Source organism: Dipteris shenzhenensis, chromosome 19 (assembly GCF_047967505.1).
Source record: "Dipteris shenzhenensis isolate YYH24624 ecotype China chromosome 19, Dip_SZ_1.0, whole genome shotgun sequence".
NCBI classification, from domain to species: Eukaryota; Viridiplantae; Streptophyta; class Polypodiopsida; order Gleicheniales; family Dipteridaceae; genus Dipteris; species Dipteris shenzhenensis.
In genome coordinates this window covers 1,233,019-1,377,197 of record NC_141614.1, presented here as the reverse complement: position 1 = coordinate 1,377,197, position 144,179 = coordinate 1,233,019, and the positions used below count along the sequence as shown (strand labels likewise).

Here is a 144,179-nt window from a genome sequence, read left to right as displayed (position 1 = left end):
CCTCTGTGCTCGACAAGGCAACTGTTGGCTGCTTCTTGCTGCTCCAACTGATGGCACCACTCCCAAGGGAAAACATAAAACCACTAGTAGATCTCCTGTCTGAGACACTACCAGCCCAGTCAGCATCTGTGTATCCATGTACCTGTAATGCACACCCAGCTTCATAAAACAGTCCATAATGCAATGTGGACTTCACATACCGCAGTATGCGCCTAGCCGCATCCAAATGTGGCTTCCTCGGTGCCTGCATAAACTGACTCACCAGCCCCACAGCATAGCTCAAATCTGGTCTGGTTATAGTCATGTAAATCAAGCTACCTACTATGCGCCTGTACATAGTAATATCTTCAAGAAGCTCACCTGACTCTGCATTGAGCTTCACATTCTGCTCCAATGGAACAGAGATAGGCTTACAGCCTGTCATCCCATATTTGGACAGCATGTCCAAACCGTATTGCCTTTGCAACAGCCATATCCCACTCGGGGATCTAATAACCTCAATGCCCAAGAAGTAACGCAGCTCTCCCAAATCCTTCATCTCAAATTTCTGCTTCAACAGCAGCTTCACTTCATTAATGTCTGCATCACTATCACCTGTAATAATCAAGTCATCAACATAGATGACTATAAGCACAATCCCTCTGTTTGTCCTTTTCACATAAAGTGAAAAATCTGAATTGGAAATCTGAAATCCAATAGTGACAAGATATTGCCCTATCTTGTCTGACCATGCCCTCGGCGCCTGTTTTAAGCCATACAAGGCTTTGCGCAACCTGCATACAAAATCGGGGTGTGCTTTATCCTCATAACCTTCTGGCTGCATCATATAAACCTCTTCCTGCAAGTCACCATGCAAGAAGGCATTTTTCACATCCATCTGATGCAAAGACCATCCCTTTGCAGCAGCCATAGCAATTACTGCTCTCACGGTTGCCATCCTTGCAACTGGGCTGAAAGTTTCCTCATAGTCAATTCCATATGTCTGTGCAAAACCTTTGGCAACCAATCTTGCCTTGTACCTGCTAACAGACCCATCAGCATTGTGCTTTACTTTGTAAACCCACTTGCAGCCAATAGCCTTCTTATCATGAGGCAAAGGCATCAAATCCCAAGTGTGGCTTGCATCCAAGGCAGCCATCTCTTCAACCATAGCTGCTTCCCAATTTTTATGCCCTGCTGCATCCTCAAAACATGTGGGCTCTGGCTCCTCTAGAACCTTGACCATATAAGCATAGTGATGTGCTGTATACCCATCATATCTCAGCCTGTCAACTGGATACTTAATACGAGTGGACCTCCGTACAACTGGATCAATTGCAGGAGTCTTTAAATCATGCGTGCTTTTCCTTGCACCAGGTGTAACAACAGAAGGAATCCCAAGTTCCTCATCAAGGCTCATTTCAGAGCCGCTTGACTCTCCATCAACATGAGAGCTACCAGCAGACACATCAAACACTGGAGCATGGTCTACTTTTTCTTTTCCCTTATGTGATACCTGCACAACACTATCAGGGCTGCCATGTGACGATTCACTAGATCTCAATCTCCCTGTCCATGCATTAGATCCACTAGTAGAGGACTCTCTGGGTCCACTCAAGGCTTGAGATTGCTGCTCTGCATTTATTGCAGCATTCCCATTTCCTGCATCTGCATCTCCTACCATAACAGTTGGTGCATACCAGCTGCTCATTTCATCAAAAACAACATCTCTGCTCACTTGCATTTTGCGGGTGGAAGGGTTATAACAGCGATACCCTTTCTGGTGCTGAGCATATCCAATAAAGATGCATTTTTCTGCCTTTGGATCCAGCTTTGTTCTCTTCTCATCAGGAACATGAACATAAGCTATGCAACCAAATACCTTCAAGTGAGAAATATCTGGTTTTTGGCCTGTATACATTTCTTCAGGCGTCATGCCATGGACAGCTGCAGTGGGGGTTCTGTTCATAATATAAACAGCAGTTGCTACTGCTTCAGCCCAAAAATAATCAGGCATGTTTTTCTCATTTAGGATCGCCCGTCCTACTTCTGCAATATGCCTGTTCTTCCTTTCTGCAACCCCATTCTGCTGAGGGGTAGACCTGCATGAGTACTTCCTTTGAATTCCCTGTTCTTTCAAATATTCACAAAATTCTTCTGAAAAGTACTCTCCCCCTCCATCAGATCTTAGCACTTTAATATGCACACCTTTCTCTTTTTCAACCATGGCCTTAAAAGCCTTGAAATGGCTGAACACTTCACTTTTGTGCTTCATAAAATAAATCCACACCTTCCTAGTGTAGTCATCAATAAACGTCACATAATAATGGCATCCACCAATAGAAGCAGTTTTGGTTGTCCAAACATCTGAATGGATCACTTCCAAAGGTCTTTTGCTCACCTTAGCATTTTTGGGAAATGCATGTCTGGCCTGCTTACCCATTTGGCATGCTTCACATACCTTTTGCATTCCCTCAACTCTGAATTTAGGCAAACCTGCAACAATGTTTTTTGTTTGCATAGATTTCAGCCTTTGTATATTCACGTGCCCAATACGCTTGTGCCATATCTCAATATCTGCAATGACACCTCTCCCATGCGCAAACATAGCAGCTTTCACCTCAGGCATATCAACATCCAAGGTGAACATTCTGCCATTTTTGTTGCCTTTCGCAACCAAGCGGCACTTATTTTTCAAGTCCTCAACGAAGCATCCATCAGGATTAAATCTAACCTGCAGACCTTGCTCAACCATCTGGCCAACTGAAACCAGGTTCTTAGTGATTTTTGGAACATGAAGTACATCTGCCAAGTACTTTGTTTTGCCATCCTGCATAGCCAATGGCACTTTACCAACCTGCGTAATTGGGTGCGCAGTATCATCACCTGTTTCAACATAACCTGGCTTATCCAAATTTCTGACATCATGAAACCACTCACCATGACTGGTCATGTGGTTAGAGGCACCTGAATCAACATACCAAACATCATTGCAAGCTGCAGCATCTCCTGACATGGAGTTAACCATATGCTGCATCACAAAAAGGTGCTCATTTCTGTCGTCACCATGCCCACTTGATGATGCATAGTTGCTTTGCTGCAACTTCCCACTTTTGATGTCATTCTGCTTTTTATAGCATGTATTCTCCTTGTGTCCAGGCTTTCCACAATAATAGCATTCTGTGCTGCTATTTACTTGCTGGTTCCTTTGCCATGAACCACGGCCTCTTTGGCTCCCCCTGCCTCTAGAACTACCACGTCCTCCTCCATAGGACTGGTTTTCCTGTTGTTGCTATTGGTTCTGATTTCCTGCACGGCCACCAGAACGGCCTCTTCCTCTACCTCTGCCTCTACCTGTATTCGAGTAGAAAGTAGTCTCTTGAGAAGTTGAGGTGGCTGAACCACCATTCCTTTGCTCTTCACTCAGCAAGAGAGCAATAAGTTCCTGAAAATCAGGAAATGTTTCACGGACTCCAATGGATGTCCGAAATTGTGCATAATCTTTCCCAAGACCATTCAAGGTCACGGACACTAAGTCCTCATCATCAACAGGTGCTCCAATGGAGGCAAGAGAATCTGCAAGGCCTTTCACCTTCAAGGAATACTCATTTATATTCATATTTTTCCTTTGCACATTGTGCAACTCCTGCTTTAGCTGCATCTTTCGTGCTTTGGTATTTGTGCTATACAGCTTCACCAATGTATCCCATGCCTCCTTAGGTGTCTCTAGATCCTGTATATGCACAATCATAGAATCTGAAATGCTAACGGACAGCCAATACAGGCATTTTCTGGCTTTTTCATGCCATTCTTTAAAGGCCTTCAATTCAGCAGGAGTGGGAGCAGCACCCAAAACTGGTTCTGCAGTTTCACCACTGATGTAATCCCAAACTCCCTTTCCCATAAAGAAGTTTGTCATCCTGAACTTCCATGCTTGGAAGTTGTTCTTGTCAAGCTTCTCACTGACAATGGTAGACAGATTCTCAGACATTTTACAAATCACGAATTGCAACAGCAACCTGTAAACACAGCAAATGCCTCAGAAGGGCAAATAGCAAAACTTCTGCAAAGAGCCTCACAGGGGCAGATCTGCAACACTGACGAAAGTGGTATTTCACCACACAGTCACTTCCTCGTGACGATTTTGCATCAACAGGCAACAGGTATGAATCTGCAACTCCCAATATCTCTGCACATAGGCATACGATGCAATTTCTGTGGCACCTTTCCACCGACTAGCCGCGCGGTGGTCGCACAGCAAAAACAGGGCCTTTTTCTGAGTGCCTGGGAAGAACTTCTGCCTTCAAAACGGGCCCCGAAACGGCCTCAAATCAGAAAAATAAAGTCACCTAGGGCTTCGCCTTCTCCCGCAGCATATACTGCGCTCTCGCCGCACCGCGAAGGGCCTCTCAATCTGAAGCAGTGCACTCCTGCACTTCTGGCTGTGCTACCTGCAGAGATTTGCTCCCAAACTCGAAATAGGAAAGCTACACTAGTCCTCTTACCAGGACACCACAAACTTGGCTAGCTTTCTTGAGCTCCTTACCACGAACAAGGCTCTGATACCATGTAAAGAATAAGGGAGAGAGATAGGAGACTCAAAAGTTCAGCTTTCTTCACAACACACAAAAGAGAGAGGACACAAGGTTGGAGGGTGAAGCCTTTCTTCACTTTCGCACACAACAACAATACAATAGAAGAGGGAAATACCCTATATGTCAAAACCTAGAATACGTGGTTCATATGTGAACCCAAACCAAAAACATACGTGGTAGTCTAACTACACCACGAGTACAACTAACATAGGCGGTGACATAAATGATAGTCATCCAGGAGATATGTCGGGGATAGAGCTTGATATCTCAACAGGTCTCTCAACACCTTCCCTCAAGATCAACATCATGAAGTAGGCCTTCCCTTAAGATGATGATTCTGGGGAATCGAAAAAGGACTGAGCATTACATTCCATCACACCCCTTAATGGGAATGTCCTTTCTCTAACTCAAACCAAGAGCTTGTCGATCTTTCTCAAAAAGCTCTTTACCGAGTGGTTTGGTAAAGATGTCTGCAACATTCTCTTTGCTATCACAATGCCGCAGTGTGATGTCACTAAGTAACACTCTTTGTCTGATGAAGTGCTCTCTGACATCAATGTGCTTTGTCCTAGAATGATATATTGATTCTTGGCCAATGCTTGAGCCGATTGATTATCATAGTATATTGTTGTTGGCTTTGATTCATCAAAGTAATCTGTTTCTGATAATAGTCTTCTGAGCCATATAGCCTCACATGCACCTGTAGTGAGTGCCCTATATTTTGCTTCAGTTGGACACAAAGAAACAGTTGGTTGTTTGTTTGACAACCATGATATAGCACCTTGACTAAGGAAAAATGCATATCCTTATGTCAATCTCCTAGTCTCATGATCTCCGACATAGTCACTATCACAGCATCCATGCAACCTTGGATGACTTCCTCTGTATTCGATCCCAAACTGTCTTGTATCTCTTATGTATCTCAAGACTCTTTTGGTTGCATTCCAGTGAAACTGTTTTGGATTTGCCATAAATTATGCTAGTGAACTTCCTGCATGGCACTTCCTCTGTATTCGTCGATCCCAAACTGTCTTGTATCTCTTATGTATCTCAAGACTCTTTTGGTTGCATTCCAGTGAAATTGTTTTGGATTTGCCATAAATTATGCTAGTGAACTTCCTGCATAACAAATATATGGCCGTGTGATAGTCAGATATATAAGACATCCGATGAGCTACCTATAGTACATGTCATTGATTGTAGAATTTTCTGAATCTTTTGTAAGTTTCAAACTCTATTCCATGGGAGTGGTTGCAATCTTGCAATCTGCCGTATGAAACTTCTTCAGGAGACTGTCAACATATTTTAGCTGACTCATAAAGGTGTTGTCTAAATCTCTTCAGAACTCAATAACAAGACAATAGTGCATAAGTCTAAGATCTTTCATGTCGAACTCACTAAATAAGTCTTGTTTCAATTTCTTGATGAAGCTATCCTTGCTTCATGTCACAATCAGATCATCTACGTACAAAAGTGCAATAGTAATGTCTTTCCCTTGAATTTTGTAGTAGAGAGTATGATTTGCATTAGATTTCATGTATCCCAGATCAACAAATACTTGTCGATTCTATTGTACCAACTTCTGGGTGCTTGCTTTAAGCCATAGAGACTTTTCTTGAGATGGCAAACCTAATTCTCTTTTTCTGGTTCAACATATCTTGCTGGTTGTTGCATGTTGACTCCTCGTGTAGGTAACGACACTCTGAAGTCTGCTCACTGAACTTATGAATGTCAGGTTTCAGGTAATGTGATGATGTGAGACCGCATGTGAGCGCTGCGACTGACTCCGAGTAGGACCTATTTAGGAAATTTTCAGCATGGTTTTGATTGGCTGCTTTGGAGTTCTCTCCACTATGGATGATCTGATCTACTCTGAACTAGATCTAGACCAACCGTCGAGCGATGAAAAAGCACCAAATAATTCCTTTTATTTGTTCGTTTTACGTCTTAGTCAGATGCATCGATGTAGAGGCTGATGTGCATGAAGGAAGTGGATTTGTTGGCAAGGCTCATAAGTGAGTGATACTTGTGCTGAAATGTGTGTGTGATGTGATGAGCACATAGAGCACAAAAAATCGACCGATTTTCCTCTATGGAGCACCCTCAAATTCTTCCTAGATCGAGAGATACAACTTGATCTAGGTGGAGAGACAAAAAGGGTGAAAATGTGCTTAGTGAATGATGTGGCACTCAGGGGGTCACATGCAGGGGTGTGCCTGCCAAGAGGTGTTCTAGTGAAACACTGTGCTGATGTGGCAGGCAAGTGCACATACAGGGTGGCAAGTGTGCCAGTGAAGGGGCAACTGTGCCTGACAAGGGACAGTGCCACGTGGCAATGATGATGTGGACAAGGTGATGTGGTAGTTGACTGGTCAACCTTGATGATGTGGTAGATGACATGGACATGCTAACATGGATGATGACATGGCATTGCTAATGTCAGCCTGGTGACATGGCAAAGATAAGCTGGTTGATGTTGCAAGTGGTTGCCATGTGGCAGATAAGAGATGATGTGGCCTGATTGGATGATGTGGCGAATAGGGTCCACGTGTCGCTGATGATGATGATGTGTCAGTAGGGCAGCCTTGTTGACATGGAGGATAGGGGTCTGCCTACATGGCAAATAAGGCTGCCCACATGGATGCTTTTTTCTACCTTCCCTTTCTGGGTGGCTGACCAAGGCTTAAGCCTTGGGTGTGGTGTATGAATAGCCACGTGTTTAGATAAGAAAGATGTTGATGGAATCTTAGATGATTCTGTCAAGGTTGTAGATTCATCAGGTCGATGGAGGCCAAGTGGTCATGCAAGACGCTCTCAGTGATGGAGGCCTCGGTGATGGAGGGCTGGAGAGTCAACTTTTATTCGTCTACAAGCTTGTTGGAGTGGACTATGAGGCTCTTTGGAGTAGCTAGTCGATGGACAATGCATTTGAGGCATTGTGAGGTGAGAGCGCTACGTGATTGACGTACTCGTCGACTGCTTGGCTCTTGGAGCCGAAGAAGCTAGAGCGCCCTATATTCTATGTCCTTTAGAGTTGCAGGAGCGTTGATTGATGGGTCGTTGCATGACGGTCATCTCTGTGTGCAGAGCTAGGAGCCGGGAACTTGTACAGTTGAAGGGCCGATTGTTGGACATCAATGCTTTGGAGGCGGAGCTTTGTTAAGGCTTGGAAGTAGGAGTTGCGAGAGTGTTGGTTGATGGGTCGTTGCATGACGATCGTCTTTATGTGCAGAACCAGGAGCCCGGGAGCTTGTACAGTTGAAGGGCCGATTGTTGGATATCGATGCTTTGGAGGCGGATCTTTGTTAAGGCTTGGAAGCAGGTACATAGATGGTTGCTGGTGGCTTGTTGTGCTAGGAGAAGGAGTCGTGGGCTATTGGTGAGCCAGAGTCGTGAGCTTCATTTTGATTGAAGGTCGCATGGGCTTGACTCGTTGCCTATGGCACCTTGCTTGCTTTACGGGTTGCTGGAGAATCAGGTCGCACGGGCTTGGCTCATTACCTATGGCACCTTGCTTGCTTTACGAATCAGGGAGCGGTCGAGTCTGGCTATTGGAGAGATCCTTAGTCATTGTGGAAACACTTGGAGTAAGGGCCACTGAAGTCCAATGGCAAGGTTGGAGGTGATGGTTGCTGGATGAGTGGAGCCTATTGTGATCCAGTGTGCTCAGGTAGAGGTTCTTTTTGTTGGAGCGGGCTTGTAGGTTGCTTGTAGTTTCTCCTTTAGTTCTGGCCATAGCAAGATTGACTCACAGGGCTAAGGATTGAGGTGAGACGTGGAGGCTGTGAAATCCTCTTCAAGAATCAAGTCCCCTCTTAATAGAGAGGTCTCTCTCGCAAGATAAGACCTATCCCTCATGTACTACAATCTCTATCTCATGGAATTTTCTCAATCAGATTTCAATCACTTTCTCTCAATAACTATCTCACAAGTCTCTCTCTCGAGGTGACCAAAATTTCATAAGAATTCTCTCAATGAATTCTCACAAGAAATGAATGAAAAAGAACTCACAAATCTCTCTCTCACTCTCGCTATTTCTTACACAAGAACAATCGAAATGAAGGAAAAACCTATGAGCAAAAATTCTCTCAAAAGAGTCGACAAAAATTTCTCAAATGACGGAAATTTTCTCTGGAAACTTTTCTCTACAAAAGTGTACTCTCACAAGAACACTCGACAAGCTCTCAATCTCTCTCACAACTCTCACAAGAACACTCAAGAAGCTCTCAATCTCTCTCACATGGATTGCAATGCCTCAGTAGAAGGCAAGGGATCTTTGATACCATGAAAAAATATGAAGAGGGGAGAGATGAGGAGAGAGGGCACAGCTAGAGAGCACACCACAAATGTCTAACTGTACACTAGATTTAGTTGAAAATGTAGAATATATACAAACCCATTTAGGGTTAGGGTTAGGGCATCTAACTCTTTCCTTTATAGCACTCTATATGTGCTAGTGCTATGCACATGTAATCACATGATGTTGAGCATGGTCTCATTATTAATTGTGTTTTCAATATTGAAGGCTGAGTTTGAATGATCATTGTTGTGAAGACCTTTTGATGATTCGAGTTACCTAATAACGTTCTAATAATAGTTGTCTTTGTTTTTCATTTCCTCAATGGTGACTGTCTTGCAAAGTATGCCTTTGCCATGGTCCATGGATTAGTAACTCTTGACTCTCATCTTTTCTAAAGAATAGTGCAAGAGTAATTGCTCACAATAAATTTTTTTGGGGTGCTTTTATTTTATTGAACTTAACAAAACCATAGTGCTTTTTGTTTGTTGCTTTTTTTGCTAGTATTCTTAACGTGGGTGTTTTTTGATGAAAATGTTGGGAGGCAAATGTTCTCCATATTTTGTTGTTTCATGTATTTATCGATGATTGTTTCACATGGAATGTCTGTCAGGTCATTTTCAAGAGTTTGCTATTGTTCCTTTATTTTTAGAATGAATGCTTTATTTTGTTTTTCATTTGTGTTCTTGTTGTGTGAGTAATAAATGAAGCTTATTGTGTGCAACCATTTGTTGAGCATGTACCATTTCCACATCCTCTCTTGTGCACGAAAGAGTTTTCTTACATGCATCTCCTCATTGTTTGTTGTAACTTTTGTATTATCGTGCTATCTATTTTTAATATACAATGTATGATATGATGGTGCAGCATATGGAAGTGTAATGAATTGTATATCCATGTTCAATTGCCACAGGAAGTTAGGAGGTATCCTTGGAACTACAATTATTTTACAGGATCCAGGAACTTTCAGAATATGGGCTAGTTTTCTTATTGAACATATTAATGAAGATGTCCTGAGGTTCTCATTTGAGGAAAAATGTTAGTTTTGTCTTGTGTGACTTTATTGAAGGTATGTAGGATCGTAAGTCTATCTATAGATGAGTTTACCATTCCTTGAATGAGATGGAGATGAGATTTTAGTTTCATAGGGCAAGTTGTTCAACTTTTTTGTGTTGTTCTTGATATTTTGTGCTTTCCTCCTCTTGTAAAGGGCTAAACATATCATAGTTTCATCAAGTAGTGGTTTAATTACCCAGGCAGTCACATTGTAGTGACTCATACAAATTAGCTATTGAACAGCTTTGACATATGTATGTATCTCCCTGTTATTCAATTAGCACCACGTTGATTTGTGCTGGTGGCTACTCTTACTGAGGTGGTCCATGCCTCGGTGGCCAACGCATGATCTCTATTCTATGCTTGCACCACAAGAGCACCACAATGGGAAATCTGAGCCTTGACACTGCCCATTTTCTAAACAAATACTTACAATCTTTAGGCCCCATGTAGTTTACAGATTCCAATTACCTTTGATTTCAATTATATATTTGATTCCAATTATTTCTTTATTGAATCTATGCCACATTTGTGCCGTTGCTAGATCAGTTTACCAGCTGATTGGCTCCTATTGTTGGCATTTGGGGTGTGCCAGATTCATTCAGGCTTTAGGATTATACCAACACACCTTGGTTGGACGGTTTTTGGTGCAAATTGTGCATGCTATCTCCGACACTGACTTGGTCACTCCCAAACTTTTCAATTTCTCCCCTCTCAACTTTTCCATTTTGCTGGTCTTCTTTTTTGTTTTCTTTTTCTCCTTCTTGGATTTCTTCAACTCTTTCTAGGTCGATTTGTGCTTCTTATGTTTTCTACTTTTCTTGGATTTGTTGTCTTCATCCTTCAAATTGCTATCAAATTCATCAATATGTGATTCTGTATCTTCATCTTTATCACTACTAGATTCATTTGTATATCTGAATTTGACCCACAATCAGAATCATCTTCCTTGGATCTACTTTTGAATGATCCGCACCTTCTTTGTGCTCTTGTCGTATCATCTACTAGGTCATTGAAGCAATTTTGGCCAGGTTCAATGTTTGCTTGGGTGTAGCCATCCCAGAACATTTTCGGGGCTATTTTGGGGCCACGACGCATTGGTAGTGGGTGAGATTTTGAAATTTGCACGGACCTACGCTCTAGCCGAAAGTTTTCCCAGCATCATGATTGTTGCACTGGCGTAATAATGAGACACAATCTTATCATTGTTAATAGCGCAGAGCTTGTCACATGGCACTACATGCATTTACTCATGAGCACAAAGACTATTGCTCTACCTTCCTTTACACAGCGTAGTCTCTGACTACATCCCACAACTTTTGCCTTACCACCTATCATTGCGCAGCTTCGCCATCTATCACTACACAACACAATCTTTTGTTGCGCTGACCACAGTGTTGGTTGGAGTAATGATGTTGGCATGGAGCAACCACCACGTTGGCCTAACTACATCACACAAATTTTGCCTTGCCACATGTCATTATGCAGCTTTGCCATCTATCATTGTGCAACACAATCTTTTGGTGCACTAACCATCGTGTTAGTTCAAGCAATGAGGTTGGCATGGAGAGACCACCACGTTGGCATGAAGACCACTGTGGCATGTCAATCCCTAAAGAGGACCCCTCAAGGTCCATATCTGCAACCACTGTGTTGGTTGTTGGAGCTATTTTAGTTCAAAACGAAGGAAAACATAGTCTTATTTTGGAGCTATTTTAGTCCTATTAGTCCTTGTGCAATAATTTCTCAACCACCGCACTAATTCTTTGAGCTCCTTTAGTTCCAAGCTAAGGAGAATGTAGACATTTGCAATTTATTATAGTTTCCTTGCAACCACCGTGCTGGTTATTGGAGTTATTATAGTTCTAAACCAAGGAAAATATACTCCTATTTTGAAGCTATTTTAGTGCTATTTTAGTTCCAAGCTAAGGAAAATGTAGTACTATTTTAGAGTTATTTTAGTCCTTCTATAACAATTACTCGTACAGCAACAATCGCACCGGTTGCACTAGTTGCAGTAAATCCTAAATGGGGGCATTTGTGAACCATTTTCACTACGATAACAACAGTTTCTTTTGCAATGATCCCTATGGTTGCAATAAAATGTAAACGAGGGAAAAAATATGCCACAAGTTGAGTTCTCCTCTCCCCTAGCCATGGATAGGCATAGAAAAGGCCTTGTGTGCTTAGGTAGGAGCTGGTTTTCTGCCACTATAGGCTGGGTCTCCACCTCTTCATGGCGGTCTCCAAACATAGTTCCAATAGCAGCTTGTTTGCCATCGAGCTTACTAACTAGAAGATGGGCACGATGTTGAAAAAACCTTGGCTATTTGAACATGGCTATGGCTGGTGGAGTGTTGCAGGATGGAGAGCCAAGGCAAACAATGGATCCCATGACTTGGGCAGCATTCTGAAGGGGCATCGAGGTTGCAGTAAAAGATTCATCACAGGGGTGGAAGGGGGCTTGGAGAGCATGGAAGGGGGTAGGAGAGGGATTTTCTTGGGTGCGGTGAATTGTTTCTGTACCCTTAAGCCTTTACGTAGCTAGACTTGCCGCCCTCCCACTCTTTTGCCCTTCATTTCTTATGTCAGTTTGTGTAACTCTAGGTGCCTATCACTAGCTAAGAGCACACAATCCACCCACTGCACTTTGCTAGTAGCCCAACCTAGCACAGGCAGTCATATACATCATTGTCTAGCCATGACATGCGATTAGATGGTTGCCATGGGAGAATTTCTCAATCATCGGACCCAAGATCATAATAATTCAATGGGATGAGGGGGGAGGAGTGGTGGCACATGCACCCAGCTTGCTGGTAGCCTAGCCTAGCATAGGCAGTCATATACATCATCGTCTAGCCATGACGTGGGATTAGATGATTGCCATGGGAGAATTTCTTGGTCATCAGAGCCAATATCATAATAATTTCATGGCCATTATGGCTAGAAAATCTAAAATTCTAACAGTTTGATATGTTCTTACAAACTAACTCCAACTTAATGCTAGTCTGAGTGTGCAAATTAGATGGTCCCTCATGCAAAGCCATTGTTATGATAGTATGATTCAGACTCAATGCTAATCTGAGTCTTTGAATTAGATGGTCCCTCATGCAAAGTCATTGTTATTACAATCAACTACCTTGAAGAAAGGCAAGATCAAAACAGGACATCAGATTAGCATTGAGTCGATTCATCAGACTGTAATAACAATAGTTCTTGGCCAGAAGAACGACAACTATTGTTATTACAGTTTGATCAACCAACTCAATGCTAATCTAAGCTTGTGAGCTAGATGGTCCCCCATGCAAAGTCATTGTTATTATAGACCGAATGCTAGTATGAGCCTGTGAATTAGATGGTCCCTTATGCATAATGATTGTCACCCAAACAAGCACGGTGCTTGTTTGGGATTAGTATATTGTTTAAGATTTGTATTTTCCCTTGTATGGGATTACTTTGGGATTTATTGATTGGGATATACAGAAACAAGCACGGCGGTTGTTTGGGATTTACTAAAAATTATATTTTGTGGGGGTTGCAGTTAATCCCAAACCAAGGAAAATGCAGTTCCTTGATAGTGCCTACCTCCTCTAGCCTTAACTATCATACAACTAACCTATCATATTTATCAATGTAATCTACGGGGAATCTATCGGTACACAGGTCTTCAAAGATGGCAAAGATCTCACTGGATTACATTGTTTAGCATGCCAAGATGCTTGATTTGACAGATTAGAATATGTGAACAATTACAGCTTGGATAGCAGGAGAGAAAACTAAGATTAAAAACCCAACAGGTTCCGAGTGAAGAAACAGAGATGGAAAGCCACAATAGCAATAACATTTTTTCTGCCACTTGTCCTGAGCTTGATAAAGCCATTTTACAAGGGATCCCTCGGCAACCCAAGATTGTCGTAGATAAGATTGATCACTTGGAAGAGGAACATAGAGTTCCCAAGAGTGTCATTCACAAGATGGTCATATTGCAGGAGGAACTATGGGAAGGCCTTTAATATTATAAGAACCCATAGTTTGCGAAGTATGTTGCTAAAGGCTCCCACTGTGTGAATTGTCGAGCCCTTGTCTTGGAATCCTTGCATAAATAGAAAGTCCTTCAAAGATCTCAGACTTGATCTCTTGGAATCTTGGATATATATTGCCCGAGACTTTTTTAGGGGCTGGCCACCCCTCTAATATAGTCAGCGTTTCAATAGAACTTGAGTTTAGTAAATTGTCTTCTTTGAAAAAAGAGAGTAGTAAATTGTCTTTGTATTTATTCATCCTTAGATACGATGGTGGTCTCTTTTCAAAATGTAGAAGAGTAAAACTTGGTTGTATACCACTCGGGTATATAACTTCAAGGGCTGACTATACATTTGGCTTTTCTATATAACTTCAGTTTTAAAGTAATAATTTGCCATTTATTCGTCCTTGGATACCTCTTTTATGACTGCTTCACCCAGCTGGACTTTGTAATTTGAAAATTTTGCATTTAGTTGGATTCGAAGGTTTTATTTTCTTATAGACTACTTCACTCAATTGGACTTTATATTTGAAAATGTTTCCCTGAGTTGGACTTTATAATTTGATGGACATTTTCCATAATACAGTACGATTCTATAGCTTACAATTCATTTAGGATTTGTGGTCACCAACCTGTGGCTAAAATCTGATAATAGATAAAGAGAACTAGCCTAAAGGGAACTATTTTAATATAGCACTTTGCAACAATATGATCCGTTTTAGGATAGCAAGATGGTAGTGTAGGGGTCAGGATAAGTGGTTGCCAATGCGGTTTGCACACTAGGATATTAATTGCCACCGGCATGGTGATTTGCTTCTATAATTACAAGATGAATAGTTTGGTTGCACACTAGGATATTAACTGCCACCACTGTGGTGGTTTGTTTCTATTATTACAAGATGAATTGGTTGGTTGCACACTAGCATATTAACTGCCATCAGCGTGGTGGTTTGCATCTATTATTACAAGATGAATGGTATGTAATTCATTCGTTTAGGATTTGTGGTCACCTATAAATTTGTGGTCACAACTTGGTGGTTGAAATTTGACAATAGTTAAAGAGAACTAGCCTAAAGGGGACACCATAAACAAATGCATTTTCTAATATTTCACTAGCCTGGTGGTTGAAATCTGACAATAGTTAAAGAGAACCACCCTGTTTGTGGGAGCTATTTTCCTTGTGTAAAACCACAGAAAATGCAATCGGATCCCATGATGTGCAACTAGATGACTAAAAACAAGCATAGTGGTTGTTTGGGATATACTAAAAATAAGTTTGGGGTTAATCTATCATTTGGGATTTACAAAAACAAGCGTGGTGGTTGTTTGGGACACATGATGAGGATCCAAGTGGCCTACAAACTACACATTCATCGGGGAGACATGGGCAAGCTCCACCAATACCACCATATCTCAAGTCATTCATAGCTTGCTTGCATAGGTCAAAGCCTATGTGTGTTTGGCAAATTGGCAACAACAAACATTCTTGTCTTTGAGTTTCTTGATGTACCAGGGCTTCCAATGCTCAAAGCTCCTCTGCCTAATTGAAGTGTCAGGATTTCGATCCATAAAATTGAGATACAATCTGTATACTGACCAACATGCAGGGCCCCTTTCTGCACTACTATGAGGAAAACAAAACAAAATACATTATGTGCAAAAATGCGATCTAATTAAACTAATCAACCTATGGGAAAACAAAACAATTTCAACCCCCAAGCTAGTTTAATACAGTCATATATAATACTTGGTACTAGCAAAACAAAACAATTTCAATCACTGCGTTGGTTTAGGATAGTCATAATTTCAACCATCGGGCTGGTTAAGGACACGGTCACAATTTCAACCACTAGGTTGTTTAAGACAGTCACTATTTCAACTACTGGGCTGGTTTAGCCTGACGGTCACAATTAGACAATAACGAGTATGCTTTTCATTTTTGAAGTTCACAATTATAAAATTAACAATATATTGCTTTCCATTTCTTTATTTTTATTCAACCACAATTTCAATTAGATACTATTGTTTCACTTGAAACACCACTGGGATGGCTTAGCAGAATCACATTAAGTCCAAGCCATCCTGGTCTAGAAATTATGTAGTATATGACCTGAACAATAGAAAATTACATTTACTAATTTAAGTACTAAGAAATACTATAATTTCAACCACCGAGCTGGTTAACAAACTAATGTTTGTTCAACCACACTGGTGTTTGAGCTGAACCGGCCACGGTTTCATGACATTCCAACCACTAGGCTAGTTCAGTAAAATAACAATACATTGTTATTTTATTGCAAAATATATTGCTATTATTTTTAGTTCAATCACACAAGATCAGGACAATCACCTAACTAGTGATTGAGCTGAACCAACCATGGTCGCATGATGTTCCAACCATCGGGCTAGTTTAGGACAATCATATTAAGTCCAAGCCAGCCTGGTTCTAGTGTTTGAGCTGAACCAGCCATGGTTGCATGATATTCCAACCACCGGGTTGGTTTAGGAGTCTAAGCTAGCCTAGTAAACTATCCCAAAGCTCAATCACAAACAACTACGGGGCTCTTTTAGGCAACCACTAACCTGTGTTGTATCAAGCAATGATACAAGTAAACTATCCCAAAGCTCTCAATCACAAACAATCACCAGGATGGTTTAGGCAACCACTGACCTACATTGTATCAAGCATGTGTAGGATGTGCTCATCAAACATCTTGCATCTTGCCCGCTTTCTACAGATGTCCTTGTTATTTGGAGAAACTCTCGTATTTTCTTACCCCCACGGTACAACCACCTGCTGCAAGAGGTAAGGAAATTTTAAACAAAAGCAATTCCAAAGCTCCAAATGCCTCCAGCACCCCCTGGTCCGATCCTAGAGAGAAATCCATCCCAATACCGCTCGAAGTCCTAACCCTAGTCTCAATAAAGGCAAACCCTTGCTGTAAACTACTCTCTCACCTCTACTTCCCGTGCCCAATGCTATGAGTACCACCTAGAGAATCTGTGAACAATGGGTGCACAAAAAGGCCACCCCTCGTGCACAACACTACGCCAACAAAGGACAACAATCTTGGAAGATCGAAGGTGTGGAAGGGTTTTGACCCCTTCTTGCCTTGCACCAACACGAGCAATTCCATCAAAGAGCAGAGCTCGACGACACCTCACCAGCAAGGACAAATTCCAACACTCCATAGGCAGAAGTTTCACAAGCGTCAGGTTACGACAAGGCTCCTGAAAGCCCAAGGCTACTTTCAAGGCTAGTGATATGTTTGGGTTCCAAAGCATCCAACGACACCAACTACGCAACCCAACTCATTGGGATTCATAAGCTAGTAACACAAGAACCTGTTGATGCAATCCCACAAGAACCTACCCTCGAGCCCAGCACGATGGACCATTCTGCGGACCCAAAGAATATCATGATTCCATGTATAGTGCAACTCAATGAGAAAGTCGCCAAGGTCATCGAGGGAGCAACACAAGAACGGACCCCTAAAGGCAGGGTAGTTACACAAGAACCTTCCTCCAAGCCAGTGTGAACACCATCAAAATCACCGTACTCAAGGTAGTACCCACGGTGTTGCCCAGACCTACTCCTCCTGCCAAATCAAAGGTCACAGTACCACAAGAACCTACCTCCACTTTGGGTACCGACATGCCTTATTCTGAGAGAGGTCCATCAAAGTGAATGCCACAACGCAAATACACACTTGACAACTAGGATGATGCACATACACATCACATGTTGTACATGACTGATGATGAGGTATGTTGCTGTTTGGCATTCAACCCCACTGCATTCCACATAATTGACCCTCCCTTAAAGTGTGCGACCATCAAGTCCAGGTGTAGGTGAGTTTTTATGGTAGGCATGTCGCCCACATGCACCAGCGGCTCACAAGTCCTTGGTATTCTAATGCACCCACTCGCATTCACAGTTAGCATTAGGTGAATACGGCCAATACATTTTTTGCTTTTTTTCATATTTTGCATCCTTACACGCTGACCACACGAGTCTAGGCATCCCCAAGTTTTTCCACCACATTTCCCCTCCTTGTAGCACCCTCAACATCAGTAGCTCCCCTCAACATCTCTGACAACAGTCATCTTGCCGGATTGTCGCCTTCTTACAGTCATCCCATCGGATCATCACCTTACAATCATCCCGCTAGATCGTCACCTTACAATCATCCCATCAGATTGTCACCTTACAATCATCCCACCAGATCGTCGCCTTACAATCATCCCATCAAATCGTCACCTTACAATCATCCCACCAGATTGTCGCCTTACACTCATCCCACCAGATCGTCGCCTTATAGTCATCCCGTCAAATCATCGCCTTAGACAACCATCTCGTCGGATCATCGCCATATAGTCATCTCGCCGGATCATCTCCTTAATGCTACCCCTAGGTTGTTGGGATATTGAAAATTATAAAAGAACCCCTTATCCCCCTCGAATCTCATCGCCTTACCAAAAACAGTCAGACTTTGTCAAGTTTTTTGCCAGAATTTCCACAGCTCCCTGCCTCATTCCCTAATGCTCCCCAGCCACCATTTGAATGTCCTCGGTCTCGTCCTCCTCCACAGACTCATTCGTTATCTACCTGTCTGCTTTCTTTCCAACGGATTCTTCGAATTCGAAAGGGAACTCAGTCTCCACCCCCCTAATGACCTATCGCTCCATTGCCCACCGGCCCATCTAAATCCCAAAGAACACCCTGAGGGTCAATCAAGATGCCATTTGACATCCATGTAGCCAAACTATAAACCAAGGAAGAGATCATGATGCAGCAGACCTCTCAAGAGCCATCAACATTGGCTGCCACCCCTCCTCGATCGTCTAGAAGGAGCGCGCCAACACCAACACAAGGGGAGCACAAAGTCGTAAGGTCACTGGCACACTCTTTGCGCGGGGAAGCCTACTTCAACAACTTGATTTGGCAATTTATGGCATAGCACCAGTCTAGGATCATCTGTTTGTTGGTCATCTCTGTGAGAAGAACATAAAAACAAATCTCTACCACTTGGCAGTTAATATTCCTGTTAAGGGCATCATATCCGCTTTATGTGGGATTTTCACTCTTTGGTAGGGATTGCATCACTTGATAAACTCGGCTGCATCTCTGAAGAGAGTTGGCCAATAAAGGCCTGCCTGTAACACCTTATGTGCCGTAATGTCAGTGATGAAGTGATGCCTGCTATCCCGAAATGTGCTTCTTCGATCACATCTACATATTCGTGTTCACACACACACTTGCGCATGATGTCATCCTTGCCCATGCGATAGAGTTGGCCTGCAATAGCTGGTACGACGTTGCATCTTTAATGAGTTTGCGGGCTCTGTCCCTTTTGAGGGCTTTAACCATAGGTAACCTGTTTGCCAGCTAGTGGCCTATTTTAGTTGCCCATTTTGGAATTATGTCAATGAGAAATAAGGGATCATCTGGGAGGTCATCCTCAAATTCCGTTGGAGCTTCTCCATTGGGAATCCTTGAGAGGTGGTGTTAGCTGGGATGTGGGTCTTTCCTTTATGCACTGTGACTGTGAAGTTGAACTTCAAGAGGATTCGCATCCACCTTGTTATGTGTCCTATCTTGCAAGGCTTGTTAACCAGGTATAGTAGTGATTGATGATCAACAAAAAAGATGAACTTAATGGCTAGCAACAGGTAATGCCTAAACTTCTTAATTGCATAAACCATGGACAGGCCTTCCCTCTCTCTTGTGTAATTAACCTCGGCATCGTTTAATTGTCGGTTGGCAAAGTACACGGGGTAGTCCAAGTTGTACTCCCTTGGTTGGGCTAACACGCATCTGATGGTGAAGTTTGAGGCATCTATGTGGATATGGAATATTAGATTCCAACAGTTCGAGGCCCGCAATACCGATGCTGTAACCAGAGCTAACTTGAGGTCTTCGAAGGATCTCTGACATTCCTCGGTCCACTCCAAGACTACTAACAACTTGTACAATCGCCGGGCTATGTCTGCACAGAACAGGATGAATCTTTGATAGTAACCCATATGGCATGTAAACAGTTGCACTCCCTTGGCATTTGGGGGGGGGGGGACTCTAGAATGAGCTTGATCTTCTTGTAATCCGTGGAGATGCCATTCTTCGACACTATATGATTGAGAATCATGCCGTGTTTGACCCAAAATTGACACTTGAGAGGATTTAGGGATATCCGGTACAACCAACACCTCTCAAGGTTTAGCTTCAGGTATTTCAAATGATCATCCCATCTCGAATTCATGCACAAGTCGTCCGAGAAGACTTCTACGAAGTCCCTTAGATACTCCTTGAAGGTGGTGATCATCAGTCGTTAAAATGTGGCAGGTGCATTGGTGAGTCCAAATATCATCACTTTGGCAGCATACACACCCCACTCAATTGCAAAGGCAGCTTTATGTTGATCTTTCGGGGCAATGGATATCTTATAAAACCCATCTAGGAAGCTGTAAGCTTCCTTCCCGACTACTCTTTCTAGAACATGCTCCGTGAAAGGCAATGGGTAGTGGTCGCGCTTTGTGGCAGCATTGACTTTTTTCAAGTCTACACGTACTCAGATCTTTCCATTCTTCTTCAGGACTATCACAGTCTGTATGCTCTATCTCAAAGATGAATCCTGCATCTATGAGTTTTTGGATCTCCTCCCTCACTATGAGCGCATATTTGGGATTCATAGAATAGGGACTATGGGCCTAATAGGGTGCAGAGGGGGCCTTGCCCTATTAGCGGGGTCCATTGGGATGTTGGTATTGATGTTGGGGCTGTGAAGCCCACTCTCCCGTGCATCGAGGCCGTAACTGTGGGAGTAAACTGTCGGGCTCTAGGAGGAAGCAGGTTACCTGGCATCTGCATGGATTCTGTCGGGCTATAGGAGGAAGTAGGTTACCAGGCATCTGCATGGATTCACCATGCATTGGTCTATAGGGTGGAACTTGCAAGGGCACATAGCAACGACAAATGTTGGGGGCACCTGGAAGGTCGAGGGTTCGTAAGAGTTCCCCCCTTGGGAAGTCTTGTGAGTTTCCAAGGCTGGGGTTTTGTCTCGCAAAGTCCCTCATCCATGTGTCTTCATCTTCCATGCGCTTTGGGTCAAGTGCCCCGTGAAGACTATGGGTCCTGAGTCCACAAAGAGACCTCAGTCCCTGCATGTGACTCAAGGACTGGGTGTCGTTGGCCTCCCCTTTTCGTGGGCATGCTGGCAAAAGGGTTTTCCATTTTTTCTGAATTTGATCGGCCTAACCATCCAAACATGTTGGATATAGTCCCCCTTAATCCTGGAGGCTACAAAAGGAGCAAGGGAATGAGGTGGAGCTATGCTGGTGTAGGGGGCTTCAGAGGCCCTCGAGCCAGGGCTTCTTGCATTTCCTCATTCAAGCTCTTGGTCTCATCTAAACTAGAGAGATCACTACGTCGGGGCCCTAACACTAAGTGACAGATGGGAATTGAACTCCCTCTTGAAGCTAAACCAAAACTAGGGTGAAAGGTGGGTTGCGAGTAGTTCAAAATGTTGTCCTCGGGCTCAGGTTCCTTGGACAAAATTCTCCCGGACCTCAAGTGCATGTATGAGCTATCCTTCCAGTCGAAGGGTTATCTGTATTCCAATGGGTCGTACGGATAGTCTTTAGGCGATGGTCGGTGGGATAGTAGTTGGCACGAATTAGCCGGTTGGGTTGAGATTGGTATGCCTCTGAGTCGACGTGTTAACGTTAAAGCAATGGGCAATGGGATATTCAAGTCGGTGGGATGGGAATATGGCAAAGGTCATAAGGTTAGCATTAAAGCAATGGGCGGAGGGATGGCTTGCCTCGGAGGGATACATGGCACCAGTCGGAGGGTAAGCTGTATGCCAACGGGTCGTAGGGATAGTCTCAAGGCTCCAGGTCCCTTGTCAAGTTGGCGGAATGGCAAACCGTGACACATCATAAATAAGGCGGTGGGTTAGGTGACTGGCATGTGTCAGGTCGGTGGGATAGAGATAAGGCGACGGATCATAGGGATAGCGAGCTAAGGCAATGGGTCATTGGGATAGGAATTGTTTGGGAACACATCGTGTCACCGACTCCCTTCTGATGATTCCTGGTGGTTCTCCAAGTTTTATTCCAGGTTTGTGTGCATGGGGGGTTGTTAAGGACCTAAACTACCTACCACAAACAAAAAACATCACAAAACAATAACTTTTGGCACACAAACAAGTGGTTTCTACAAGTTGGACTATAAAACCACTTCAAAATTTCACTCCAATCTTCATTTCCAAGTGTTTTTAGTTGGATTTGACACTACAATCAGCTTAGCAATCATTCCAGCTACCTGCTTGTATAAGCAATCATTCCAACTTTCTGTCCATAAAGACATGTGCAATGGGTTGTTTACGGCAGGGAGCTAAACAAACGCAAAATTATACCTTGTATCTCCTCGGCAGCAGTGCCAAAGATGTGTTGTCTGATGGAGACATGCATGTCGTGGGGATGCTAGAAGTGTTCCGACGGAGATCCTCACTCCCATGCTACTCCTTGTGGGAGCATTGTGTAGTAAAGCCTTCACTCGTGTCACTTGAGTGCCTACCAGATCGTTGTAATGGGGTTTCCATCAAGAAGAAGTGGTTGAGATGGAGAGAGGGGAGGGGGAGGGAGGAAGGGAAGAAGGTGAAGGGGGATCGTGGCAAACACCAAAGGCAAATAAGGAGAGCAACCAAACCTCAATCTCAACACATGAGCAAGAAGAGAGCTTGTATTTCTCAAAGGGTGCATACAACAATGAAGTCCAAAGTTAACCACTTGGCCTTTTATACATGTCACCTTTTGAAGGGAGGGCCAATCCTATTCCTCGTATCATGCTCTCTCTTTTGTTACACTTACTTGGGCCCATATGGCGCCAAGGCACATATTGATTCTCTCAATCTTCTCTTTGTCTTCAAATGGCTCTTGTGTTATCCATATATGGGATTCAAATGGCTCTTGTGTTATCCTTGCCAATTTGGGGCGATCCCACCAACTACTTCAAAATTGAGCCATTTGTGGCTCAAAACCCATAGGGTTTGGACGGGACAAATCCGTTAGCATGCTCAATGGCTGTTAACATTCACGATGTTGCTTTTTGTGCAAGCATTTTCTGTTTATATTCACACAAGTAGACTTTAGACATTGACCTACCCAAAGCACTCATGCTTTGTACATCACCAAGGGAGCTCACAACATAGGGGGAAAAACAATCCATTCCACCCTACATCTATGGCTACTAGCCTCCATCCTACATCTATGGCTACTAACCTCCATTCCACCCCACATCTATGGCTACTAACCTCCACCTACACAAGCCTTTCGACAGAAAAAATAAATCATTTTTCGTGCAATACAAGAATGTTTAGTTGCTCGTCCTCGACGAAGTCTCACTAGTGGGTCAAAACACCTTCATCGCTGCAAGCATGTGTATCCACGAAATAAAGCACAATCATCTCGAGCCATTTGGAGGTGTAGACGTCCTCCTATGTGGTGAGCTCCACAAAGCCCCACAAAGGACACTTGGATTTTCCAAGAAAACTCAAGGTGCTCTCTAATGCTAGCATGTTTTTGGAAATCCCACGGGCATTACTACGAGCTATTGCAACCAATGCACTAAATGAACAAGCTATTGATCGAACTTCTAAATAGAATTCATGTCAGAGCACATTCCAAGGTGGACATCTCTTCCTTAAATGATATGTACATTTGTGAGCCTCCACCAAAACATATCATCGCTCATCTTTTCTACACCAATGGCAACAAAGCTAAGCACAACCATGAGGTTTTCAACATCTTTCATACATATCCACACATTCTCAAAGGGGACGACGTGTGCCACAAGACATGCAATAAGACAATTTCGATACCAAATGATCCAAAAAACACAAGCGGACTACATCTTGATCTCAGACTAAACTAAGCATGCTTGTTCTAGCAATCTTGACATCACTGATAGTTTGGTCAATGGTGTGGACCAAATCTTCAAAGACTCAGACACTCAAAACAAGCTAGAAGTTTTGTGGGTGGAGTTCCTCGACAAACGCACAGGGGCAAAAACACATGCACATAGCATACACCTTTATACACCTTGTACATGGACTCTAATCCTTCAAATCACTCGTGAGTTCCAAATTGGCAAAAACTACCTCAACATTGTGTCTTGAAAGCCACTCCATGTCTAGCCAGCATAAGCTCGGACCATTCATCATTCACAAGGGCTTTCCACGGACTCCCTCGCTTCCGATGCATCAAACATCAAATCACATGGGTTGGTTTACATAGCCTTGTCATGTATGTGTGACTCCTTAAGGCTGTTGGCAAAGATTGAGGACAAGCACATGAAGTTGTGCTCCAAAAAATCGTACGCCTTAAATCTCAACGTACATGGTCACTCCACCAAATTGACTTTAGCAAAGACAAGCAAAGCATGCCGACATTTAACACAATAACACTCCACTATAACACAGATGACTTCCCTAGTAACAAAAGCGCGCTTAGTGCGTTGATAGTTTGCCTTTAAGAAATGTGCAGAAGACCATCGGAGCAGCTTGCACTACCGAGTTTCCATTGCATCACAATACAAGAGGGGCTTGGCATTCCTAAGCCTTATCAAGAAAGTGGAAATGTACAACATGCTTGCTAACCATATTTGCCTCCTGGGAGTTGGGACGAATCGCAACGATTATCATTTACGAATCCCCAAGAACAAACACAAAATTCCTACTTGAGACGCTCGAACACATAGTCCAAGAATTCTGCCTTCAACTCCGGTCCACACTAGACAACTTATGGAAGCAACAAATAGCAAAATCGGAACGAACTTCGAGTAGATACACTCAAATGAATAGATATATTTCAAACTTTGTGCTGCTAACCACACTGTGGGTGCACGTTGTTGCTGTGACAGAATATCCTTCGGCCAGGTTGACGAGCCCAACAACACGACGCTCAGTTGCCTCACACCATACCATGTCTTTGCTCCCAGTTTCGGCCCAGCCTCCGCTTCTTACGATGCTTTCCAATTCTCGTGCCAGTATAGTCTGTTTTGAACTCACACGGCTCAAGTTTAACAATCGCATCTTAGGTCACCAACTGCACGGAGCGAGGCAAGCCTGTAGACTCGGCAACCAACCTAAGAAAATTCGCCGACTCGTCTGCTCTGCAGCTGGGCTTTCGGAACTCGCACCCACTGCGGCAGCTGTTTATGGAGGTCTACTCCTTGGAGGAGGACTTTTGGCCTGTGAGATAATTATTTGCTTTCCTCTTACATTCCAATGCGGAAAGCGTGGCCTGCGTAAGCAAAATTTATTCTCTATGCGATTGGAAGATTTTTTAGATTTCTCCCGCACGTTCGAATGCACTATCTTACGGACAGTTATCGATATTTGCTAAATGTAATTTCTGGCAGGCTCTGGTTAAAATATGCTCTATGGTTGCTTTCTATGCTATGACATTGGCCCACTTGAAATTTGCGTTAGCTTATGAGAATCGTGGGAAAAATCTCACTTGGAATCGGGTTGCGCATGAGTAGATTCTCTCGTTAGTTTCTGGATTTTATCCTTCTTCGCTTTAAAGAATAAGATCAGAAGTCAAGCAGGAGCGACTACATTGCAACAAGGTGATTTAAGCAAAGCAAAGCCTTGATTGGAACTTAGCTGTCTTGTACTTGATCTTATGCCTACCGCCATACTCGCAACCCATGACATAGAGACCGCATAAGTATTATCCCTGAATCAGGTCTTTATTTCTGCAGTGCCGATATGGCAAGCAAGTATTGCGTTAGAGGACCAATGTTGAATACATTCGCATTCATTCCTTTGTAGAAGATCAGGGTACATTTGCACATCTTCATTGGTCTGCCATGTGGCATCGGAATTTCCCAAAGCTGCCAGGGACTCGGTAAGAATGTGGCTGTGTATCTTTCGGTGACATGCATCTAGGATCCTCTTTGGTACAAGAAGAACATGGTCATCATCCATCTCTGGAATATGTTTACTGGGATTTGGAAAGGGTCTGTATCTAGACAAGAGTTTTAATTTATGAAATATGATGTAGGTAAGGGCTTCACCAGAGGGGAAAAGGGATAGAATAGCGAGAGAGAGAGAGAGAGAGAGAGAGAGAGAGAGAGAGGGGGGGGCGGGAGGAGGAGGATAATAATTTTAAGTAGGTTAGGGAGGGAGTAGATGAACACAACATGGATTCTAGAGGTGGGTCCCAGCTCCAACTGATACCATATGTCCTGCTATCGGAGTAGAACACTTTATCTTGTGTTTCTGAACCAACTAAAAGGCCATTATGCAAATTAAATTTCGGATGACTGCGGCATGATGGGTCTTGCAAGTCTGAAAATATGGATGTCACTCTCAAATTCTGCATGTACGCCTCTTGAATGCCATGTACCTAATCTTTGTATTTAGTGGATGCAGCTTGATATAGTGCAAGGCCACATTCTAGACAAGGCATCTGCAACCTTATTTTGGAGAAGAAAGACCCCTCTCCGATAGATGGTGACCTCCTGGATGTGATCATGCTCTAGCACAAGCTCACGTGGATCCAATCTTGAACCTGGCTCCTCGTGGCCGTGAAGGCTACTGTGCGTCCACCAATGCTCTGTCCTGCAAAGACTGAACTGCAATCTTCACCCGCTGCTTGTCCTCTGGGGAGAGGGAAATCCAAAAAGCTGTGGGAGTCAAGGGAGCTGCTATAAGAGCCCCTCTAGCTAGACCAAAAGGTCTCCTTGGTCACTGCAATCCTAGTGGTGGTGTGGACAGGAGTTGCGTCAGCAAGAGAACACTGAGCAGATGCAAGCCATCCTGAAATGCAGGTTCCATTTATGCAGTGCCATCCACCTCTGGCGCTGCCGATCTTGATCATGAACATGTCAGCTTTTAGTCCAACACACATCCAGAGAGTTGTCCCCCTCCTGAGTTGGGAACATTCTGAATCCTGCAAAGCACCAAGCCTCCTAGCTCTGTTTTAACCCCATCTATGAACTGACATCATCTGTTAACTGATCCAAGAAACGTTACTTGATCTGCAGCGGGTATACGCATGCTCCTTTGGTTCTCTGGATCCCGATCTCCACCTGAAAGGTTTCAACTGGTTCACCAATTGGTACCTCCTGCATTATGCAACTTTGGTAACCATGGTGAAGTCTCCCGATCACTGGTAGTAGTCATTGTTCCAAATCCCCTCAAAGTTGAAGCATCAACCTTTGTGGCAAATAGCATGCGCCAAATTCCTCTAACATTAGAACTCCCACTTTGTCCATATGGAAGGTTTACACGTCTATTCTCCTTGCAACTGAGAACTCCCATAGAGACAGTCACTCCAAAGCAAACTGCTACAGTCTCGAGTAAAGTAAATTGACATTGCATACCCTGAAAACTTACCACTTAGTCCACAATGTCTTGCATGAACACCGTCACTGATAGGCCTGCAAACTTGGATGTTGGGAGCAACCGCTAAGAGAAGTTGATCAAACTACCACATTTGTTGTGTTATCTGATTCTGTTGAGTTCCATTGGTCCTCCGCCTTTCCTTGATCTATCTTCTTCCTGCAATCCCTCGCAAGGTGCTCTCGTTTGTTATAGTAAAAGTATTTTCTTATTTTCTTTTTCTGCCCTCACCGTCTATTGAGTCCCAAGGATTCATTTTCTTTGTTAGAAATGACCCAATAGAGGGTACGCACAGTGGAAGACTGATAGAAGTGCCTAGGAGCTCACACAGTGTGGTGTGGGGTGTGGAATCACAAACTTCTTAACTTAATGTGCATAGAATAGATGTGCAGACTCATCAACAATAGACAATGAACCAGCCAGATAGAGAAACCAAAAATAATATATTTCCGTCCAAAGCTATGGACACAATACAAAAGAGATGGATCCAGAGTCCCACCAATGGTGTGGTCCTCTGATCTTACCACAAGGTCCTTCTCCTATCTGCCGGCTATCTCTAGACTCGAGCCCGCGTGCTCCGCCTCAAGCGTTTGTAGACTTTCTGTCCAGAATGATCTTCTCAACCTTGCTGCCCTGCGTGTCAGCCTAGGTAGGCAGCCCCTGTCAAGCTTTGTCTGCAGCACACATGTCCTCTTGGTCCTCCTGAATGTAGGCCCCAAGACAGCTGCTCCACTGCTCCAAACTGCTTGTGGAAGGCTCCTCCAGAAAATGTAGAATGAGGCCAAGGGCCTCTGCTTTTATAGGCCCCAAGGGGCTGGGAAAACCTACCGACCCAGCAGCCTCTAATGGCTGACTGCTGGTCGGTTTTCTTCCTCCCCCTGACCGACTTTTCTGGCCCCTCCTGGGCCGACTTTACTGCCCTATATAAGGGCTTTTGTTGGGCTCTTTTGGGCTGCTGCCTGGCCCCAAGGGCAGCCCCCATTGGGCCCTACCCTTGGGCGCATCTATGGCCAGGTGGCTGGCCCACCATAGCCTCCACCTCTGCTCCTTCTGTCCTGCTGGTTCTGCCCTCTGCCAGGCTCTCTCCAGCCACGCGTGCAACGCCGTACTGATCTGTACTGCTGCTGTACTGCAGCCGTACCTTCGTTGATGTCACCCGCCATGTGTTGCCGTTCAGGGCTTGTTAGCAGGCTATGACCCTGCCCACTACCCTCTCCACTTGGCCCGTCATGCAGGCGTCTTCTCTCTCTTTGATTCTTGCCCATATGGCAGCCATCTTGCTGCCCATGTGGCCATCCCTCAGGACCCAGGTTCACCCCCCCCCATGCTCTCCTCATATGGGGGCTTGCAAATGGGGAGGCGACCTTTCCAACATTCTTTTGCTACTTTCCTTTGGCTAGACTTGCTCTTGGCCATGAAACTGTCCTAGGTGACCTAAAGGCTGTAGGCTAGGGCAAGCAATGGAAGCTCAAGAACTGAGGGAATGAAGACAAAAACGAGCTGCTATAATGAATTGTTGCAAAACTGAGTGGAGGCTCAAGAGAGAGCGAATATAACAAAACCCCAGGGCAAAGTGCCCTAATTGGAATAAGTGTCCTAAGTGTGACCAAAAAACGCATTTCGGGGCACCGAAAAGCGTCAAAACATTTCTAGCAGAAATGTGCAAAATGCGGCATGTTAGGGCGAAACTTCTAGCGCATAAAACGACACGATGGGACGTTTTTACGGGTTTTTGCATGAAATCATCTCGGGTTTTGCTGCTGCTGCTCTACGCTTGCCTCCTAGCTCCCTACTCTACCCTCCCTTGCTAAGCCCCTTGCTATCCTAGCCTATACCTCTATTTCTAAACTATACCTTTCCAACTTCTCCTCTATCCTAGCCTCTTCTCGATCCTCTCCAACCTCTCTCTTCTTCACACTATACCTCTCCAACCTCTCTCCTCTCTACACTATATCTCTCTACACTATGCCTCTCCAATCTCTCTCCTTTGTACACTATACCTCTCCCTTGCTAAGCCCCTTGCTAACCTAGCCTCTCCTTTATCTCCTATCCTCTCCAATCTCTACTTGTCTCTACAACGTCTCTCCTCTCCAACCTCTCCTCTATCCTCTCCAAGTTCCAACCTCTCTCCTCTCTCCTCTCTATCCCATGGCCTCGAAATGTGCCGCTGCAAGCACAAGGCGGGATGTGTGGCAAGATACCATTTTTATTAAGAGATATGGCACATTTGGCACAAGGAGGTCAGTGTGCAAGTTTTGTGGTGACACATTGACAGATCTGCTCCTCGAGTTCAAGCGCATTTCTTATGGGAGGGAGGCCAGGGCAAAGGTCCGTGCCATGCCATTCCAGAGGGGATCTTCTTGGCATATGGAGGTACCTCTACCAAATTTGCAGAGATTCGACACCTCCTCCATCCCATGGTCACAGATCAGATTCTTCAAGCGAAGGTGTCGATTGAGCAGCAGAAGTTGGGCCTTGAGGCAACTGCCACATCATCCCAGTCAGATGCCGGGGATGTGGAGGGTTCGGGTATGTCTCTCTCATAGTAGGAGAGAGGTCCATCTACGTCGACATCACAAGCACATGGAATGTCTACTTAACCTCTACATGGCATCACTCCATCAACATCTGTGTCAGCTGGGCTGTCCACTATGCCATCAGCTTCTCCACGACCTCCTGCCAAGAGGACACGTGGTCCATCAGTTGCCACTCCGAGAGTTACTCCTATACAGGCTGCTTGGGCACCATGCTTGAAGCAAGAAGCTGAAATTACAGAGGAGCATGTTTTCTATGCTTGCAATATTCCCTTCCATATTGCACGGACTCCTGCCTACAAGAAGTTTTACCATGCACTTGTAGCTGTTGGTAGAGCACGAGCATCATCCCTTACACCTACTAGTTCTAGGACTCTCTGCACCACACGTTTGAAGAAGCAGGTGGGACTCATTCAGAAAGACATCGAGGGACTCAAGGAAGCCTAGAGTCGGTATGGATGCACCATGGTCTCCAACGGATGGAGTGACACCAAGAGGAGACACATGATTAATATTTTGGTCACTTGTTGTGTGGGCAGTATCTTCTTGAGGGTGGTTGATGCTTCACATGCCGGGCTGCACATCACCGGAGAGTGGATATGGGGTCACATTGAGGCAGCCATCAAGGAGTTTGGTGAAGACAATGTGGTGCAAGTCATCACCGACAATGGCTCCAACTGCATGAGAATGAGAAGTCTCCTTGAGGAGAAGTATCCCAAGATTGTATGGACTCCTTGTGCTTCACACTCCCTCGACTTGATGATGGAGGATATTGGAAAGCTGCCTTGGGTATCTGTTGTGGTCGAAAAAGTGATGCAATTAGTGACTTACATCACTCGTAAGCCACATGTCCTGGCCCTATTTAGAAGGGAGTGCAAGTGGGAGCTTGTGAGACCCTCCAAGACACGCTTTGGCTATATTTTCTTGGTGCTTAGTAGATATTCAATTCTCTCTTGAAAATTCTTTACTGGTAGTCTGGCTCTTAAATGTCATGACAAGAGAAATCACTAATCTGTGATTAGTAGACATTAAAACATTATTATATATTATACGCCAATGGTGTAACATGTATATGTATTTATGATGGACATCGACCGATTTGTTATGGCGGTGGATCATTTGAGTAGATAGGACTAGTCGAGCTGGAGCCATTGCTTCAGACGGCACATGTGATACTTATTCTATTAATAAATATGTGCACACACGTGTCTAGGTCCTAGGGGCAATAGGAAGGGAAGGGTGCATTAAGGTGCATTGAATGGTAGATGCATGGGTCATAGGCTAAGGGTAGGTGTAAATGGGAAGATGGAACTTGAGTGATCTCAAGGGACATTAATGAAAGGGTATCACCCTTTCATTGTGAATCTCACGCAGCATTTGCAGCATTTTTCATTGACCTTGCATTCATCCGCCATCTCTCTCACACCTTGCATGTAGGTCCAAAAAAAAAAGAAACAAGTACTCTCACGAGGGCGCTCTTCCCCATTGGAGGGCCAATCAGCATTCAAATTCTGCATGTATTGCACACATTTGCGTTATTGAGAAAGTTGGTTCTTCACATTTGGTATCAGAGCATCAACAATCCACCACCGGGATAGCAAGAGAGTGCACAGGGCAAAGGGTGCGAGGGCACGAGAAGGCTGCGCGGAAGAGAGGCACGCAGGGAAGGCTGCGTGGAAGGCAAGAGGAGAGTGGAGCGACACGTGCAAAGGCTGTGCACGAGCGGAGGGGCATGTGAAAGGGAAGGTGCGGGATACTGGATGGGGGCTTTGCAGATTACTGTGCACGACAACGTATTGGTCGGCGCGGGAACCGGGTCGGAGAAGGCTGCAAGCAGTAGGGTCGCCTTTCAAATCCGCATTTCTGGCTGGAGGCAATTTCTGAAATTTTGAGGCTCTGAGGTAAGGGCTTTGTCTGATTTTTTGGGTCTTTGGATGGGGAACGGGCTGTCCTAACGGGGTGACTCCCTCCCCCCGTGCGAATAGACCCTTAAAACCCTTAAACCGTGGGAAAAAGAGAACCCCCCCCGTTCTCCCCAACGGAAAGTCGGATTGGAACAAGATTTTAAGGGGATGATCCATCCATCAAGTACCCCCTATAACGGAGTATACCAGTTTACAGCATAAAAACAAGGAAGAAAGGCTAAAAGAGAAGGAAGAAGAGGTCAAATGAAGTAGTTTTTCGACACAAGCGAAGTAGGAGTCGGATAAGTACCACCAACTTTACAACACTTGACTTTTGCTGTAAAATAAACCCCTTTTCTGAAATTACAGCAAGTCATTTTCTTCTGTATTATTAAAAGGAAAGAATGGAAGGAGGAGGGATATTTAATAATGAACTTGTCCTTTTTCCTCCACTACCAGAAGGACATAGGGAGAGAACACCATCACCTCCTCCTGAAGAGGATAATGTAGATGAGAGTTACACACATATGGAGTATGATAACCCACGTATAGAATTACCTTCATCTCTCCTTTAAGAATCTCTTGATAGGGAGTTTTCCTTCAGAAATGAAGGGAGAAACGAGTTCATCCAAGAGCAAGGCGCTAAGTTTACGCCTTTAACTCAAATTCCCGTACACATGGATTATAATCCAAGTGCAAGAGGGAGAGAGGAGTCTCCCGTTGATAAGTTGGTTTCTCAGCTTAGTCGTATGATTGAATAGTCCATTATGAAAAAATTAGGGACTAAGCGAGTGCTGAATTTTGGGGATGACGATTTAAGTACCCCCTCAAAGAGAGCTAAATTCCAATCCTGAGAGAGAATAGAGTTCCCAAAGTATGATGGAGCAAGAGAGGCTGATAAAATTCTCAATTGGATTCGCCATTTTGAGCTATATTTTGCTCATCAAGATAAGACCGACCATGAGAAGCTTGCTCTTGCCAGACTGCATCTACAAAAGGATGCTTTAATGTGGTGGCCCTTATCACAACAGTCCTTTTATGAGTCGCATGATTTGAAGGTCAACCTTGGTAAAACCAAGGTCAAGATCTTTAATATATCTCAAGCCATTGTCAATAAGACAAAGACTTGTCTAAATCATTCACCCTTCGTATCACACACACATACCATCTTTTGTGTGTGTGTGTGTTACAATTTTTTAGTCTCCATTGGCTTTATAGGAACCTTGTCATTCCTATTTTGTTTCTTTTAAGGGCATCACTTTTGTCAAGGGGTTTATTTTCATAGGCTGGTTAAGACCAAAACATTTTGTCCAGTAGGCAATCTCGAATCATTCCAGTCCAACCAATGTGAACTGGTCATCATTCGTTGGACAGAATGTACAGGGGATTGTCTTCGACAATCAGTTTTGGCAAAAAGCCCTTTCCATTCAGATGTCCATAGAGCCCTTGTACTTTGTGGTTCGACAATTCGACCACGAGGGTTGTACTACGGGCCTGCTTTATGAGTTCATGTTGAAGCTTCGAAAAGCCACGGAGGATCGCCGTATCCTCGAGCAGAGGAGGTAAATACTAAAAATACAAGTCTTGTAGCTTGTCCTTAATTTAACTTCTAAGTCATGACTCATGATTCCTCTAATCTCTTAGCTCTAAGTTCTATTTTGATTTCTTTTGGTAAACACCAATTTTTCAGAAAAGATGATATATTAGCGATTTGGAGGAACAGATGGGATTGGTTTCATAGGCCAATCCACACTGTCGCACATATGCTCCATCTCTTGTGGAAGAAGCCTACTAAATGGAATGATCACGTGCTTGTGAGCGGATGGATCCAGTACTTGTGAGTGGATGGATCGTGTGCTTGTGAGCGGATGGATCCAGTGCGGACAAAGTATGCTAGCCATCAGTCCAAAATAGGTGAGCCTTGAGATGATTTCAGATTCTAGATTCAAGATTTGTAATTTAGCTGCTAGCTGCTAGCATGCGACATGGCTTGCAACTTGCAAGTTTATATGATGATTTATCTAATTGTTTGGGCTGTTAGCCTGTTCAATGTTGTCTCTTGAATTTTCAGAGTGCCCACTATGTATGTGTGTATTTGAGATATGTGTGCACTGTGTTTATATAATATATATTTATATAATATTTATGTAAAAATACAAATTTATAGGTGTTTATAGACTAAACGGCTGTCAAATTCTAGAAACGTTTCTTGCAACACTGCCTAAGTGGTCCATGTACTAACTGTACCAACTAACCTAACTCGGTTGCACATGTTCATCCTGTAGGGATATAGCAACCTATGACTGTACAGCGTACAACATATCAAGTCACAAAAGGTACTAAGTTTAAAGCTTGCCGGAAAGCTTCAAACATAGGTCGAGGAAGAGCCTTCGCAAAAAGATCTACCAAGTTGTTGTCAGGGGGAACATAAGACAATTGAATATCACCTGTTGATAATTTCTCTTTGATATAGTGATAGTGGACCTCAATATGCTTTGTGTGAGCATGGCGTGCAAAAGCCAAAGCACTCTGACTATCAGTGAAGATGAAGGTAGGAGTAGTCTGGCATGCATGAAGATCTGCAAGTAACTTCCGGAGCCAAACACGCTCCACTGTAGCTGTAAAAGTTGCTCTGTACTCAGCTTCACAGCTAGAAGTAGCAACTGTAGTGTGCTTCTTGCTGAACCAAGAGATGCATGAAGTACCAAGCATGAAATTGTTGCCACTATGTGACACACGGGTGTTCGAACAACCAGCCCAATCACGATCAGTGAATCCATGCATAACAAGTGAAGAATCATCCTCATAAAGGAGGCCCAAATGCTGGTACCTGAAGACCCGCTTCACGGCTTGTCAACGGTCCTAGAGGGGTTGTGCATATATCTGCTCAATTGTAAGACAGCATACTGAAGATCGAGCCTAGTATGGCATAAATAAATCAAACGACCAACTGCCTGCTAATAGAGAGTGACATCACATGCACCGTTGCCATCCTCAGAAGAGAAGAGACTAGCCAAGGATTAGATGTCGAGGCTTCTTCTTGGAAGAAGATGCCCAAACTTTATGAATATCTGACAAGGAGAACATACGTGTTTGGAAAATTAGGATAATTTCAAAGTCTTTCGTAAGGATCATGTGTTGTAGGCGTCCTCTTGCACTTTCATGAAATTCGTGCACATTGTAGTTCACAATGGTCCAACTCATGGAGAAAATGGGGGGTAGGGAACATGGCCTTTTGATGCTTGGAAGCACGTTGACAACTTCTAAACAAGTGGATTTAAGAGGGGGGTTGGAGTAGCAGTCCAAATCTATGTTATAGCATGCCTAAGGCATTGCTGGCTCCAAATTTGCCTTGAGGGTCTAGTATATCAACGTTGAGGCCGATACTCCCAACTTGCTAGAACACTGATGGAAAGGCCAATGAGTAACATTGCGGAGCTTCTCACTCACATCCAAATAGATAATTGCCGCTAAATATCCAAGCACAGATCTGTGCTTTGGGAAAGCCATGGGAAGGGTAGCCTTATGGCCATGTGCTATCCACACTGAGCAGTTCACGTGCCTGTTGCCCCAACTAATCATCAAGCATCTACATCGTTTGGGCCTTCATCATCAGGTCAAAGATGACGAGGGTTTGTTGCTCCTCACCCCCTTGCTTTTATTGCCCTAGAACTACTGTTGTTTTGTTTAAATGTTATTTTGTATGGGCTCACGTTGTTTCCATGACTTTCACAAGAAGAACAAAGGATGTTGTTGGCAAGCTACTGTTCCATTCAAATATTTTAATAAGGACAAGTCATGCTGCCTAGCAGTTTCATGAGTAATCCAATTTTCTTAGTGGACTTACAATGTGCCTTTTTGTTGATAATGCGTGTAGATACAAGGAGTTCGAGTAAAGGTTCACTTTTTGGGGGACTCACTGGAGGGACGTTATTAGGGTTGGTAAGCAGCCAATTTGTATTGAATGTCCTTTGCAGTCAGTTTGTTATACATGAGCTAATAATGTATAATCTGACAGAACTTAAAGAGTTGGTCTATTAAAAAGATTTAAAAGCAAAACAAGTTGAAAGGATTGTGTGTGGGGGCATCTGTATGTCATGTCCAATGCTCTGTATGCGAGTCACCTTGTTCTAATCTTGTTTCAAAAGTACAAAATGTGCACCAAGCTCAATTGAAAGCCTTTCCAAACAATATGAATTAAGGATCGTGATGAGGAAGCCGTTGTAACTTATGTTTTGACTTGGTTGTCTGGATGTTGGGTTTAGCTTGACTATCAAGTACTCTTGAAATCAGAAACCATGGTGTCATGGGGATGTTTAATGTGTTCCCTATGGAATTGTGTAACCGTAGTTAGGGATTGTGCTATGGTTAGGGGGAAAAACCTCAATGAGGGAAAAGTGCCCCTAACCTACTTATTACAATACATTGGCCATTGCCTAGAATATGATAATAATTCTAACACCCCCTTGTAGTGCCAATGTGGTGTACAAGGTAGTGATCAATCACCAAAAGGAGATAAGTTTAGGGCATTGCGAAATGTCTCAAACTTCTCATGTGGAAGTGCTTTGGTGAAGATGTTTGCAACATTGTCATGTGTTGACACATAGATCATACTGATCTCCCCTACATGCAACTTCTCTTTGACATAATGATAATGAATCTCAATGTGCTTCGTGCGAGCATGAAATACAAGATTCTTTGCCACTGCTATAGCACTCTGACTATTAGTGAGAATTGGAGAAGGACCCTCCAATAAGAGACGAAGATCAGCTAACAAACGTCGCAGCCAAATACATTCAACTGTCACTGTGAAAGCTTCCCTATACTCAGCTTCACATGAGGAAGTAGCCATTGTAGATTGCTTCTTGCTCAGCCAAGAAATGCAAGCTTTGCCAAAAAAGAAACAATTACCACAAGTGGACTGCTTGGTATCATAATCTCGAGCCCAATTTGAATCACTGTAAGCAAGCATCTGCAAGTCATCCCTCCTGGGAAACATCAAGCCAAAAGACTTTGTGCCTTGCAAATAACGGAAGATGCGTTTTACAGCCTGCCCATGTGTTGTCTTTGGGCTATGCATATATCTACTCAATTGAGATACTGCATACTGAATATCGGGTCGTGTATTGCACAAATAGATGAGGCATCCAACAGCCTGGCTGTAAAGTGTGACATCCATTGATTCACCTGCATCATACATAGTAAGCTTCAGCCCTGGCTCCATGGGAGTGGCTATAGGCTTACAATCATGCATGTTGAACCTATCCAAGAGCTTTTGCACATACTTGGATTGAGACATAACGATGCCACGCTTGTCTTGTATAAGCTGGATCCCCAAATAAAAATTTAATATGCCTAAATCTGTATGTCAAATTGAGCTTTGAACTCAGCTTTGAAATCTGCAATTATTTTCTCATTTGACCCTGTGAGCAGCATGTCATCTACGTAAAGAATGATGACCAAAATATCCCCCCCATCGTTCTTGATGTAGAGGGTGCTTTCTGTGGGACTATTATGTAACCCCTTGCTTGCCAGGAATGCATAAATCTTGGCATACCATGCACGTGAGGCTTGTTTCAGCCCATATGAAGCTTTGTTTACCTTGCAAACCTAAAGTGCATTGCCAGAAAGTTCAAATCCAAGAGGTTGTTTGACATAAACCTCTTCCTGCAGGTCCCCATTAAGGAAAGCTGTTTTTATGTCCAACTGATGGACACTCCAAACAAAATTTGCAGCCATGGCAATAACTTACGCTATGGTGGGGGGGTCATCCAGGATGTAGGAGCAAAAGTCTCCTCATAATCTATGCCCTTCTTTTGTGCATAGCATTTGGCAATCAGCCTTGTCTTGTACCTGTCAGTGGACCCATCTAGCTTATCTTTTCACCTTGAAAACCCACTTGGTACCAATGGCATGCTTGCTTGGTGGCAAATCCATAACCTCCCAAAGTCTGAATTTTCTTAATGGATGGCAATTCATTGTGCATGGCATGCATCCAATGTACGCTATCCTTTGCTTCTTCAAAAGAGTCAGGTTCTTCTTCATTAAGAAGAGTACTTGCATAAGCTATCTCAACTGAAAGAGCCCCCCCTGCGTGCCCTATGGCACTACAAGTCCTGCCAGGCAATGGGGCCTCAAGCCTACTCTTCCTGAGAGTCTGTAGCAACCGATTCGGGACTGTTTTGGCTGCGTGTATCTTTTGAATTTCTTGCCTGACAACTTCATCCACACCCTGCAGAGGTACAAAATCACCCTGTTCGGGGCATGTGGATAAGGAGGAGGTTGCTGTAAATTCTGATTTTCAGCATGAGCCTCAGGTGAGGAACCAAATGCTATAGGAAGCATCCCCTCAAAAACATCATCCGAAGAAGCGGGAATTGTAAATTCAGCATGTGTATGTGCTGAATTTTCTGAAAATATAATATCTCTACTCACAAAAATCTTAAGAGAGGCAGGATTGTGGAGACGATAGCCTTTGCTTTGTGCACTGTATCCAACAAAAATGCATTTAAGTGCCTTATCAGACAACTTATTCCGAAACTCCACAGGCACGTGGGCATATGCAAGACAACCAAAAACTCTGAAGTGATCGAGTGAAGGCTTTCTCCCATGACATGCCTCATAGGGAGTGATTGTCTTCAAAGCCTTTAGTTTGCACACATGAGGCCTTCGAGCCAAAAACCTTTGAGGCAACTTTTTACTGGTAAGCGTGTATCTATCCACCACCATTTCCATAAGAGTGCGATTCTTGCGCTCAACTTTACCATTTTGCTGAGGTGTAAGCCTCACTGTAAGCTGATGCGTGATGCCTTTCTCCTTCAAAAATGCCTCAAACTCATGAGACATATACTCCCCCCCTCTATCTGTGCGAAGTGTCTGCACCTTGAGTCCTGTCTCATTCTCAACCATAGCCACGAAGTGTTTGACATGTATAAACACTTCTGATTTTGCCTTAAGACTATAGACCCAAGTGTAATTGGTGAAGTCATCTATGAATGTAACATAATAGAGAGAACCACGAAAAGTAGGTGTCCTCATGGGACGGTAGACATCACTGTGTATGAGCTGTAATTTTGTGTAGCTCTCACTGCACCATCTTTCTTAAAAGGAAATCTATGCATCTTGCCAAGGATGCAACCCTCACATGCATGAGGAGGAGGTGACTCTAGAGGAGGCAATGCATCAACCATAGCATGCTTTTGAAGTGTCATTGAGCTACCAAAGCTCATGTGCCCATACCTGGCATGCCATAACTCCGCATTCTGCATCACAGCAGTGGGAGTGCTCACTGAAAGTGCAAGATCGGATCTTTTCTCATATATATCAAGCTGAAAAAGACCCCGATACAAAGTGCCAGACAACATCAAAGCATAGTCATTCTCTGTCTCTGATTGCACACTTAGCATCATCGAATATAACTTGAAATCCTCCTCTATTGAGAGAGGACATGGAAAGTAAATTCTTCTTTATACCTAGCACCTAGAGAACATCTGAAATTCTGAAATTTGTGCCATCAGTGGATGTAAGGATGATGTCCCTCACTCCACACACTGAATAAGAAGAATTATTTGCACAAGTCACCTTCTTTTTAGTAGGTGGAGGATGCAAAGATGCAAAAAGGCTCTTCTTAGAAGTGATGTGCTTGGAAGCACCACTATCAAAATACCAAGTATTCAGTGTCTCATTGACATTGAGAGAGCATGCATCCTTTGAAGGATCATAATTGCAAGTCAAGAAAGCATAAGGATCATCCTCAATAGTGGCTGTAGTATTAGATTACCCTCTGAAAAATCTGAAATGCAAGACAAAAAGGCATAGTGCTCTTCCACAAAGTTGGCTGTGACATCTCCCCCATCATGTGCATGAGGAGTTGATTCATCTGACACAGCCATTCCTGAATCCCTTTTCTTTTCTTTAGCTATGCGCTTCTTGCATTCACCAATATAATGACCTGGCTTCTTGCAGTATTGACAAATGCCCTTCTTTTTAGGCTTATCTGCATCACCCTTAGCCTTATAAGAGGGCTGTTCTGAATCAGCTTTATGCTGATGTGTGGGCTGATTGGCATGTTGCTTTTGTTGCCCTGCTCCCTTGGGCTTAAACTTAGAAAGCATGGCATGCTCGCCAGCCCGTGTTGCCATATTTCTTCGTGTCTGCTCTTCCTGCAACAGAAGTCCTACCAACTCGTGAAAAGAGAGAGGATTGCTGCCCCCCAAATTTAGCAAGGTGTGGAAACCTTGATAGGACTTAGGAAGAGAATTCAGAGTGGTGGTAATCATCTCTGAATCCGGAATAACTTCATCAATATTTAGCAACTGCTCCCTCAAATCCTGAAGCTTTGTGAGGTGAGTATTCATGGAATCTCCCTCATCCATATGCGTATGAGATAGCTCTCTCTTGAGGAAGGAAACTCTGGCATCATTTCTTGCTGCAAACATACTCTCTAATATCTCCCAAGCTGCCTTTGAGGTCTTGCATGATCAAATGTGAGGAATAATGAACCTCTTGACAGAAAGAGAAATCACTGATAGAGCTTGTGCATCCCTAGAATCCCATCTTTTCTGCTCTGCTGTGGGAGCCACTGGAGCAGCAGCTGCTCCAATCACTTGTGCTGCATTTTGACCTCTACCCCTGCCTTCACCTGTAGGAGTGATAGGTGTAGCCATAGAATCTGGCTTTGCTTCATCTCCATTGACATAATCCCAAAGATGTCTACCAACCAAGATGTTGCGAGCCATAAAACTCCACAAGTAGTTGGTGCCATCCAACTTATCCTCCTGTGTGAGGACTCCTAACACCTCATTGGGGTTGTTCTGAGCCATTTTTGCTAGATAAACTGAAAAAACACAGCAAACTAGACAAGCAAAATCCCTTCTTGGGATGTAAAATGCACAATCAGAGTCTGCCAAAGAAAATCTGCCCACAGTGACAAATACTGTCACAACCTATCGAAGGCTTGAAATGCACCACAATGCTCTGCAAATGCCCAAAAATGTGCAAGGAAAATCTGCAAAAAGTGGCAAAAGTCTGCAAATTGACTCACACTGAGTTCAAAACTGCTTGCAAATATCCCAAATGGTCTTTCAACTACGAAATTGCATTCGAATGCCAAAAGCCCCGATTTCTTCAGGGAAATTGCATCCAAAAGAGGGCAAATTAATTGAAAGCCCAAAAAATGCATGAAATTGCAGTGCAAAACCAAAAGGCCCAAATTTTGGGATGAGATTGAGCAAATGTTACTCAAATTTCAAGTTTCCTGCAAAAGCCCCAATTTCTTAGCCAATCTTGCAATTTGCTTGCAATGTTTGCCAAAAAATGCATAAAAGCCCCAAATCTCTGCTCCAAAATTGCAATGAGCCTGTAAAGAACTCAAAAAAATGCACGAAATAGTCCGTACAGTACGGTGGTACGGACTTGACCTACGTGCGTTGTACGGATGTGTACCTGTCGTCATTCGGAGCAGTTATGTACGGATAGCTGTGATGTACGGACGAGCAATAGTTTAAAAATTCGTACAGCGTACGGACGCTGTACGGGCTACTTGCGCGCACGTGCAGTTGGCTGACGACATGTATGGGAATGTTCCGTACAATATTCCTTATAGTGTATAGCTGGCGGCTGGCAGGTACGGAAGGGTGAGCAATGAACGTACGGTCTGGTACGGTTGAGGAGCAAAGCTGGTACGGATAGTAGCGAATCAGTGTACGGCGCAGGCAGTTGGGCCTGGTATACAGACGTACAGGATAGCCAACAATGACTGTATGGGCTTGTTTACAGGGAGCTGTATGGAAGGGCACACAGATGGAGGGCTAAAGGACTGAAGCTTGCGGGTGAGAAAACAAGTTCGGGAGCTGAGCTTGCTCTAATACGAAATGTGTGTGCAATGGAGAGCAAGAGAGAGAGTGAGCACAAAAGAGAAGTGAGGGGTTTTGTCTAAGTGACAAAACCCTATTCTATCCACTAACTGTAGTTAGGGATTGGACTGTGGTTAGGGGGAAAACCTCAATGAGGGGAAAGTGCCCCTAACCTACTTATTACAATACATTGGCGACTGCCTAGAATATGATAATAATTCTAACATCTCTCTCACACACACACACTTTTTTTTTTTTTTTGGGGTAAAATCCAGTGCATTGTATCTATATTCTCATAAATTTACAAGATGGGAAGTCTCCAAAATGGAGAGTATCCGAAAGATCAGAAGCATAAAAAGAAAAGCTCTATGCAAGAAGCATGTATATCACCCTCATGGCAGGCATCATATAAGGATTGCCGCAATGAGGCTCTGAAAGATTCATATGACTTGCGAATCTGGCGGCCCAAGTATGCCAAATTATGCTCATTCCAGATTGTCCAAAGAGCCCAATATCTCACCCATGAGAGAAATAGTGAATATTGAGATAAAGACCTCATAAATCTGCCAAATAACCAAAAATGTTTCCCAAATCTGTGACTCGGGAAACGGAGTCGAAGATGATCTGAAATTCTCCGAAGGAGGTTCCTAGAAGACGGGCAGTGCCAAAGCAAATGAGGGACAGTATCTGAAGGAGCCTGACACCGTAGACATGTGGATGGTGCAATGTGACGTTTGGCAAGTGTGATTCCCACTGACAATGTGCCGGTCATGCATCTCCAAAGAAAAAGTCTTCGTTTCAAAGGCATTTTACACCTCCATAATATTCGGAGATTCTTCCGCCACCATGTCTCACACACACACACACACACACACGCGCGCGCGCACAAACTCACTCACTTCTGTTCATTTCTGCTGCACTTCTCACATGGTATCAGAGCCACAGTTGGCTTGAGACCCGAGGAGCAGAGGGAGTGGTTAGCCAGCACACAGAGAGGAGGTTTAGGGTGCTGTTCGGAGGTGTCTTTGAGGAGGTGTGTGTGCAAGGAGTGCGTTGGTTGGGTGCCCACCAAGGGGTGACTTTGAAGGGTGTTTTTCAGATACGAGAGAAGGTGTTCCCGAGGGATAGATCGCGAGGAGTGAAGGTGCATATGTTGTTCGAGATGGTAGAGAACAAGACAAAAATTCGTTTGCTGCCCACTTTCCCTGTTGACCGACAGTTGGATGGGCTCAATTACGGCGTCTGGCGGGTGATGATGGAGTCTGTGTTACAGTCATACGATCTGGCAGATTTCATCTTGATACGTGTTGCCAGACCAAATCCCCTTGTGAAGGACCTTGGCATCCTGGCGCAATAGGAGGCCAAGACCTTGTCTTAGCTCTAGGACCGTGTTAATGCAAGGGTAAGATCGTTCATTTTTCTTAATTGTACCCCTCAGGTGATTCACATGTGACATGATAGTGGCCAAGAGTATACGGGAGCATTATGGAACCTCTCCCATGAAGAGGGTTTCCTTGGAAGTGCTATTCGTCCTTGATCACCAGTGGTAGGATGAATGTGTTGACCTAGGAGGAATTGGTTCTGATGGTGCTTTACCAAGAGGAGCGCTTTGTAGATCGTACCTTTGAGAGTCAGCCTGAGGTAGGATGAATGAGTTGACCTGGGAGGATTTGGTTCCAATGGTGCTTGACTAGGAGGAGCGCTTTTTAGATCGTACCTTTGAGAGTCAATCTGAGGCTTTGGAAGCTGAGCAGAAAGGCAGAAAGCAGTTGATAGCCGAGGAACAAGAAGCACTCAAGGCATCCCGTACGTGTAACCGATGTGGCAAGAAAGGTCATTATTGGTGCGAGTGTCCCCAAAGGAATGTTGAAGGGCGGAGTACTCAGTTGGTCAATAGTGTTACTGTCGCAACGACATATACTCTAGCCTTCTAGTAGCACGAAGCAGGTGTTGCCAACAGGCTTTTTAGATCCAGATGGACGATCGTTTGTTTGTATGTGGCAGCGGGACCTGCCAATAAGGTGCGAGGAGAAGGGTGCCATTGATCGAGGTAGGCTTTCAAGCAGAACCTTGAGCCTCGAGGAGTTGTTCCCGCTGACTTAGGTGGCAGTGGAGTATCTCATGATGGATTCCTCTAGTCGTTCTAGTGGCAGACCTAGCTCCCTGGCATCTCTGTTCCATCCAGGCACTGAGAGGGGGTGTTGGAGGTCAACATCTCCTTACGTCACCTAGAGAGAGAGGCCTTGCTTGTGGCTGTGCCTGCCCAGTGTGGGGCTAGGGTAGAATAGTGAGGGCCTTTGTTGTGGGTGTGCTCGGCCCCCGTGAGAGTAGTCTGGAGGCATAGGGCAGAGTAGAATTCTGCGATCTCGGAATCTGCAGGTTGGTCATCTTAGATAAGAGGGATGCCCAGCATTGACAGTGTGCCTGCTTGGCAGGCTTGGACTTGTGCCTACACAGTGAGAAGAATAGCAGAGAAATAAAACACATGCATATAGGAGTAGAAGTCCTCTAGGAGCTCGGAATTTGCAGGTTGGTCATCATGGTTAAGGGGTCACCAGCGTGTCTGCATGGCAGGCTTTGACCTGTGCTTAACAGAAATTACACAGTGAGAAGAACAACAGCATCAGACAATAAGAAGCACGCATAGTACAAAGAAATGTGCAGTGCAGTCAAAACAGAGAATGATTGCATTGGGAAGTCGCGATAGTCACATGATAAGCAGAAGTTCTCCAGGTTTTGGCACACATGTTTTTGCAATTGTTTTGACCTAGATTCTCATATGAAACAAGTGCTTATTTCACCTCTTTTCAACAGCGCCTCTAAGTGTGGTGAGGATAATTAATTATTTCCAGGTGTGACAGGGAGCAAGCATCTCTCCAAGAACTGTCTTTACACATGCAAAAAGGGAAACCAATATTGAACGCTAAGATGATTGAATGCAACAGAGCACACACAAAGCACAGCATATAAATGGAGGAACTCAAAAGAGGCCACAAGAAATGGAGCAATGCCATGCTAACATGCTTTGAGAATCGAATGGGTGTAGACTGTCTTTCCTTTGTATGCAAGATAGGCGGGACTTTCCTCCCTCCTTCCACTATTTCAAATGGAGCTTAACATAGGTCACTCAATAGTGGACTGAATGAAGTGAAGTACAATGAAAGAGATGAGGGGTTCTGTCTAAGTGACAAAACCCTATCTAATCACTAACCATAGCTAGAGATTTGACTGTGGTTAGGGGGAAAAACCTCTAAGAGGGAAAAGCGCCCCTAACCCACTTATTACATTACATTGGCCACCACTGCCTAGAATATACTAATAATTCTAACACCCCCCTGCAGTGCCAATGTGGTGTACAAGGTAGTGATCAATCACCTAAAGGAGATAAGTTTAGGACACTACGAAATGCCTCAAACTTCTCACGTGGAAGTGCTTTGGTGAAGATGTTTGCAACATTGTCATGTGTTGACACATAGATCATACTGATCTCCCTTGCATGTAACTTCTCTCTAACATAATGATAATGAACCTCAATGTGCTTCGTGTGAGCATGGAACACAAGATTCTTTGCCACTGCTATAGTGTTAAGCAACTACAATCCCCACTTTAGGGGCAAACATACCAGCTATCAGCAATCCCTATTTTAGGGGCATTAAGGCCAGCCAAAGGCACAAAAGGCACCAAACAGGCCAGCCAAAAGGACAGCCAGCAGGGCCAAACAAGTGGCTAGAAAGGCCAAAAATGGCTGACCATAACTGGCCGACCAGAACTGGCCGACCAGCTGGCCAGCCCACCGACCTGGCCGACCTCATGGGTCAGGCCTATAAAAGACTCCCTACCCCCTCACTCTCAGCGACAGGACTTGCAGCTGCTCCTCACCACCTCCATCCTTGCTGCAGCCCCTCCTGCTCCAGAACTAGCTATTAAGCCTGCCCCAACTCATTCTCTGCCTCCTCTGCTCCAGTTCTGCCCCAACTCCTCTGTCTCTCTATTCCTCTCCTCCAGATCTAGCCCTGGACCTCCAGCTGTTGCTCCAGATCTGCTCCTGAGTGGCTGTCGATAAGCTTCCACATCTCCTCATCCTTTGCTGCGCATACACCTCCAAATCTACAGCCAGATGAGCTCCTTTTCTTCATCATGTTGCTATTCCAGATAGCCTGAAGGTTCCTTCCTCAGAGCATGCTGTTTTCAGCCATTTCCTAGGGCAGCTCTAGCCCTTCATCATCTTCGTCATCATCGAGCAACACAGAGGACTGCGTTTCGCTCCCTCTACTGCTATCTTTTCTACCGTTTCTCTACATGGAATCATCTTTCTGATTCTCCTCAGCCATGGTTCTTGAGACACGACAGCTTGAGGTTCTTGTATTCAGTTTTTCATATTACCGACAGGCACTATGTTTTTTTTTAGTTCAGTTCTTCAGTTGTGTCTGAGTATTGTCTATTTTTGATCGCTCCACTGCAAACCCTATCGTTTCTCTATATGGTATCAGAGCCATGGTGATCTAAAGACCCCAGATCTCTAGTGATCTAAAGATTCTGCTTCTTCATGGAGGCCATAGGTACAGGGAGCATCACTCCTATGAACATATCAGTTTCTTCTTCATTCCGCTGCGCACTACGGGAGAGAACTCCATCTTCTACTCCCATCCCTCCCTCCTTTTTCGGTTTTAGGCCTGACACTCCCCATTCCTTCGAACAAGGAGGCCACGATCCTTCACCTCTGCTAGATCTCCATCGGCATCGACTTCCAGGATCTACAAGTTCTCCCTAGGCGGGACCCTTTCTGTTCAGATGTGACTTGATGACTGTCGTTTCGAATCTTGTCCAGCATGGTGGCTGGGATAGACTCCTCTCTCCCGAGGTCCAAAATTCGGGCACAGACTGGCTCACTGTTCAGCTACGACCTCTTCCTTTGGCGGAATCCCACCATCTCTGGATTATAAGTGCTGCTATGACATATTTGTTCTATTACCTTTGCTCTTCCCTCCATCTTTCGGCGGTGAGAGGGGGTGGCTCATTCTCTTGAGCTTCACAGTGTTTTTACTTCGGCCGATCATACGTGTAACTCAGGCACTTGAGGAAGTGAACAATTCCCTTGCAAGGGCACTCCTCTTGTGACCTTCTCTGCATTTTTGCATTGCATCTCTTGGGCATTTCGCAGCGATAGCCATCACCACCGTCAACATCTTTACACGAAGCTCCAAGCACACAATGTCTGCCCCTCCAAATTGGCAATTGAGAGGGGGTGTTAAGCAACTACAATCCCCACTTTAGGGGCAAACATACCAGCTATCAGCAATCCCTATCTTAGGGGCATTAAGGCCAGCCAAAGGCACAAAAGGCACCAAACAGGCCAGCCAAAACCAATGAGGCAAGTTTTTATTGATAAGCATGCGTGTATCCATCTCCATAAGAGTGCGATTCTCCCTCTCTTCCCAAGCGGTCAATGAATGTCGTGATCTCGTCAATGTAGAGCCCAAAGAGGGTTGGAGAGAGTGGGCATCTTGCTTCACCCCGATTGTGCTCTCGACCCAATCTGATAGACCTCTAGGTGCACGTACCCTCCCTCCGACAGACTCATATATGCTCATCACACCCCAGATCATGTCATCTGGTATCTGCATCTCTTGAAGCCTCCGTATCAATCGGTCTCATGGGACTGTTTCAAAAGCCTTCTGAAAGTCTACGAAGTAGGCATAGACTTTTTGCGTTCTGGACCTTGCCTCCTCAATGACCACCCATAATGTAAAAATGTGATCGAGAGTGGAGTACTGTAGCCAGAAACTTGCCTGTCCCAGTGCTCGCTGCCCATGTGCCTCAGTATAGGAAATGATCTCTCGCTCTAACACTGATCCATATATCTTGGTTAGTGTATGTTCTATCATGAGCGTGCAGTAGTTCCTTGTATTTATTGGGTCTCTTGCTTTGTGTATCGGCACAATGGTAGTGGTGCTCCAGGCAGGAGGGAAGCCATGACATACGGCATGGTTAAACATTTGTGCTAGGATCGGAGCCAGGATCTCATGGCCATGTGCAAAGTATTCCGTCCTCAACCCCTCATGGTCCATGGCTTTCCCGTTGTGGAGCCGACGTAACGCAGCCCGTACATTCTGTGTAGTGAACAAAGAGGACGTGGTGGGCCTGGGTAATGAAGACAAGTCCAACGGTGTCTACATCGGGACATCATAGAGCGAGGTCGCATATGTGTGTCAAACTCCTGGATCTATGATAGGGATGGGGGACTTACCCTCACAAAAGAGCCCCCACGCAAAGGTGGGATCTCCCCTGCGAAAAGACCTGATCACCTCATCCATCCAATGTGAGAGAAAAGCTCATCTCTTCTGACGAGTCACTCAACATAGCATCTGCTGTGCCTCAGTCCTCGTAAGACGCCCCAGGGCCTGCTCCCGTATGACATTTTTCTCATCTCTCGACACTCATCACTGAACCATGGGTTTTGGGGTATCTTCCCTGCAAGGGAGCATGAGGTGGATGTGGATGTGGGGAAAGATGTAACTGCAGCATCCTGAACCACTGATACTAGAGTGTTTGAAGCATGGGCAAGATCTACATAGTCCCCAAGAGAGTTTGGCAGTTGACGGGCTAGGTGACTCATGTATACTGTGTCAAGGGCATGGTCAAAGTGTACATGGACCTGACTGGAGGTTGGTGGGATCTGCCGAATGGCTAGCATGGGGGCCAAAACGTGGAAAGTCAGATAGGAATGGTCAACACCTAGTGGGGGGGTGGGCACAGTGAGATCATGTATATGTGACGCAAAAGTTGGGCATCCCAAAAGGTAGTCCACTGTACTCGATCCCCTTCCATGTGGGAAACAGGTGAGCCCCCCTGACAACGGTCATCTGAGAAGACCGTTTTATATAATCAGATCGTGAATTGCACCCATATCTAGTAGATGCCGACCATATGCAGTAACATTTGGTGTATCATTTTATCGTCTCGTAATCCCAAGCTCTGTTGGACCTATCTACGGCACTTTGAGGCGATCAGCCTCAAAATCAAGTAAACACACCTATCTATCCCCCGCACGCGCATTGAAGTCACCTAAAAGTAGAATTGCTCCATGTCTGGAGAACTCCAGAATATCATCAAATATTGTCTCGTATGGGCTATGGCCCTTTGTGGCAACCTCATGTGCATACGATGATGTATATGGAGGGAAGTAGCATACTGCAAAGAAAATAGGGCATGCACCAGGTGGCTGAATTTTTACCAACATGTGCCGTGCATGTTCCTCTTTCCTTATGACATATATGTAGGGCCTCAAGTGTGCCCTGAAAAGGACTTGCCTTGCATGTCCCATCCAAGCCCTCCTCCATTTCTCTAATTTGCTGCAATTCAATCTCCAATGCATGCACTTTGTCGTGGAGGTTGGTTCTGAAATTTTCCATTCCCTCTTTTCTTTCTTCGACCCATGGGACATACACGCCTTTGCAAGTAATGTTTTGGAACTGTAGAGGTTTCCCTTGGAATAAGGGAGTCAGCATTGATGCTTTCATACAGGGAGCAGACGTAGTTCTTTTGGGAGAAACATGGGAAAGCGAGATATGACGAATCCCAGAAATACCAGGACATGTTGTATACACAGTGTACCAAAAACAAATTGGAAAGAGAGGCCAAGGAGGAGTAGCATGCATGATCCAAGAACACTTAGCAGGAAAAATCAGCATGTACAGAGCTGATAAATACAAGAGGTTTATGTTATTAAACTGGAATTTGGTGAATGCCCCCTCTTCCTTGCAGGATGCTATATACCTCACCATGAATCCCCTTTCTATGCCCGGAATGGAATAGATTCAAGTGAGGCATTTGAATCACTATGCCTAGACATTGCAGAACTGAAAGAACTAGGCAAGGTAATAATCATGGGAGACTTCAATGCTAGAATTGGACAGTTGCAATTTCAACCTATCATGCATGATGAACTGGACAAAGAAGATGCAATTGAGATAGATGCCTTATGGCACAAAACTTTAGAAGATGATACCATCAATGCACAAGGAAGAGCACTCATATGAATGATGCTGCACATGCCAGTTCTGAATGGGACGCAACTCTTTCCACGAACTGACAGGATGACATGTTTCTCTGCTAGCGGGGGACACAGTGTCCTAGACTATGCCCTGGCACATGTCAATGCTCTGCATGTCATAGAAACTTTCAGGATAGGAGAGAAATATCTGGAGTCAGACCATCTCCCAATATGGATGACTCTTGGTATCCACACTGAAACAGAAGTGCAGAAATTTGCAGCCAATTCAAGAGGCTTCCGAATAGACCAAGACAAGTAGAAAGAATATGCCATCACACTGGATGCAAAGCTGAATGCATTGGCAATCACACCTACTTGGGAAGCCCTCAGAGAGGCGGTCCTTGATACCACAACGCAGGTTTTTGGAGCAATCCCTCAAGATAGGAAAAAAATGCATAAAGAGCTGCCATGTAAGAAATGGTATGATGACGAATGCAAGAAACTCCGCAATGAGCTGAAACATATTTCTGATGCAAACCTCCATAGGCAGAAGGAGAAGCAATACAAAGCCCTCACGAGGAAGAAAAAAAGAAATTACATTCTGGAAAGGGAAAAATCTGATTTGCTCACCTCCATCAAGAATCCCAGAAAGGGTGGAAACAGGTTAAGAGACAGAAGAAAAAGATCATGAGAAATATATCAGATTAGGAAATGCTTGAGTATGTTATCAGACTCTATAACCATGCCAATGCAATAGACACCCTTTCACTTTTGAGGGCATTGAAGCAGGGCTGAAGAAGATGGCAAATGGAAAGGCCCCTGACCACATGCACATGTGTGCTGAACTCTTAAAATGGACAGAAGATAGGACACGACACTGGCTATCACACAAACTGACAAATGCTCTACATCATGTCTTTCCTCTTGACTGGCAAGAGAATTGGGTTCAGCCACCATTCAAAGGGGGAGACACAAATTCAGTCACCAATTACACAACTATAATGGTTAGCTCCACACTAGCTAAACTTTTGAGCACGGTGCTTGAAGCAAAAATCAGCACTTGGGCAGAACATGCCAAGAAGAGGGCCATTGGACAAGCAGACTTCCGTAAAGAGCATAGGACTGCAGATCATCTGAATAGGACTGCAGATCATCTGGTCACATTAAGAGTACTCATGGATGAAAGCAGACAAAAAGGAAAAACTCTTTCATGCTGTTTTATAGATTTTAAGAAAGCATTTGATACAGTCCCGAGAGGTGGCCTATGGAAAAGAATGCAAGACCTCGGAGTTCCCTTGGCGCTAAGAGTAGGCATCTCCCGAATCTACGAGAAAGTATCATGCAGACTAAAACAAGAGCATGGATCGTCAGCTGCATTTCACAGTAATATGGGGGTAAAACAAGCTTGTCCTCTCTCACCTACACTGTTTGGAATCTGCATTGACAAGTTAGAAGCAACTCATAAATGAATTTACAGTAGAAGAAGGGGTAAAAGGACCCACACTCGGGATATGGACAATACTGTTGCTTCTATATGCAGATGATGTGGTTCTTTTTGCTTACGACTCTGATTCCATGCATCAACTACTACAGACACTTCAGGTCTTTTGGAATGAAAGTGGGCTGCAAGTTAATGTAACCAAAACCAAAATGATGGCAGTATGCACCACTCAACTTGAACACCTTCCTATTATCAGCTTTGCGGGGCAGCCCATTAAATATGTCAACACCTTTAAATATTTAGGCATCGACATACCAGCCGACCACAGATGGTGGCAATGTGCACAAAAGAAGGTTGGATACAGGTTGGGGAAAATACTATCAATTTGAAAATGATTGCAGGCACACTGATTCCATTGGCTGTCTAGATGCAATCACACTGCACCCCAGCGGCACTCTCTTTGAGTGGTTTCCAGATGGCATTATTTCCATCTACATGGAATGAGATTGAAAAAATGCAGAAAGCATTCCTACGACGACATCTAGGAGTCAAGGCTACTACCCCATACTCTGTGCTCCTTTTGGAAACAGACAGGAGGCCAATTGAGTTTCATGCATTGATCAGAGTGATGCAATATCTAGTGGAAGTGCAACAAATGCCAACAGACAGATTACCACACAGAGCATGGACAACAAGTATGAAACTTCAAAAGAACCATAAAAGCAAGATTATATGTATAGGATGGGGGACAGACATAAGGAAACGGTTCAGCAGATGGAAAGTGGAACCATACTTAACTATGCCACCTGAAAAGGTCAATCTATAGGAATCTATAGGAATTCCAGTTGTCCTTACTATGCACCCTACAGGCTCAAGTGAGAATACTACCAAGATCAAATAAATCCTCTATGCTGGTCATCATTCATGAAATCAGATGCGTCTGCTCAGCCATACATCAGCACTCCCATCCCTCTTCTCTATCGCAGGAATATTGCCAGATTCTGCACATGGTCACATACCTTGGCCATAGAGAAAGGAGCTTGGCTGAATTTGCCACGACATGCCAGAGTTTGCAGATTTTGTGATTCACAGACAGTCGAGACAGAGGCACATGTAGCTCTATAGTGCCCCAGATATGCACATATCAGGGATGATTACTAGTAGATACTGGTAGACACCACACAACTCTCATCAGCTGGCAGCGTTGGGGTCTTTTGTCACTCGTCTGTTTTCGTACCGTCAAGAACTTGAAAACTCTTGAGCCCTCCACATCGGAGGAGGTTTTTTGTACTGAGGATTAGGTCCCATGGGTCATTTGTCGCCCTTCAAGGACGATAATAAATTCTACTTCTACTTCTACTTCTCTTGTTTTTCTCCTTCCTCCATTCTTCTTGCATCTTCCCTCCTTGTTTCTTCACTTTTGCTAAGGCCTTGTCCACAAGTGTTTTCTCAGCAAGTAGGGTCACATTGGTGGCTTCCAAATTAGCTATTTTCTCACTGAGGGCTATGCAGATTTTGTTGAGGCTGATAAGAACATTTTCTGCATTCTTATTGGGTGTCCCTGCTGAATAAGCTGTCATGGCATTCTCTAGTGCTTGTTTCCCCCATTTGTCCTCAAAGCATCTGCGTGTAGGCATCGTGACTATCTTGGAAGACACCCCCTGAATTTCAGAATTTCGAAACTGCAAAGAAGAGTGGGTTTCTCACATTTTTAAACCTGTTTCGGCAGCTTGTGGTGTTCTTTGATAGAACTGATGTTGGAAGACACCCTGGATTTCAGAATTTTAAAACTGCAAAGAAGAGTGGGTTTCTCAAAATTTGAACCTGTTTTGGCAGCTTGTGGTGTTCTCTGATAGAACGGATGTTTTCCTTCCCTTGTCCCCCTTTTCCCGCTTTTTCACAGCTGCATTGTGCCTTCTCTCTGATTTAGAGGCTGATTTCTATGTATCTTTTATTTCTTGTAGGTATAAGGGTTGGAGCAACAGTGCTGAGAGCAGCCGATGGCAGGCCCCAAAGGCCAAAGTACTAGGCGGGGGCTGGAGATAGAACCCCTGGCTTGTGTATGGGCCTAATTAGCAAGCCATAGGGCCTGTGTGCCCTAGCGAGAACTTCCAAGGGTCCCGTGACCGTGTGAGTGGCTGGAAGGTTGCAAACGTAGGGAGTGGCTGGAGAGTCGTAGAACAGGGGGACCCGTGTGCCATGACAATGGTCTCTGTGACTTGTGATCCGATGAGCCCGTTTGGGCCTGGTGTTGCTTGTGCAGACCACGTGGATGAGACAAGAGAGGACATGAGCAGACAACGTGATGGGCTAGCAAAGAAGTGACGGACGAGTAGTGGCCTAAACGGGCAAGCAACGACGAGCCAACGATGTGACATGACGGGCGAGCATAGTAGCGACGAATGAGCAGCTAGTAGGGCCAACGAACGGAGGAGTAGCTCAGTGACAAAGGATTAGCGAGACGGAGAGCCAGACGGGTGAGAGCAATGATGATGATGAGAGAGACGGGCAAGCAACAAGAAAGAAAGAAAGTTTATTAAAGTTTTCAGAAGACCCATGGGTCTATGAAAATCTTGGTACAAACGATTTGTGGTATTGGAGCTACTAAACGAGCATCCACACCAATGCAAAATGCAAAAAATGCAGAATGGTAGTACTAAGTCCTAAGTACAACATAGTCATGTCGATGGTCGACTATATATCAATCTTAGCATCATCATCATCATCATCATCATCAGGACATCAGGGTGGACGAGGCAATTAGGGGACATGAAATCGGCAATAGAGTGCTGTTGGCTACTTAAAGGTGCAGTCCTGGCATGCCTCTTGGTCGTAGCTCTGCGTCTAACTAGGGCTATTGTGACCCCCATCGATCGGGCTCCGACTCTAAACAGGGAGGGGATGTCCCCAACTGTGATCTGTGTGTCAACCCTCTGTCTGAGCTGTCGGGTCACAGGCTTCGGGTCACGGTCATGTTGAGGCCTCGTCTCGTGGGGGTCCATGTGATCTAGCTGAAAAAACTCCGTGATAGAGCTCTAAGAAGGATTAGCCAAGGAAAAAGTCTGCTCCCATCTCCATGCTCGGAGTATCCTCTCGCAGTGTCTAAGTACCTCATGAATGAAACCTGTCAAACATCGTTGGTCTGGGTAGGAGAGGAATTGGGCCAAAATGCCATAACTATCTCTGAAGAGGTCGTAGAAATGCCCTCGGATCTCATAGTAAACAGGACACTTGAAGATGAAGTGCTCCTCTGTCTCAACCTCTTGCATGTCACACAATGTGCATATGCGCCTCTCCCTGGGTAGTCACTCTGCTCTGCCGCTCTCGATACAAAGTCTGTGTGAAGAGACCCGGAACCGCCCAAGAGAGATCCTCAATGAGTGGGGTAGGTAAATCTGCATGCATCCTGGTGGATCAATGAAACCCTCCGCTATGATATGTAAGAAGTGATCTCTGTAGAAGCTAAGCTTCACTGGGAGTTCACTCCGTCCCAACCAGGTCTGAAATGTGTGTAGCTGTAATAGATCCTCATGGATAACCTGGTTGACCTCGTGTGATGGGAGGGGAGAAAACGGAGCATCCATGCTGTGCTGGAAGGGAGGTAGTTTATCCATGTGGAGCCCCAATCGCTCAAACCATCTCTCTGTGCGTGCATACCAGCACCTATGGTCCCTCCTGCTGCAAGTGCCATAGAAGAGGACAGAGCTAGCCATGGTAGCCTGCTATGCCCAGAGGTGTTATCCCCATACTTCCTGACTCGGTACAGATACGCGATGACCTGAAATGCAGCATCTAGCTATAATGGGGGTGACCCAAACTCAGCTTAAATGATCTGGTGAGAGAGAGAGAGAGAGAGAGAGAGAGAGAGAGAGGTGTATTAATGTCTTCAGGAGACCTCGCGGGTCTATGAGACAAGATACAAGATATATGTAACCCATACAAGCCACTGTGGGCTGAAGCAAAGGGGGAGAGAGAGAGAGAAGATATTATTTTATTAAAGTCTGCATGAGTTAACGTCTGCGGAAGACCTCACAGGCCTATGGGACAAGGTACAAAGTACACCAAAAGGATGATCACGTACAAGCCTCAGTGGGCTGGAGCAAAGGGCGCACTAAAGCCCTTGCTGGGTGCCAAGACTAGTAAACTGAAAAAATGAAAAACTGATTTGCTGGGTGCTAAGACTACTAAACTGAAAAAATGAAAAACTGATAAGCTGATAGACTGATAACTTGATAACCTGATAACTCTATAGAGCTCAATATCTCGAGCAAAATCAGATATAACCCGGACTAGCAACTATTTGAGAGCTGTAGCATGCTGAGATCTGAGACTTAGGCTGAGAAGCCAAAGCCCGGCACCATGGTGGCTCGCTTGTGAGCGGTGAAAATGTCTCGGATCTGCGTCTGTTGGGATGTGTCATACTGTGGCGGGACGTGGTCTCCTCGATCTTAGAACCTATTGGGCTATGTTCAGAGTAACCCCTTGCCTCGGGCGGCCTCCTCTAAGGAAAGTTGTGATAGGACGGACCTCAATAGAGTATGCTCTGGTCACTCTCCATGCTACAGGTGGTTTCTGCATCCCTCTCTCAGTAATCCAGGCTGCCTGCATGTCAACTATTTCCTCCACCTCCATCCCGATGTGTTTTGGAGCTGACTCAAATGCATAGAAATCTGTGACGTGACGCTGTGCTTTGTCAGCCTCTCTATCCAGTGGCCCGATTGCCTCCTGCTACTCTTTGATATGTCATAGTAGGGTCTCCCTGGTCGGCTCATCTCAAGTAGATATAGCCCAACGCAAGAGAGAGAGATATAGCTCAATGCGCGTGCGCGCGCGAGAGAGAGAGAGAGAGAGAGAGAGAGAGAGAGAGAGAGAGAGAGAGAGCACTCACTTCTTGATCTTTTTTGTGAGGTAGGCATTTGTGCTCATGAGGTCTCTTGATACAAAAGATATCGGTGATGCACTTGGGTTTGGTAGTGCACTTCTATTCGTCGCAATCTTTGGTAAGAGTGTCATTCTTATCATGTTTCAAATCCTTGTATTTCTAGCGCCTATAGCAATTTTTGTTGGGCGAAATGCTTTGAAATATTACCAGTTTTCTTGTTTAAGTATGGTGATTCCTTTTTTGAATAATTGTGCATGGATGATTCTAGTATGTACGCTATATTGATTTATCTTTCCTCATCTTTCTAGTATATTTTCTTGAATGTGCATATCTTGCCATTTTCAAAGCATATTGTTGTGAAATGGTCTTCAAAATTAAGGCAGGTGTATTGCAAACCTGACATCTGATTTGAAATTTATAGATGCTACATCATGTGAGTAGTGTATGATGTAAGTAGTGCATCTCTTGGCTCATTTCTATTCGTAAAGTTTTATCTTAATGTTCACTGAGAAAAAAAAAACAGCTTAGAATGACCAAACAAAAATCCCAGGTGGCGGCTAGAAATGCCACCTCATCCTCGAAGGAGAGTCAGAGAAGAAAGGACAATCCTTCCAGAGTCTGAGGAAAGCAACCCTTCTAGCAGTAGCAATCCTGGAGGTTCCCTGTATGTTCGCCCAAATGGCCATCAAAGTGTGTATACTATCTACCTAGATACTGGTCATAGTCTGAGAAGGGTGAACCTGGGAGTCCTCCAAAGCCTCTGTACATCTGGCTCTCCAAATATGCCATGCTGAGATACTAGCTAGATTCTCCCAAGATGTGTTTATAGAAGCGTGGGGAGCTTTGAATGGAGTAAACGGAACATCCTAGAGGGAGCATGACTCCACAAGATGTCGTCGAACAAAGAAAGCTGTCTCTGTGTCATGTCCCTCGAAGAAAGCGTGTGGACCAGTGAGTGACAACCAAGCAACTAATCCCAAGTCATGAAGAAGGGTGCTCTTTGAAAAGTGCAAAGTATCCTAGCAACACCCTTCCAAACCATCCTCGCCTAAGTGCACTCCCAAAGGCAGTGCTGCACTGATTCGACAGCTGAATGGCATCGAGAACAAGTAGGGTCAGCCCTGAACCTGGATCTCCACAAGTCCACTGTAATCCCTCCATGAATAGTAAGCCAGATGAATAACATGACTTTCCTATTCTTGAGGGATTTCCAAAGTCTCCTCCAAAAGTTTTTCTACATCTCTGCAGAAATCTGAAAAGTGTCCCAATGAGGAGCTCTAGAGGGCCTTCAACCTCGACAACTAAGCTGGAATATCTTGACATTTCTGACCGTGTAACAAAAGAAGGGGATGCTCTTCTCTCGGTGCCTGCAACTATCTACTCCCATTCCCCTGGATCCCACCGCAAGGATCTAATAGGGAAACCTCCATACAACCAAAGCCTCCAAGATCCAATAGCCAGGAGAATAGGCACTAGTTGTATTATAGCAGCAATGGCAAGGTAAATTGTCAAAAGCATGCTTTGCAGAGGACATAAATTTCTATAAATTCTACCAACAAAAATATGTTTATTTTTGTACAATGAATATCTCCATAGAACCAGAGATTTAGTAGACAAGATGATGATAGAAATGAGCATTTGTTTATGGTGCAGCACATGACCAACTCTGTGACAAGTGCAGAAGAAAGCAATGATGTGTGGTATGTTGACTCAGGTGCGTCAAACCACATGACAGGTCATGCAGAATGAATGCAGGATGCAAGGAAAATGGAAAGACTAGGATTTGTGGAGATTGGTGATGATACTGCACATCCTATTATGCAGCTTGGTAAAGTTCCTTTGTTTACGCAGGATGGGAAAAAGAAATATCTTTCTGATGTATTTCATGTCTTGAGTATCACCAAGAACCTGGTTTCTGTTGGTCAAATGGTTGAGTAGGGCTTGCAGGTCAGATTTAATCCTCATGGATGCTTTGTTGAGGATATGAAAAATAAAGGTCGCTTGATAGCAAAAGGCATGAAGTTCCTGTTACATTTAACCTCATCCTGAGGGGGTATTCCAATCATCAAAAAGATATACCACAGCTAAGTGCTATGTACAAAATGGCTATTAATTCCACTAAGTGAAATCCACCATATTTACTAGCTTCCAATCATCTCGTCTGGTACGGTGGCTGTTTGAACAGTGTAAAATGTGCTAGATGTGGCTCTTCTAGCAAAATCTATCAAGTGTCCCTAATGTCTTAAAGATGGTGTATGACTTTGCAATGTAGTTAAAGAGTTGTAAGTAAGAGGTGAGGTCAAGGATGGGAAGGAGTTTAGTAGATTGAAGCCACAAACATGCAAGCATGGAGCACTAAAACTGAATTTGTAATCTAGATAGAGGGTAGAGAAGATTTGCAACCAAAGTTACTAGATTATACTAATGAAGTAGCAAGCTAGAAAGCAAAATAACAGAAAGCTTACTTGGAATAAAAAACTGATTAGGGTAAAAATTAATTGATTCATTTCCAATTAGATAATCAAGATTAACAAAAACTTAATTATGGATTAGCTATTCTAAACCTTGTGTTTAGGTTTAGAACTTGGTTTCGTCACGGTTTAATTTAATAAACTCTTTTAAAAAAATTGGCTCCATGATCCCTCTACTGAGCATGCATGCAGTTAATAAAAAAGGGGTGCAAAACATTTAATTATCATAGGCTGCCTAGGTTCATAATTGTCTAGAAGACTCAGGTTAAACCCAAAATTTCAACCGCGTGTGGATCTCTAAGTAATCTATCTAATGTGCATATGCATGTCTAGGTTATTTTTCTAGATAACGAATGCTTCAAGGACAATAATAGTCACAGAGACCACTATGAATCATTGGATAACTTACGTGATCTCGCTCTACTGTCAAACACATCCGGGCTCATGTCGAAGGCCCACTGAATATTTTAGGAACTAAGTGATGGGTACAAATACCCTATGGATGTGAAGATCACCCTTGTCTTGTATGGAAGGTTGATCTACGATCAAGTGGAGTGTGATCCATACCAAACCACAAGTCCTGATGAAGGCGAAAGGCTTATAATTCCATTAAGTGGAATCTACCACATTAGTGGATTCCACCACATACACTAGCTTCCAATCATCGCATCAGATGGAGGGTCATTTGATACTAGACTACAAATTCTTGATGAAGCCGAAAGGCTTATAGGTCCACTAAGTGGAATCCACCACATACACTAGCTCTCAATCCTCCCATCACCTACATTGATATCTGGACATTATATATAAGGTTAGATATGCTATTCTCATGAAAGTTGCCACTACTGTTGCAAATATGGTGTAATGGACGAGGGTGAAAACCATATGTGCCGCTCTCCCTCGACTTCCAATCTAGCGCTTTAGTGAATTGCACAACCATCTTCAATTTGAATACCCTTTCTACGCACAATACCCTTTTTGCATCATTCGCTCGAAACCTAGCTTTCCCTCAATCTTACAAATATGCATGAGCACATCAATCACCGGCCAACTCCCCTCTACGGCAAAGGCCTATTGTGCATCTCTTCAATTACTCACTATCCCGCTACGTTGATTCTCGTGCATCATGTCAATCGTTGCTCATGACATCCATGCTTTGATACCAAAAACAAATTCTGACTACACGGAAAATCGGGTGTTTGCAGTTGGTTATCCTTATAGCCTTGCTCTACGATAAAACTGACTTAAAATCACGTCCCATTTTAGTTCATGAGTTTTTTTTACAAAGCTTTCAATCTCCCTAGATTGATCTAGATGCTACTTGTCAATTAATCAAGGCCTACTTAAATGCCCCTTTTACCCCCTTCTTGGGATACATAAATCTATTTGCCCCTAGGCACATTCATAATCAGGATCACCTAGGCCTTTGGCCTTAGACCAACCTAGTCATACAAATTACCCTCACCGATGACCTTGACATTAAACCCCTTTAACCCTTTTCATGAAGCGCAATCCAAGAGTGTGATGAACTTGGATCGATTAGACCCAGTAGTACACCCTTCTGTTCCCTAGTTGAGTCACTTAAGAAGGATGGATCATGGAGGATGTGTGTGAACTAGTTAGGGGCATTAAACAAGGCGACAATTGAAAATCGATTTATAATCCACCGATTGATGAGACTCTAGATAGTTGGAAGGGAGCATTGGGTACCATCAGGTCCGGATTGCCCCTTAAGACATCTACAAAACAACCTTTTGGACAGCATAAGGACTCTATGAAGGTTCCCTTTGGGTTGAGTAACGCATCGGCCATATTCTGTTCGCTAGTGCTTGTGTCACTTAAGAAGGATGGATCATGGAGGATGTGTGTGAACTAGTTAGGGCATTAAACAAGGCAACAATTGAGAATCGCTTTATAATCCCACCGATTGACGTGACTCTAGATAGTTTGAAGGGAGCATTGGGTACCATCAGGTCCAGATTGCCCCTCAAGACATCTACAAAACAACCTTTTGGACAGCATAAGGACTCTATGAAGGTTCCGTTTGGGTTGAGTAACGCATCGGCCATATTCTGTTTTCTAGTGCTTGTGTCACTTAAGAAGGATGGATCATGGAGGATGCGTGTGAACTAGTTAGGGCATTAAACAAGACGACTATTGAGAATCGCTTTATAATCCCACTGATTGACGAGACTCTAGATAGTTTGAAGGGAGCATTGGGTACGTTCATGTCCGGATTGCCCCTCAAGACATCTACAAAACAATCTTTCGGACAGCATAAGGACTCTATGAAGGTTCCTTTTGGGTTGAGTAATGCATCAGCCATATTCTACTGTATGATGTGCTGAATTGTTCGAAAACATAGATCCTTTGTAGGAACATGCTTTGATGATATCATAATTTCAGTAAGAATGAGGAGGAACAAAAGAACATTTGAGGATTGTGTTTGAGCCATATTGTTCACAAGTGCCAAGAAGAGCAAGTTCTTCCTTTCAAAGATAAAGTTTTTGGGGCACATCATTTCTGAGGGAGAGATCAAAACGGATCTTGATAAGTTGAAGGTGATTCTTAAATGGCTTGATTTAATGAGGTAAGGTCATGTCTTGGGGTACAAGAGTTTTATGCATCATTTTTCTCACAAAGCATCCTCTTTGCACGACTTAACTAAGAAAAGAAAAGCTTTTACATGGGGAGATAGAAAAAACCAGCTTTTGAGCAATCGAAGAAAGCTCTAACATCAGCCCTCGTCTTTATGAAGCTTGGCTTGTAGAAGCCATTTGTAGTTCAAGCTGATGTTTATGGTGGTTGCATTGGAGCAAATCTTTTACATGAAGGACATGCAGAAACTTATGAAAGTAGAAGGTTGAAGGAGGCTGAACTAAATGATTGCCAGACACATATCAAGGGTTTGCTACAACCCTTAGATTTGTAGCCAATGGAAATCCTGATCACTACTCATTTGATCAGTTAGTCACTTTGCTTTTGCAGGAAGAGCAAAGTCGTGCTAATAGGCAAGCTACTATTCCTGATCATGCATTTGCTTCACAGCAAAAAGGAAAAGGCAAGGCTTCCATGCCTATGGGCAAGCCTAAATATGTGCCTAACAGTGGCAATTCCTCCAATTTATCTCAAAATACTGCAGATAAGTCCAAGAAGAAAAGATGCAACTATTGTCGCAAGCCAGGGCATGAAATTTCAGAATGCAGGAAGCGCATTGTTCCGGAGAAGAAGAAAGCATGATTGACATTAGATGCCTCACATGCAATTGAATCCCATGAGCCAACAGATGCCTCACATGCACATGCTCTCCAGGATGATTGGGCATGGGCTGTCCATTGCTCTTTTGATCCCTCCAAAGTTGATGCATTCTTTTCTGCTAATGATGCTCAGTCTTGGTATTTTGATAGTGGTGCTTCCAAGCACGTAACCTCTTGCAGACAGTTGTTTCATTCCTTGGCTAATGCACCTCGAGGGGGGACTGTCAGATGTGCTAATAATGCTTCCTATGCTGTAAAAGGCAATTGGAGATGTGCAGCTCACATCCATCTCAAGCCATCCTGTCACTTTGACAAATGTTCTTTTTGTGCCTGGAATTGAAGTCAACTTGATTTCAATTTCAGCAATTGCCACTTTAGGTTTCAGAGTGATATTTGATGGATACAAATGCCTAGTATATGATCTTCGTGATGACAATGCCATAGTTCTCATTGGCACTTTGCAAAAGGGGCTTTATCACCTTGATTATCACTCAGCTGCACTTTCTATTGAAGCATTTGCTATTTCAAATTCACAGCTTGGTGAAACTCATCTTTGGCATGAGAGAATGGGTCATCTAAATTATAGAGCTCTTGCCAAGTTACATTCACAAGGCATGGCAAATGATGTAGCTCAAACTCACACAGCAGTTTCCAAACATGTGTGTGAGGGTTGTCTTTTGGGTAAGATGCATCGGTTTCCTTTTCAAAAAGATTGTCCAAAATTCTCACAAAGGAAATTGCAGCTAGTGCACAGTGATGTTTGTGGCCCAATGAGGACAAATGCCATTGGAGGGTACAAATATTTCATGACTCTAATTGATGACTTCACAAGATATTGCTGGGTATATGGTTTAAAAGCCAAATCTGAAGTGTTCTAATGCTTTCAGAGGTGACTGAATATGGTTGAGAATAAATCAAGATGTAAGCTTGTCACCCTCAACACAGATAGGGGGGGAGAGTATATGTCGAAGGAGTTTGATGCAGTTTTGTCTTCACGGGGCATTGTTCACTCATGCACTACTCCTTACACTCCTTAGCATAATCCTGTTCCTGAAAGAAAGAACAGGTCCACTATGGAGATGGCCAGATGCATGCTTAAGGCCAAGTCCTTGCCCAATAAATTTTGGCTTGATGCAGTGATGTGTGCCAACTATGTGTTGAATAGATCACCTACAAGGGCATTGAGAACTGTTACACCTTATGAAGCATGGAAAGGTAGGAAGCCTTCACTTTCACACATGAGAGTTTTTGCGTCTCTTGCATATGTACATGTATCATCTCAGCTGAGACATAAGCTTAATGATAAGGCAATCAAATGCATATTCATTGGTTACAGCCAAGAGAGCAGAGGGTATCGGTTGTACCAACCAAATACTGGGAAAATTATTGTCAGTAGAGATGTAATCTTTGCTGAACATTCAGCTTCTCCTCTTGTGGACTGCAAAGCAAAGCCGGAAGTTGATATGTTTGATGCCTTTGACTCTTCGTTACCTCTTCTCCTCTCAGGAGGGGACTTTGACCAGCAACATGAGCCTCCTGCAGGCCCTCCAATGAGCAATGATCAGCCAGCACCCCATGCTGATTTGCAAGTTCCTCTTCCAGCACAAAATGATCCCAATATTCATGATGCTGTGATTGAAGAAAGAGCTGTCAATAGACAGCAAAAACAAGTTCCCATATGGCTTCTTGACACATTGAGGGACAGCAAACAAAAATCAACCTCTTGCTGCCCGGACAAGATCAGGGAATAGACAGATGAATGGTCACTTTCTTGAGTTTGCACTCCTTGCTATAGTTTGCAATGAAGAGCCTTTGTGCCATAAAGATGCTTTTGACAACAAAGAGTGGATGGATGCAATGAAATGAGAGCTGAGCTGCAATCTATTGCCAAAAATGACACATGGGAATTAGTAGATCTACCTCCTGGCAAGCATGCCATTGGTACCTGGTGGGTCTACAAATTAAAAAGGAGATCTGATGGAAGCATAGATCGACACAAAGCCCGTCTTGTTGCAAAAGGGTATGCCCAATAACAAGGCATTGACTTTGAGGAGACCTTTGCTCCCACTTCCAGGATTACTACTATGAGATGTGTCATTGCCATTGCAGCCCATCACCATTGGCAAGTGCACTAGATGTCAAGTGCACCAGCTTGACATCAAGACTGCCTTTCTTCATGGGGATCTGCAGGAAGAAGTTTATGTGACACAACCTCCTAGCTTTGAGGTTGTTGGCTCTGAAAACAAGGTATGCCGGCTTAGAAAAGCCCTTTATGGTTTGAAGTAGGCACCCAAGGCATGGTATGCTAAAATTCATGCACACTTACTGTCCTTTGGTTTTTAGAATAGCCCAACAGAGCCCACTCTTTATGTCCGTGGGAGTGGATCCGATTTTTTAGTGCTGATTTTATATGTGGATGACATGCTGATCACGGGCCCTGATACTCAGCATATTGCAGCTTTCGAGGCTGATTTGCAGCAAGCTTTTGAAATGTCAGACATGGGACAAGTGCACTATTATTTGGGCATTCAGTTTGCTCATGTTGAGGGGGGTATTATGATGATACAGTCCAAGTATATTGGACAGCTCCTTGATCGTTTTCAATTTGAGGATTGCAAGCCAACCTCTACTCCTGTGGACCCTGGCTTCAAATTTTCAGCTCATGATGGGAGCCCACCATGTGATATCACTCTTTACCAGCCTGATGTTGGATGTCTCATTTACTTGTGCCACACCAGACCTGACTTACAGTATGCAGTATCCCAGCTCAGCAGGTTCATGCACATGCCTAGTTCACAGCATTGGTAGGCAGTGAGAGAGTCTTCAGATATCTTAGAGGCACTTAGGATTCAGCCCTCTTCTATGGTGATCAGGGTTCACTTGCCATGCATGCTTACACAAATAGTGATTGGGTAGGTTGTTCCGACACCAGAGTATCACATACCGGCAACTGTTTTTTGCTTGGCAGTTCATGTATCTTTTGGCTCATCAAGAAGCAATCAACAGCTGCCACATCCAGTTGTGAGGCTGAGTACAGGGCAGCCTTCACCGCTACAATAGAGTCTAAGGGCTTCAACAGTTAATTGTAGATCTTGGTATCCGCCAGACATCCTCCACTATGGTCTATAGTGACAGCCATAGTGCTTTGGCTATTGCGCGTAATCCAGTGTTTCATGCGCGTACCAAGTACATTGAGGTCCACTATCATTATATTCGAGAGGGGTTGTCAGCAGGAGACATAGAGTTGTCCTACCTTCCCACAAAAGACAACATAGCAGATCTGTTTACAAAGGCACTTCCTCGTCCCAAATTTGAAGTCTTTCAATAGGCTTTACACTTGGTTTCCTTTGTTACATGATCTAGCTACCTTGTACATTCATAGGTGGCTATATCCCTTGGGATGAACATGTGCCACCATGACCAAAAAATACCAGGTATTCTGAGAGGTTTCTAGAATACTTCAGCCCATACCATGGAGGGGGGTTTGTAGGCCATCATCTCTTGGTCGTATTGAAGGGTTATTGGAGCCGCAGGGATAATCTAAAAAATATGCTAGAGCAGCCAGCCAAAAAGCTAGTAAGCTACTGAAAGAGATTTTTGTTCACCGCACCAAGCCACTGTAGGCTCAAGGAAGCGGAAGGAGGTACAAACGTGGAGCAGAACGTCGAAAGCCGTCACATCAACAATCAACAAATGAAAGTACAAAGTACAAAATAAAGGGGAACCCTAGGACAATGTCCTAGTGGTACCACTAGTACTAGGTGTCATAAGACACTAAAAGTACTAGGTGACGTAAGTGCCAATAACTAAAGCTACATGGCACATACGAGGGCCCAAAGGACATCAATACGACCTTGAGATGATGGTGAAAGCCGTCACATCAACAACTAACAAATGAAAGTACAAAGTACAAAATAAAGAAAAACCCTAGGACAGTGTCCTAGTGGTACCACTAGTACTAGGTGTCATAAGACACTAAAAGTACCAGGTGACCTAAGTGCCAATAATGTGTGCGTACGCTCTACATCATAGGAGTACTGCTGCTCATTTTCTACCTCCCCTGTGGGGCAGATTTTGCATGTTCTTTCTTCTCTGGGGATCCTGGGTCTTGCCCATCTACCCCTCTACCTCGAGATCATGTGTACTAGTTCTGATTTTGCAAATTAGATGCCTTTTAAATGTTGATATGCCTTCCCCAAGGTATTTCTACATTCCATAGCTGTCTATGTAGTTAATTTTTTGTTTTTAGAACTGTAATTTTGTCCCCGGGTTTTGCTTTCTCTATGTAGCATTTTCTGTGTCACAATCTCATTTCACATGCATCTTCCGGCATATCAGTGGGTGTTATGCTCCATGATTCCATCCACTTCATTCCCTCTTTGTGCCAACCTATGGTTTGCTTAGCTTCCATCGCCGTGTGTGGTATCCTACTGACATGAATTTGTTGACGTAAGCCATGAATTTGCATAATGCTACCCCTTCTAGAGGTATCATGCCTATTTCAGCCAGTAGGATGGGGTAGGGTGTGTGTGCCTTAACCCTTAACTTAAAGTTTTTATTTTTCCCAGTATATCCTAGAGAGCCCGAGTATCCAAGCGGGGCATCCGTAAAGGATTATTGTCTGCACAAGCATGGTATATAGAAACTTTCTCATTTCCCAATTCCACAGATGTGCTTTTTTGCATTTATTTTGGAAGCTATATAGAGCTTTCAAACCTCCGAGAATCCTTCTTTCCTCGCATGCATTCCATTTGTAGTTGTGTGTGAAGTCTAGTCCTAGATATTTTTATATGTTGATTGTTTTGAGGGGTCCTCCTTCAAATGTGACGTCTACGTGTTGGTTGTGTCCCGATCACCATTTCCTGTCTTGTCTATATTGACGTGCATTCTAGAGTGTGTGCAGAATTCTCTCAATGCATCCAGATGTGCATGCGGGCTCTCCTTGTTCTTTGTGAAGAATACCACATCATCTACATAGATAAGCATTAACAAAGCATACTTTGCAATCCGAATCTCATCCACTCTTCCAATTTATTAATAAAAGGACCAAAAAGTGTTGGTGAGAGGGGGCAGCCTTGCTTAACCCCTATGTCACTCCTTATTGCAGCTTTCCCCTTGGCGCATGACCCATCTACTAGTGGTTGTGCTAACTCAGCTACAACCTTCTCAAAAAGCCGGTATGTGGCTTCTGAGTTCTAGAGGAACTTTACGCTTGGAACTTTACGTTTTTCCAATCTTTCCCATAGGCACTGTCAAAGGCTTTCTTGAAATCTATGAAAAAACAATACACAACCTCTTTCTTACATTTGGCTCCTTTAGTTGCAGCCCTTATGGCAACCAGACGATCAACTGTTGGGTGTTTTGGAGGCTCGTGGGCAGTAGGCGAATTTCAATTTTGAGCTTTTGACAGCCCTAGCAGCTCCTTCGTTGATGGCAGATTCTTCTAGAGGCTCCCTAGCTGTAGGCGAATCCTGTTTTTGAGTTTCTGGCAGCCCTGACAGCTCTCAAATAACCCACAGATTGCTCTAGTAGTCAAAAACCAGCAAGTCAAAATTAGAATAGCCCTGGGGCACTTTCCTAGCCCTTGACCTGCCTCTCTCTGCCTTCCTCTGGTCTAGAAAATTGTCCCAAAGCAAATTTTGACTTTTCTGCTTACTTCTCAAGTCAGCTTGCCAAACGTGGCCCATGGAGCTACTTTTTGGGATTTTTACCCTCTCTTTCCCTTCAGCTCCTTGCCTAGGCCCATGGAATTAATACAGTGGATTAGTCCTTTTTAATTTCTAATCAATGAGAGGCCAAAGGTATTCACAGGTCTAGAAAATTCACGTCCTCGTGACCAAGGTCGCTTACGTTTGACGTACGAAACATTCCATACGTTCCGCACTGTTCCGTATGGTCTCGTACGGTCACCAGTAGATTAGGGTTTTTGGATGATAAGGTTTTGCAGGAAGCTTCAAAAAGTGACCGCTTTCTGCCCATTTTTGACTGTTTGGGGCCTGCCTCTCCTCCAAACCTGCATATAAACCCCTCTCACCCCTTCCCCTCTCCATCAAGCACTCTTCCTTCTCCATCTCCCTCTCCACCAAGCAGCCCACTGCCCACGTCTCCATCTCCATCTCCCTCTTCCTCCCTCTCCCTCCAAGAACATCCCTGTCCATCTCTCACCCCCTCCATCTCCCTCTCGTCTCCTCTCCATCTCCCTCTCCATCAAGCTTCCTCTCCCTCCCCATCAAGCTCCCCCTCCATCTCCATCAAGCTTCCTCTTCATCTCCCTCCATCTCCATCTTCATCTCTTTAGTCCTTTTGACATGAATCATGAATCGTGATATATCTTCGGTCCTTTAAAGTTTTGCACCTATGTTACATGTAGAATGTTTGTGTTTCAACTTTCAAGAATCAAGTCATGTACATCTTCTAAGCATTGAACGCCCATTCAAAAAAAGCTTGTACTTACTCTAAAACTCTTAAATATGTCTTTTTTTGGGTTTATCAAACGCATGCTCAATATATTGAAACGTGGCAACACGACCTCGTTTTGCACTCAAGAACTGCAGTACATCAACAAAAGAAATAATAACACTGGCATACAAATAGCATTGCAGAACAGACAATGCATAACCAACATTGCAAAGCGAGCAATGAATAACCAGAATTACAGGATGAGCAACACAGAACTAACATTGTAGAATAAACAATGCATAACTAATAGTGCATATATGATTCTATAGAGCTGAGACATGAAGTGTCACCAAGCGACTTCTAGATAACTGAGCGCGACTTCTAGATAAGTGAGCTTGTCTGTATTGAGGGAGTGGAGGTGCTACCCCACTCTTGAGCATCAGGCGATGCTCCAGACCGGTGCTCTGCTGAGCCTGAAAGAGCCATAAACGAAGTCGGCTCAAGCTGAAAAGCCTCCATATAGAGATGCAATAACTAAGGTGAATCTGCCAATTCATCCTCCTCCATCTACTTCGCATTCAATGGTGAATAATTACAAAACTTTACCAAATAGCGACGGAAAACTCTACGTCGGACTTTTCTTTCACTATGTGCCAAGATTTGTTTTGGAACCAAGGTCTCATCCAACTCCTCTACCTCAGGGTCTTTCTCATAAGGCATATCTTATGGCACATCATTATGAAATGGCTTTGGGAGAGTCACATTATGAATGCTCCAATGATCCGGTATCTTTAGCTTGTAAGTCACATCACTTAACTTCTGCAAAGATATGAAAGGGCCCAACTCTGGGGAAATAAAAATTGAGCGCCTGGGTCAAAGAAAGTCAAAGGCATTTGATCATGCACTTTGCCCCTTGTTTGGCATAGTTTCGTGGTATCGCCATTTGCTTGTTCACTAATCACATCAGGCATCAATTCGGTAGTGGGCTTGGACTTCTTGCCCCCTGCTCATCTTTCTGCTCACCCCTATCATCAGTAGGCTCCTTTCTCTTACGATTTGGGCATTCTTTGGCTTGATGGCCTTCTTCTTTGCAAAGAAAGCATTTATGAGCTTCCATCAAGGCTTTCTTTTCTTCAGCGGACAGCCATTTAAAACTTGGTTTATTACTCACTACTCTATTGCTGTTGGAAATGACGGGTTGCTCTTGTGGTGAAAACGGTGGCTAGAATTGATGACCTATTACAGATCGACTCGTCGTTTTGATGTGTGGAAGAAAAATGATGGGCTTCTGGAGAAGAATGGCAGGCAGCACAGAGAGTAACATAAATGAGTGATGCAACACAAGGACAATGGGCAGGAATAGACATAATGTGATGGGATATATATAAGATGGCGACTTGAGGGAAAATGACACGATGAGGAGATAAACCAACGGGCTATAATAGTATGGCAATAGGCTGAAGGTCGGCTCCAACAACAAAAAAAAGGGCTGTTTGTAGAGAAAAATGATGATGTTTCAAGCAGTTTGTAGGTGATGACAAGTCGAGGCAGGCCGTTTTAATGGGAGTTGCCTTAGAAGCTGGTCCAAATGCTGAGGTAGATCATTCTTCAAAGAAAAGCGCCATGCATATTCTCTTCGGCAAAAGTATCTCCTTAAAAATTGCGAGGTCTCATGAAGCAGGTTCGAAATGGGCATAATGAAAGCAAGCAGATCTAGAAGATGGCAGCTTTATGAAGCTGAGAATCGAAAGATAGAGTAGCTATGATACCAATCATTGGTATTAGGGTTAGGGTTATGTTGCAAAGAGAAGCTGACACATGGAGTCAAGGGCTGAGGCAAAGTACACCGATGTAGAATGATTATAAGGAAAGATACATGCCTCATTTTATAGGCTATAGCCTAGCCTTTTCTTCCCACACAAGTACATAATTAATGATGTAGGTGAGTGGAATCTCACTAGCATCACATGCGATGTCATACACACCAAATTTCCAGTGTTTCACCTACTATAAGTGGTACACTTACTAGACACACCTTCTAGACCATGGCTATCCTCATCTTATTCAGCTCTATAAGCAGGCTTTATGGTTGAGTACCCTTGCCTAGTTGTTGCCAATTGAGGATAACTGTTTTGGCGACAGAGGGAACAATAACATACCTACACTTTTCCTCCACTACATTTTGTTAGAAATCAACTAGACAGAGGGTACCCGTAGGCGGAAGACTGATAGATAGGCCATTTCGCACAGAAATGTTTAACTACGGAATCCAAAACTTCTTTACTTTCTGTACTCAACATACATGTGTGCAAGCCAGTAAATAGACAATGCTCCACAAGAGATATAGAACCAACAAAATATATTTGTGTTTGAAAGAACACAATACAAAAGGAGTCCAAAGTCCCACCAAATCATGGTCTTCTGTCCCTACTCCAAAAGGTGTTGTCCTTGGGACTTCCAGATCCCTAAGCCTGCGAGATCCTCGTTGAGCTTCTGTAGACCTTAGTCATAGTGCCGACAAACACACCTCCAAGCTATTCTCTTGAAGAGCTACTTGCGAGGCAGTGGATGCCTAGAAGACTTGACCTCCTTGCTGCCCTGGTAGACAGCCAAGGGTCTTGATCCCTATGGGCTCTTTGTTTGCTGCTGATGGCCACCTCCCTTGTCCCAAATCTTGTCCTTGAGGCAGGCTTGCTGCAGCTCCAAACACCCCTTACACAGGGCAAATGCCCCTCCCAAACAGGCCGATCCAACAACCTCAAAATGGCCGACCCACCTTGTTCAAAACCAACTGGGACCCAACTCCCCCTAGTCTGTATAAACCAACCTGGCACAGTCCTCTTTTTGAGGCCTTGCAAACCCCACCTAGTCTCGTGGCATCCAGCCACTAGCCCAAGCAGATCTTCCCTTGTCCCCGTCCCGATGTGATCGAGCCTCTTTTCTAACCTGGACCTGCTCCAAATCCTGCATCATATGCTTGTCCCGATAGCCTCCCTCATGTGCCAGAAAACTTTCTTTTGTCCAGGCCATCTCTAGGCTTTGGAGCCTCTTCAACAGCTCTGTACAACCCTTTGCAAGTAGCCTGTACAGCACCTGCCTGTTCTGTCTGGACTCCTCAGAGTCTCAGATCTGGTCCTTTACATGCTGTAGACAGTCGCATGTAACCTGCAACCACCTCACCTCTGATCCATACTGTTCCAGCCGTCCAGAGAGCCTCTGACATGCCAAGTATGTTCTGAGGTGTGCTGACCACATGGCAGCATGAGTGCTGCCCATGTGGTAGCCCCCTCCCTATGCTTTTCTGTTTGAGTTTGTCACCCACATGGCAGCCAATATGCTGCCTATGTGGCAGACCAAACCCTAAGTTTACCTCCCCCATGCCCTCCTCATATGGGGCTCACAGATGGGTAGGTGACTTTTCCTACACATGTATGGATTATTATTGGAGATCCTATTTTCTTATGATCATATTGACCACATTGTGAATTTTCTTTTTGTGAGTTCTTGTGATGGGGCTTCACACCCCAGCCGATTATGGTCTACAAATCCTGTGCACATGGTTATTTACAGTTCGAAGGATGCTCTTACCATGGCTAATGACCATGCATGCTATCTTTAGCATAATTCTTGTCACCTTCAGTGTGACCACATTATTTACAGCGCTAGCATATGACACCTTCAGTGTGACTCTATCACCTTCAGTTTGTCCATGTCACTTTCAGTGTGACTCTATCAATCTTTAGAGTGATCTATCACACTGTGTGATCTATCATCTTCAGTATGACTTTACCATCTTTTGTGTGGTTTACTTTTGTTGTCTTGAGCACGGTCTTGTTTATACCATCTATAGTATGGTGATGGATCTTTGGTATCCATGGTTATCAAATCGAGTGACATAATGACCTACACTTTTTCTACAATACACAAGCATTCCCAAAGAAATTCTTGTTTGAAAATGAGCTTGAGAGGGAACGGAAAGCTTGGGATAGCTACAATATGACATGAACTTTTTATTTCAATGTATACTTAATTATTGAGAAGTAGTCCTCAAGCTAAAAGACATTGATGACTTTCAAAGAATAAGAGGTTTTGTGAGGGTTATAAAAGACAACTAGAAGGTGAAGGTGAGAAGAAATTCTCCCCAAGGCCCAAACCTCTGAAGAAGCTATGAATTATGCCCTGATTTATGATGATATGATGTGAAGATCTAAAAGTGGAATTGTGGGACAAACTAGTTTTGTTCCCAGGTTCAATAAAATTTGCAATTTAAAAAGAAATAAGAACTTTGAAAAGGGAGGTTACAAGGCACAACCCAAGAAAATCCAAACTCAAAGATATCCACTAGTGAAGAAGGAGGATTATGAAAAAGCTAAGCAAGAAAATCTTTGCTTTAATTCCGCTTGGAATTGCCCAGAAAATCCAAAGATGAGAGCTTGCTCCAAATAAACCTCAATAAAAACAGGAAAATGGAGTGCAAGTGTTATCGCGTAAATGTAATGAAAGTACGTAGAAGTCATGAGGAAGCACCCATATGTGTTACTTATAATCGGCAATGTGATAGCCCACTTGTGGTCTGCATAGCCTTATGAGGATGCGTGAAATGTTAAGGGGCAAAAAGTAGTAAGAGCAGTTTATGATTGTGCCACACATATTTTCTTAAACCATTTGTTAGTCAAGAAATTGAAGTTGCGTGAGAGTCCAAGTGCGCACAAATATGTAGTCACTCTTGCAAAGGGCAGTGATAGAAAATCTTGGGACACCATGATACATGGTATAGAGATGGACATTTAAGGCGATAAAGATGCTTCAACAGAACATATGCTGTCTTAGGTTGAGAATGGCTATATAGTCTTGGACATTCATGATGTACTTAATTCTTCACGTATCCACAAGAATGCAAGTTATATGTCGATAATGGAATTTCTTATGCACTTGAAAAAAGTAAAGTTTTACTTGATGTTGTTGAAAAGCATAAAGTTCTTTTGATGATTAATATATCTATTTTATGAGCTACCTCTCTTTCAGGGGATAAAACGACTAGCAAGTCAAACAGAAAAGCATCTTTAAATTCAACCAGATATTTCTTAGATCTACCCATGTCTGTAAACCCCCTTATAGACTTAGTCAAATGGAAGAACATGAGATGGAAAGACAGCTAGTTGAATATTTTAGAAAAGGTCGAATTCAACCAAGTGGCTCACTTTGGTCTGCACTAGGTTTACTAGTTTCCCAAACAAGTACCACCATAGGTGTAAAAAGAGAAGTGTCCCCTACTACAACAGCACGGGCTTGGTGAAAACTTTCTCTAACGGCAGAGTAGAAAGAGAAACTAAGAAAAGAACCACTTGGTTGAACTAATGGTCCAATAACATTTATAACACTTATGAATAGTAAAAATTCCATACTTTGGAAATTTTGCTATTATTTCTAGATGATATTCTACTCTATAGCATTTGGAAAATTTGAGAAAAGTGTACCAACTGCTTAGACACATCTCTCTTTTTGCTAAAGAATCCCAGTGTCAATTCTTTGCTAAAGAAGTACAGTACTTGGGACATATCATACCCCAGGAAGAACTTTCTACGGATCTTGAAGAGATAAGGGACATATTAGAATGGCCCTATCTAACGTAATTAAAAGGATAACAAATATTCTTAAGTTTGTCTTGATTTAATAGAAGATTCATTCTACAATATGCTAACATAGCTTCTTCGACGACGGATCAGCTTAAGGGGAAGGGAAATACCTTCATCTGGGATGAGCCTCAAAGGAAGAAAAACTAAAAGTAGCTATAGTTGCAGCTCTTTTAAAAGGTATTGCAATTAACCATTCTTAGTTGAAATTGCTAGTGATTTTGCTGTCAGGGTAGTACTACAAAGGCGTCGACCAAACTTAAAAAAAGTAAGAAGTTAGACCTTGCTCAACAAAATTACTTGATATATGAGAAGGAACTGTATGCTATAGTTTATGTATTAAAGAAGTGGTGTATGGTGCTAATTTGAGACTATATTTGATCATGAATGTATCAAATGGATTTGCAATTAGATAGAGGTCCAAGGAAGAAAGGCTAGATGGGTGGAATTGATGTAAGAATTTGATATTCAATTGACATATTAGAAGGAAAAAGACGGCTGGAATTGATGTAAGAATTTGATATTCAATTGACATATCAAAAGGGAAAATTCAATGTTGTAGTAGATTCCCTAAATGCCAATGGTTAATGAATTCTTTTACTCAATTTCAAAATGATTTTCTAGAGTCCCTACTACAAGGAAAGTGTGAGCATGATCCTCACTCTTAAAATATGGAAAGAAGTTATTAAGAGGGATCGAAGAGGTCGAGGATAGGATTAGATTATCTTTAATGTGCTCTCAGGTTGACACTCTATCTATTCTTGTTGAGTAGACGGTGTGTTATACATCAAAGAAATTGTGATTAGCATTAGAAATTGCTTGGTTGACACTCAATCTTAAGGAAAGATTGTGTGTTGCAACCATGTTATAGACACCATTCCTAGTACCCCTATATAAGTTGATAGTTAGTCTTTTCTAAAGATAACGTCTTTAACTCCACATACACATAAGGTAGGTTAGATGACATTGATAGTGTATACAATTGGACAGTTCAATTAAATAATGCTCAAAAAACATATTAAAGATTGTCATGTATGTCATGCATATTATTATGGTTACATGAAATATTATTGTTTCCTTTTATACATATGTGTTTAAGAAAAAAGCTCAGCTAGATTTTGATAGCACATGTGTTAAAATGTGAAGTTTTTGTTCTAGGCTTCTCGCTTTCTAATATTCAATGATATCTTGACGGTTCAAAATCTTAGATGGCTCACGCAGGTGAGAAAAGGAAGCAGTGTGAGCATCTAGAGCTCACACAAACTCAAACAAAGTCTGGAAGAATGAGAATGTGCATTACTTAGTTGGAAATCACCTAGAATATGAGCATTGCAGACCATCCATTGAGTGATGGTCAAATTGAAAGGGTGAATCAGGTCATTGAGGATATGCTTCGGACATATGTCAGTAAAAGGCAAACTAATTGGGAACAGTATTTACCCATATTAGAATTTGTATGGATTTGTAGGACTTTAGGAAGTGAGACTTTCTTGAAGATTTGAATCAGATTCTTAAGCCAGCCAAGGATAGCATTAAACATGCTCAAGGTAGAGCCAGAAGTTATGATAAAATGTCCAAAGTTATCTCCTAGGTATTATGGACCATTCCTAATACATAAGAGAATTGGAGAATTTTCCTAGAAATTAGCTTTACCAGAAAGATGTATACTATGTCTAGTTTTTCATGTAAGTAGACTCCATGTGGAATATACATTAGGAGCCCTCTTTGTTTTGGGAAGCATGATAGGCCTATATTATTCTACCCGAGCTGTCCAACTTGGTCCAGATAGGTGATGATCCGGAACGAGGGTCTGCATGAAGGGGTCTCACAGCAGCGAACTTTGCAGGGATAATATCGTCTCTTCCCTCGGATCATGTGAGATAGCATCACGACGTGTAGTCTCTCAGAACCAGTCTTTATCCTCTCTGAGGTCTATTGTCCAAAAAACACTTGCAGGTAGGATGGCTGGTCGGGCTAAAGAATCAAACAAGAGTGATTTTCCCCAAACAAGAATGATTTTTCAAGTTCACGTGCTGGAATTGTGCGTGGAAGGATTGCCTCTCTAGTCTTGCCTGTGAAGCGTGCCCTTCTGTCAAGCATGTATGTTCTGTTGGTTTTATTGTGAACTTCGGACGTGTGAAGATGCATTCCAAGTATACATAGGATTGACTATCTCAACTGACTCCCCTACAAGTGTGAATGCCTCTAGTTGAAGCTATGCGTCTTTGGTGTTGAAGATCACGACCTTAGTTTTACCCAAGTTGACCTTCATGTTAGAATGCCCGCAACGCTGTCAAAGGCATATGCAGTCCCTTTGTTCTATGTAGAGCTTAGTGACATTGTAGTATATAGCAGTATAGATATGGTAGTCCATGGCAAAGTCGAGCCTCGTGAATGTGCATACCAAATAGGGTGGGGGATAGGGGGCATCCCTGTTTCATCCCAATGGAGCTGCTCACCTCCTTTGACAATCCTTGTGTCGTGCATACTTTGCATGGGCCATGACTACGCATATAACGTCCTATGGGATATCTAAAGCTTGAAGTCACGCAATGAGACGGGTGTTACTGAATCGAAGTCCTTCTGAAAATCCACAACATAGCGATTCACTCTCTATTTCTTGTGTCTGGCCTTCTCTATGATGGCTCTGAGGGTGAAGGTGTGGGCTAGTGTGGATTGGTCTCGTGTTAAGCTGCCTTTCCAATGGCTTGTATGTCCACTCTCTCAATGTATTGACCAAAGTGTAGAGAGAGCGAGAGAGAGAGAGAGAGAGAGAGAGAGAGAGAGATGATATGATTGTATTAAAGTACTTTGAGACCCTCAAGATCTATGGGACTGGAGGTGTATCAACAAATAGTGATCTTTTACATTCGGTGAAGCAGAACACTATGATATGATTGTATTAAAGTCCTCTTGAGACCCTCAGGATATGATGATATGATATGATATAATATTATTGTATTAAATTCCTCTTGAGACCCTCAGGATCTATGGGGTTGGTGATCCGGCAACAAATAGTGATCTTTTACATCGGGTGTAGCAGAATACTATTGAATGATATTTAGTTAGTACTTGTTGGGATAATTTGTGTGCTAGCCAACTACTTTGTTTCAGTGTTCAAAAACTTCTTTTAGATAGCTTCCTAGCTTTGTAGCTGGCCGTTCCATTAAAATTTTCCCAGGCTGCCTCTGCTGTCATCATATTTTCTCTGATGTGTGCATAGGCTCGGCATCTTAGCAGTACATGCTGCTCATTTACGACCTCCAGATCATATGTGACTGATTTAGTTCTCATTTTGCATATTAGATGCTTTTTGAAAATGGTTATGTCTTCCCTAAGGTATTTCTGCATCCCATACCTATCCATTGGATTAATTCCTGTTATAGAACTGCATTTTTGCCCCTGGGTCTTGCCTTAGTTTCTGTAGCATCTTCTATGTCACTAGCTCTTTGATTTCATATGCATCTTCTGCTATATCAGCAGCTGTTATACCCCATAATTCCATCCATTTCATCCCTTCTTGGTGCCATCCAGTGGTTTGTGTGGTTTCCAATGCCTTGTGCGGTATCTGTTGGCATCCATCTTCTCAATTATGAATTAGCATAATGCTTCCCCCTCGAGAGGTATCATGCCCATCTCAAGATGGGGTAGGGTGTCTGATCCTTAACCCCCAATTCCCTATGAGGAATCTTTTATGTAAAGTTTCTATTCTGTTCTGCTTGCTGTTTGCAAAGAAGACTACATCGTCTGCATAAATAAGCAATATAAGAACATATCCTGCAATTTGAACACCTTCTATGCTGTGTTTTCTCATCCATTCTTCTAGGTCATGGATAAAAAGACAAAAAAGGTTGGTGAGAGGGATACCCCTGCTTGAACTCTATGTCACTGCTTATGACCATTTTCCCTTAGGAGCACGATCCATGGTTGAGAGAGAGACACACACTCTTTTATAGTGCTTGAGAGAGGGAGAGAGATAGAAATAGAGATTCTTTTATGGAGCATGATCCATCCCCAAGTGGTTGTGTGTGTGTGTGTGTGTGAGAGAGAGAGAGAGAGAGAGAGAATGACTCTTTTATAGTTCCTTTATCCCCTTGGTTTTAATGTATAACCTCTTCAGAACCTTATTCTTTTGGTTTCTTTGCAAGATAATCTACATTACAAACTCTCACTTTCTCTTTTTCTCTTTCATGCTCTTCTTTCCCATCTTGTTCCTTCATATTTGTCATAGGTTTTTCACCCTATCACTTATTTTTCCTACTTCTTCCCTGCCCCTTTCTAGCTTGGACACATTGATCCGCTTCTATAAGAAAGAAAGAAAGAAAGTTTATTAAAGTCTTCGGAAGACCGATGGGTCTATGAGACTGTGAAAATCCTGATACAACAAGCTGTGGTAGTGGAGCTACTAAACAGGCGTCCATACCAATGCAAAATGAAAAAATGCAGAATGGCAGTACTAAGTCCTAAGTACAACATAGTCATGTCGATGGTCGACTATATATCAATCTCAGCGTCGTCATCAATATCATCATCATCATCGGCAGTAGCAAGATATCAGGACGGATGAGGCAGTGGAGGCATGAAGTCGGTAATAGAGTGATGTCGGCCACTCAGAGGTGCGGTCCTGGCACGTCTCCTGGTCGTAGCTCTGCGTCTGACCAGGGCTACTGTGACCCCCGTCGGTCGGGCTCCGACTCTAAACAAGAAGGGGATGTCCCCAAGTCTGATCTGTGTGTCGACCCTCTGTCTGAGCTGTCGGGTCACGGTCATGTCGAGGCCTCGTCTCGTGGGGGTCAATGTGATCTAGCTGAAAGAACTCTGTGATAGAGCTCTAAGAGGGACCAGCCGAGGAAGAAGTCTGCTTCTGTCTCCGTGCTCGGAGTAACCTCTCACGGTGTCTAAGTGCCTCATGAATGAAACCTGCCAAACACGGCTGGTCTGGGTAGGAGAGGAAACAGGCTAAAATCCCATAACTATCCCTGAAGAGGTAGTGGAAACGCCCTCGGATCTCATAGTACATAGGATACTTGAAGATGAAATGCTCCTTTGTCTCAACCTCCTGCATGTCACACAATGTGCATATGCGCCTCTCCCTGGGTAGTCGCTCTGCTCTGCCGCTCTCAATGCGAAGTCTCTGTGAGGAGACTCGGAACTGCTCAAGAGAGATCCTGAGCGAGTGGGGTAGGTGAATCTGTGTGTACCCTGGTGGGTCAATGAAACCCTCCGCTGTGATATGTAAGAAGTGATCTCTGTAGAAGCTAAACTTCACTGGGAGTTCACTCGGTCCCAACCAGGTCCGAAATGTGTGTAGCTGTAGTAGATCCTCACGGATAACCTGGTTGACCTCGTGTGATAAGAGGGGAGAAAACGGAGCATCCATGCTGTACTGGAAGGGAGGTAGTCTATCCATGTGGAGCCCCAATTGCTTAAACCATCTCTCTGTATGTGCATACCAACACCTCTGGTCTCCTCCTGCTGCAAGTGCCATAGAAGAAGATAGAGCTATCCATGGTAGCCTGCTACGCCTTGAGGTATAATCCCCATATTCCCCAACCTTGTACAGATACGTGATGACCTGAAATGCAGCATCTAGCTGTAAAGGGGGTGACCCAAACTCAGCCTGAATGATTTGGTGAGTTCAACTCTCCTTTTTGTTTCAACTTTGCCTTCTCTCTTCTTTACCTAGTCCCCCCTCCCCCCTCTTGATCTTTCTTCTTTTCCCCCTGTGTGATTGTGCATCTTTATGCCCACTTAAGTTAAGTAGGTCAAGGATGCTTATCATCCATGTGCAACCCTAACTAACTAGAGTTGTTGCAGCTGTCTCATGCTTTTAGAGAGCAAGAGGTCTTAATTGACAATTGTTGTAAGATTATAGGCTAGCCTTTTCCTCAAGAGTTTATAGGTATTTATTTAGTGTGTCATGTTTCAACAAAGGAGCCCCATGTGTATTTAGAACATGATGATCTTCCGAGCTTTTTAATGGACTTGGACGCGTCATTGGGATAACTACTGAATCCCATTTTTTGGAGACCTCCATGATCATATATGGATTACATGCCTCGAGTGGGAAACTTATTTGCGGAGATAATCTACTATGCCACTAGATGTAATCATGCAAAGCAAAAGTGTGTTGCTACTTGTCTACCACAAAGATCTTTCTTTCGATGGGATCCATTGAGAGAGGGTTGATGATCGCTTTTTAAATTTTACCTTCTAGGCATAGACATCTGGTGTTCTTGGCTAGTGCTTGGGTTACAAATGGATGCGTCACATGATGAGGACATGAGCAAGTGCACACTCTTGACTTTGTCTTTTAGGCCCCCATCTTTTGCTTTGGATCTTGGTAGTGTGGTTCACCATTTGGCAAATGCTTAGCTGACATGTGGATTACTTAGCATGAAATATAAAAGGCTTGGTGGGAGCTTGATACTTTTCTCACAGTTTGGATGTTCCTCCTCAAGCATGGATGACACATTGTCATTCAGCCCTTGACATCTCAAGCTCCACAAGTTCCTTCTAGTTTTCTTAAAGTTGAAACCACAACCACAACCCACATGTCTGGGAGGGTACTCTTGATGGTGGCTTAATGCGAGATGCGTTGTAGCTCCACTACCGGTGTTGTGGCTTTGCCGATTGCGATGCTACTACGGCTATCTATGTCCTCATGGCACTTGAATACCTTCACAATCCTTAGTCATTGCTTTGCAAACCAAATGTTACAAATGGATGCATCACATGATGAGGGCATGCGCAAGTGCACATTTTTTACTTTGGCTTTTAGGCCCCCATCTTTTCCTTTGGATCTTGGCAGTGTGGTTCACCATTTGGTAAATGCTTAGCTGACATGTGGATTACTTAGTATGAAATAGAAAAGGCTTGGTGGGAGCTTGACACTTTTCTCACGGTTTGGATGTTCTTCCTCAAGCATGGATGACACATTGTCATTCAGCCCTTGACATCTCAAGCTCCACAAGCTCCTTCTAGTTTTCTTAAAGTTGAAACCACAACCACACCCCACATGTCTGGAGGGTACTCTTGATGGTGGCTTAATGCGAGACGCGTTGTAGCTCCACTACCAATGTTGTGGCTTTGCCAATTGCAATGCTACTATGGCTATCTATGTCCTCATGGCACTTGAATACCTTCACAGTCCTTAGTCATTGCTTTGCATACCCAATGTTCACACCACCTCGCACCTCTTGGCTGACAAGACCTCAAAAGTAGAAGTCGAATCTACAATCTTTTCCTTAAGTACTGTCCATTCTTCTCAGCCATTTAGCTCAATGGGTCAAGGAAAGCCTTCTAAGCAGGGTCGCCCTTTAACATGATCAGAATATGTATGCATACTCACTCAATTTGAGAAGCACATGCCAGTTGTATCCTTGGCCCCATCAAGTGCTCAATAATTGCTTTGGGGTTTGTTCCTGTTATGTTCGTTCTTCATGCATCCAGTTCTCTATATACGCATGGGACTCATTTTCCCTGATTAAAGGCCCCATTTGCTTGGAACTATGCACAAGTTTTTTGTCCAGAAGCGTGTTTGCCTCATTTCCTTACTGCCTCTCTCCCTCAAGCAAATCACCATCTTGTCAACCACTTGAATGCCTCTTGGTCAGGACTCAATACTTTCAGCTGCAGCAACCCTTAAAATACGTGCAAATCTTCTTCCGTCTATTTTCTTGGCCTTCTTTAACTAGTGAGCATGTCGACATATGGATACCCTTCCATGGGTGAAGACCTGCTGGGGCTACCAAAAATGCTCCGCTTGTGGACTTTCTTTGTTATTGTCATTGTCTTTACTAGTTTTTCTCTTTTCTGTGTCCATATCCCCTACCCGTTTTCATTTGCCTCTTGCCATCGTGTGTGTGTGTGTGTGTGTGTGTGTGTGTGTGTGTGTGTGAGAGAGAGAGAGAGAGAGAGAGATCCCCATGCGTGTATCTGCGCATGTGTATGTGTCAGGCAAGCTGGCAGCTGGTGTAATGGGGTGTTTGACTCTTATTTTGGTCAAAGGAATTTAAAATCATCATGTCCATTCTATTCCAATTACTGCAAATTTCAATTCTCTTTGTATAACTCCCTTGCCATTTTGGATGCATTCAACAAATACTCACTGTATCATGTTGTGCAGGCATTCGTCTTGCTGCTACAAGGAAATTTTTTCCAGCAGCCCCATTGATGCTGCTCAGCATTGCAGCATCTGTTATATTCGTGTTGGCATATTTGCAAGATAGAGTATAGGTCAACTTTTTTCCTTCTGTAGTACAAATGTAGGATAATGGGGGATCACATTGTCAACATTGAAAATTCAATTGAATAGTGGCCTGTTTCAAATAAAGATGGGCAACTGTGAACTCTCTTTGCCATTATGATACATTAAATTACCATCAGTCAAAACCATTGGAAGCAGCTTATAGCTTAGATATTGCAACCTCACAAATATCAAACTCATGGGGTTAGCTGCTTGTCTTTTATACTGGAATGGAAGTTTTGGCATGTATACCTCTGTGTGAGCGTGCACGTGCGCATGCTAAGATCTTGGCATGGCCATCACATTCCCCTCGATTAGAACCTGGACCAGAGATCAATTAAGGCTCTGCCTAATTTCTTGGTTCGAATCTTTCTTTTCTTTATAGGATCGGTGCAGCCAATTCAATGAAGTAGCAAGAACATCTGGAAGGGTCATATTCTTCATTATGTAAACGAGCATTTCCAATTCATTATAAATAATAATTGCTAGCAAAGTTTTGAAAATGACATCCAATATCCATCCCACAACTAATTGATAGCTTGTATGGGAAGCAAGTTGGTCGAGCTTTTATTAGGACATAATGTAACCTCCAAAATACTGTAGATTTGAATCAGCATGAGATAAGACCCACCCTTGTCTTCTCCAGAAAATAAGTGGTAAGTGAGAAGTCAAGGCAAATAGATCTCTTTAGTACATGCAAGGACAATATAGCAATAGAAATATCCCCCCCTCCCCCGCCCGCCGCCCCCCCCCCCCCCCCCGGCCTCCAACCTGCTTTTCTTGACAATACCCTGCAATGGAGGCTTTTGCTAGCCATAGAAAGTTAAGAAATGTAGATAAAGTATTACAAGCATGCCATGTTTATTTTGACTTGAGGTGTGAGTCATTTCTGGTAAAGATACTTCTTCAAAAGAAAAGGATTTATCCGACTTCAAAAGGTTAAATGACGGTACCAAAAAAATGACAGCAAATCTGCCTAAATGATTCATGTGCCAAAGTAAATTAAATTCTATAATGCCTTCTTGGTTTCATGAAGCATAATTGTTGCACTTCTGTTGGGAAAAAAAATATTGTTTCCTAACATTAGCTTGGCAATTGCACGAAGCAATGGTTGTGCACGATTATTATTATCTCCAAATAATTGGTTAAAACTGTTTAGGATTGTGTCTAGAGACATTTTAGCCTACTTGAGTTCTTTTATGAAAAAGGATTTGCGAAGTTGTGAACAAATTGATCTGTTGCGTCTTCCCAATCCCTAGTATATCTATCAAGAAATCCATTTGGATCGGATTCAATGTGTTTTAAATATCTTTTGCTGACCTAGTGAGTTAGTAGCTAGTCCTTGCTATGCGTTATGGCGTTTATGGTTTTCAACCTTGAGTGATTGTCAAGAGAATGAAACTACATTATTTGTTGTGTTTTTGGAGGATGAGTTTGGGCATGTTTTTAGATTTATCTCGATACATATTCTTTTGCACGTCGTAGATACTCTGCTTGAGAATTACATGGCTATAACAAAGTAACAAATAGGAAAATTTTAATTTTCAGTCCTATAGTTGTTTCATATGAATTTTGAATCATGAACGAGCTCCTTACAATTATTTGAGTGACTTCTGAACTTCTTAATGCTTCTCTTAGAAATCAACCAACAAAGGAGGGTACGTACAGCGGAAGATTGATAGAATAGCCCAGGAGCTCACACAGTGTGTGTATGGAGGTGGAATTACAAACCTCTTTACTTAATGTGCTTCACATAGATGTGTTGTGCAGACTAGCAAGTAGACAGTGCTCCAAGTCAAATATAGAATCCACCAAAACAATATATTTCCGTCCAAAGCTATGGACACAATACAAAAGATAAATCCAGAGTCCCATCAGAGTGTGGTCCTTTCATCTTACCAAAAGGTTATTCTACTACATTTTCTAAAGCTGTGTGTTGGCTGACCTGGTTAGCAAGTCAACGAGCCATCCTAGCCCTGTATAAGGGTAGGGAATTGTCCCATTTGCAGCCCTCCTTGTGTGCAGAAGCCGAGCCTTTGTCTGCCCATGACCTACCATATTTGCGCCATCTACTAGGGCCCTATTGGAAGGCCGTACAGCTTCCCACAGTCCCTCCCTTTCATCGGGGTATTCCACCTTGCTGTGTAGCTCCAAATCTGCCTCTACTAGGCCAGATCCATGCCACAAGTGCATCACCATCAACTCTGTCCATCAACTCCATATGATGCAACCATCTTGTCTCTTGGTATGTTTTCATGAGGTGCTGTCCATGTGGTAGTTCCCCCCTCTCTCTTTCTCTTGGTATATCCTGCCCTAGGTCTCCCTCCCCATGCTTTCCTCATTGCGAGGCTTATAGATGGGGAGGTGACCTTTCCAACATCCCCTCTCACCGACATATCTTGATGCAATGCCAACAAGTCGATAACATTGCCGCAACTATTACGCTCAAGTTGAGGTAACATGACCTCGGAAGGGTCGGTCGACATTTTCCTTTAAAGGATCAATGCTTGTATTATATTTGTTGGGCTTTATGTAATTGATCAGAAAGGAATTAAAGTCAAGGTCCTTGGTGAGGGTGATATGGCACTAGACTAGGTGGATCTAAGGCTAAAGAGTCTAAATGCATTAAATGTGCCAAGGGGCAAATGATTCAATGTTATCCCAAGAGAGGGGTAAATGATGCATTTAGGAGTTACCTTAGAATGAAGACATGTGCATACTAGATCCATCTAGGGAATTGGGGCTCGTTGGGATTTGGCAAGCAGGAGCTTTCACGTAACGTAATCATCTTGATAGCTTGCTACCATCGAGGTTGGCTGGGAGGATAATCTGTGTGCCTATGCCCATGATTGGTGTGAAATATTAGGCATGAAGAGATTTGTACGTATCATTTTGGTATCAGAGTAGCAGGTGATTGGGTTGGATCGAGGATTCATTAGCGTGGCGATTTGTGGACGGTGAGGGAATGATTGGCGATGCATCGGACTGTTGATCTGATTTTTCGTTAAGCCTCAGCGTGATACCACCAGGTAGCAAGTAGAGGAGCGGAGATCTTGTCTTACGGAATCTGAGAAAAAAAGACTAAGAGTGGCGCGCAGAGTTTACGGTGGTTACTTTTAGGACTCCGTGACATCGCGTGGAGGGACTAGCTGTTGTAATCTTGTGGATTTTGCAAGTTGTGGATTCGGTAGCTATCAGACGAGACACAAAGTCTATTGAATGGCATCGTGATTAGCTGGTGGAGACTTGGTTAACAACAAAGGCTGAAGTGTAGCATTGTCGATATTTGCGATTTGGGTCCTCGTAGTATCTACAGTGCAAATGCCTTGCATTAGTTCGAGGGTCGCCTCGTATTATTTATGCACTCTGATCGAAGGGCATCGATCTGCATATGCACTGAAGTGTCATGAAGTAACATTGGTTGTGAGAGGTTGTCAATCAATTACTCTGTAAAGCTCGGGCATTACAATAGTATAAAGGACTTATTAGTCGTGGGCTCGACTATGGACCTGGTAGCCCACAGAGCTAGGCCTTCATTGGTGGCACTTAGTCGCTTGACACGAGTTAAGACTGTGCTTGGTTGTGAGCTCGTGGGAAGGGGTAGACAGTACAGCATGTTCGTGATCACAAGGCAGATCATAAATGCGTGTTGGAACAACCTTATAGGGATAAGTTATTTTCTTCATGTAGCAAAAATATGATCAGGGAGCTTTCTATGCCTTCTAAGTTTTGTTGGGGTATGTGCTTGTTTATTTGCTTGTGTGTTTGAATTATTTCAGATTGCAGGAGTTTCCCTAGTCTAGGGAAAAGTGGGTTTTGGTTGCAGTGTGGTCTTTGATGTTTCCTTGCAATAGATTTTAGCGCAACAGTTACAAGCAAATGTAGGGCAATCCGAGCTCAGGAAAATGGTACATAGTATGTCTACTAGACCATCTCGTGAAGAGAAAGGTAAAGATCCAATGGAGCTTGGATCCAGTGTTCATACGGTTGAGCCTAGGAGGGCTAAGGTACCTAATATTGCCAATTATAGGCGAGAAAAGTATTTGGTCGGATGTCTGACCGTAGTTTCGATATTATAGAAACTTGGTTACATAAATGGGACAAGGCCTTCACCATTTGTGAAATCAAGAATGATATGAAGAAAATCCGCGAGGCCATCCATAAATGAGGTAGCGGATAGGTGGTGGATAAAACAGCAGAAAGATGGATTAGCATCCAATACTTGGGAAGGGTTTAAAAAAGACTTTAGAAAACACTTCTTACCTTCTGATGAAGCATCCCGCGCTTGGGATCAGTATCGAAATCTTCGTCAGAGAAATTTATTAGTGGCAGAATACACTTATAAGTTCAGAGAAAGTGTAATGAAATCTTATGAACCTCTACCTCAGTCAATCCAGGTAAAAGATTTTATCTTTGGATTAAATGATCAGATCAAGATGGAAGTTCGGGCTAAGTATGCGAACACACTAGATGAAGCAATTGCCATAGCCCTGAACTATGAGGATGCAAAAGGAAACAGACCAAGTGGGTTTGTGTAGGTTGGGACTTGGTATGAGTACCCGAAGAAAACTGGGTTTAAGAAGAAGTGGATTAGCAAAGGGAGTGCCTCACAGCCTAGTGGTCAAGCCAAGCATGCGAACCCGGTTGAGACTCCTAAATCAAGTGCCACCATTGGAATGAAAAGAAAAGTAACACCAATGGCAGCTCGGGCTTGGTCGAAATCTTCTCCAGGGTATACAGCCTTTAATGATACAAAGTTAATTAAGATGAAAGGGCAAGTAGCTAATCATGATGTTATTGTGTTGTTTGACTCATCGTCAATGCACAATGTAATTAACTCCAAGCTTGTAAAGAGGCTGAAACTAAAGACTAGCCCATATGACTATGCATATACAGTCACAATGGTAGATGGAAGTTCAACTGAAGTATGGGATCAAAGGGTTACCTAGTTAGAGCTTTGAATTCAGGACTATGCTGAGAAGCTTGATTTTGAAATGACAAAGCTTGCTCATGCAGACATAGCCTTGGGTAAGGCTTGGCATTCTAGGAAGAATCCAGCCATAGATTGAAAAAAGCACATTTATCAATTCAAGACGAATGATGTGATGTATGTCTTACGAGGTGAAAAAGATATACCTCAAGGACCATTGGTTTTTGTAATGGAAATTCGAAAAGCTCAAGAAGAGTTTTTGTTTCTTTGTACAGCATCAGTAGAGCCGATTAATGATTCTTCGGCTAGCATTGATGTTGCCCAAAATGGAGAGATGACCAAGCTGGCTGATCAAATAGCAGCGGAGTTCTCTGATTGTTTTAGGGATGAGTTACCTTATGGGTTACCTCCAGAGTGGAATGTTCAGCATAAGATTGAACTAACCCCGGGGGCAGAACCTGTAAATAGACCTCCCTATAGGTTGAGTTTTATCGAAGAAGCAGAGATACAAAGACAACTAGAAGAATACGTCAAGCTGGGGCAGATTCAGCCAAGTTTCTCACCTTTTGCTTTGCCAGTGATATTAAAGAAGAAGAAAGATGATACTTTTCGCCTCTGTATAGATTACAGAGCATTGAATAATATCACTATTAAGCACAGGTATCCGATGGCTCGGATCGATGATTTGCTAGATGCATTACATGGGGCCGTAATTTTTAGTAAGATAGATCTTAAATGTGGCTACCATCAAAACCGTATTAGAGCCGAGGATGTGCATAAAATCGCTTTTAGAAGCAGGTTTAGACATTATGAGTTTTTGGTAATGCCCTTTGGACTTACCAATGCTCCAGCTACATTCGTCATGCTTATGAACGATTTACTACATCCGTATATCGGAAAGTTTGTAGTACACTTTATTGACAATATTCTTATATTCAGCAAAAGTATTGTTGAGCACTACGAACACTTAAGAATAGTGTTTAGTACTTTGAGGAAAGCCAGTCTTTATGTAAATAAAAAGAAAACTATACTGTGTATAATTACTCCTAAGGGGGTAGAAACAGATCCAAAGAAAGTGGCTGCGATACTGACTTGGCCAATCCCTCAGAGTTTGACCGCTTTGCGATCATTCTTGGGATTTGTCTAATTTTATCTAAGGCATATCAAAGGATATTCTGAAATAGTATCACCATTGACTGATCTGACCTCAGATAAAGTACCTTTTATATGGAGACAGAATCAACAGTAAAGTTTTAACACCATAAAACAAGCTGTGGTCTTGGGACCGTTGTTAAAAATATTTAATCCCTAGAAATCGTTTTTCCTTGAAACCGATGCAAGTGGCATTGCGGTAGGAGTAGTTCTCCTCCAAGAGGGAAGGCCAGTAGCCTTTAAAAGCAAGAAGCTTTCTCCCTCTCAAGGAAATTGGCCAACTCATGAATTAGAGTTGTATGCTGTTGTCCATGCTCTGAAAACATGGAGACATTATTTGTATGGGTCAGAGTTTTATGTTGATGTTGATCATGATACTCTGAAACATTTTTGTAAATAACGTGACTTGAGAGGCCGCCAAGCTAGATGGGCAGAACCCATGCAGGAGTACTTGATGGTTTGGAACCGAAGGGGGAAGGATAATAAAGTTGCTGATGCGTTGTCACGCATTATGCATAATATGAGTTTCACGGTATTAGAGAGTGCTCTAATGATCGAGATTAGAGAAACTCAAAAGATGGACGAGTTCGTCCAGAGCCTTTGGCCTAAGGCTCATGTGTTCAAACTCCGGGAAAAGGATGACCTGGCTTCCAGAAAAGGCCAAACTTATGCAAGATATACCATAAGAGATGTTATGCTAGAAAGAAATGGCAAGGTAGTAGTACCTAATCAGAATGATCTCACTGAGAGTATGCTGAAAAGAAATGGCAAGGTAGTAGTACCTAATCAGAATGATCTCACTGAGATCATTCTGATTAGGTACTACTACCTTGCCATTTCTTTTCAGCATACCATCTCTTATGGTATATCTTGCATAAGTTTGGCCTTTTCTAGAAGCCAGGTCATCCTTTTCCCCGAGTTTGAACACATGAGCCTTAGGCAAAAGGCTCTGGACGAACTCGTCCACCTTTTGAGTTTCTCTAATCTCGGTCATTAGAGCACTCTCTAATACCGTGAAACTCATATTATGCATAATGCGTGACAACGCATCAGCAACTTTATAATCCTTCCCTCTTCGGTACCGAACCATCAAGTTAAACTCCTGCATGGGTTCTGCCCACCTAGCTTGGCGGCCTCTCAAGTCAGGTTGTTTACAAAAATGTTTCAGAGTATCATGATCAACATCAACATCAAACTCTGACCCATACAAATAATGTCTCCATGTTTTCAGAGCATGGACAACAACATACAACTCTAATTCATGAGTTGGCCAATTTCGTTGAGAGGGAGAAAACTTCTTGCTTTCAAAGGCTATTGGAAGGCCAAACTTATGCAAGATATACCGTAAGAGATGGTATGCTGAAAAGAAATGGCAAGGTAGTAGTACCTAATCAGAATGTTTTCAGGCAGAGAGTCATTCAACAATGCCATGATAGCCCATGTGCGGGACATCCAGGAGTCGAGAAGACATATGATCTCGTGAGACGGGGTTGAGACAGACGATTGTGTCAAAGCTCGTTGTTTTTCGAGTCAGGTAAGTAAGGCAGAGCGGGTGAAGCCACCCGGACTTTTATAGCCCTTGGAAATACCACTAGGTAGGTGGGAGAGCATTTCCATGGACTTTATTGTAGGTCTATCTACAACACAAGGTGGATATGATTCTATCCTTGTGGTGGTTGATCGTCTTACCAAGATGGCTCACTTCATTCCAACTAGAGAGTCTGTTAGTGCCCCGCAAATGGTGGATTTGTTTATTAAACATATATTTCATTTATATGGATTACCCAAATCCATAGTGTTAGATAGGAATGTCAAATTTACCGGTCATTTTTGGACTGCGGTGTTTGAGACACTAAGGATTGAGTTGGGAATGAGTAGTGGGGATCATCTAGAAACGGATGGTCAAATGGAAAGAATCAACCAAATTTTAGAGGATATGCTTAGAGCATATGTGTCATTGAGGCAACATACATGGGACAAGTGGTTGCTTGTTATAATTTGCCTACAATGATAGAAATCATTCCTCTACAGGTTTCAGTCCGTTTGAGCTGAACTATGGTTATAGACCAGTGAATCCAACTACAGTGGGAGTACCTCAGAAAGTGCCTAGTGCCGCGAACTTTGTGGTTCAAATGCGGGAGATGCTAGCACTTGCGAGAGCTAACATCCGCCAAGCTATGGATAGAGCTAAGGCATATGCGGATGAAAACAGATCCATTAGAGAATTTAAGGAAGGGGAAAAAGTTTTTCTCAAAGTTCCTTCGCACTCTAAGTCTTTGACTGCAGGAGAGTGTGCTAAATTATCACCTCGATATTGTGGGCCATGGTTAATTCTAAAAAGAATAGGCAAGGTAGCCTATAAATTAGAATTGCCACAGGGTTGTAAGGTGCACCCAATGTTTCATGTTTCTCGTTTAAAGAAATTTTTGCATACAGGTGACTCACTAATCGAGGATGTTGTTTTGTTTCAGGAGATAGAGGATAATGCAAGATGCAAACCAATAGGAATCCTGGACCGAGGAACAATGCAAGTACGCAATCGAAAGATACCCACGGTGTTGGTTGCATGGCATGGTTTACCTCTATCAGAAGCTACTTGGGAATCCGTATACCAATTACAGAGAGTGTTCCAAGACTTTATCATCGAGGACGTTGATGCCTGAAGAGGAAAGGAATGTTACGCTCAAGTTGAGGTAGCATGACCTCGGAAGGGTCGGTCGACATTTTCCTTTAAAGGATCAATGTTTGTATTTATTTGTTGGCCTTTACGTAAATGATCAGAAAGGAATTAAAGTCAAGGTCCTTAGTGAGGGTGATATGGCACTAGACTAGGTGGATTTAAGGCTAAAGGGTCTAAATGCATTAAATGTGCCAAGGGGCAAATGATTCAATGTTATCCCAATATAGGGATAAATGATGCATTTAGGAGGTCCCTTAGAATGAAGACATGTGGCATACTAAATCCATCTAGGGAATTGGGGCTTGTTGGGATTTGGCAAGCAGGAGCTTTCACGTAACGTAATCATCTTGATAGCTTACTACCATCGAGGTTGACTGGGAGGATAATCTGTGTGCCTATGCCCGTGATTGGTGTGAAATATTAGACGTAAAGAGATTTGTACGTATCAGCAACAGCTCCCATGATGAAACCCATTGAAATAATTCGGTGTCAAATAGTGGCTCTTGTTCCTGAGGGTCCGGTCCTGCACAAGCAAACCATCTTGGTACATGATCCATCGAAGGTAGCACCAGATGGCACCACCAGCTTCAGTCATGTTCCCTTCTTCAAACTTGAGCAATCCAGATGCCACCATGTTCCAACTGTCCCTCTCATAATGGGTGAGGAACGTGGAGTCTTCCAGGCACCATGCTTTGAGGGTTTGTTTTAACCCATCCTTCCTTTGGCAAGTTTTGCAACAAAGGAACCATATCGAGAATGAAATCCCAAGAATATCTCTAGATAACATGGACCATGAGCTCTCAAGCAAGTACTCTTCGGGCTTCAATACACCTTGTCCATAATCAAGAAGAAGCAGCCACACTTCCCCTTCTGCCTTTGAAGAAGGCACAATACCTTCTAATCTCACATTTCTTCAGACACATAAAGGACATATTCTCTCCGCAACATGCTATAAAGGCATAAATTAATAATGTCAAGTACATACTAGAGCATCATACTGCTTGTGTACTTGCTTTGAAAGAAAACCATGTACCTCAGGTATGCACATACCATTAACCCATGCAATCTTGTAATGCTCCCTTTTGAATGACAACATCCATCTGAACTTGAAACCCTATGTAACTCCATGGAATCCACCCTCGTGTCAGTATCAATAGCCACACACCTAGAAGAGTCCAAGCACTCCTTGTCCTTCACCTTCACAAATGTCTCTGACTCCTCGTCAACTGACATCTCAATGTAAGACATCTTCACTGTGACTTCTGGGTCTGCATATCTGACCTCAGTAATAAAATATGGACATGTCACCAAGAGTAGTTCTTCAATTATTATGAAATCCTTTGCAAAATGGCTTGGCTCGTCACAATAGAAGCACTTCTTCTTCTGGTTCCTCTTCTTGGAAGTGTCCTCTTCATCTCCAGAGTCATCCTTCTTGGGCTTGCCACTACTAGGCTTGCCTTATCCTTTGCCAAATTTGTCCTTTGTCAGCAATGCCTTGTCGTTGTTGTCTTTGTTCTAGAGCTTTCGCCTAGCCTCTTCCTATAACAGTAATGTACCCAACTCCTCAAAAGTTAAAGGTTTGGTCCTCTGTATTGTTGTCACAGTCGTAACCAAGCTCTTGAAATCTTGTGGTAGCATCCCATGTCACGGGGACATGATTTTCTATATGCAAACAAACTCCGGGATTTTAAAAACCCTTAAGATTTGATGTGAGAAGTAGGGTCTAATCTAAAGTGCACCCACTAGGCCAAATGCTAGGCCCAAGGCAAGGTAAAGAGTGGTCAAAAAGTTGGGCCCAAGGGAAAGCCTAAGTGCATCATTGGTAAGAGGTTTAGGGGATTTAATGACTCCCTTTTGTGCATGAGCTTGAAAGTGTTGACCTTTCTCTCTCTAGTTTGGATTTCCTCTCTCTAATCTTAGGCCTTGGAAAGAGTTATGTGATGTACCGAATCTCCCTCCCCTATGAGCATTGGCATGACTTTCGAGATTGCATGCATCCAAAGGCATAATTATTGATGTTGTATAGTTGATTCATGCATCCCTAAGCATTGTACGGATCACTTGGGCATCCTATTCGAGGTTGATTGGAAGTGTAAGCATTGTTGCACGCAATCCAAGGTGGTTGTACGGATTGTGTAGTGTGATTGCACACATTCTAAGGAGTGTACGACCTAATTCGCACACAGTTCGAGGGTTGTATGGATTGTTGCACAAATCTCGAGGTTGATCCATTTGTTGTACGGATTGTACGATTGATTGTGCAGTCCATTTGGCACACAAAACGAGGTCGCACATTGATTCTATGGAAGGCTAATTGTTGATTGTATGGTCTTGCTGCACATATTTTGAGGTTGGATTTTCTCATTGAATGACTCATTTGCACACTCACTGAAGCCCGTTTGCTGGCTGTACAGATCTTTCTCCTGCCTGTGATCCTCCTGCTCTCTCTTTGGTTCTATTTGGGGGTAATTTGCATCTCTTCTATTTGGTTTTTGAACAGGGGCACTCTAGTCTCCCTTTAAAGTTGGTTTCTTAATGATATTTAACTAATGAAAGTGATACATTATGGCTGTGATTGATATGGATGACCAGCTAGTTATAGATTATTGTCCTTTAGCTTGTTAGAAGCCGGTTTTAGTGGTTTTATTGCCCCAAAACTGGTCGACTCCTTGCCCTTGCTGGCCAACTTAAGTGTCTCTCAAATGACCCCAGACATCTCCATATATGGGGCTGTGGGTGCATTTTCTAGGGCTGTTTGCTAGTGGATTTGGTTGACCAGTCGACCAACCAGCCTAGCCCTATATAAGGCCAGGGCAATTCCCATGCCCCATTTACATCCCTCCTTGTGTGCAAGGGCCCATCTCTTTGTCTGCCCATGGCCTGCCATATCTAGGCCATCTTCCAGGGCCTTGTTGCAGGCTGTACACCTTCCCACAGTCCCTCCAAGTAGGTGCCTTCCACCTAGGGTATTGTCTTGTTGTGCTACTCCAAATCTGCCTCTGCCAGGCCAAATCCATGCCACAAGTGCATTGCCATCTGCCATGTCCATCCACTCCATCTGATGTATCCATCTTGCCTCTCGGTATGCTTCTGTGAGGTGCTGCCCTGGGCAGCTCCCTTCTTTCTCTTTTCTGGGCATATGATACCCTAGGTCTCCCTCCCCATGCTCTCCTCAATTTGGGCATTACAGATGCGGACGTTTATTTTTGTTGCACTCAAAATATGGAAAATGCCATAAAATAAGGATACTGTAAAAATGTCAATCTAATACTCAAACTTCACATTATATGCATAAATAAGGTCCGATCTCTCACCACCTTGACCTTCGTCATGTGGTCATGTACGAAATCTCCCTCATCCATATCCATGTTGTAGAGGTGATGCTGAACTGTCAAGATACGGGATGTATTCTCTATCTCATATAGATCCTTTAGAATGGTCGACCCCTCTACCGACATGTTAGTCCTCTAATATGAGGAATCACAAAGTCCATCGTAGTCCCTATGATCAATGCAAGGGTGTGGGCATCTCTATTCTCCCATGCTTCGAGTTTCTCTCCATCTATCAGCATAAGTATCCTCGCCAGGGGTAGACTATGTGATGCTTACTGATTGCGAGGAGCCTTCTTGCTACAGAGAGGCTATGATGCGCGAGGATCAATGCAAGTGAGCGTATGCTATGCAATCAGAGATGAGTTCACTTATGAAGAAAAAGACTTGGGACTTGGTTTCTTTGCCACATGGAAAGAAAGCATTGCCATGTAAATGAGTCTACAAAATGAAGGTCACAGTTGATGATGTGCCTAGGTACAAGGCACGTTTGGTTGCTAAAGGGTTCAAGCCAGAGAAGGGTGTGGACTTTGATGAGATATTCTCTCCGGTTGTGAAGATGACCACACTTAGATGCATGCTTGGACTACTGGCATCAGAGGATATGGAGCTTATGCAGATGGATGTCAAGACAGCTTTCTTGCATGGGGATTTGCATGAGGAAATTTACATGGTGCAGCCGGAAAGCTTTGAAGAAAAGGCCAAAGAGCATTTAGTTTGCAAGCTGAAGAAGAGCCTCTATGGTCTTAAGCAAGTGCCTAGAGAATGGTATCAGAAGTTTAATGCTTTCATTCGGTCCTAGGGTTTTAGAAGGAGTGAAATTGATCACTGCCTCTACACTAAAAGGGCTAAGGATAATAGCCTGATAATCCTGGCACTATATGTGGATGATATGCTATTGGCTAGCAAGAATACTTATGAGCTAGATGCATTAAAGGCCAAGTTGCATGAGGTCTTTGATATGAAGGATTTGGGACTTGTAGGTCATATTCTTGGTATGCGCATCACACGTGATCGGAATAGGAAACTCCTTTGGCTTTCACAAAAAGAGTATATTACAAAAGTATTGCAGCGTTTCAATATGGAGGGGGGGAAGGCAATGAGTACTCCATTGCCTCCATATGTGAAACTGAGTCATACAGATAGTCCCAAATCAGATGAGGAAAGGGCCATGATGGCCAAGGTTCCTTATGCATCAGCAGTTGGGAGTCTTATGTATGCTATGATAGCTACTAGACCAGAAATTGCATTTGCAGTGGGAGTTGTTAGCCAGTATATGGCTAATCCACGAAAGAGGCATTGGGAGGCAATTAAGTGCATCATGAGGTACATGAAGGGTACCAAGGAGATGTGCATCTGCTTTGGTAGAGGAGACATGCGTGTACTTGGGTACACAGATTCAGACTATGCAGGGCATGTGGATAGTAGGAGATCCACTTTTGGTCATGTGTTCACCTTTGCAGGTGGTGCAGTGTCGTGGATGTCTCGCGCACAAAAGTGCGTTGCTTTGTCTACCACAAAGGCGTATGTTGCAGCCACAGAGGGTTGCAACGAGGCTATATGGCTTGATCGGCTAGTGGGAGATTTGGGGATTCATACAGGTGTACCGACATTGCATAGTGATTCCATGAGTGCTATTCATCTAGCACGAAATCCGGTCTTTCATGCAAAGACCAAACACATTGAAGTCAGGTACCATTTCATTAGACAAGCGCATAAAGCTTGTCAAGATTCATACAGATGATAACCCTACAGATACACTGACAAAGGGTCTACCTAGTCAGCGGTTTGAGTATTCCCATGTATTGATGGGCATTGGATAGTATGCTCACTGGTTGTTCTTCCTTAAAGGCAGATTGTCCTTTAAGTGGGAGGTTGTGGGAGTTAAAGGTCATTGTGCCTTTACCCCGATTATGTACAATACTCAAACACATATATAAATGAATGAAAAAGAAGATTAGGGTGGTTCTGCACCCACCAAAACTTGTGTGGCTCTTTATTTCTCTCTCTCCCTCTTCCGTTCTTGCTTCCATTGAGAACACTCTCAACACCTCTCTCCTCATCCAAAATTTAACAATGCAACAGTGCAATGCCACAACATCGTTAAGTAAATTTGAAGAGAAAATCACTACTTCTTAAGACTTAATTTAAATCCTTGAAAACATAAACGGAAACAAATGGACAACCAAGTTGAATTGAGCGAATGTGCCATTGTATTACACACACAACAATCACCAAATGTACTTTTAAAAGATAGTGTTGTTGTTGCTGATCCTTGCAAAATTTTGTTCTCAAAAATAGCATCACAAGATGAATCGCATTAGATCGCACATTTGAAATTCCAAAGCTTGTGCATTCGATATAGATTCAAGTATCTGGCTATTCTCTTTACTTGAATAATGCTTCAGTTGCTTGAGGTTAATCTTTTTCAGCCTCTGCTCTTAATCTTTTTGTCATCTTCAAAGTAAGGTTGCTAGATCTCCAAGTACAACATGACCTCTCTCTCATAACTTCCAAACCATGTCCTTGATCCCATCTTGCTCAAGCTTCCCTTTCGTTCCCTCGTGTGTCATGGGTGCTCGCATAGTATGTAGGGCCTGGCATGTTGCTAGACTTCCAAGTACAACATGACCTCTCTCTCACAACTTCCAAATCATGTCCTCGATCCCATCTTTCTCAAGCTTCTCTTTTGTTCCATCGTGTGTGCTTTTCATCCCTCGTCGGTGCTCGCACAGTCTGTAAGGCCTGGCATGCCAAGCTATCCAACCCTTCTTTCCTTCATAGATGTCCCTCCTTCCCTATGGAGCCATGGATCCTTATGGAATTTGTCCCTCCATCTCGATACATGCATCTTATCTTTGTAACAGACCCAGCAAGTTGCAGTATGTTTATGACCCCCTCCCCCCCCCCCCTCGGCACTCTCTATTTGCTACAATGTAGAACAAATTGTTGCCGATTCCACTCAGCTTCAATTAAGGGTGTTGTTGATCATACGCAATGATGAAAGCATCCCCGATTGGCCATACCATTGCAAGGAAAGGGTCCCCTCGCGACAGGAGCAGTGAGGTGGGTGTCATCCACCATAGCTGGCCACATAAAATCGATTGAACAATTGAATCCAAAATGATGCCTTTAAACTATAATTGTTAGGATGATCAAAGAGAAGCCCCCGCGATTCCTCTTTCAATCTCTCCCCTCTTTCTCTCCCTCCCCTCCCAATCAAATTCACCATTGCATTCTCTTCGTAGGATGCGAAAACTCAAATTTGACATGGATTTTGAAACACATCTTCTACCATTAGTTACGTAATCATAGATCCTCATATTCTTTTTCCTTGATTTTCTCGAAAGCCTTGCATGAGTCACAATCTAAAAGTAGTATGACAAAGACTTTCTTAAACATGAAAAGGCTTAGAAGTACGAACACAAAACAAATGGGAGAGGATGATGGCAGAATTCACAGGGTTTTGGAGGATAGTTCGTTGAAATCAATGACCTTGGGAAGGCAGTTGGCAGTTGGCCAAGATTGTAGTTAGAGAAAATCACCACGTGGTTAGAGGAGAAGGTCTATATGAATGCCACGTGGCTCAACGTATGAGCTACACGTCAATCTTAAAAATAAGATATATAAGATAAGAAGATATATAAGAAGAAGATAAGATGAGTTGCATAGGCGGGGGGTTCCAATACTTGATTAACGTAGGCACGGGGAGGCTCGAAGATGGAATTAATTTTTAAGGGGGGGCATACCGTGGAGGCTTCAGGCTTCTTCTAGAAGCCTTTGCATCCAGAAGCCTCTAAAGGAGAGGCGCACTACAAAAGGAGGAGGAGGGGGGGTGCAATTGATGGGGGCTGTGAAAGCCTCTCAAGAACAAAGAGGGAGGAAGGGGGAGAGGGGGGGGTGAGTGGAAAGCAGAGAGAACGAGGAAGAGAGGGAAGGAGAGGAAGAGTGGTGGAGAGGGAGGAAGGTAGCAAGAGAGGGGTGGAGTGGCGATGGAGGCAGAGGGGCATGTCTAGATTAGGCTAATTTTTTTTATTAAATGTAATGTGGGTTGTAAACTTAGGTTGATTTTGATTAATGTGTTCTTTGTGACTAATTAAGTAATTGTGAATAGGAGAAAGGGGAGAGAGAGCTGCGTAACTAATTAACTAGGGTGCAACCCGTGGCAAGCCCCGATGCACTTGCTTCTTGTATATTGTAGCTCATCCCAGTTTAGTTCTTGCTTCTCAATCTCTTTCGAAACTATAATTCGCTCATCAACCCAAAGCCATCAAGTGCAAGAAGGTCGTCCCAAAATTGGATGCGCAATGGAGAAATTGGACATTAGAAGTGATGGTTGTATGATTTCTCCAATGAACAACAGACCCAAACAACCAAGCAGGAGATTGGCTCGTTTAGAGTGCATTAAGAGTGGCACGGAATACCTTGTAAACATGAAGCATGGTAAGCGTCAGCAGACTATCTTGCATTGGGTGACCATAGTTGAGAGGAAGGATGTTGTAGAAATTCTTTGCACGAATCAAAGCTTCAAAAGCAGGATGAGACTGAATGAAGAGGATGCACAAGGGAAAACAATGATGTAGTATGCTGTGGAAGGGGAGCTATAGGAGATTGAGAAGCTACTGATGGATAATTCGGAAGTGAAATTGTTCATGGAAATACAACATAAGGATCATCAAGTGTATGTCGATTCTGCGAATGCTATCCTAGTGGGGGCAGGCATCATCGGCAGTGTCACCTTCGCAGGATGGCTTCAACCTCCTCTCAACTATCATGCCTACTATGACCTCCCCGCGTTCCCCTTCCCTGCTCCATGGCCACCGTCCTCACGAGTGCCGGTGTTGTCATCCCCTTGTCGGACATTTTCATAACTACCGCAATCTAGAAGACTTGCTACGCCCTTATCGCGGCCGCTATATTGCTTGGCTTCTCTGTGGTCTTTGTCGTTTACTGCCTTCACTGCAGCGGGGTTTGCCATTCTACCGCCCATGCTGAAGTATCAAGCAAACATGGTCTGCTCATCCATCACGGGTGGTCTGGTTTGCATCGCGATGTTAGGTTGATTCATCAACAGAGTCTACTATGTTCTTCGCTATGTGTTCCGTCACTGTTCTCGAGACGAGTGAGGTAAGACGAAGAAGGCTACATGCCTAATACGTAAGGTGGGAGGAAGGATGCCAATGGGACGCGGAGTGAGCTTGACCACAACACGGTTGGGGAAGCCCCTTGATTTGCTTGTCAGGAGGCGTGAGGAAGGCTCGTGAAATCTGTTCATTTGCATGTCAAGAGGCTTTTACACTTGGAACGCGCACATACAAATCATCCATGATCCAACGGTTCAGAATTCGTAAATCAAATCCAACGATTGAAAATGCTCCAATCGTCCTCCCACAAACCTCTCCTTAGAGAGAAAAAGATTAATCGGATGTCACGAGAGCATATATCTAGGACAAGAAAAGCATAAAAAATGGAAAGGGTGTGCCCTTTCGTCGGAGGGCCACATCACAGCCAACACAAGTAAATCAACAATACGCAGAGCCAGAGCGCGATCGATTGTGGCACCATGGCCTCGCAATGTGGCGATCATCAGCACGCTGGTGGCGAGGTCCGAGAGAAGACGCACATCTCCTGTAAATCGCCCAACTCGCGCAGGGATCAGCAAGGACGCAGGGAAATGGCGGCAAGCATGGCTCAATCTCCTCCGCTGCAGCTATGGCGACCCACTGCTAATCTCAGCCTCGACACGGTTAACGGCCTGCCGCACAAAGTAAAACGCTACTACCAAGACATTCTGGGCTGGGGCGACGCCTTGCCTGGCTACGCAGCCGCAGCTTTGCACATGGGCGGGATCGAATACCTTCGCTTGCTACAGGCGTACCGCGACAAGCAGACCCAGACCAGCCTTTGGCAGGCTGCCTACATCAAGGCCTTCTGCAATAACTTGAGAATCTTTATGCGGGACTACAACCGCTGGATGATGCAGCATTGGCCTCAGGCCATTGAACAGATCTTCCTGTACCCTTCCGCGGATGAAACATACGAGCATCTCAGAGAGACTCTACGCTTCATGAATGACTTCTCCGTCCCGATCAGAGAGGCGATCTACATCTTCAAAAAGATACAGCATGCGTGGTGACGCTAAAGTTTGAGATTTGCTTTCTAACTACGCACAAGCTTTAAGAAATTATACAGAACATACTAGCAAGAGTTTTGAGTTTTCTCCGGAAACGTTTGGTCATTGTAACATCCAAGTTCGTCACAAACAAATTTTAGAATTACGAAAGAAGCAGAATTAAGATACGGGCAGAAAGGAACTTTTATCTTCGAGGCACAATTTGTATGATACCCATTGAAAAAGGTCTAGAGATATGGTGCATCCATGCAAGCATTTTTATGAATAACCCATGTTCTCGAAGCAGAATTAAGGTACGAGCAGAAAGGAATTTCCATCTTCGAAGAGGACATTATAGAGATATGGTGCATCCATGCAAGCATTTTTATGAATAACCTACATCATACAATCCGAGAAACATTTTGACTTACATGACGTCTAAATGCTTGACTCCATTAAATAAATACTCATCAAATATGATTAGCTTATGTGAATGTACAAAGGGGATATGTGGTCACTATGTACCCCAAGCAACATGGTAGGTTCGTTATGGAACATGATTTTTTTAATTTGGGGGACTTTTGGGCCATTTATGGACACGAAGGTATGTTAAAAATAATTGAAACTTTTAAAATAAAGATTGCAAGATGAATACTTCATTAAAAAAAGTTAAATTTAAAATTATAGGATTTTAAATATGTGCTCACTCTCACATGTTACATGGATTTTATAGAGTGATGGCCTTGGGATTTAAAATCAAGATTCAAACATGTACAATTACTTATACAAGGGGGGATCAACAAATATGTAAAAGCATGTAATTTTTCAAATACCGGAGTCTTCTAAGTACATTCTTGCTTGGACGTGCCAAATACACACCTAGAAAGTGACCCTCGTGCTTGTGCAATCATGTGATGAAAATTAAGCCATGCTCAAAGTTTTCAATGGAGGTTTAGCCACGGAAAAATAAGGTTTAAGCAAGTTTAAGTTTGTAGTACAATTTTACAAAGTGTGCATGACACCACAAAGCTAGGCTAAGGATTCACAACATTTGTTAATTACTTTGAAATAATAATTACTCTACTAGAAGCATCCATGGAAATATACATAATTTGAATTTCCAGACCTCATAAAGGAAAATTTAACAATTTTTCATCAGGTCAAATGAAAAAACACACATTATTACCCTAGTACATTTATCCATATCAAAACCTAAAATTTTATATGGGATTACACAAATGAAAGTTCATGCTATTCCTTTTATGAAAAGGCATTGGAAAACCATTTGAATTGAACGATGAATTCCTGCCCACATACATACCTATCACCTTCACATTTAAAACTCTCTCTCTCTCTCTCTCTCTCTCTCTCTCTCTCTCTCTCTCTCTCTCTCTCTCTCTCACACACACACACACACACACACACCTTCCTATGGGAGAGTGGTGGATAGTCCATTGAATTGTCATTGGGATTGTGAGAACTGGTGTAACTTGAAGCATGAAAACTTGGCATGGGCATGCTTGGAATAGCCATTCTTGGTATAGGTCTAGTATGGGTCGGGATGGTTAGAATTAGCATGCTTGAAGCTTAGTTAGTCATTCTTGGGGGCATGTAAGAGCTATAGGTTCCCCATGTAAATGTTGCCTCTGGTGGGGCACTCTGACTTGTAAGTGGAAAAGGAGGAGCGGTAGTATTTATTTGTGATGTGACACTCTAACTTTGCATAATCCTTGTGAGATGATAAGAAGTGTAGTGTGAAGAAGTGTTGAGCCCCTCCCTTCATTGGTTCTTGATGGACCATATTGGAGAACCAATAAGATGCAATTAATGATGCCATTGTATCAATGTTGTAGGAAAACTCAATGGGTCTATTGGCAACTCCATTCCATTGGCCAATCTTGGATACCTATCCCTTGGATAGGATGTGGGCTAGGGATATGTGTAAGAGTTGGATGTGCTAAAAAGATGATATGTCATCTCAAGGTGGAGTTACCTCACACCCATGCTATACCCAAGTTCCAACTTGGCTTTATTTCTCAACTAGAGAGCGAGATATTTGACTCTTAGTGCAGCCAAGTTCTTGCAATGCCTTCATATTGCTCATAAGTTTTGTTGATGAAGGATCCCTTATTGGCTGCTACACCCATATCTGAAGGACTTGGTTAGAGATCTACACTCCAAGAGTCACTTGACATCAAGTCCCAAAGGGACAAGGGTCTATGTATACAATATGAGCTAATAGTAGACTGTCTTGACCTCAAAGATGAGGGACCAGGGGGGTATCTAGACAACCCATAATTACATGCACTATCCTCTGGTTTGAGGCTAGCTCTAATAGCTCTGCCTAATATGAGGTGCATGTGAGAGGTCAACCCAACTTAGGCATAGTGTGGCACAACTTTGTGAGTACTAGTACGGGGTTTTGCAAGTCCACATGTGGGCATAAGAAAAGAGCTCCCACCGGAGCTAGAGATTGCCCTATGCCTTGCAAATTATCAATAAGGGCCATAGTAGTGGTATAAGCAGCTATGGTAGTAGAAAGTGGGTGATCCATAGGTACACACAATGATTCGGGATTGTAGCAACTTGTGCTTATTTTCCACTAGATAGGTGCTCAGTTTATTTGTCATATTGCACTAGATATCACTAGTGTAGGTTGTACCTCAACTAGATTAGTTTCTTTGTACATGTGTAGACCATGGTTTGCAAGAGTTTTTCCTTAGACTACCTAAGTTTGGCTCCAAATGTTAAGATTTAGTCAAATGACGTCTTTGGGTTACTTTTGCAAGTCCATGCATGGACTTGGAATCAACTTAACTTGGACCAAATTTAACATTTCAGAGTGTGAGGTGATAGAGTTTCTCTTGCTAATGATGACAATGTTACCCTAAATCCCAAGTACTAACCCTAAACTTTTGGGATTTATAACTCTCTCCTATTTTGAGTTTTGGATTATTTGTTTCCCCACCCTCCCATTAAATGTGCCCTTTTGTTCCCTACCAAGGTTCCCTCCCAAGCCTCCCATTTCGAGTTCCCTCCTAACTCTCCCATTCTGTATTTCCTCCCTCCCTCCCATTTCACTGCCAACCCTTAGATCATGTGTTTCATCCCTTTTTCCACCCATTTTGTGCTCCCTCTAGGCTCCCTCCCAACCCTTACATTTTGAGTTCCCTCCCATTTTGTGCTCTGCACTAGCTTCACTCTATTTCTTGAGCTTGTCATTGCCTTGAGCTGAAGACATTCAAGATTACCAACAATGAGCACTGCAACCATTGCATTTGCTGAACACCTAGCCAAGGTGCAACATGTTATGGGAATCTTAAATGTTTCACGAATGAGTGCTCATAAGTCATCTCCAAGCCTCCTTCTAAACCCACAAAAACCATCAACGCTTGAAACTCTAAGTTATGCAACTCAAATAGGTCCATGCTAGTCCTAGTGGTGAGAACAATGATTCCATGCCTTTTTGGCCCTATTAAGAGTCCATGGGAAGGTGGTGATTTATTTGCTAATCATGCACTAAATGGGCCTATGCCCTAAAATCCTTTATTGCGGGTCAAATTGACCCTTGTAATGTGTGTTTGAAATTATTTCATGGCTACTGTTATTTAGGTTTGTTTTACTTTTTATCTTGTATGATAGCGCCTTTATTAAAAGCATATGATATTATTTATATATCTGAAGGTTGTGAAGATAGTGGGAGAGAGGGAAGGAGTCTCACTTGCGGCTTTCTCACATGCACAATGGGGGAATACACACAAATGTGGAGGCTGAAAACAGTTTTCCTCTTCTTAGTTGTAAAAGCCAAAAAGAACTCTAGTATAAAGAAATAGAAGAACCCTATATGTGGGTCTCAAACCAAACTCAACTAACTAAGGTGGCGTACTAACTGAGCCACAAACTAGAGTAGATAAGGATAGCTGTCATCCAGCTATTATTCATGGGCCACGTACCAACCGCATCTTCATCTAACAAGTCAGTGACATAAATGCACAACGGTCACCCTGGCATATCGCGAGTGGAGCTCGATATCTCAACACTCCCCCTCGAGCTCAATCCCAATTCCTGCACACCAAGCAGGTCTCTGAACTTGCGCAACTTCTTTGCGCCCAATGCTTTCGTGAATATGTCAGCTACCTGATCCTCTGTGCTGACATAAACTAGATCAATAAGACCTAGTAGAACCTTCTCCCGCACATAGTGATAATGCACCTCAATGTGCTTTGTCCTAGCATGATAGACTGGGTTCTTTGCTAAGTGTATACTGCTCATGTTGTCACAATAAATGACAACTGGCCCATCTGTAGACTGATGCATATCATAGAGTAGCTTATGCAATCAAGCTACCTCACATGCAGCCATTGCTGCACCCCTGTACTTAGCCGCTGTGCTTGACAAGGCAACTGTAGGCTATTTCTTGCTGCTCCAAGTGACTGCAGCACTCCCAAAAGAGAACACATATCCATTGGTAGATCGTCTATCAGAAATGCTACCAGCCCAATCAGCATCAGTGTATCCATGCAACTGTATCTGAACCCGAGCCTCATAAAATAGTCCATGCTACAATGTGGACTTCACATACCTGAGTATGCATCTAGCCGCATCCAAATGCGGTTTCCTTGGAGCCTGCATAAACTGACTTACCAATCCAACAGCATAGCTTAAATCTGGCCTGGTAATAGTTACATAAATCAAACTTCCTACTATGCGTCTATACATAGTAGGGTCTTCCAAAAGCTCACCTGCATCTGTGCTCAGCTTCACATTCTGCTCCAAAGGAACTGAAATAGGCTTATAGCCTGTCATCCCATATTTGGACAGCATGTCCAATCCATACTGCCTCTACAAGAGCTGTATCCCACTTGGTGATCTAATCACCTCAATGCCCAAGAAATAACGCAGCTCTCCCAAATCCTTCATCTCAAACTTCTGCCTCAATAGCATTTTCACATGAAGGATATCTTCATCACTGTCACCTGTGATGATCAAATCATCAACATAAATGACAAGTAGCATAATCCCTTTCTCTGTTTTTCTCACATAGAGTGAGAAATCTGCCTTGGAAATCTGAAAGCCAATAGTGACAAGATACTGTCCTATCTTGTCAGACCATGCTCTAGGTGCTTGCTTCAAGCCATACAAGGCTTTCTTCAACCTGCAAACAAACTCAGGATGAATAGCATCAACATAACCTGCTGGCTGCTCCATAAAGACCTCTTCTTGCAAATCACCATGCAAGAAGGCATTCTTTACATCCATCTGGTGTAACAACCATCCCTTTGATGCAGCCATAGTAATGGCTGCTCTTATGGTTGCCATCCTTGCAACCGGGCTGAAAGTTTCTTCATAATCAATGCCATATGTTTGTGCATACCCCTTGACAACTAATCTTTCCTTGTATCTATTCACAGAACCATTTGGATTGTGCTTGATCTTATAAACCCACTTACAACCAATTGCATTCTTGTCTTTAGGCAAAGGCACCAATTCCCATGTAGCATTTGCTTCCAAGGCATCCATTTCTTCATCCATGGCTTTCTCCCATTTTTCATTTCCCATGGCTTGCTCAAAAGAAGTGGGTTCTGGTTCCTGTATCACTTTGACCATATAAGCATAGTGAATGGCTGTAAATCCATCATATTTCAACCTATCCACAGAATACCTAACCCTGGTAGACTTGCGCAAAATAGGCTCACTTCTAGTGCTCTCAAAACATTGCTGGTCTTCCTTACTCCAGGTGTAACAACATAAGGAATACCCAACTCATCATCAATGCTCTGTTCTGAGCCACTGGATTCACCATCCACATAAGAGTGACCTGCATTCACATCAAACATGGGCTGATCTACCTTCTCTTTTCCTTTTTGTGATACCTGCATACCACTCTTTGCATTGCTTTGAGGAGATTCTCCTAAGAGTCAATCTGCCTATCCATGGCGAAGTATGTGAAGCACTGCTAGAGGACAGTGCAGGTCCACTGATATTTTGTGATTGCTGCTGTGAATTTTGTGCAGCATTACCATTTTGTGCATCTACATCAATTATTACATTTACTAGTTTATACCGATTGCTCATCTCATCAAAAACAACATCTCTGCTCACTGTGAACTTACGTGTAGAAGGGTTATAGCATCTATACCCTTTCTGCTACAGAGAATAACCAATAAAGACGCACTTCTCAGCTTTTGGATCCAAGTTGGACCTCAACTCATCTGGCACATGAACATAGGCAATGCAACCAAAAATTTTCAAATGAGAAATGTCTGGTTTCCTACCAGTATACATCTCCTCTGGCGTCATGCCATGTATTGCTGCAGTGGGAGTCCTGTTCATTATATAAACTACTGTAGCAACTGCTTCAGCCCAATAATAATCTGGTAGATCTTTTTCATTTAGCATGGCCCGATATACCTCTCCAATATGCCTGTTTTTCCTTTCTGCAATTCCATTTTGCTGTGGGGTATGACTGCATGAATATTGCTGCTTTATACCATGCTCCTGCAAGAACCTTGCAAACTCATTTGAGAGGTACTCTCCCCCTCCATCTGACCTTAGGCATTTTATTTACCGGCCTGTTTCTTTTTCAACCATAGCTTTAAAAGCTTTGAAGTGCCCAAACACTTCACTTTTCTTTTTCATAAAATACACCCAAAGTTTTCTGCTGAAGTCATCAATAAATGTGACAAAATAGTGACAGCCTCCAATAGATGCAGCTTTAGTAGTCCACACATCAGAGTGGATTAATTCCAATGGCTTTTTACTCTCTTGAACATGCCTAAGAAAAGGTTTCCTTGCCTGTTTCCCAAATTGACAGGCTTCACAAACCTTGTGCATTTCTGCAACCTTGAATTTAGGCAATCCTGCAATAATATTTTGGGCTTGCATTGATTTAAGTCACTGTATATTAACATGACCAATGCGTTTGTGCCAGATATCAATATCTGCAACTCCACTGGTCCCATGTGCAAACATTGCTGCACTCAATTCAGGCATGTCCGCATCCAGTGTAAACATCCTGCCCTTCTTCTTTCCTTTTGCTATCAAGCAATCATTATTTTTCATATCCTCAACAAAGCATCCATGAGGATTAAATCTGACCTACAAGCCCTGATCAACCATTTGACCAATAGAAACCACGTTCTTGGTGATGTTCGGGACATGAAATACATCAGACAAGTATTTCTTTTTCCCATCCTGCATAGACAAAGGAATTTTACCAATCTGCACAATAGGATGTGCAGTATCATCACCAGTCTCCACAAATCCTGGCTTTTCTATTTTCCTTGCATCCTGCATTCATTCTCATGACCTGTCATATGGTTTGACGCACCTGAGTCAACATACCACACATCATTTCGTTCTTCTGCACTTGTCACAGAGTTGGTCATATGCTGCACCATAAATAGATGCTCATTTCTGTCATCACCTTGTCTACTGGAAGATGCATAATTGCCTTGCTGCAATTTTCCATTCATAATGTCATTCTACTTTTTGTAGCAGTCCTTAGCCATATGACCCATTTTACCACAATAGTAGCATTCAACATTGCTGTTTGCATTTTGGCCTCTCTGCCATCCACCACGGCCTCTTTGGCTCCCCCTGCCTCTAGAGTTACCACGTCCTCCTGCATAGGACTGGTTTTCTTGAGTTTGCTGCATATTCTGATTTCTACCACGGCCTGCAGATCGGCCTCCTCTACTTCTGCCTCTACCTCTTCTAGCATTTGAGTAGAAGACCGTTTCTTTTGAAGTTCATCCTGAAGAAGATGCACCCCCATTTATCTGCTCTTCAGAAATTAGAAGAGTAAACAACTCTTCAAAATCAGGAAATTTTTCACGGATGGCAATGGATGTCTGGAGCTATGCATAATCCTTTCCTAGACCATTCAAGGTCACAGAAACTAGATCATCATCTTCCACTGGCGACCCAATGGAAGCAAGTGCATCTGCAATTTTCTTCACCTTCATGTGGTAGTCATTTATGCTCAAATTCTCTCTCTACACATTGTGCACTTCCTGTTTGAGCTGCATTTTCCTGGCTTGCATATTTGTGCTGTACATTTTTGCCAAAGTATCCCATGCCTCCTTTGGCGTACTTGCATCCTGAATATGCACAATCATAGAGTCTGAAATACTGATAGACAGCTAGTACATAACTTTTCTAGCTCTCTCATGCCATCCTTTAAATGCCTGCATTTCTTGTTGATTGGGAACATTAGGAAGAATAGGTTCTTCTTCATTTCCTGTAATGAACTCCCAATAGCCTTTTCCCATAATGAAATTCATCATTCTAAACTTCCATGCCTGGAAGTTGTTCTTGTCAAGCTTTTCAGTGACAATCTGTGAAAGAGAATCAGATGCCATCACAGAACACTGCAGAATATTCTGTCATTGCAAAAAACACAACTTTTGCCTCACACGGGCAGATCTACAAAACTGACGAAAGTGGTATTTCACCACACAGTCACTTCCTAGTGACGATTTTGCATCAACAGGCAACAAGCATGATTCTCCAACTCCCAATATCTTTGCACGCAAGCATACGATGCAATTTCTGTGGCAACTTTTCACCGACTAGCCGAGCAGTGGTTGCACAGCAAAAACAGGGCCTTTTTCTGAGTGCCTGCAAAGAACTTCCACCTTTAAAACGGGGCCCGAAATGACCTCGAATCAGAAAAATAAAGTTACCATAGGCTTCGCCCTCTTCCATAGCATATACTGTGCTCTCGCAACACCGCGAAGGGCGTCTCAATCTGAGACAATGCACTCTTGCACTTCTGGCTATGCTACCTGCAGAGATTTGCTCCCAAACTCGAAATAGGAAAGCAACACTGGTCCTCTTACCAGGAAACCGCGAACTTGGTTTACTTTCTTGAGCTCCTTACCACGAACAAGGCTCTGATACCATGTGAAGATAGTGGGAGAGAGGGAAGGAGTCTCACTTGCGGCTTTCTCACATGCACAATGGGGGAATACACACAAAGGTGGAGGCTGAAAATAGTTTTCCTCTTCTTAGTTGTAAAAGCCAAAAAGAACTCTAGTACAAAGAAATAGAAGAACCCTATATGTGGGTCTCAAACCAAACTCAACTAACTAAGGTGGCATACTAACTGAGCCACAAACTAGAGTAGATAAGGATAGCTGTCATCCAGCTATTATTCATGGGTGGTGTACCAACCACATCTGCAGCTAACAAGTCGGTGACATAAATGCACAACGGTCACCCTGGCATATCGCGAGTGGAGTTCGATATCTCAACAAAGGTATCCACTCACATCTCACTCATATTTAATGGTCCTTTGACCTCTCCTCTCTCCTCTCTTTTCACTCATCTGTTAAATTACATGGTGCAACGGAATAGAAACTGAACAAAGAATAGAGAGTACTCAACAAACTGGAGATGAACAAAATTTTCCTTCAATACTAATGTAGTACAGATGATGGCTTCATCCACCCGTGTGCTCCCACAGTGAAGCTTAGATGGCAATCTAGACAGATACTAGGTGAAGTGCTACTAGTTGGAAGATCTCTACTGGAACAATGGCTTGGGGAGGTCGCCTCTTTATAGCTATGAGGGTGGTAGTCGGATCAACGTAGTCGGTGGAACCGACCAGTCAACCTAGTCGGTGAAGCTGACCAGTCAACCTAGTCGATGGAACCGACTAGTGATCCATGGAATATTTAGGGGATATTCCCTATACCGTCGCCTCAAGGGCTCTCACCCCTGAACCCCCACCAAGGGGGGCACTCACCCCCAGACCCTAGCGAGAACAAGGGGCTCCCACACAATCACCTTTCTACTATCAACAGTCTCATTGTTTGATAGATCTCATTTGACATGCAAGTCAGGATCCATCCAGTGTCCTGGGCTCACACATGGCTTCTCCTCATATGGGAGCCTTACAACTTGAGCACCTTGGACCACTAGTGGTTACTAGAAGGGTGGGGCATTGAGCATATCCAACATCATCTACCTTTCCCCATATTTATTCACCTTCTCTTGCATTTTTCTTTTTCCCTCTCCATCCAATTTACACCTTTCCTTTCTTGTTTACAAGTTATTGGAAAAATAATTATAATATTTATTAAAGCAACTTTACATTTTCTCCAAATGGAGACTACAAGGATGTTAGTCATAGATCTTTTGAAGGGGTTGGAACTCTTGAATGAGTTCACCTTGCATTTTCGATGTGCTACTTTTGCAGCTTAAGTATCTAGATCAAGACAAATTATTATGGGTAGGCTAATTGAACAAATTTCACCTTGATTTATGTTGGGAGTTACATGGTTAATAAAGATAGAGCAGTGTGTTATCGTCCACAATCAGAACCTCTTGGGATTGCTCGCCCTACTCCTCGCTCCTCGCAACTCCACTAGATTAATAATGCTCCCCTCTAATACCATGATCAAAAGATGCTTTCCACCTTGCTTATGGCATTACTTGCACATTCTAACATGTACATGAAGACCAGTGTCATCCTTGCTTGCATCCCATGTATACACTTGATCATGGATGCCCATAGATATGATGAGTAGATGCCGGGTTTCTTTAAGGCAAAAACTTGATTTTTACAACCAAATCTAAGATATAAATACTGAGAGATGATTTTGAAATTCAAATGTTGGGATTTTTTTTTTTTGAACATTTAGTCTTAAAGTAGGCAAGCTAGGACCCGAGCTAAACCCTAGCCCAAGTACCTCATTCTCTTTAGACTTATGCAATGGATTTTGTCCTTAGCTACTTGTCATGTCTATGTATATTAGGACAATGAGCCAGAGGCAGATGAGGGAAAGCTTGATCTAATGTATCATCAAGACCCAAGCGATGTTGCCAATTCAACACTCTTGTGTGGCAATAGCCATTGAACAAGTTTTTGCACGATGTCTCGGAAGGCATTATCATCCTTCCCACAATATAAGGAGGATTAGGGATTCTTAATTTTCAACTTTAGAGAAAAGCACTCCTAGTCAAGGCCTTGTCATAGGTTTAGCTCTAGGGGACTAGTCATGAAAGCAATTTTTGATCCATGGTCTTTTGAAGTGTATAGCCACGGACTATAGGCTAGTGGACATGTAGTGTCAGCTAGTTTCTTGGTGGATCATCACTTCCTTCCCACTTCTCTAATGGTGAAGAAGATTATATAGATTTGGGATCACTTTTATCTTATTCTCATCTTTACAATACTGTCCACTAGGGAGGAGATATCTAGACAAACATGTTTCCACAACACTCTGGCACATACCAAGATGTTACCCTTGGCAATGAGTATCGATTCAAATTAGCATGATAGTATGCTCAAGGGTTATCCACACCATTGGCTACTAGTTCAAGGGAGGTCAAGGGATTACATAGGACGCTATGATATGTGGATATGGACCTCTTGTACAAATGTTTGGCACAAGACTTCATGTTATGAGATCCATTTCTTAGTCCTGGATAGTGACTCACATATCTTGAGTATCTTGAGACTGAGTTTAGATGGTCCAAATGCTTTAGTGAGTAGGGTATATGTTTAGGAGTGAGGGGAGGGCCAACACCTTCGTACTTACTCATATTTTTTTTCAAAAACTTCTCACGTACTCACACATATGTAGTGGATGGATTACGTTGATCTATATTGGTAGAGAAGTAGAGTTATAGAATGCTTAGGGAAAGTTTGTCACTTGATCCACTCCATTCTCTAGTGGTAAAGGAGCCTAGGTCAAAGTTGTGGAATATTTTAGGGAGACCTCTTACTGACTTGGATTGTAACCCTGATGATTGGTCATGGCCAGCACCCATTGCTTTAGCTCCTCTGGTACCATTCTTTTAGTACTCCACATGGACTAGGTATAAGATTCAATGAAGATAGGTCAATCACTTACCTAAAATGGTTTAGTATTGGCAAGAACAAGAGGATTTCCCAAAATCTCCTATTGAGTTTTGGGACTCATTTTTTGGGTATTAGTAGAGCCAAGACACTATCATACTTTCTTTGGCTTACCGTACATAGAGATATTCCTATGAGGACTTGGCCACAATAGATGGGCATGCCAATTATATGTATGAGATGCTAGCTTGAAGAGAAACCTAGCAAGCATTGCCTTTGGGAATGTATTAGGAAAAAAGGGAACTCATTTTGGGGACCTATAAGAAATTCACAATTTTTTCTTTTCTCTTTCATTTAAAATATGCAAAAATAATAAAATACTCAATACAATGTATACAATAACTACAAACATGTCAGAGGATGGATATCTTTTGTAGTCATAGGGTGATCTATCTTTTTGGTCAATTTTGCAACCGTTTGGGTGATCTATTTAGCTCCTTTATCAAGAACACATAACTAATCTCACCATACCCTTGTTTTTCAAATATTCCAAAGCTTATTTCCATCACCCACACTTTGTTTTATAAAAAGGTGATGAGATTGCAAAGCAATGGGATAATGTTTCTCAAAAAAAGGTAGCATGCAACCACAACACTATAGAATGATCCAACAAGAGATGACACCGTTATATTGATTTAGCAGAGCATTGTGAACCTCTACCAAAACAATAGTATGTAGGTGCCATGCAAAGAGAGAACATGAGGAGAGAAGGCTTACAGGACCATGGAAAATGAAAAATGGGAAAAAGCCATGGATGAAGAAATGGATGCCTTGGAAGCAAATGCTACATGGGAATTGGTGCCTTTTCCTAAAGACAAGAATGCAATTGGCTATAAGTGGGTTTACAAGATCAAGCACAATGCAGATGGTTCTGTGAACAGATACAAGGCAAGATTAGTTGTCAAGGGGTATGCACAGACATACGGCATTGATTATGAAGAAACATTCAGTCCGGTTGCAAGGATGTCGACTGTAAGAGCAGTCATTGCTATGGCTACATCAAAGGGATGGTCTTTACATCAGATGGATGTAAAGAATGCCTTCTTGCATGGTGATTTGCAAGAAGAGGTCTTTATGGAGCAGCCACTAGGTTATGTTCATGCTATTCATCCTGAGTTTGTTTGCAAGTTGAAGAAAGCCTTGTATGGCTTGAAGCAAGCACCTAGAGCATGGTTTGATAAGATAGGACAGTATCTTGTCACTATTGGCTTTCAGATTTCCAAGGCAGATTTCTCACTCTATGTGAGAAAAATAGAGAAAGGTATTATGCTACTTGTCATTTATGTTGATTGATCATCATAGGTGATAGTGATGAAGATATCCTTCATGTGAAAATGCTATTGAAGCAAAAGTTTGAGATGAAGGATTTGGGAGAGCTACGTTATTTCTTGGGCATTGAGGTGATTAGATCACCAAGTGGGATACAGCTCTTGTAGAGGCAGTATGGATTGGACATGCTATCCAAATATGGGATGACAGGCTGTAAGCCTATTTCAGTTCCTTTGGAGCAGAATGTGAAGCTGAGCACAGATGCAGATGAGCTTCTGGAAGACCCTACTATGTACAGACGCATAGTAGGAAGTGTGATTTATATGACTATTACCAGGCCAGATTTAAGCTATGCTGTTGGATTAGTAAGTCAGATTATGCAGGCTCCAAGGAAACCGCATTTGGATGCGGCTAGACGCATACTCAGGTATGTGAAGTCCACATTGCAGTATGGACTATTTTATGAGGCTAGGGTTCAGATACAGTTGCATGGATACACTAATGCTAATTGGGATGGTAGTACTTCTGATAGACGATCTACCAGTGGATATGTGTTCTCTTTTGGGAGTGTTGCAGTCACCTGGAGCAGCAAGAAACAGCCTACAGTTGCCTTGTCGAGCACAGAGGCTGAGTACAGGGGTGCAGCAATGGCTGCATGTGAGGTAGCTTGGTTGCATAAGCTACTTTATGATATGCATCAGTCTACAGATGGGCCAGTTGTCATTTACTGTGACAACATGAGCAGTATACACTTGGCAAATAACCCAGTCTATCATGCTAGAACAAAGCACATTGAGGTGCATTATCACTATGTGTGGGAGAAGGTTTTACTAGGTCTTATTGATCTAGTTTATGTCAGCACAGAGGATCAAGTAGCTGACATATTCACGAAGGCATTGGGCACAGAGAAGCTGCGCAAGTTCAGAGACCTACTTGGTATGCAAGAATTGGGATTGAGCTCGAGGGGGAGTGTTGAGATATCGAGATCCACTCGTGATATGCCAGGGTGACCATTGTGCATTTATGTCACCGACTTGTTAGCTGTAGATGCGGTTGGTACACCGCCCACGAATAATAGCTGGATGACATCTATCCTTATCTACTCTAGTTTGTGGCTCAGTTAGTATGCCACCTGAGTTAGTTGAGTTTGGTTTGAGACCCACATATAGGGTTCTTCTATTTCTTTGTACTAGAGTTCTTTTGGCTTTCAGAACTAAGAAGAGGAAAACTGTTTTCAGCCTCCACCTGTGTGTGTATTCCCCCATTGTGTATGTGAGAAAGCCACAAGTGAGACTCCTTCCCTCTCTCCCACTATCTTCACACATGGGTCCACAAACATCACTATGAATCAAATACACCATCTGAGATGCACCAACTCTCCCATCCTTGGGAAATGCAAAATGGTGCCTTTTATCAAGCAATAAATCTTCACAGACATGCTTTGAAGACATATAAATTTTAGGAAGATCAATAACCATACCATCCTTATGTAACTTTACTAGAGCCCCAAAGTTGAAGTGTCCAAACGTCTCATGCTACAAATGAGTATGTGCCATGGTAGAAGTATCAACAGCATAGGCATCTGCATCTACAAGTCCAACAACATCCAAGCATTTGTCATATGCATCGAGTCTATAGAGCCCTCTAGTCAATGTGCCAGTCAACACCATGGTAAAGGCACATGTAGAATCATAGATTGCACACCAAACACCATCAAAGAGAACTTGATATCCACAAGTAGCTATGGCTGAAATGGATATGAGGTTCCTGCGGATACCTGGTACATAGAGTACATTGTCTAGAGTGACTAGACCACCACCAAAAGTTGAATGGGTTAAAACAAACCGGTGATGCTTGGGTGTTTGAAAAGATTAAATATGTTGCCAACTCCTAAGGGAGTCCTAAGGTTGGTGATTAGATAGAATCATTCATGGTTCTAGGGTGCCTTGTGAAGACTCTAGCAAGTTCATGGTAGGTGATTAGATAGAATCATTCATGGTACTAGGGCATCTCGTGAAGACTCTAGCAAGTTCATGATTTGCATTGGTAGTGCCACTAGCATCGTCCATTAGGGCCGACACCAATACAAATGTCTACTTAAAGTCTTTTCCTTTGCATCGGCTCCTCAAAATTTCCCATCAAGATTGGTTTTTTCCTACTTTTTTGGCTTCTAAGTTGTGGCAATCTTTTATTTATTTGACATGGATTATGTCAAAGTCTATTTCTTCTTAAAATGTATAAGAATCACCTAAAAAAACACACACACTTTTTATATGTCACTCGTGCCCACGTAGGACCTAGACGAAGTTACTAACAATTATCTACTTTAAGTTAAAGTTCCTTGTTTGCAGGTTGCCCTAGGTCCCTATTTACATGAAGCACCTATGCCATCAGATTCTAGGTAAGTATGTTCTTTGACATGTTTTTGGCCTTTTAGCTAGCCTTCTCAGTTTAGAAGGTTGTTTTCTATAGTGTTTCTTTCTCTAATTTTATTTTCATCATGTTTCTAGTTAGTTTGTGCCTATCATTGGGGTGTCTAGATTTTACAAGAATTCTTTGTTATATCAATGTGGGAATATCCGTTGATTGTATGCATGAGTTCTATTTATTATGAATTTCAAGCATGGATTTTTTGGAGTTCTTGCTTATGTGTATGTGTGTCTCTATGAATGTGACTCACTTGTTGTTTTTGTCTTCTTGTTTGCTTCTTTGGGTTTGCTTATTATATTATATGAATGTGACTCACTTGTTGTTTTTGTTTTCTTGTTTGCTTCTTTGAGTTTGCCTATTATATTTATATTTATTCTTTGGGTTTGCCTATTATATTCGTTGTTTTTACTACTTTGTGAGACGTGGGCTATGTGCATACATTATTATCTCCTGTGGCATTGTGTTATTCTAGTATTGTGTGTTTGAACTATGGGCTATTGAAGTCATTATTAAAAAACTAAAATTCCAAAGCTTTAAAAATTGAAGTTCAAAAGCTCAAATACGGAAGTCCAAAAGTTACAAAAGTTGGAAGATCAACCATGAAAATTGTTATAAAGTTGGAAGATGAACCATGAACCATGAAGCTAAGAAGCTCTTGGTTATGATTGGATGTTGGAAAGTAATTTAAAGGTTGATATGGACATTTCAAAGCTCACAACTACATTAGTAAGAAACTTTGATTTATAGATTTTAAAAGTGAAAAAATGGCTAAATGCACATAATAATTTTCAAGGCAAAAGGGTGTTTTTGGAATTCAAAAAAGAAAGATAAGTCTTTGATTGCAACTTGTTGTGATACCTTTTCATATCGGTTTTGTTTGAATTAATTCTTTATACTTCTCATCACATAAAAAACATAGATGCATCTACATCAGAAGTACCATCCTAGGCTTAATTTATACAAGTGCCTCGGCTTAAGAGCTCGAGCATTAGTATTACTTATTAGGACATCAGTTCCCGGAACCAGGCGTAACGTCGCGCTGGTATGGAATGTCGCCTTGTTCGTAGCCAGAAATATCACCGCTCGAAAATGGAAACGAGCCATAAGGTCGCGAGCCTCTCAAAACCGGAGGTTTCTCCAAATCTCCATGGAAAGAACCATCTCCCGTTGTTGAGTGGCCATGGTAACCAGCGGGCCAATCGCCACTTAAGGCAGAGGACGCACTTTCAGGGGTGTTATAAGGATAGAAATTTGCAGCAGTCTTGCCACGAGAAGGAAATTTCCCGTACGAGCTCCTCTCATAGGTTTGAGAAACATCATACGCGGGACGGCTCTCATAGCGATAAGCAGGGACATTCTGGAAAGCTGGAAACTTGCGGCCGAAACTGGGTGAGGTGTCCACGTAAACCGGAAGGGTATTTGATAATGCTGGGGGGGAGCTTTCAGCATAATCAACTGCGGGCAGAACGTTGGAACCACGCTCGTTGCGTGGGCTGGAATGGAAAAGATAATAAGCGGAAGCGCCATTTTGAACGGGGGAATGCTGGGAAACAGCGTCAGAGGGTATGAGCTTCCTGCGACCCTCCACGAAGAGCGGCTGAAAGAGCAGACCAAAGAGCAGGAGTAGAAGCAGTGGGGGTTTAGCCAGAAGGTGTGCCATAACTGAAGAAGGAAGGACTTGAAGGGTGAAAGTGAAGGCCACACAGCAGCAATTTATGGACGGGCAGATAACGTGCCTCAGACCACCCCCTTTACGCTTGCTCAGCTGCTTTCTTTCTACTCTACGCAAAGCAACCGCCGTTACTTACTCCAGTCAAAAGCAGATGCCTGCCGTCGGCCTTCACGACTACAAACAAATGCAAACACAACTAACGACCACTCACAAGCCGACCACAGACACACTTATATGCATACATGCATACGTGTATGCAACACGTACACATGCACATTCTCACTAATTATTGTTTGGAAAATGAAAATACATAATTGTTTTATATTTTTGAGATTAATAACTTAAATGAATTGTTGTGATTCTTATTTTAATCACTCTAAAGCAATTGTTTATTTTACAAGTTTGATATAAAAGTATTTGTTTTACTTTTTATAAATATGGTCCCAAAAACAGATAGATGACCGCAGGCCGCTTTCACTTTGTTTGCAAAGCCCCATACCACGGTAAGCTAGGGCTACGTGTAAAGAAGTTCAGCAAAGTGTCAGCATAGATATCGTATGTGGAATGCAATTCATGTGGACATAACTTTACTAGTGGTGCACAAGACTTCTCAAGATTTGGATCAAATGTTGAGGGTGAGTTGAGGGATGGTCATATGTACCATGTAATGATATATTGTAAGTTGTATCTTCAAAAGGTAGGAAAGATTGCTTTCTGGAATATTTAATGCGTTAGAAGATCATTGTGGTGAATTTGATGGTGTGGAGCTTGTGAATGCAAGATGTAGGAGTACACATGGTATCACTAGATTGAAGCTACTCTAGGACATGGAAATTAGTTCAAACCACTACAAAGAAAAAAGAAATGCTTGCAAGTGTCACTGAAAAATGATTTTCTTAGACACACCTATGAATGTACATGGCTTATAATGGATTGGACTAGCAACTAATATAGATCCTTAGTAAACATTATGAGTATTACACCAAAAGGGAAGTGTGTTCTCAAAGAGTCAGAGTATCAATATTTATCTCATAGAAAAGACACCTACAAATGTTACTAAAAAATATGAGAGAGAAGCCACAAAAGTTGGTGGGACTAAGAATGTGACCACCATTGTCTCAGATAATGCACAAAATTGTGAAATGGTAGGTGAGAAAGTCATGTGGAAATATCCTAGCATAACATGGGTTCCTTGTGGTGCACACATTGATTTGGTTATTAAAAGATATTAGCAAACTTCCATTTTTAAAGCATGCATGTATGAAGCTAGCTTTCTTGTGATTCATGAAGGATGATCAATATTTCCATGCTATTCTTCATGCTCACACAAGTAAACAATAGAGACAATTTTGTTGAACATGACTTGAAATGGTATATCTTGCTCTTAGAAAGTTTCTAGATGTGTGACCAACATTGATTGAAATAATTGCTAATAGATATGGGAGCATTGGCATCAAAAGAAGAGATAGTATGAGACTAGTAGCAATAGATGTGCACATGTTGAGACTGCTAAAGTATTTTGAAGAAGTATTGAAAAGGTATATGTACGTGTAGACCCACTTGTGATTGTTCTATTGATGATTTATCAAGTTGATTCTGTCTTTTAAAAAGTGTATTGGAAAATATAAATGATCTATCAACACGATTTTGTCTTTAAAAAAATGTATTGGAAAATATTAGAGACATGAAATAGTTAAATAATATGTAAGGTTTGTTGAGAGAGAGAAAGCACTTGCTATGTAGTGGGCAAAGAAGTGATGGAAGCAACCACATAGTCCTTTCCATGGAGCTACATTGACTGCCCATAATATCAGAGCATGAAGAATCACAAAACCTAAAAATAGTAATGAATTTTTGTGTTACGAGAATTGGAATCATCCCATTAATTTAATCCTTCAGTATTTAGTTTAGTGAGATCCAGCATTTTTGTCGCGCAACTGATGCATGTGTGCTTGCTGTTCTATAGTGATGCATGTGTGCTCCTACATGGTTGGATATATGGCTGCGGCTGTATGAGTGTGTAGCATTGTGTGCACCACTTACGCGATGACAATATGTGTAGCATGTGTGCACCATTCGTACGATTTTATTCATGTGTAGCATCAGGTGCACCATGAGATGGTATGTGTCGCATGTGTGCACCATTCATCTGTGATTTATTGATTTCACGTTGCTATAATACTGGAAGGTTGATTGATTGTGGTAATTAATTCCAAGGTTATCTTATGCTTGAAATATTTCATTACTATTGATCGTGTGAATCTAGGGGAAGAGTAATTGATCGGGCAATGGAATCTGGCAAGCACGATCCGCCATATTTTGGGTGCATAGGCACAACTCTAGTGGTGCAGGGATGGATAAGGCTTATGTCTAATTTTTGATATTACAAAAGCTTATGTACATATTTGAATTTTGGAATATTAGTGGCTTGGCTAAGTGTATAAACTAAAGTTAGAAAAAGCTTTATTTTTAGAAAAAGCCAGCTATTCTAGAAGGTGGATGGGCTTTTTGTAAAAGGGTGCATGGAGGAAAGCACAGAGGTTTTTATATGATTTTTGCTCGGAAGCTTTTTGAGAAATATACATAAATACATAAGAGGTGGAAGGAGAGCACCACTCCTATGGGGGGAGATTGTACCCAGCACACTTATTCTGTCTCTTCTGTTTATGAGTTTTGAAAGTTTGTGCGTATTTTCAAAGAGTGTTGCTGTGTTTTTCAAGGATTTTCAGGTACCGTGAGTGTTTCCCATCATAGTGGTATCAAAGCCAAGGTTTTGTCGTCCATAGCACGAGAAGCACATGCACCTCACATCCTCGAACAAGAAACTGTAGCACGCATCAGATTGCGGACACCTCACATAGGAGCGCAACGAAGTTTAAAGCAGCAAAAGTGAACAGCGCAGAACAGTTCGCAGGCAGCAAAACGTGCAATGAAGGAAAAAAAATCGCAGCAAAAGAAGTCGTTCATACGTAGACAGGTTAAAGCTTGCGAACGCACACCTACGCCTTAGCTCCTCCAAGTGTATGACCAAGACAACGACCAAGGCATAGTCCTTGGCATACCTGGCACTGAAGGCACCATTGGCTGTGCATGAGGAAGCCGTGGGAGATTGCTCTTAAAAGTTCCTGGGAGGTCCCCCATCCCGATACTATTCTAGCTCAAGTCCGCTGAACAATTGGTGACTATCCACTAGGTCAAGTCACTTTGTTGCTCTATTCTTTGAAGTTCCTAGTCATAAAGATATCCTTCAAGGCAAAAGTGCAAACAAGGGAGCAACCCAATGGATTTTGGAAGAGGAGAATCTCAAAAGCAAGTGTTCACAAGAGCAGGAGGTAGTCTACAAGTGTTATTCGAACACGAGCTTTGTTTTGTACCGTGCAACGTGGATTCACTTGTTGGAATCATGTGAGTTCGAGAGCCCATAAAGATATTGTTTGACAAATAGTCGCTTTCAAAGCTTGGAAACCGAATTGAGATAAGTCTTGTGTTTGTGTGTATTTCCTTTCATAGTGATTTCTTCTTTGCACCATGCACATACTTAACTATGTCTGGAAGGCGTATTTCATCAGAGATAGGTTGTCCTGAAGATCTACATCATGATGAGGATGTGGAAAACGATCAACATCAGTCAAGAAGAAGTTCAACACGGATGACACTTACTGAGGAAGAATGGTGAGAATGCTATTAGCATGAGAAGAAACAATGTCAAGAGATTGAAGATGCTCTACACCAAGTGATGACAACTTGGAAGCCACCTATATCGATTGAGGACAAGAAACCTATGCATGTATCAGATTCACTGGATGCATGGAAACATCATGCACGGGACCTTGAGCAGGAACTTGAGTACATGCGCAACATGTGCGACATGCATAAAGCCAATGAAGAACGCACAAATCGAGTGTTAAAAGAGATGCCTAAAGTCACAAAGAAGCGTATGAAGGATAGAGATGATGAAAAAAGTGAAAGCAGCAAATTATCAAACACTAGTGATAGTGAGCGTGGAAGAAGTAAGATGAGACATCAAAGGAAGAAGAAGCAACATGTGAAGACTTCACTACAACAACATCATGACACTACTCTTCACATGAGTCCAGCGATGAAGACAATGTGGGAAAGGTCATCTTGAAAGCACTCAAGCTTCGTGATAAGAAGAAGTCTGGTAAGATTAATCACAAAATTTTTTCTTTTCCAAAATATGATGGTAAAAGAGATGGACAAGCTTTACTTGCGTGGATTAGTTCTTTCAATCAATACTTTTTGGGAGAACGGTATGAAGAGATCGAGAAGGTAAAACTTGCTGCAAGTCACATGACAAGAAATGCACAATTATGGTGGAGTGTGGTTGCTGAAAGCACTCATGTTCCAAACACATGGGAAGCATTCAAAGATGAAATCAAGAAGCGCTTCCTACCTACACAGTTTGAAGAGGATACTCCCAAGCAATGGTGAAGATTGAGGCAATTGGATAATGAGAGTGTGGACGCATACACCAAGAAATATCTTTCCTCTCTACTTCAATTGCAAACCATTGAGAAAGTGTCCCGAAAGGAGCAATGTCATACCTTTGTTGAGGGTTTACGTCCTACTATTCGTGCTGATGTACGTATGCTCCAACCATCTACAGCTTCTAATGCTAAGGATTTGCTACTCGCACCCCTCGAGCCAAGAAGCATACTTCATACTTCAAGTAGGAGGGTGTAAGTGGTAAAGTTGGTAGATATTATGGTAAGTCTAATTGGAAACCTGCTAAGTCACATATTAATCGAAGAACCAAAGAACTTGTCACATGTTACAAATGCAAAGAGAAGGGACACTACTCTTATGAATGTCCAAAGAATCCACTTGCTACACACAAGGTAGGTACCCAAGTAAAGAATGCTACCAATAACAATGGAGGCAATGGAGGGAGAACCAATGGACATACCAACAGTAATAGTCAATGCAACAACTCCGCACAAATCAACTACATTGATGATGGATCCCATGATAAATCTTTCAAGCAAGAGGGCGAGGATGAGGACAATGACACTGAAGATGCCAACTACACCCCTTCAGGTAAGTGTTATTCAGATAAAAGTGCATCTTATTTTCGTACTTCTTTATTACATATGACTGCACTATTTCACGAAAAAGAACATAGTGTCTTATTTGATGATGGAAGCACCCATGATTTCATTTCACAACGTTTAGTTGAAAAGCTAGGGCTTGCAACCATCAAAACAAAATATCAGCTTTTCAAGGATCGAATTATAATTGTTTGCAAATGGTTAAGGATCTTGAGGTGACTTTAGGGACATTAGTTGAGAGTCGTGATTTCTTAGTCACTCCTTTACGTGAGTAAGATCTCATTCTAGGGATGCCTTAGCACATCGATCATAATGCCAAACCTGATTATCTTGAACACACCATTACTTTGACTCAAGGCACTTAGTCTATGACTCTAGAATGCGACAAGAATATTCTTTCTTGGCCTATATTGTCACATACCTAAGCTAAAAGAGCTTTGCACAAACGTGAGAAGACATATCTGGTTATGGTTAATAAGATTGAGGCGAGTCGTGAGACCAAGAAAACTAAGCAAGAGCCTTTGGATCCTTTTCTAGCTACTTATGATGAATGCTTTATGGAAGATTTACCCCCTGGCCTACCTCAATCTAGACCTGAGGATCATAAGATTGACCTTATTCTAGGTAGCGCACCACCGTGTAAATCACCATATAGACACAATCCTACTGAGCAGCAAGAGATTTAATCCCAAATAGAAGATCTTTTGGCTAGAGACCTAATTCAACCTAGTAGCTCACCATTTGGGGCACCCGTTCTTCTTGTCAAGAAGAAAAATGGAACTTTTTGAATGTGCATTGATTATCGTGTCTTAAATAAAATCACAGTGAAAAGTCGATACCCCATTGTTAGAGTTGATGATCTACTCGACAAGTTGAAAGGATCCACAATCTTTAGCAAGATCGATCTTAAGTCAGGATATCATCAAGTGAGAGTGATCAAGCCCGATATTTTCAAGACTGCTTTTAGAACCCAAACTGGTCACTATGAATTTCTTCTTATGCCTTTTGGATTGACCAATGCACCTGCCACATTTAGTCGGATGATGAATCGTATCTTCCTACCCTATCAAGACTTTGTGGTAGTTTTCTTTGATGATATCATGATTTATAGTAAGAGTCAAGAGGAACATGAGAAACACTTGGATCTTGTTTTCTCTCTTTTACATGAGAACCAATTGTATGCGAACCCAGAGAAAAGTTCTTTTTTCCAACCTAAAATTGAATATCTTGGACACATTGTTTTAGTTGAAGGCATTTGAGTAGATCCCAAGAAGGTAGAAGTGATAGTAAACTGGCCACAGCCTAAAGATATCCATGAGTTACAATCTTTTCTAGGTCTGTGTAGTTTCTATCATAGATTTGTTAGAAATTTTGCACACAAGGCACATCCATTGACCGAACTACTGCATAAGACTCATGCTTTCTCTTGGGGTGAGCAGCACACTTTAGCTTTTCAATGACTTAAGGGTGCAATGACACGCACACCAGTTTTGACCATGCCGGACTTTACGAGACCCTTCTTTGTCATGGTTACTGATGCTAGTGGACAGGGTTTTGGGGCTGTGCTCATGCAAGATAACCATCGAATTGCATTCGAGTCACGTAAATTAAAACCAGCAAAGCTAAACTATTCCACGTATGATAAAGAATTAGCCGCTATGGTGCATGACATTAAACTCTGGAAACACTATCTTATGGGTTCCGAGTTACTCATTAAGACTGATCACCAGAGTCTTAGGCATCTCCTTACTCAGTCGGTGATCTCGAATCGACATATTAAATGGGCTACCTTTCTTGACAACTTTAAACCGATGATCCAATATCAACCAGGCAAAGACAATGTAGTTGCCGATGCACTGAGCCATCGACCTAGCATAAATAGTATCTCAGTCATCGAGGGAGACACTTTCGAGCCTATGAAGGTGGACTATCCTACTAATTGAGACTTTTCAGAAATTTGGCATAAGATTAAGCAAGCTAATAGCACCCCTATGGCCTCGTATTCCATTCATAATGACTATCTATTCTACGAAAAGCGCTTGTGTGTCACTGCACCATTTCGATGCTTGGTACTAGAAGAGAAGTACATTAGCCACCCTACATGGGACATAGAGGCATTGCTACTACGTATCAAACTATAATTCAAGATTTTTTTCTGGCCTAAGCTTAAAGTTGATGTTGCAACTTTTGTTGCACAATGTCTTATTTGTCAAAAAGTCAAGAGCTACAAGGGCAAATATCAAGGTTTTCTTATGCCTTTACCAATTCCTGATGGCCCATGGGAGTAGATTTCTATGGACTTTATTACTGGATTTCCTATGACTAGCTCAGGTTTTGATATGATTTGGACTATCATTGATAGATTTAGCAAGCAGGCTTACTTTATCCTTGTAAGAAGACCTTGACCACAATTTAGGATACTCATTTGTTCATCAAGCACATCTTTATACACCATGGCCTTCCAAAAGTAATCATGTCAGACCCGGGTAGTAAATTTTGTAGTAACTTCTGGACTGCACTCTTTGACAATCCTGGTATGAAGTTAGATTTTTCCACTACTTTTCATCCCGAGTCTAATGGCCAAACCGAGGTCACACAAAATACTATTTGTGACATGTTAGGTGCTTATGTGTCTGGTCAGCTAGGCAAATGGGACAAATTTATACACATATTACAATTTGCCTACAATAACACTAAGCACTCTACTATAGGCAAATCTCCATTTTGAAATTGTTTATGGAAAGACCATTCCTACTCCATTAACCTGCCTTAAGCACCAAGTAGAGGCTGCTGATCGATTTACTGAAGATTTCTCTAGCATTTTGGCTACTATCAAAAACAATATTGAGCATGCTCAAGCTGTGTATACTGCACATGCAAACAAGGGTAGAAAGAAAGTTGTATTTGCTGAAGGTGACCTAGTCATGTTACATATTGAGAAGCGTAGACTTAAAAATATTGAGACACACCCTGTAGTTAAGTTTTTCCATAAGTCCTATGGTCCCTTTAAAGTTTTGGAGCGCATTAATGGCAATGCCTATCGGCTCGAATTACCACACCCGATTGGAAAATTCATAATTCTTTTCATGTGCACCTCCTGAAACCTTTCCATGGAGACCCACCAGTTCGACCTATTTTAGACGATGCACTGTTGCTTCAAGGAGAGACCCAGCTCTTAGAGCCAGACCAGATCATTGATCAACAAATCACTCAAACGAGACGTGGAAACTCGTATCCTATTTATCTTCTTACATTTAAGAACCACCCCATTGAGGATGCTAAGTGGATGCCCGAGCGATATTTTCGTCAGTCTCCTGATTTATTGATTACTTTTTTGTCGTGCAATTGAGGGCAATTGCGATTTCAAGCAATAGGGATGTTACGAGAATTGGAATTATCCCATTTATTTAATCCTTCAATATTTAGTTTAGTGAGATCCAGCATTTTTGTTGCGCAGGTGATGCATGTGTGCTCACTGTTCCGTAGTGATGCATGTGTGCTCCTACATGGCTCGATATATGACTACGACAGTATGAGTGTGTAGCATTGTGTGCACCACTTACGCGATGACGGTATGTGTAGCATGTGTGCACCATCCGTACGATTTTATTCATGTGTAGCATCAGGTGCACCATGAGATGGTATGTGTCGCATGTGTGCACCATTCATCTATGATTTATTGATTTTGCGTTGCTATAATACTGAAATCCGTACAATTTTATTCATGTGTAGCATCAGGTGCACCATGAGATGGTATGTGTCACATGTGTGCACCATTCAATTGTGATTTATTGATTTCGTGTTGCTATAATATTGAAGGACTAAATTAATGGGATAATTCCAATTCTCGTAACATTTTGTTTATTGCTATGCATGCAATTATTGCCAAGGGAGAAAGGAAAATTAGCAAATCAACACTGTGTGCAATATATGAATCATGAAGGTTTCTTTGGGGATGCTTTGAATCTCAATGCAATCAAAATTTCTCATACATCCACATGTTGGAAAGAATGCACTATTGTGAGCACAATTGGAGCCTTATCAAATTTTCATGTCCAAAAGGCACAACAAGTTGAAGCCTTCTAGGGCTAGGGACATAGTTTATTGTTTTGGTAGCTTACGAGCATTGAAAGAAAGACATATTACTACAAGAGTGACTATAAATGCACGAGAGAGAGAGAGAGAGAGAGAGAGAGAGAGAGAGAGAGAGAGAGAGAGAGGAGTGCACACGATATAGCTACTTGTACACTATGTTATATTGAACATAATCATGAATATATACATGAGAATCCTTTAGGGTTAGGGTTATGGTTACGGTTACGATTACAATTAGGGTTAGGTTTAGGGTTACGATTACGATTACGATTACAATTAAGGTTATGGTTATGATTACAGTTATGGTTAGAGTTAGGGTTAGGATTAGGATTAGGGTTAGGGTTAGGGTTAAGGTTAGGGTGTGCCCTTAATGTATGGTACAATTTACATCATCCTTAATGTCCCCTCTTCAATTGCACTAAGTACATAGAGGGTGCATGTACAAAACCTTTTGGTGGATCTCATTGTGCATTTGATAGCATCCAAAATTGAAAAGAATCAAAGTAGTACGTGCATTTGTGAGCACAATGACTATGTAGCAGAAGCCTATACAATCAATACAACTAATGTGATCATGTACATGAATGTGTAATTTTCCCTCTTAAGTCATGGGTCATCCTTCGCTTTTAGGATAAAACCCAGAAGATAGATCGAAGAGATGAAGAAGGAGCGAGGAAGGATATACAAAAAATCAGAAGTCCACCGAAGGAGCGAGGAAGGATATACAAAAAATCAGAAGTGCACTAGGATCAAAGGCTGGTCGATCAAAAGATAACTATGTAAATGACTACATGTATGGCTACGTGATGAACATGTCATAAGTCATCATGGATGGTGCAGTTACTCTATAGAAAAGACATCTAGATGTGAGTCTAGTCAGTGTAGCTATGGAGAAAATATCCAGTAGTGTGTGGGTGTCACCAACCCAAAAGGACTAACAACAATATGTGAGGTATGCTGTAGTAGAACTATAATCTCTATCAAATGATGCAGGTCAAAGAGGACCACATAGTTGGTGTGGGCAAAGTGATCCAGGGGCTGAAAATATGGGGCCGAAGGTGCAAGAATAATAACATCGAGTCAAAAAACGTGACAACAAAATCATGCAAATGACAACTCAACTCCATTTTTGGAAAAATTTCCAAAAAATGTACATTTTTCCAAAATTATAGGAACAAAATTATACACTTCATGTCAAACATTTTTTTAAAACCGGTACTTTTATGAAAAAAATGCATAAGATATTACTTATATTTTTCCTGAGAACCCAAAAATGTCTAGTATTATCAATTGGAAAAAGAGCTCTTCTTTATTTTAAAAAACATGGCAAATTACAAAGGAGAGAAAAATGTTTCATTCAACTGGGAGAGTCCTTAGGGCTTTTGCTTTAAAATACCAATTGTTTGTTGTGCAAGTGTCCATATATTTTTGACTCAAATCCATATACAAGAATTTCTACATCCTACAAATTTAGCACATTCACACATCACTTAATTCCTTTTTTTTTCTGTTTGTTGTGTTGTTTAAGCATCTCTAGATCATACTTTACCTTAAGCACATTGGCTGAAAGTTTAATCAATTGACTTCCACACAAGTAAAAACATTGCACTCATCATGGATAAGTTTTGTACCAATATACATTTCTAGAATACTTGTTGTACATAGGCTGCTATCCACAAACTTATAGTTGGCAAAATTGATGTTACTTTAAGATCCAATATAATTTGATGAAACCCTTTTATATGAAGCTAGTCCACAACTTCTATTTTTATAGAAATTTGATTGAATGGTTGAATTTTAACATATTTTGATATTAAGATGGGTAGGTATATGGAGTCAATGACCATAGAAGAGGTCTATTCAAAGCAAGTATGTCTCTAGATTTAGATAGAAACCCAATGATGCAAACGGCCAAATTTTAAATGGTTAGGATTACAAATTTTAAATGGTTAGGATAACTACAATTTAACATTTTACTCTATTTTGATCTAGTCATTTGGTTTAGAGATCTAGCCTTTGCAAAAAATATAGTTTTTAGTTTGTAATGGCTAGATTTGAAAGCGTGAATATGATAATAGTTATAGTTTTGAAATTTTGATGAAATTTTAAATTCTGGAATCCACTTTGTTGACAAACATGAACAAATTAAATTTTTGTCCGAAAAAATATAAATTTTCATTAACATAACAAAATTTTCACCCCAAAAAAGATAAATTTTGATTCATCAATGAACAAAAATAACGGGTAAAAAACTTCGTTATGTAAAAATTCCATCGATGAATAATTTATGTCGAGGGAATTTTTTGTCCATCGATGGAAATTTCAATCTGTCGACAAAAATTTGTTCCCGTCGGTGGAATTGGGATTCCAGAATTCTGCTTAGAAATTTTATTTCTTGTTGACGAAATTTTTTTTCATATGATCGAAATTGTCTTTTTTGGGATGAAAAGGTTGTTCCATCAATGAAAATTTCTATCCATTCAACTTTAGCAAAAAGTGGATTCCAAAATCTAGATTTAAATCAATTTTTAAAAACAACAAACTTTTTTATCTTCATGATTCATCGTTAGATCAAAATACAGTAAACCACTTGATTGTACTACTAAAATTTGATTGTTTGGATATTTGATTTTCTTTCTATGTCTAGTGAAATATTTTCTTTCAACAAGCCTCTTATTTGGCTATGGACTACATATACCTATTATCTTAACACTAGATATATGCTTTAATGCAATGATTGGGATGAAGTTTTTGTAGAAGAAAAAGCACTAAGGTTCCCAAGCTTGCGCTATGGCTGAAGTTTGAACTTGATAATATCCACTGTACTAAGGCAGGATCGGACTAATGCATAAATATCCTCATGGTGAGGAATGTCCTGCTGATCGAAGGTGGTGATAACTGGATCCAAGCATGATGCAATGCAGTATGACTAAGCCGATGCTAAGGTGTCCTAAAGATAGATGTGCAGACATGAACTGCTAATGAAAACTATGTCCAAGGATGTAATATGCTCCATATCAAGGTGAAAGCATCATTGATGGATGCTGGAATGGAATCACTTGAATAGCTGAGTGCACTATGGCATGCATCTACGCATGCTGGAGAAAATGTGAGTGCCTCATACTAAGGACTTACTTGCTATAAAGCTGCATGATCACTGCTATTGAATTTTTGCTATGTATTTGCATCTGATGTGATAGTACATGGAGTCGGATCCATGCATGAATGTGATGGATGTATATCACTAGTATCAAAATAATGGGAATGCATCATGGTGAGGTCTTACCATCAAATGTGCCTCACATTGGCTTACAAAGTCAAATATGCATGATTAAAAAGCATGGGTTGATCCATGCTAACATGTTGTAAATCTACATCTGATCTCTCAAGACCAATTAGGCTTGAATCAGTGTCATAAATCAGTACATACCTTGTGGCAATGAATGGTCAAAGTAGGTTCTCTTTTCACTTACAGTTATTGGCTAGTGTATCATCAACTGTGTGATGTGAATAACTCTATGCTGGAGGTGGTCTAATATTCTATGCTAGAGGCTTACCTATGTATCGGCGACAGTGTCTACCCATGAGAACATTGTAAGAGAGCTGCCACTGGGGTCTTATGCTCAAGCTGCCATTGGGGACTTATGTTGAATCTGTCAAACTTTGAACCAAGTCATATAATGGAGGAACATGTGTATGTCAAAGATCAAGCCTGTAACATAGTGGGGTGACAACTATGTGTCGGGAGTAGCCAAGAGGCTATACAAGCCTGATGGATATGTGTAGGAACCAATGACAAAAAATAGTCAATAACTCTACATAGGTGGCATATGACTATACAAGCCTGATGGATATGTGTAGGAACCAATGACAAAAAATAGTCAATAAATATGACTCTGCATCGATGGCATATGTGTGTGCAAGATGAATGCACCAATCCTAAAATTGAGGAAGATCACTTTGCCAAGTGTCACAAATCCCTAATGTGAGAAGAAGTGCCAAACTTCCAAATGTACTGAGCTAGTGTCAGATGTGTGAATGTGTACCGATGATAGACTCAAAGGGACAGACATCACTGGGAACTAATTGAGTAATGTGGCAATGGATTATTTGGCTTGGTGGAGTTCAATCTCCTCTATAGATGTGCTAGTCTACATCAAGACTTACACATCAAAGTGAAAAATGTAGCAAAATGAATTTTAGTTCATTTTTTGATGGGTGGCTACATTGGATCAGGAGGTGGTTCCGATGAAGAGTGTTCAATGTTGCTAACAATGTGTGGATAAGTCAGAATGTAGATGTGAAGTGCTCCATGCATAGAGCATGATCTGGGAAATTATTCTTTGTTTTTGAATTACCTCAATATTCGATTTGGATCAAAAGTTATGGGTGATAGGCGGATAATATATGGATAGCATTTTAGAAGTATTTATGCATAGTTAGTGCTTATAGATACAAAGGGTCACCACCTATCAGGTGTACCTTTTCAATCCCACGCTTGGAAATGTATGAGGGCTAGAATGTGATGTTCTAAGATTATGAGTTGTGGACAGAGATTTTTGCTCTAGTTTAAGCACTTTACATTTTGGAATGACTATTCCTTTTTCCATATGTGTTAATGTGTTCTTTGTGATTCAAATAGTGTTGTGAGTTTCTAAATTACATTACAATGATGTTTCTCTGTGCAATCCATAATGGTACTTCTACATTCTGTATACGGTATAGCATTGCACTCTGAGTTTTTTGTTAGTCTAGAATACTTTTGCAGGTTTCCAATGAACTCCAAAACAATGGGCATTTGAAATTTGCACCACATTTAGTCCAAGGAAGAGTCCAAATTGATGATGTGGCATGTAGTGATGTGGCAGTGGTGACATGTGCCTGTGTGTTCACATGTTGATTACAAAAGTGTGCATGTGTGGCACTATGTTCTTAGGTGGCACTTGGTAATGTGGCATATTGATTGGGCATGTTGTTGATGTGGCACTGCTGAGGGCACCACTGATGATGTGGCACTATTGAGGTGGCCATTGATGACATGCCACTGATGAGTCACTAATGACATGGTTGTGATGATGTGTCACTGTTGAGCTGATAGATGATCTGGCTATGCCAAGACACCCCATGATGTGCTCATGTGTGCCTCATTCCACTTTGAAGACACTCTTGCCCTTCTTTCGTTGTGGCACAGGTTGCATTTGTAACGTAATAGCTCTTACTAGATGAGAGTACACAAAAGTTTGAGGACTCTAATGTAATGGAATAACTATGGCCTCTCTTGGATGTCTTTTTGTACCAAAAATCTCCAACTACTACATCCCACTTCTCATAGGTTGTTCCCCAATGATCCTTAAATGCTTCCTCAAACTTGTGCTTAGGTTCTGTTTACTGCAACACAAAGTATGGGTCATTTTCCTCGTTCTCTCCAAAGGCAGTGATAACTGCAAACTTATCCTCCTCTTCCAGACAGTCATAGTGAGGTCATCAAAACTCTCCCCATTGTCCCCAAGCTATGGTAAGTCATTGTTTATCTCTCCATTGTTTGTCACTCCATCTGAACGTAGAGGGAAAGCTTCAACTCACTTCCATGTCTTCACAGTTGCAATGTTTTCACAATTGTCATGATTCCCTATGATGCACGTACTACAAAAACAAGAAAGTTTTCTTGTTTTGTGATCAGGTGGTTGTTTGAAAAGCCCCATATGTTGTGCAAACTATGAACTCCTTTAATTTTCTCGCAATCATGCTGGCTTCTCCTTTCCACTTCATCCACTTTCACTTCATGGAACACTCTACGCACTACTAAGGCTTTGTTTACTTTTTGTTGAATGTGCCCCTATGGAGAGGTTGGCTATAAGCCATGTTATAGCATCATGGGCATCATTGAGCTTTTCTTGAGCGTATGTTAATTGGTGTTTAAATAGAGCTTAATAACTGCACCACATCCATCATGTTCACCCTTGCCATGACTAGACCCCAAGGAATTCCACATCATGTCTACCGATCATGGATTTGAACCTTGAGACAAAGTAGAATCCATGGGCTGATTTAAATTGAGAGGCAATAATTTGACCACACCCAATGTTGTTTTATATTTTCTGCATGGGGATCTTCTTTTTTCAACCATTCCCAATGCAGTAGAAAAGCATACTACACAAATAAGGTGTCAGGTTCCCTATCATCCGAAATGTAGAAATGGAATGTGCATTGCACTGACCTGGACTCCTATGAGTCAGCAAGCAGATTGGCATCAGTCATCATAGAAGAATCATACAAATGACTGTATGTGATATGCACAAGAATTGTTATCTGCTTGTTGTACTAGTGAGCACTTTGTATCTCATCTTGTTCTTGAAATGAATAATTTTCTACAAAACTATGACAAAGACAATAGTGTCATGGGGAAAATTGGCAAGGCATGTCCTGAACTACTTATCCTACCAGCTGGCTGTGAAATTGTGAAGCACATATTTTGGGATGTATTGAATCAAGTGACCTATAAGCTCCCTCAGATGAGTGCTCTTATATGATAGTAGCCATCTCTTTTTATCAAATCCTTCGACATTGACATTTTCAAATCTCCTCCATTTTAGAGAAACATTCTGTCATTTCATTTGGACAGACATGAAATTCAGCTTTATACTACAATGCTTGCATGTGCCATGATTGCATTCAATGTGGTTCCACTCAAGGTCTCCCTTTGGATAGACCACTGGCTCCCATAGAGACCTTAGGCTACCAAACTTGGCATTTCTTGGACACATGATGAGGATCCAGTTGGCCTACAGATTACACATTCATCGGGGAGACATGGGCAACGATCCACACGGAGCAATACTCCAACATGACCACATCTCAAGTCATTCATAGCTTGCCGCAGGATAGGTCAAAGTCTATGTGTGTTTTGCATCAACAAACATTCTTGTCTTTGAGTCTCCTGATGTACCCAAGCTAGGTCAAAGTCTATGTGTGTTTTGCATCAACAAACATTCTTGTCTTTGGGTCTCCTGATGTACCCAAGCTACGTCAAAGTCTATATGTGTTTTGCATCAACAAACATTCTTGTCTTTGACTTTCCTAATGTACTAGGGCTTACAATAGGATTATGATCCATAAACTTGAGATACAACTCCCTCTTCTAACCCAACATGTGGGACAAAATGGTACACTGAGCCGCCTTTTTGAACTACTATGAGGAAAACAAAACAAAACATAGTATGTGCAAAAATGTGGTCTAATTAAACTAATCAACCTATAGGAAAACAAAACAATTTCAGCCCTCGAGTTGGTTTAATACAGTCACATATAATGAATCTAATAATTAAACTAATCAAGCTACTAGCAAAACAAAAAAATTTCAACCACCACGCTGGTTTAGGATAGTCACAATTTTAGCCATCAGGCTGGCTTAGGACAGACACAATTTCAACAACTGGGTTGTGGTTTAGGACACGGTCACAATTTCAACCACTGGACTAGTTTAGGACAGTCACAATTTCAACTACCAGGCTAGTTTAGCCTGACAGTCACAACTTCATAATTAGACAATAATAAGTATATCGCTTTTCATTTTTGAATTTCGCAATTAGAAAATAACAATATATTGCTTTTTATTTTTAATTTCACAATTAGACAATACCAATATATTGCTTTTCATTTCTTTATTTATGCTCACCCACAATTTCAATCAATAAGTTGTTGTTTGACTTGAACTAGCACCGGGTTGGTTTAGGACAATCACATTAAGTCCAAGTCATCCTGCTCTAGAAATTAATTGGTATATGACCCGAACAATAGGAAATTTAGGGCCGGGTTATAAGAAGGAGTAGATGATGTAGTTGATCCCATAGTAGGCAGTAAGAGGAGGAGAGGCAGGCAAATAGGAGGCAGAGGGAATGCAGAGGCAATAGTGACTCTAGTGGGGGGCAAGTGGGGGGTGATAAGGGGGGAGATCATCTGGAGGGGGGGGGAGGGGGACTTGTAGTGGGGGGTGATGAGGGTCACTGGAGCAGCATGCGCTGAAACTAAGGGGCTACCAAGTTTTGATGCTAAGCTGATGGGTGGACTATGGGCTAGCTATAGTATTGGCCATTGAAAGTGCGGGGCCGCCAAAAGTCCTGCTACTACTGTATTGGCTCTTGAGGGTTTTGGCCCCTAACATTGGAGGGTCTAACTAGACACCAAAGAATCTCTTCTATTCTGAGGTATAGGGGTGATTTTTTTAGGCATCCCCTGACTACTTTCCTTAAGACTGAGAAGCAATCTCATGCTCTACCCTTGACCACCATGCCAAAACTCTCCTATTGGATTGAAGGATGGTACAAAAATCCTTTGATAGCCTCAAGAAGTAGAGCATCACCAAAAATCAAGGCATATGTTGGGTTGTGTCCATGTCATCAATGGTGAGCCCATGGTATCAAGGAATGAGGTAGACCAAGTGTGGGTCAAGCAGGAGAGGCTTCACTCCACAATGATTTTGGTGGTATTACCCGAGGGGCCACTATGTAAATACCCCTATAGCATGTGCAATCAAGAGGTGTTAAAAAAACCCCATACCTATGGATTTTCAACCTATATACACCCCTTCTATAAATTCTAAGATGATTAAAGTATCCCTTATGTATGGAAATTTTCACTTTTTGAATTAAAACTCCTTATATATGTATATTTTTTGTAACTCCATAAGAATACAAAACCCCTTCCATTGAATGCATATGCTATCTTACATATTTCTTAGTGGCCCCCCAAGTGGTTTTAGAGGAATTCAGCTAGAGAAAAAAGACCCCCCTCCCATAGATGGTAACCTCTTGAATGTGGTCACCCTTGAGTGCTAAACTCACCTAGATCCAATCACACCTAGCTCCTCATATATGTGAGTATGACTATCCAACCCAATAGTGCTCTATCTCCAAATTGGTTCTCATACAACATTAAACACATTTCTTCTCAACTTTCTCCATCCCCAATCTAGGAGCTCTTATATGATCATGATACAATTACTTTGCAACAATTTCCTCTGTCAAGATTTGAAGGATGAGGACCATCACTAAATTTAGTCACCATACACCCCTATGCCTGGTTGTGTAGGCTCCCTTAATCTCCCAAGTATTCACATAAGTTTTCCATATTATCTAGCTCACCTAATGTTCTCTCTCACACTTAACTCCAAACCACATTCTTGCATATGTAGTAGCGTATACTCTCAAGCACTATGTTTTTTCCAAACAGGTTTTCCTTAAAAGGTAAAAATATAGGCTTCTAGATTATTAATGCTTGAATGCATTTTTTATAAAGAAGTCACAACCAAAGCTAATGAGATTGTTGAGTTAAAAAAGCTATGCCTTAACCATCTAATTTCATTTGCATCATGTGTGTGCATGCGCGTGTGAGTGCATGCATGTTGCATGTGTAAGGAAGACTTTACAACACTCCTTTGCATAGTGAAAAGACAAAAGAGTGAAGCTAGACAATGAAATAGAACAAATTAACGAAAAAGTTTGTACAAGTGAGTGAATCCCTGTTTGTAAAGGAAACGAGTGGAGGGGGGTATAGAAATAAATAAGGAAAATACTAACAATATGAAAAAAAAGGGGGGAGGGGGGGGGTGAGTCCATAGCGCAAAGTAAGCTAAAACTAAGGATTAAGGTCCTAATATATAGAAAAGAAATTAAAACATTATAAAAGGACATATGTTATGAAAGAAAGGGGGTCTTAGAGTTTAATGAAATTTATATGAAAGCAAAGCAAGGCAAAAAAGGTTTACATAAAGTAAGGAAAAGGGAGGATTGTAAAAAAAGAAGGGGACAGGGTTTTTCTAGAATAAGAGAGGGGGAGGGGGGTAGTTAATAAGAATTGCTAGGTAAAAAGTAACCTATGAATCCTCAGTTCCAAGGAGAGGAGAAGGCAACATGTTGCTAGATTGAGTGGCGATGTGCAGCAGACGAGGCGTTTAGTGAGTGAAAAAAAGGGGGTCGTTAGCACAATATTATGGCACCATTGAGTCAAAACTAGTGGAGGTTCGTGATGGAGGAAAGGAACTCCAACCTAGGATGGGATAGCAAGCCAAGGAGCTCAGCTTCTACTAAGAGAGCAAGAGCAGAGGCTGAGCCATAGAGCCGCAGAGTCACAGAGGGCAATGAAGACAGCGTGCGGGAGGACAACTATGGCTGTGGAGTCACATTAAATAGGCAAGCCAAGTCCGGAGTTTAGAGTTTAGTAGATCGTCAGGGATTAAAAGGCCATGAAAAGGCATGTAGTTATAGCCTTTATTGATCCTACCATTGCGTGCTAGTGGGAGATGCAATACCTCACTAAGAGTGTATTTAAAGGCAACCAAAGTCGGGGCTGACCAAGTTTTACGTAATTCCTCTAGTGTAGGTTAAGGGATAAATAGGAAATAATTAGAGTTATATGTAGGCAATAATTAGAGTTGTATCTAGGAAAGTTTGCAATATGGGATACATAGGAAATAATTAGAGTTGTATCTAGGAAAGTTTGCAATTTTAGAAAAGTCTAGGATACATAGGAAATAATTAGGGAAAAATATATATTAGGAAATAAATAGGAAAATAATTAGGAAGAGTTTAGAAGAAAATAGGAAAAATTAGGGAGAACTACGAAATAAATAGGAAAATAGGCTTAAAATATATATAAATTAGGAGACAATTTTAGGAAGAAAATTAGAAAAATTGGTAGGAAAAATATGGAGAAAATTAGGGGAAAAAGGGGGAGGGGGAAATTTTAAGAAGGGAAATGTGAGGGAAATGAATGGAGAGTGGGTGAAAAAAGGGAAATAGTACGAAGAGAAATTGAAAGAGGGGTTTGGGGGGAGGAGGGGGGGGGAGTTGTCGGGGGGAGAACTAATGAGCAAGTGACCAAACCAATGGAGGAAGGGATAGTAAGTGTGTGTGTGTGTGTGTGTGTGTGTGTAGTAGTAGTAGACATTAACAACACTCCTTTCATAGTGAAAAGTAGAAAATTTTAGAGTGAAAAAAGAGAAATGTTTTAATAGAAGTACTTTGCAATAAATATCCACAAAAAAGGAATAGACATCATTAAACGAAGAACAATTTTTTCCCAAAAGAGATAAAGCGAGTAGTAATGCTTTGAAAAGTTGTTGGCAAGGTTCCTCACTAAGAGTGTATTCAAAGTAATCAATACCTCACTAAGAGTGAAAAGTAGTAAGCGGTACCTCACTAAGAGTGTATTCAAAGGCAACCAAAGTCAGGGTTGACCAAGTTTTACGTGATAACATATAGAGGGGGGGGAGGGGGGAGGTAGGTAACTACTACAAAGAGAGAGGGAGGTAAAATAGATGAAAGAAAAAAGGTTGGGGAGGGGGGTAAATGATGAAGAACCTGAAGGTATATGACATGTTGATGGGCTGGCACGAGGAAGTAGAGGATGTATAGGCATAGTCTGTAGTAAAGAGGCACACGGGGGCACTTGGATTCGAAGCACCAGCACCAAAATCAAACAGTGGTGGGGAAAGGAAAAATGTAGCAAGACTGCAAGTAGACCGGGCTTTTTGAGGGGTAGCGTAGCAGTCGAGGCGAAGGGAGCTTGGAGGCTGGAGTAATAATACTATCACAATAACATAGATGGCGGGAGTTTAGAAGGTATGGGAGGCTCAAGGGAAGACCCAAACAGTTTGCACAGGCGGAGGGGAGGAAAAATAGCTGAGTCAATGGGTTTTAATAAGCAAGCACAAGCAACAAGGCTTGAACCTTGAAGGAGCAGGGGGTGGGAGTACGGGGGGCATGGCATACACAGGCGCGTAGTTGGAAGCTGTTTAGCAATGATAGGCACGAGTGAGCCAAGGAGGAGGGCTTATATAGGTGAGGGAGTCTAAGTCAGGGAAGCGAGGTCAGGAAAGAGAGTCGAGGAAAGGGGAGTCGCGGGTTTTGGGTTGGTTAGGGAGTGGTTAGCAAGGATAATTAGGAGGGGATAATTAGGAGCTAATTAAAAAATAGAAAATTAAAATAGGAGATAAGGGAGATAAGTAAAACACTAAGTAGGGATTTAAAAAAAGAAAGTTAGAAGATAGTAAAAAATCAAAAAAGAAAAAAGGAACATTAATTTAGGAAATTAAGGGAGATCAAAAAGAAAAATTCAAGGGAAAAACATTAAGGAAATAGGAAAAAATTAAGGGAAATTAAGAAGGAAAAAATTAAGCAAAGGTTTAGTGTTTTAGGGGTAAAAAGTAAGTTACAAAGTAGAGATTTATATAGAGAATAAAGAAAATAGAAGATAAAAATTTCCAAAAAAATGAGTAAAAATTTAGGAAAAGGGACAAATTTGTTTTAAAAGAAAGAAATTAGGGAAAATGGACAAATTTGTTTTAAAAGAATAGGATAGTATGTGTGTGTGTGTACATGTTGCCTTGTTGGTTGTTTTGTCAGTCTGCTCCTTGTAGTGCCACATGCTGGTACTTTCTCTTTGCAATAGCTATTTGTTCCAGTTTTCTCTTTGCAATGGCATCTGTTGTAGTTTGCTCCTTTGTTGTAGGCTTGCCTTGTCGTGTTAGTTGGCTTGAGGCATGCATCGCATCTTGTTAGAGGAAACTTTGTCATGTGTTGCTTTTGGTATTTGGTTGACATATCTATCTTGCGAGATGTTGTCATTAAAGTGATCAACTATGGTTATAATAGACCTCACTAGAAATAAGGCTCCAATGTGTTGGAACAATCACATCGGGATTTCACTCTTCACACATCTATCTATCTGCTTCTAAGTCCACAAAGGCTGTGTTTGTTGTAGTAGTGTGCCACTGTGCTCCATTACCAGCCCTTGGCAATTCATTTCTAGATTGACTTGACCTCTCCTAGAAGTCGTCATCAGGCCTACATTATGTCTGCTCACGTTGTCGTCATCTATTGGTACACACACATGCATGCATGAGTGTGCATGCCCACACACACATGCACACACACGTGCACACACACATGCACACACACATACACACACATGTACATCTCTCTCTCTATGTATGTATGTACGTATGTGTGTGTGTGTGTGTTTTGTGTGTGTGTGTAGGTAACTACTACAAAGAGAGAGGGAGGTAAAATAGATGAAAGAAAAAAGGTTGGGGAGGGGGGTAAATGATGAAGAAGCTAAAGGTATATGACATGTTGATGGGCTGGCATGAGGAAGTAGAGGATGTATAGGCACAGTCTATAGTAAAGAGGCACACGAGGGCGCTTGGATTCGAATGCACGAGCGTCGAAACCGAACACTGGTGGGGAAAGGAAAAATGCAGCAAGACTGCAAGTAGACCGGGCTTTTTGAGGGGTAATGTAGCAGTCGAGGCAAAGGGAGCTTGGAGGCTAGAGTAACAGTACTGTCACAACAACACAGATGGCGGGAGTTCAAAAGGTATGGGAGGCTCAAGGGAAGACCCAAACAGTTTGCATGGGCAAAGGGGAGGAAAAATAGCTGAGTCGATGGATTTTAATAAGCAAGCACGAGCAGCAAGGCTTGAACCTTAAAGGAGTAGGGGGTGGGAGTACGGGGGGCATGGCATACATAGGCGCATAGTTGGAAGCTGTTTAGCAATGATAGGCACAAGTGAGCCAAGGAGGAGGGCTTATATAGGTGAGGGAGTCTAAGTCAGGGAAGGGGGGTCGGGAAAGAGAGTCGAGGAAAGGGGAGTCAGGTTTCGGGTTGGTTATGGAGTGGTTAGCAAGTATAATTAGGATGGGATAATTAGGAGTTAATTAAAAAATAGAAAATTACAATAGGAGATAAGGGAGATAAGTAAAATACTAAGTAGAGATTTAAAAAAAGATAGAAAGTTAGAAGATAGTAAAAAATCAAAAAAGAAAAAAGGAACATTAATTAGGGAAATTAAGGGAGATAAATAAGAAAAATTCAAGGGAAAAACATTAAGGAAATAGGAAAAAATTAAGGGAAATTAAGAAGGAAAAATTTAAGCAAAGGTTTAGTGTTTTAGGGGTAAAAAGTAAGTTACAAAGTAGAGATTTATATAGAGAATAAAGAAAATAGAAGATAAAAATTTCCAAAAAAATGAGTAAAAATTTAGGAAAAGGGACAAATTTGTTTTAAAAGAAAGAAATTAGGGAAAATGGACAAATTTGTTTTAAAAGAACAGGATAGTGTGTGTGTGTGTGTGTACATGTTGCCTTGTTGGTTGTTTTGTTAGTCTGCTCCTTGTAGTGCCACATGCTGGTACTTTTCTCTTTGCAATAGCTATTTGTTCCAGTTTTCTCTTTGCAATGGCTATCTGTTGTAGTTTGCTCCTTTGTTGTAGGCTTGCCTTGTCGTGTTAGTTGGCTTGAGGCATGCATCGCATCTTGTTAGAGCAAACTTTGTCGTAGTCGGTTAGGCTCAATTGGGTGGCCGACCCAGTCCACCCAAAACAGTCAACTAGGGGTCAGTCCCGAAATAGGCCATCGACCATATGATAGAACCGATGCGCAAAATAGAGCAACTGACCTATGGTTGCCGTTCGGCCCATAGCCATCTGGGATCATCTGAGGCTCCAAACGGGCCTCGCAACTTGAGAGTGGGCTGCCCGAGGAAATGGTCCGTCTACCCTCAGTGCGGTCAGTCAAGGGATGCCTTCCCGCACTTGCATGTAGCCTAGTTGGTGGTGTGCCAACTCTATCTGAAGCCGTCCAACCATCAGGCCACACATGGCCCCCATCTGGTGTCCAAACCAGGACCTACCGGATAACCGAGCTACTCAAATGCCTTCTCCTCATATGGGGGGCTTACAAGTAGAGTTAGCTGGTTCCCGCATGGTTACATGAGAGTGGAGCATTGATATCTAACAAAAAGTAAGTTACAAAGTAGAGATTTATATAGAGAATAAGGAAAATAGAAGATAAAAATTTCCCAAAAAATGAGTAAAAATTTAGGAAAAGGGACAAATTTGTTTTAAAAGAAAGAAATTAGGGAAAAATGGACAAATTTTGTTTTAAAAGAACAGGATGGGGTGTGTGTGTGTGTGTGTCTGTGTGTGTACATGTTGCCTTGTTGGTTGTTTTGTCAGTCTGCTCCTTGTAGTGCCACATGCTAATAGTTTTCTCTTTGCCATAGCTATTTGTTCCAGTTTTCTCTTTGCAATGGCTATCTGTTGTAGTTTGCTCCTTTGTTGTAGGCTTGCCTTATCGTGTTAGTTGGCTTGAGGCATGCATCGCATCTTGTTAGAGTAAACTTTGTTATGTGTTGCTTTTGGTATTTGGTTGACATATCTATCTCGCAGGCTGTTGTCATTAAAGTGATCAACTATGGTTCTAATAAACCTCGTTAGAGTTAAGGCTCCAATGTGTTGGAACAATCACATCGGGATTTGACTCTTCACACATCTATCTATCTGCTTCTAAGTCCACAAAGGCTCTGTTTGTTGTAGTAGTGTGCCACTGCGCTCCATTACTAGCCCTTGGCAATTCATTTCCAAACTGACTTGACCTCTCCTCGAAGTCGCCATCAGGCCTACATTATGTCTGCTCATGTTGTCATCATCTATTGGTACACATGCATGCATGCACGAGCATGCGTGCCCACACACACATGCACACACACGCGCACACACACATGCACACACACACATACATCTCTCTCTCTCTCTCTCTAAGTACGTATGTATGTATGTGTGTGTGTGTGTGTGTGTGTGTGTGTGCGTATGTGTGTGGCTATATATATAGCTCTTTGCAATGGCTATCCATTGTAGTTCTCTTTTTCTATAGTCCTGGCTTGTTGTTTATGCATTGTAACTCTCTCACATCATCCCCCTCTTTTGTGTGTGTGAATGTGCGAGTGCATGCATACACGCACACACACACATCTCTCTCTCTTTAGAGTAGATCTAGAGAGATATATATATTCTACTCATTGTGTGTGTGTGTGTACAAACATACTCTCTCTTTATGCATGCTCTCTCTCTTTCTCTCTGTCTATCTCTCTCTCTCTCTCTCTCTCTCTCTCTCTCTCTCTATCCATCGATCTATATATATATATATATATATAGCTCTCTACAATGACTATAATTGGTAGTAGTTTGCTCCTTCGCTATAGGCCTTCCTTGTCAAACCTTCTTTGACTTTATGTTTTATGTCGTGCCAATTTGGTTTTAGGCACCCACAGTTGTCTTATCAACCTTATGCTTTGTGTTGATTCATCACAACTCTTCTATTGGTGCTATTGGTTGTAGTTTACTCCTTTGCTATAGCCATGCCTTGTCAAACTATCTTTAACTTTGTGTTTTATGTCATGTCGATTTGGTTTTGGGCACCAAATGTTGTCTTGTCAACCTTATGCTTTGTGTTGATTTGTCACGGCTCTTCTATTAATGTGTTTCTTGCAACTTTCTACCCTTCACAATGTGTTGTCTTTGGTGCTTGGTGGACATGTCTGCCCCTCTCTCATTAAAGGCATTAATTGTGGTTCAAATTAGTCTTGTTTTAGGAATCCTACCTGGGCCTTCCAATATCTTTCCCTTAATCTAATTCTCCATGTTATTCTACTAATATATAGCTATTATCGACTCAAACAATCACATCAAGATTTGGCTATTTCAGATGAGAGAATTTTTAAAAAACCATCGAAAAATAAAATTTTAAAAAAAATCTTTATGGGATCTACATTGTTACAACTGGTTTGGTGTCTATTTGTTGACTTGCACGTCAACCACCCATTATAGGAGAGCCGAGTCTATGTAGACTACTTTAAGTCTTTGATAGAATCACACGTGTGTGTATGCACGCGTGCATCCATGCACATGCATGCATCTATGTGCGTTCATGCATGTGTGCGTGCCTACATGTGCATGTGCGTGTGCATGTGCGTATGTGTGTGCATGTGTGTTTGGATTTAATAATCCCATCAATAAATGAACTATACAAATAATTCAATCATTTGGATAATTATAAGAAGATGTATGGATTGAAATTCTTTTTTAAAAACTAAATTGAAATAACTTTTGAGACAAAATTGTAATCCAAAAAATTGGTACAAAAAACAAGAGGACTGGCAATAAAATTTTCGTTTATAGAGTTTACAAACTTAAGCAAAGAATTAGTACAACGGTGTCAAATCCGTCAAGTAGTCCAAGCTCTGAGGTCAGGGTCTACTTACCTACCACCATCCAAACCAACCAGTGGTTAGAACAATGAAGTTAAATTTGGGTAGACAAGTAATGCCTATATTTCCTAGCGTGTTATCGCTTTACCAAAGAACAAGAACATACCTTTTAGAATTCTAAGAAAGAAAGGAGCTTTATAAGAAATTGGCACGGCTTTACAATCTTTAAAAATGATAGAGTGAAAAAAGTCCTAAGGGAGGTAATCCTCAACCCTTTAAGGGCCAAATAATTACATGGTTTAAAGCTAACCAAGGTAACAACCAAAAATTTTCTTACAGCTGACCATACCCATTAGTGAAAAGCATACCAAGAGAATCTAACTCTTTAAGACAAAATTACAAGGGGGGTAGTCCTCACCCTTGTTAGGAAAGAAAACTAATAACTAGCAATAATTTTTAATCAATAAAAAGCGAGTCAAGTAACGCTTTTCTTTTTTATTTAATTATTATTTAGTTAATTTTTTATTTAAAAGCATATAGGGGAGCTTTA

General features: G+C 42.3%; 1 protein-coding gene across 1 annotated transcript; it reads left to right on the top strand.

The window, feature by feature from the left end:
* The first annotated feature begins 24,685 nt into the window (after window positions 1-24,685).
* On the top strand, window positions 24,686-82,487 carry LOC147889898 (Transmembrane proteins 14C). Its single transcript, XM_087390988.1, has 4 exons — window positions 24,686-25,205; window positions 35,679-35,743; window positions 56,002-56,089; window positions 81,860-82,487. Exons 1-4 carry the CDS (start codon window positions 24,806-24,808, stop codon window positions 81,967-81,969), a joined length of 663 nt encoding a protein of 220 aa, XP_087247114.1. The 5' UTR covers window positions 24,686-24,805; the 3' UTR covers window positions 81,970-82,487.
* The last annotated feature ends 61,692 nt before the right edge of the window (window positions 82,488-144,179 follow it).

Excerpts from the sequence above, each read along its gene's own strand:
- LOC147889898 (XM_087390988.1), top strand. The coding sequence starts at position 24,806 with ATGAATAGATATATTTCAAACTTTGTGCTGCTAACCACACTGTGGGTG. Across the intron at positions 25,206-35,678 it reads TGGAGGAGGACTTTTGGCCT|ATACAAGGAGTTCGAGTAAA; the intron begins GTGAGATAATTA and ends TAATGCGTGTAG. Across the intron at positions 56,090-81,859 it reads TCTATTCGTCGCAATCTTTG|GCATTCGTCTTGCTGCTACA; the intron begins GTAAGAGTGTCA and ends CATGTTGTGCAG.